The 144,179-nt window shown below is 29.2% G+C and overlaps 2 protein-coding genes and 1 pseudogene across 7 annotated transcripts; all 3 read left to right on the forward strand.

Moving 5' to 3' along the window:
* Positions 1-59,211: 59,211 nt before the first annotated feature.
* On the forward strand, positions 59,212-59,703 carry LOC149518726 (uncharacterized). Its single transcript, XM_089760382.1, has one exon. The coding sequence runs from the start codon at positions 59,212-59,214 to the stop codon at positions 59,701-59,703; it is 492 nt and encodes a 163-aa protein (XP_089616508.1).
* Positions 59,704-72,166: 12,463 nt separating this feature from the next.
* On the forward strand, positions 72,167-101,315 carry LOC111287693 (protein CORTICAL MICROTUBULE DISORDERING 4-like; annotated as a pseudogene). The gene is made up of 7 exons (XR_016341994.1): positions 72,167-72,274; positions 72,369-72,448; positions 98,744-98,939; positions 99,016-99,813; positions 99,988-100,194; positions 100,282-100,373; positions 100,461-101,315. The product of XR_016341994.1 is annotated as a protein CORTICAL MICROTUBULE DISORDERING 4-like (transcript).
* A 27,089-nt stretch (positions 101,316-128,404) lies between these two features.
* LOC111282230 (uncharacterized) lies at positions 128,405-133,189 on the forward strand. Of its 5 annotated transcripts, none has more exons than XM_022870238.2 (20): positions 128,405-128,543; positions 128,664-128,797; positions 129,273-129,310; positions 129,415-129,437; positions 129,648-129,754; positions 129,845-129,896; positions 129,988-130,072; positions 130,389-130,479; positions 130,575-130,613; positions 130,780-130,847; positions 130,946-131,008; positions 131,196-131,251; positions 131,328-131,401; positions 131,621-131,713; positions 131,812-131,913; positions 132,010-132,090; positions 132,173-132,264; positions 132,396-132,411; positions 132,692-132,802; positions 132,893-133,189. In XM_022870238.2, exons 2-20 carry the CDS (start codon positions 128,684-128,686, stop codon positions 132,992-132,994), a joined length of 1,407 nt encoding a protein of 468 aa, XP_022725973.2. In that variant the 5' UTR covers positions 128,405-128,543; positions 128,664-128,683; the 3' UTR covers positions 132,995-133,189. The 5 variants fall into 5 exon arrangements, with proteins under 5 accessions (XP_022725973.2, XP_089616905.1, XP_089616906.1 ...); XM_089760779.1 differs by having other exon boundaries at positions 129,672-129,754; XM_089760780.1 differs by lacking the exon at positions 129,273-129,310.
* Positions 133,190-144,179: the final 10,990 nt, after the last annotated feature.

Raw genomic sequence — 144,179 nt, forward strand, 5'->3', positions numbered from 1 at the left:
CGTGCTAGACATTGACCATCCACTCATAGCATGACAAATCAGCATCTGGAGGGGCCTGGCTCGTAGATTGATAAGGTAGTTAAGCTAATGTAGACCCGTGAATTCAGGTCGACTTGACACATTAACTCTACCAAAATATCAAAAATACCATTGACTATTTCTTGATTTTCTCTAGTAGAAAAAAATGTCCATTTTACCCTTTTAATCTAAAATTACCCCTAACATTATCCATAAAAACCATTACTAGATTCCTTCTCCATCATTTATTATCTATTTAAAAATTCCTATAACCTACTGTTTGTTTGTGAAGATGCTTTTTGACATTTCTTTAACATTTTCTTTCACTCTCTCTCTCTCACTCTTTCATTTTTTCTCTCGATCTAGATTATTTACATTAATTCACACTTTCTTTCATTTTATCAATAAAATTACATTAATTTTTTATTTTTTATTTTTTCTTCATTGTCCTTTTTCCTTTTTTTTTTTATCTCTTTTCCACTTTTTAAATTTTCTTTTTATTCTTTTTTTTTATAAAATTCAAATTTCATCCTCTTTTCTTATTTTGCTTTTTGTTTTTTTTTTCAATTTTTGTTTTTGGTTTTCACAAATGTTTGCTTATATTGCCTTTCTTTGTTTTTTTTTTTTTTTGGGTACATGGAAAATTAAAATTAAATAAATAGAAACTGACAAAAATAAAGGAGTTTTTAAACATTGAAAAAGAATGCTTTCTCTACTTTTTCTCATACTCTAGCTAACCAGTGATTAAGATCCTGAAAAATAAATAAAAAAAATTAGAAATCTAGACAAATAAAATTTACAATTTTTTGCATCTTTGTTTTCGCTTCTTTTTCTAGACTAGGATTAATAAACTAAAAATAGAAAAACTCATGAAAAAATGACGAAAATGTTGGATGAATTATGACACTTACACTTTACATATGTTGATACGTTTCCAAAAGTTTTAATACTCACACATTTTGGAGTGTGTGGAATGTTTCTTTTTCTTTTTTTTTTTCTTTTACATAATGAATTCTATTAAATCATGAAGAATATGATATACATAGGTATATATTGAGTTGATTGAATTGATATGATACTTTGTTTATATGATAAATATTCTTTTATAAAAGGAATAATGTCATAAATGATATTTAAATTATAATAAAATATTTAATATAATATTTGAACATTAAAAGTTTTTAATATAATATATAAATTATAAACATATTAATCAATATGATATTTGAAGGATTTTTTGTTAGTGATATCATTATTTAAAGTTGATGATGCTAGGGATAAATCCAATATTGATTAATAAATTTATGGTTCAAATATTATATTTTTAAATTTTTAAATTTAAATATTAACATTTCATTAAACTAATTCATGAATCATTTGTGACATCAACCTTTTACAAAATAAAATTACTTTAAATTATTTAAAACTTAGATTATTATTTCAAACCAAAACTTCTTCCCACTTTCTTCATAAAGCCTATGTAATATATATATATATATATATATATATATACATCATGAATTTTTCGGTTAAATATTTGTAGAATAGTATGATTATCAGGATTCTATTCCTGACACTGACTGGAATATATTTGTCCCTACAAATGGAGTGCACTTTGGCGTGTCACTAATCAAAACAAAACAATAACGACATAATTCAATGCTTTTACGGTGTTGGATGTTGAACGTTGAAAGAATTAAGAAAAGCGACCGTTTTATATCAAAACAGAGACGAAGACTGTGCTCTACGCGTAATGTCATCAATCATCTAATGGGGTACACAAAAGGAAGAATTGTGAATGGGCCCCGTCACACCCTAATTTGTTTCAATTTGTTGATCGCAAAGGGCGATAACGCAGAAGATCTTAGAAAGAAGGGGGAAACAGAGAGGATTGATGGGGAAGTAAAGCGATGACGATTTGACTCTTGCTAATGACCAAAGCCCATAATTTGTCTCTTTGGTACCTCTTTTGTGGCTAGGCTAATGCATTGATCAACTGGACTAATCAATAAGAGCTTCGTAATTCAACTGAAATGTCCCTTTAACAATCAAGTTTGATTTTGATTTTGATGTTTCATTGTTTGTAATGAAATATGCCAGGCGATATATAGATCATATTGTAGACCAACATGTTTTACATATTTGTAGTAACGGACGTAACTGGAGGATTAGCCTCAATTCTAACGTTGAAAGTTTGGACTATTTTCCTAGTAAATTCGGGGATTTTTCAACTGCCTTAAACTTTTAAATTGAGGAAAATTATTAAATGAAGGAAGAATTTGGTCTCGTATTTTCGGTTACAATGTGAAGGGAAAAAAGAGGGGTTTCACCTTTGGGCTCCGTATATAAACAACGTAGTAACTTCCTGTTAAATACATCATATTTAATGGTGGATGCAAAATTTTTTTTTAGATATTTACTTATAATATATTTTAAAAAATGATTGACAGATTTATCAATTTTTTTGACAAAAATATTCAAGCAAAAATTTTGGAAGCTTTCAAAGGAAAATTTTTTCTTCTTCAATTTTTGCGAATGTTTATGAATCTGCTAACTTAACATCTGGACTCATATTACTTAAAATAAAAGATGAAAGTCGATTGTCCTTTAAATCAATTGATGCGTTACTAGAGTAGGTGTTTAAAATTTGTGAATATGAAAGAGTTTATTGATATAATATTTTCGCAAGTCAAATAAATATAAAAATAAAATAAAATTCATAACTTTTTCAACTTAGGAAAAGATTAAGTCCAATGACCTGTTTGTGTAGGCGAAAAGTGAAAATTCATAAAATTTTTGTCATATATATTACCATATATTAAAATTTTTTAAAAAACAAGTTAACAAGGGTATAATTTTATAGGTTTATTGAGTTTTGAGGTGTGATAGATGTGTCCATATGCTTATAAAGATGGGTTGTGTGTTTATAGTTTGTATATATTAAGTGGATTGGGTTAAGGTTTGTTGATTTTTGTTGGTTTTGGGAGATAATTAAGTTAGGATTTTGTTTGTTAGATTTGATTTTGGAGAGATATATGGGCTAAGATATTATTTGTTAAATTAAAATGAATTCCTGAAAAAGTTTTTGACAAAGGTTAATTTTATTCCATCTTTTTACAAACTCTTTTACACCTTAGACATATTTTTAAAATTTTATTTATATATATATTTATTTATTTTACATATTACTCTAAATAGTAAAAAAAAAGAATTAATAATAAAAAAGATCATTTGAAAAATCTTCAATGATGAAAATTATTTTGAAATTTGTAACAACAAATTTCAAATTATTTTCTTAAGTTAAAGAATCATATAGTCAACTTTACTAAGGTTTAAGAGCCTTTTTCCAATTTATTCAAAAAATAATAATTTCAAATGATCATAATAATAATAATTTATGATTACTATTATTATCAAAATTAAAAATTTTCTTAGTTTGTTAGATAATTGAAATATAAAATAATACAATTTTAATAGTTACCAAACATAATAATAAATTTTATTAAAAATAATAAGATTTCAAATAATTATAAAAATTTTTGAGAGAATATAAATTTGTAAACCAATTTTATTTTTATTAAAAAAATTTGAACCTAAATCTCACAAGGAGGTGGGCATATCCATTTAAAGATAATTTTAAAAAAAATTTAAAAATTACTTTCTCTCAATTCAGAGAAAAGTTTTTGGCTAAAAAAAAAAAGTTAAGGAAAATCTATCTCATTTTTATAATTGAAACTAGCTTTTTTAACCCATACAATATACATGATTTTTTATTAAATTTTTCATAATTTTAAATTTATTTTTTAAGTATTTATCTAATATATTATCATATATTTATAAATGCTAAGTTACAATTAAATGATAATTTATACATAATATATTATAAATGATATTGTTTATTTAAAATAAGTCTAAACTTTGGTAAATTTTCAAGAATTATAAAAATCATTTTTTTCATTAAAAAATATTTTCTTCCATTTGTTTGCTAAATACTAAAAAATTTTGCTACCACTTTTTCTTGTTTGATAAAAAATCAAGAATCAATATTTCAATAGTTAAAATTAATAATTGTTTTTATCATAATGTATATATATATATATATATATTTGATTGAACAACAAATCACAATTATTAATTTTGTTATAATCATTTGCTTTTTATTAGTTCTTATTTTTAATAAACTTCAAGTAATTATTACACAAATATATTGGGTTAACAATTATTTCTATATATGTCAACAAAATAAAGTTATTTTTTTAGATAAAAGGGAAACAATAATTCTTTATGTTTTTCTTAAAAACATTTTTTGAAATATTTTTTATTTTTAATCATTTTTAACATAATTAATAGTATTTTTTAGGAGTTAAATATGGTAGTGATCATCATTCTTCTTATATCATCATTGTAGATAAAGAAATTTAACAATAAAAAGTACAACAAAAGAAAATAGAAAATACAAATTTACATATTAATTTGTCAATATTAAATATATACAATAATAAAAGTAAATATGTTAATAAATTAACAGAGAATAAAAACATTGAAAAAATGAATAAAACAAAAAGAATATAATATGAAATGTTAACTATAATCAATCTAAGCAAAATTTAAAAAAAAAGTTATGTACTAAAAGAGAAACAAATAAATTAACCAAATATATAATATAAAAATATTTGAATTAAAACATAAAAAAAAACATTATATTTGTTTTCAAAGCGAAAACATATTTTTGTCTAACTTTTTATCAATATTCAAATGTCTTATATTTTCATATAAAGATATAAGCTTTTATTACTTTAAAAATACATGCTTTCTAGTCAATAATTCATTAACTTATATAAAAGTATTAAATATAAATAATCTATTAAATAATTTTTAATTTTTGATAGATTTTGATTTGAATTTAAATAATTATCTAAAAATATTAAATTTAAATAATTTATTAAATAGAATTATTTGATAGAAATAAAAGTTTATTAAGTATATATATTTGAAACTGTCATTAATTTTAAAAAGAAAAGATAAATTATGATTTAATATATTTGAATTCAAATCTTATGCAAAAATTTTAATTTTAGATAGATATTGATTTCAATTTAAACAATTATTCAAAATATTCAATTTAAATAATTTATTAAAAAATTTTATTTGATAAATAAAATAATATAAATATTATCTTATGTGTCATTAAAAAAAATTATTTACGCATTCACATAAGTAATTTTGATCGTGTAATTTTATATGTTGTAATATAATATATATATATATATATATTAAATTAGATTTGTAGGGAGACCAACCCTCCATTTTATATTTTCAGAGAGAACGAACCTCCAATATTTTATGCATCTAATTTTAAGAAGGGTGTAAAATTCTTAAATTTAAATTCAATGTATAGAGTCCTACTATGTTCACCTATATATGCCACGTTTGCATGATGCAAATAAGTCGTGCTTGATTCAATGTATAGAGTCTTACTATTTATGTTTCCTGCATATGTTGTTCTTTTGTTCTTGTGTCAATCATCAAAGACAGGTTATAATTTAATTATTATTTATTGAAGAGGATTTAATTCTTACTCGTATGCAATTTTTTAGTGTAAATTTTTTTAATTATTAATTTTATTAAATTTTAAAAATGAGATTAATTTTTTTTAAAAATTTGTCTCTTTCATTTTCAAATTTATTGAAATCAATGATTAGAGAAATATAAAAATAAAAAATTTTACATTAATATAAGTTGATTTTATTCCTTATCTATATAAATATATCATATTTAATATGATATGAATAATGTGATTTGTCAATAAGATATTAAATTTTTAATATCAATAAGTAAGATTTAATTTTAACAATTTTAAATACAAAATATTCTTCTGTGTGTTAGTGAATAACTTTAACTTGAGGCTTTTGTGAAGAACATATGATCAATATCTATAAGTAACATGTCTAATTTTTAATAATTTCAAATATAAAAAGAAAAATTCGATATGTTAGTGAAAATTATAAATACTAAATGAATTTAAATTGAGGATTTTGTAAGTTAAAAGAGAAATGATGAACGCCTTGGTTTGGAGAGTAAAATATAGATCATGGACTCTTGCGGTGCCTTTTCTATCTTGCTTCTAAATTACTTGCTGTCTATTGCAGTGGGATTGGTTTTGTTGCTCCTTTAGGAGATGATCACTTGGGGAGTTCATACTATGTTTAGTTCTCGATCGTATTCATACTAAAATAAGCAACGATTTACTTCGTAATCAAACAATATCTAAATTAGACGGTGATCAACAAGTTGAGGCTCCAATTGAATTATTCTTTTTGGGACTATATATGTACAATAACTTTGCTGTACAAGAGTGTAGATGCGTACGCATGCTCATCCATGAAAGGACATGAAATATAATTTGCAACCTGGCATTGAGAAAAAATAGCTAAGTTTTAGTGGTGGATTCATAATTTTTTTCTAAAGTGTTCATTATAATATATATATATATATAAAAACTGTCAATGAATTTATAGATTTTATTGACAAAAAAAATATCTAAAAAAATTTTAAAAGTGTTCAAGAAAATTAATTTCTTAAAATTTTTTATTTTCAATCTTTGAAAGTGTCTATAAATACCCTACAATTATACATGGGTCCGCCTCTGCAAGTTATGCAAGATAGTTATGCAAGGATGGAAAAATAATTACAATTTAGAAAAGCATTCGGTGTCTCTGCACTCACATAAATTTTGCATATCGTCTGCATGCTATTTTTTTATACGAGATGCGTAAGATCAATACATTCCTCTTAAAGACAATGATATAATAACCATAGTCATCAAATCTGTTAGGGATATTTTAGTGTCCAAATGGTAAAATGGACTTTTCTCTCCTCAGTATAGCTCAGTTTTTGTGTCCAAACGGGGTATCTTTTCTCTTCTCAAATTTCCTTTACACTCTCTCTTTCTAAACTATTTTTTCTTTGCTTCTCTCTCTAGAATGGATGAAGAACATTGTGGTAGGCGGTTGAGGTTTCGCCAAATTCGGGAAAATCAAGCCAGAAACAAGGTTCTTCGCTGGAATTCTACCAGAAAATTTAATCGGAATCTAAAAGTTTTCATAAAAATTCCATAAATTTTAGAAAATCTCTCAAAAAACACCAAATCAAACCTTTTTTGCCTTCTATATTCTTCACTGATCGAATTAAACCCTCAAAATTTCCCTAAATTCCCTAAAAATTCTTCAAAACCCTATTGTCAAAAAAGATTGCTCTCTCAAACTGTGTGATTGTTGTAATAGTTTTGAGGGTTCGCTAGACTAATTTGAAAACAAAATGGAGTTGACACTAATATTTTTTGATTAGGTGTGACCTATTAAAATTTCATCAAAAAGATAAGTTTTAGGTCTGTGAAATAGTTTGGGTTCGAGAGTCGGTTATGTATAGAGAAGGATGAGATTCCTCACAACACTCATTAAAAAATATTACTAATTAATTATGTGTTATCTTTTAATTCTGAAAAAAATGGTATTATTTTTATATTTAAAAATTAATTTTCTTACTTTTCTTTATTGTAAAAAAACATATTTATTATTTTTAGTTTAAAAAATAAATAAATAAGAACTTTGTTTATTGAAAAATTTTCGAAAATATTTCAATGTTTTGGCAATTTTAAAAGAAATTTTCTCACCTAAAGAATTTTTCAAGAATTACTACTTGAAATTCTTAAAAGTCCTATCATCGACGGTTTATGTTTATCTTCAAAATCAATATTTATAAAGCAAATTGTAGAATATAACATCTATAATTTAAAATCAAACAATAGTTTCTAAAATTTATCTTCTATATTAAAATGAGAAATCATTATAAAAAAATTATTCTAAATCCTCCAATACATTAATGGCATTTTAGATAAATTTTCTTACCTAGAGATTTTTAAATAATCGCTACTTGGATTTCTTTAAGATTTCATTTTCAGAGATTTTGTTTACTATTATTATAGTTTTTAATGTGATGTATATGGAATAATTTGTGATGCTATTGCATTATAAAAACATTCATTTTTAGAAGTGAAAAGTAAACAAGAATTTTTTTGTATTGAGATTCATTTTAAATATTCTAATTCTTTGGTAATATTTTTAGAAAAATTCTCTCACTGAGGAAATTTTAAAAAATCACTACTTAAACTTTTCAAAGTCGCATTATTGAAAAATTACATTACTTTCAAAATTATTGTATGAAATATAGATGACCACATATGGTGCAAAAAAAATTTAATCGTCTCATTTATTTTTTCTTATGTTATATTTTCTTGATTACCTATTTTGTTTTACTTGTCTAATTGATTTATTATTATTATTATTATTAAATGTTTTATATTTATATTTATTATTATTATTTTCAAACAATAAATGATTAATCATCATAAGTAAAATTATATTAATTTCATTACTTAATGTCATTTTCCCTTCTATAATTTTTTTATCATTATTAAGTTATATATATTTTAAGAAAGTTAAATAAATAAAAAAATCTTTTGTGTTAAATACTTTTCTAAATACTCAATTACTTTTGTAGTGTTTTTGAAAAAATATTCTTACATAAAGATTTTAAGGAATCATTACTTTGACTTCCTTAATATCTCATTTTCAAAGATTTTTATTTTTATATTATTATTTTTATCATTTTTAAAATTTTAAAATTTAAATTGAATTGAATTGAATTTTTTATTTTATTTACATACTTCTTAATTTACTAAGTTTAAAACACCTAGTTTTTATTTCTAAAAAAATACACTTATTTTAATTATTTAAGAAAACAAATATGCATTAATAAGTAAGATAAATATTTAAAAATTAAAGAAAATAAATAAAATAAATAAATAATGAAAATTTACCTAAAAATTGGTTGGTCAATGTTAGTAAATGGTTTAGGGCAATTCAAGCTAGTTTAATGTAGTTCAGATGATTTTTAGTGGTTTGAAACGGTTTTGACCAGTTAATGAGCAATTCAAGTGATCCAGAGCATTTTTTGACTGGTTCAAGTACTGTTCGAATCTGATTTAGTTTAACAGGTTGAGGGCTATTGTTGAAACGAGATTTCAATGGAATGCAATCAATCAATCGTCATTCCTCATGCCATCGCACTCTTGTCATCTTTTTTTTTTTCCTTTTTTTTTAGTCTGGCTCTTTTCTTTCTTTTTCTCCTCTTTTTTTTTTCTTTTATCTTTTTATCTTTTTCCTTTTCTTTTTCTTTTTTTTCATTCTTTTTTTCCCTTTTCTTTTTGTCTAAGGCTTTCAATGGAGAGCCCCCTTTTTTTTTTTTTTTTGGAAAATTCTTTTACAAGATCTTACCCTTTTTTTTATAAGGTTGCTTTGTGTTGCTAAGATTCTCTCTTAAGGGATCACTGTGTATTTTTTTTATTTTTTCTTTTGATTTTTTGTTGGGGCTAGCTAAATAGGGTTATTTTCAATGGTTTTTTTGTGATATTTGTTGAGACTAGGTTTGGGTGTTATAGTGTTTGGCAATAGGGCTTTAGGGTTTTGTTCAGGCTTAATTAGGTGGCAAAAGCTGATTGCAAGAGGGTTGGTGTGTGGAAAGGTTCTGGTAACTTGGCTAAGGCATAGGTAAAGGCTAGGTTATTTTTGGACTATGAAGCGAGTTTGGTGAAAGACCGAGTTGTTTGAAGAGTGGATGGTTTCTTGGCTGGGGTTAAGGTGGTAATGGGAAGGCCAGAGTTTGGAAAGAGAGGTAATGATGGTGACCTTGATGGCTTGGGTATGGTGAAATAGGTGTGGGTGAAGGCTGGTGGCTAATAAGTGTAAATGATTTGGTGAAGGCTGGGTTCTGGATTTGGTTACTATTGGAGGCTTAGTTGGGTAGTAGAAGGCATTGTTATAGGGCTCCACTGCTCAAGTCTGGGTGTTGTTAAGGATTGGTGCTCAAAAGGTGAAGGGAAAATGATACGTTGGGGCTTGTAAGAGTGTGGGTTTAATGGTGCCTTAAAGGTGGAAAATGGGTGCCTCTATTGGATGTTAGCTTCCTTTGGTTTTTTATTTATGAATGACGGTAAAACAATCCAAAATTTTTAGAATACAAAGTAGTGGTGCTGAAGCTAAAGGCTGGTGAAGTACAAGATGGTGGAGCGATATGCAGGATAGTGGTTAGGCAATGCTAAAAGCTATTTTTTGGTGTGTTTTTGTTGTTTTGTGATTTTCACTTCTTTTTTTTTTAAATTTTCCCTTTGTAATTTTTTGATTAATTTAATTAATTCTAAATGATAAAATAATAATAATAATAATAATAATAATAATAATAATAATAATAATAACAATAAAATTAAATTAAAAATGATTAATCTAAAACAAGCTCGAACAAATCCCATTCAATTTAATGCTTAAAGTAGTTTAGAGAAGAGCATGCAAATTAAGCATAAAAACCAAACATGTTTGAATTAAGCCAAATAAAATTTGGCGTCTACAGTTGCCCTTCTTTGCACATTTCTAAGAATTAGGAATAAAGCAAATACATAGACAACAATTTTATCCAAAAGAATGATTCAAAATTTTTCAAAATTTATTTTTTTATTATTTTTTGTTTTTGATATTTTTTGGCTTTTTTTTAATTTTGAATTTTGTTTTTGGTTTTTTTGGTTTTTTTTTAAATAATAAACTTAACCATTTGAAAACAAATTTGAAAATTTTTTTAAATAAAAACTCAACATCTTTTGAAAATAAAATAAAAGATCATGCCTAGAGGTCTTACAAATCTCAAAACTAAAACATATTTAGCTTGAAAAACTTATAAATATTTCTAGGAAGATTTAGAGATTAGCCCAGAGGTCTTATAAATCTTAAAATCTTTGAATGTTCCCCCAATCAAAGGTATTGAAACTTTTAAAATTTAAAATATTTTGCCTATAGGTCTTACAGATATACCTGGAGGTCTTAAAGGTTATGTTCGGAGGTCTTAGAGATTATGCTCAAAGGTCTTATAAATCTCAACATCTTTAAATGTTCCTCATATCAGAGGCATTGAAACTTTAAAAATTTAAAATATTTTGCCTAAAGGTCTTAAAGATTATACTCGAAGGTCTTAGAGATTATGCTTGGAGGTTCTACAAATTTCAAAATCTTTGAAAGCTCATCATATTAGAGGCATTGAAACTTTGACAATTGAAAATATTTTACCCAGAGGTCTTATAGATTATACCTAGAGGTTTTAAAGATTATGTTCGGAGGTCTTACAAAATTCAACATCTTTGAATGCTCCTCGTATCAAAGGCATTAAAACTTTGAAAATTTAAAATGTTTTGCTTGAAGGTCTTAAAGATTATAACCAAAGGTCTTAGAGATTATGCTCGGAGGTCTTACAAATCTCAACATCTTTGAATGCTCATCGTATCAGAGGCATTGAGACTTTGAAAGTTTAAAATGTTTTGCTCAGAGGTCTTACAGATTATGCTCAAAAGTTTTAGAGATTATGTCTAGAAGTCGTACAAATCTCAATACCTTTGAATGTTCATCATATTAGAGGCATTGAAACTTTGAAAATTTAAAATGTTTTGCCTAGAGGTTTCACAGATTATAGGTGCTAGCTTGACTAGGCTTAGTTTGGTTTGGGTGCTAGCTAAATTGGGCTTAGTTTGATTTAGGTGCTAGCTAAACTAGGGCTTGTTTGATCTGGGCATCGGCTACTCTGGGCTTAAGTGCCAACTAATTTGGGATTAGGTGTTAGCCAATCTAGGCTTAGGTGCCAACTAATCTGAACTTAAAGTGCTAGTTAATCTGGCCTGATCTGGGCTTATGCACCAGCTAATCTGGGCTTAACTTGATCTGGATGCCAGCTTAACTGGGCTTAAGTCTCACATTGTATCTATCTCTTTTTTCATTCATTTTTTAAATAACCCCTCCATTTTTACAAACCATTTTTCTTTCAACTTTTTAAACCTTTTTGATATTTTAGTTTCTTGTCAAACTATTTTTTCTCTCTTTTTTATTTATTTCTTATCTTTTTTATGATAGACTTTTTTTATCTCTTTTTACCCTTTTTTTTCTTTTTTTTTCAAACTTTTTCCTTCTATTCTTTCTTGGTAGACTCTTCTTTTCTTGTCTTTCAAACTAGGAGACTTTTCCTCCTTTCTTTTTCTTCTTGAACTTTTTTCTTGAAAACTTAGTACTTTTTTCTTCTTTTTCTTTACTACATAAAATGTGTCTATTTCTTTTCTTTTCTTTTTTTCCTAATATTTACAATGTTGACAAATGCAATCATGATACAAATGTTTATTTCCATCAAATGATGCAAATGCAAATGTTTATATGAATGCTTGATGCAAATATAGGTGACTTTTTTCATAATGCAAATGCTAATGTTCCTTTCATTTATATGCATCTACAAATACTTTTTTTTATGATGCAGATGTAATGAAGCAAATGCAAATGTCTTTTTCATGATGTGAGTGTGAATGCCTTGGTTATGATGTAGAAGATGTAAACGTAAATGTCTTTCTCATGATACAAATGCAAGTGATGCAAATGTGAATATTCATTTTTTTCAAATACAACTGCCTTGGTTATGATGCAAATGATATAAATGTGAATGTTTTTCTCATGATACAAATGCAAGTGATGTAACTGCGTATGACTTTTTCATGATATAGATATGAATGTGAATGTTTTTCTCATGATGCACGTACAAGTGCAAATGCAAGTGATTCAAATGTAAATGTCCCACTTTTTTTTGTTTTGTTTTATTTTTTTTTACAGTATGCATATCAAATATCCTTATCATGATACACATGTTAGTGCAAATACAAGTGATGCAAATGCGAATATATTTTTTTTCATTTTTGCAACATGCAGATTAAATATCTTTCTCATTATGCCATGTAATTGATACAAACGTAATTTTCTTTTATTTTTTCTTTTATTTTTATTGTTCTTTTCTTTTTTTCTTTTTTTTGTAGCATATGGGTCAAATGTGTTTCTCATGATGCAAATGTGAATATGAATGCAAATGATGAAAATGCGAAGACTTTTTTTGGCTCTTTTTTTTTAAAGATCTCTATTCAAAATTTCAATGTTTACTTTTCCCCAACAATGATCTCAATATTCTGTATAAGATGTTCAAATAATCTCTAAACTTTTCAAAAATCATCACAAAATTGCCCCACATAAAGTATCTTTGTAATCAATAAGAAAAGTTAAAAACTCATGGCTCTAGATATCTTGAAAATTGATTATTAGTATTTGAAATGCTTGTGGATGAGGGTAACCAATAATTCAATTCTTTTCATTGATGGGCATATCTCAATGAAGGCTCAACAAGGGTTACAAGGATTACTTTTGGGCTTATAAAAGAGATAATTTTTTTAAAACACTTTTCTTTTATTAAAAACATGATATTTCAATGTGCACCAAACTAATCATTATTTTTTGAAAAAGATTTGGAAAGAGAAAAAAAGGCTATTTTTTATTTTCATGCTTTAATGAAATGTAAAGTCTTTAATAGGTTTTGATCCTTCAAAAAGTTTTGTATCATGACTTTTTATTCTGAATAGGACCTTGAAACTTTAAAATTCTTTTGAAGCCTTAAGAGTGGCTCTAGCTCTAAACTATCCTTTTTGGATTTTTACCTTAGAGCCATATTTTCTAATAATGAAGAACTTAGTAAAATCTTGCCAAATACTAATAGGTATATAGGTCCTCAATTCAAGTGTTCACATTTAATCAAAATGGACTTTTCATTATATATAATGTAGGCCGAGGTTTAAGGTTTTGAACGAATGCATAAATAGGCTCAAAATATATTATTTAGGGTAACTAGGCCAAGGATCTTATGAAGCATTCTCTGGATGAAAAGCCATATGTGTTTCTTTCTTTGCTCTTTCTTCTTTTTGAAACATTTGACTTTAACTTTAGTATTATATTTTCTTGAATTCTATCTTATTTTTTCTTTGAATTCAAACTGAAGCTTTATTCACTTTTTGCCCTGGATTTCATCTTCAAGGTGCATGTCTTTCTTTCTTTCTCTATTTTTTTTTCTTTTTTTTGCTCTTATTTTATTTTATTTTATTTTTTTTTAAAACATTGGACTTTATCTTAGTAAACTACTTTCTTGAATTCTTAGAATTCTAACTGTAACTTTATTTTCTTTTTGCCGTAGACTTTCATCTCCATGGTGCATGTTAAATGCTCTTAATATCAAATAATTTCCTTGAAGTTGGCTCTTGAAGATATCCTTATTTTGCCTCTTAGTGTAAAGACGATCATTGGTCGGGTTCATTTTTGAATAAGAAATTTAATAGGCTTAAATAGATAGCAAGTGAATAATTTTTCTATATGTAAAAGATAGAGAAAAATGGACATTTATCATTTCAAACACGATCACTTGGTTAAAAGAGCAAATTATTTTAAGAGAGAGCTAAAAGGCTTCATTTTGTTTTTTTTTTTATTTATTTTTATGTTATAACCATCAATCTTTTTTGCGTGATTGATGTCCTATCTTGTTTTTCATTAAAGGTTTTTATGACAGTGAAAATCAAGTTGTATGGGATGTCATAAATTTGATTGTATAGTTCATAAAAAGGCTCATTTTAGTTCCAAACTTGTTTGGTATTTTTGGTAAAATGAAGGAGAAAGATATTAAGGCATGAAACAAATTGTCTTAGGTGAGAAGGAATTTGCTTATTTTAGTTAATGTGCCTTAAGACGTCAAACAAGGGCTACATGAGAGAAAAGGTTTAGGCATTTTTGTGTCTATAGTCATTGAAAGAATTTGGATGGTTCAATCATGTTGGCAAAATTTGACACATATTGAATTACCAATTAAAAATTTGAAAGAATATATTGCTTGATTTTCTAAATTCAAAATGAAGTTTTCAAAATTGGCCTATTTTGTTCATTGCCTAAAAAAAAAATTATTATCTCAATATATCAAATGATGACATGGTTCGCAAGTTGAAATTCAAGCCCCTTAAAGGATTATGACTGGTGAGTGAAGTTATTCAAAAGGATTGAAACATGGAAGTGGTCAAGGAAAAGTATAAAGGTATTGGATAAGTAATCACCAATTACTTTGAGATATTAAATGAGTAATCACCAATTATTTTGAGATTCTCGCCATTTAGAAAATGTATATTTCCCTTTCAAAAGACCTATTTTTTTCAAAATCTGTTTGATGATCTTGAAAACTGCTTATATGCAACTTTAAACAATTGCGAATCATTTTTTTGTTTTATTATTATTATTTTTTTTTTTTGCAAAGCACTTTTCATTTTATGATTTTGAAAATTAATTATGTGAGGACTTTTATTCAAACAATCGCGTAAAAACAAATTTTCATAGAAATATCAAAAGAACTCATTTCTTCCAAAACAAAGTTCAACAAAATTAATTTAAATAACTCCTAAGGACAAATGCCATACACAAAAGGTTAAAGGTTTAAAAGAAAATCATCCTATCTTGATCTTTCAAAACTCGAGACCTTCTTCCACATTTCAACTCTTTGCATTTCATAATTGGATAGAATCAACATCCATTATTCCATGAATTATAGAGTCAAAATGCCACTCTTAATGAGATTATCAACCTTTCCCTTTAGCTATTTGAATTTTTTAGTCGAATGGTCAATTGCCTTCATATGATAATCACATTTGCTATTAAGATCATAACTGCTTATTAATGGATTTGATGTTGTTTTCAGAGGCACATGAGTGAAGTATCAACCTTCTACTAGCAAAGGTAAAAAGTGAGAAATAAGGATTAGAAGTTTCTCTTAAACATTTCTAGGTCTTTTTTTATTCTTTGTTGGTCGAGTGGTAGGCTCAAGGGTAAGGACAAGATTGTGAATGGTCATTTGTGGATGGGAATTTGTTAGAAAGCTCAAATGTTGATTGGTTGGCAAAGATATGGGCTTTGAGAAGTACTGCCTATGATTGAAAAATGGGGTTGATGAAGAAGATAAGGATTGCATAGGATGAAATGCCTTTCAAGTGTGACTACTTGCACCTCCCCTTTATTCTTTTTTGACGTATTTCCCTTTTCAACATCAGTTCCCTCTTTCAACTTAATCCTGTCATTCTTGATTGCATTTTCTATCATTTTCTCGGTAATCACCATGTCAACAAAGTTTTTATAGATATTCCCAATCATTTTTTCATATTAGAGAGTGTTTAGAGATTTGACAAATAAAATAGTAATTTTTTCTCTAACATGGCGGTCGTACCTAGGCTATCATGTCTCTCTATTTGTGTGCATATTCCTTTAAAGTTTCAGTTGATCTTTTTTTCATGTTTTGTAGGGACAACCTATTTGGTACCATATCTTCAATATGCTTGTATTGTGCTAGGAAAGCCTTAGCCAAATCATTTCAGGACCAAATGTTGCTTCAGTCTAGCTGGGCATAGCACTTTGTTGTAGATTTGGTGAGACTATCTTGAAAGCAATTGATCAACAACTTATCATCATGAGTGTAGCCTTTCATCTTTTGACAGTAGATGGTAGTGTATGCCTAGGCATTTCATTCCATCAGACTTTATGAAATTTGGGGCTTTAAATTTTGATGGAATGACAAGATCATGCACTAGACTAAGCTCATTGGTATCAATACTACCATATATATCATGGCCTTCAAATGCCTTCAATCTCTCTTCTAAAAGATCATGTTTATCCTTCATCATCATATCTCTTGATGGATCCGACACCTATTTTAGTTGCTCCCATTCTTTTAGATCATCCAAATTAGGCATAATAATGGAGTCATTAGGAGTATGCATGGGATTAACATTTATTTGAACTGGAGGTAACTTGATAGAAGTGTCAATATAAGGTTGATAAGTTACTGTAAGTGCTTGTGACATATGGGGGTCTTGAACATATGGATATGTGAACCTAGATAGATGCAATGGTTCTTTAACAATTGTAACCTCCCTTACTTTGTGTATTTCAACAAGTCTTTTTTCTTTTGTCAAACCTACTAACATCCATTTTAATTTTGCCAATTGCCTATCCATACTCTATTGCATTCATATAACTGTCTCCCTAATCTCTTTTTGGGCCCTTTCCATTATATCCACCTGACTTGCATTTTTATTTTTTATGATTTTGGTACAAGCTAATCTTGTTTCCTAGGATGTGCCATCTTTTAACCTTTTATTAATTACCAAAAGTAAAAAATACATGACATGAATTCTTAAAACTTTCAAAAGTATCTTTTTGCTTCTAAGTTTGGATAAAAGTATATTCATAATCACCATTCCTTTGTCCTTAGCTGGCATGAAAAATAATGAATTCAAACAAATGATACATGATATACAAGTCAAATTTTATTATTATTGTTGAGAAAGAGCTTATGTTCCATCCTACATTCAGGTCAACTTATTTAAAAACACTTATTCCTCTTCAAAAGTTTAGTGAAAACATATTTGCAACCATCATTCTTTTTCACGGGTTTTTTTAGGCACACCATTGTTAAAAATGAATGTAAACAAAGACATCCATTCATAAAAAATTCAAAAGTTTTCATTCACTCCTAAAAGTTTCAATTTTACAAATCATGAACCATCTAAGACTAGGGCTAAAAAGTGCTAGAGTAGCTCTTACTCCCCCTCATCTCGCTTAAAAATTCTAAAAAAAGTTGACTATGAATGCTGGTGAGGATGACCATTTGCTTAAGGCTTTTACTTTTTATTCACTATCTTGGCCAATTTAACTACTACTTACAGTACTACTTACTATCTTGGCATGAATCAATGAAGGATTCATGTAAATAATAAGCTCCATTTCAGCATTAAAAGCTAAATATCTGACTTTCATCAATTCTTGTACCCTGTATTTCAAAAATGTTTAGTCTTCCAAAGAATGGCCTATAACACCAAAATGGTATTCATATTAGGCATTGGGGTCATACCATTTGGGATAAGGTGGTTTGAGGGGTTTAATAGGGACAGGGGCAATGAGATAGTTTTTTAAGAATAGTGGGTATAAATCTATGTAGGACATGAGTATTGGGTCAATTAGGGTTTTTCTTTTGGTGTAGTAGTGTGAGAGTTCTTCTGTTCTATGGTTGGTTTGCTTTGTTGAAAAATGGTAGTATAGTTGGTGTTGGAGTGAATTGAGAAACTCTAGCTTAGAAATTGGGTTGAAAAGGTAGTGATGGGATAGCATGCTAAACAAGTGGTTGTAAAATGTGAAGTGGTGGACATGAATTCAAGTGTGGAATTCTCGAAGGTTGCATAAATTTTAGGGGCCTAATTCTAGGCGCTTTGAAAAGAGGTCAAAAGTAGTCATAAAAAGGACTTAAGTGCGGGTTTGGACTTAGGATAATGGGTGAAGTTGTTTGAAGCTAGGTAACTCCATCTTGGAAATTAAACTTTTGAGTTCAATGATTTGTCCACATAATTCACCCATTCTTTTCTTGAGCTCACCTAAACTTTGGTAACTATTTGGATCATTTAATGCCTTAGTATGCTTAATAAGGTGCCAAAACCTATAAGAGCCAGTTGATCTTGATTTGATGGAATTGAAAATGATGACGATCCTTAAGAAGCAACAAACTTAATTGAGTAATATGTTATTTCATCTCTCGAAATTCATGCCAAAATTCCTTTCGATTTAACTTTAATGCACTAATTCTTGCTTCTAATTAATCTTCAATTTTTGCCATTTGATTCCCACCAAAACAAGCACTTTATTCTAAGACTTAGACCAAAAATTCTATCTTATTCCCCTTATTGAATGAATGCCACAAAAATAATTTCTAACTTATATGGCACACAGAGCATGTTTATGAATATGACAATGATGCTTAAAAAATGTCATGAAATATAAATACACCTAAGATGATGGATTTTTACATGTACAAGGCCTCGTAAGATAATAATTCTATCACCCATGAATGTGTATGCAAGGAATATAATGTTCTATTACAGGAATGGTGGGGTATGTTCATGTGAAATGCAATGCATGTTTTATAAAATCGTACTATCCATCAATCCACATGTATGGAACACAATGACATGCTTACATGAATGATGAGATGTATACCTATGACTAATGCAATATACTTGTATGGAATGCACAAACATATTATATGCATGAGATATGTTCATATGGAATGCAAAACATGTGTTATGCTAGCTTAATGAGGTTGACATTGCCTTAAGATATGTAATGAAATGGAGTGCATGCACTACATATTAAGATGTGCATGGAATGCATGTATCATGTACATGAAATGGAAGACATGTACTATCTATTGATGTGAATGTGATGGAATACATGAAATACCTATTAAGATGCCTGAAATGTAATGCATGTGCTGTCTATTAGGATGCATGGGATGGAATGCATGTATTATCTTATTATTTCCATTATTTTTTTAAATGATAAAAATGTATGCAAGAAGATCAAATAAAAGTGCGAAAGATGAAACAACATTCAAACTGAAAATTCTCTTTTTTCTTTTCTTTTTTTAGAAAAAATGAAAAATTCAAGACACATATTTTTTATCACATAGAATAACTAAGATTCAAAGATTTTTTTAATCTTTTTTTTAAATTTATATTTGGAAAATAAACAAAGAATTTAAGAAAAACCTTTTTTAAAAAAAAAAAATTTGTTGGATAATGCTAAAAAAAATTCTTCATTTTTTTCTAAAATATTTTATGAAAATACAAATTTCAGATAACCATCAAATGAATGAACTACATGTCAAAAGAAAGTTTTCTTTTTCCTTTTTTTCAAAAATGCTTTCTTTTTATTCCAATTTTTTAAGAAAATGTTTTTTCTTTTATTATCCTTTTTTTTTCAAAATTTTAATTTTACCTACAACATTATTGTCCTTAAATGCATATTGTATTTGGAGTTTCCTAATTTGGGGTAATTTTTATAAAAAAAGTCAATAGGGCTCTACCTAAGGTTGGTTTTAAAGTTCATTATATGCTAAGTGAGATTTTGTTCATATAAAGCTTCCCAAATTATTCCTCATTAGCCTCTACACAAGACTAGCAAGGCACTCTAATCCTCACCCAATACAGGTCACGAACAAAAAGAGTTCAATTTAAGTAGGAGTTTTTTGCTTGCCATTGCGGAGATTATCACTTTACTAGAGTATAGGTACTCTACTTCCTCTAAAAAGGGATGGAGCTCGGATATAGAGCTTATGCATAATATGGATGTGCCATGTGTGAATGAAGGAATATAACATTAAAACCTAATCTTAAATGCCTTACAATCTATCAAGAATAATATAATAAATAATAAATAACATAATTAAAATAAAATGTATCTAAATTTTTTTATTACTATTTTTATTAAAAAAATCAAAATCAAGAAATTTAAGGTTACATACCAATTAAGACCATTAAATCGAGACTAAGGATAACAAAAAACTAATTTTCTAGCCTAACTTTCTAAAAAAAATGACATCTCCAATGGAATCGTTAAGTTGTCGTAACGGTTTTAGAGATACATTAGATGAATTTAAAAATAAATAGGAGTCGCACCAATCTTTTTTGGCTAGATATGATTTGCCACCTATTAAAACTTATCATTTCAATAAAATTTTGAAATTAATTAAAATCTTATCAAAAATATAATTTTTTTGTCCACGAAACAATTTGGGTATGAAGTCGGCTACATGTGGGGAAGGATTAGTACCCCCACAATGCCTGTTAAAAAATAGTGCCAATTAATTATGTGCTATCTATTAATTCTTGAAAAAAAAGGTCTAATTTTGATATTTAAAAATTTATTTTCTTTATTGTAAAAAACATATTTATTATTTTTAATTTTAAAAAAAATAAGAACCTTCTTTGTTGAAAAATTCTTGAAAATATTCCAATACTTTGACAATATTAAAAGGAATTTTCTCACCTAAGGAATCTTTTAAAAATTATTACTTGAAATTCTCAAAAATCTTATCCTCAGTGGTTCATGTTTATCTTTAAAATCAATATTTATAATACAAATTGTAAACTATGATATCTATAATTTAAAATCAATTAATATTTTTTAAATTTACCTTCATACTAAAATGAGAAATCACTATAAAAAATTATTCCCAATGCCTCAATACATTGGTGATATTTTAGATAAATTTTCTTACATAGAGATTTTGTCATAACATTTAGGTTGGGAAACCTAGCCATTAGGCACAAAAATTATGGAGTCGCTACCAGTCTTTTTTATCTAGGTGTGATTGGCTACCTATATGAATCTATCCTTTTTAATGTTATCCTAAGTGTAAACTAAGGTTCTTTAAAAATAATAGTTTTGGTCTGCATCATCAGAACTAAGGTTTGGGAGTTGGTTATATACATGGAAAGTATTAACACCCCTTTATGCCCAAAATTAGTACCAAGTTAATTGTGTGTTATTAAATTAAACCTTAACAAAAGATGGTTTTATCAAGCAAATCAAACAATTCCAATCCCTTTTTTTATTTACACCACATGGTCATACAAAAAATTCAAACAAAATATCAAGCAATCATACAATCATGGAATAAATATTAAATACCATGCAAAAATTATCATGCAAATATATTATAAATCATACCAAATATCATGTAATAATATCATGCCATCATCCTAAAATATACATGCAAGAATGTCAAGCAAATATATTAATCATCATGCAATAATAACAATCATGTAAATATATAATATCATGCAAATAATATAAAATACCATGCAAATATATTAATAACTATTCATGAAAATATATAATCACGAAATCAAATATAATCACACAAATATATTAATAATTATGTATAATCATGCAATTAAATATCATTCAAGTATAATATTAATCATGCAATAACATATAATATCATATCATGCTATAAATATAAAATCATTCAATAATAATAAATAAATAACTATGCAAATAAATATATTAATAAACATACAATTACACAAATAAAAAAAATCAATAATCATACAATTAAATATATAATCATGCAAATAACAATGTAAATCATGCAAATAAATATGTAATTAAATATATAATCATGCAAATAAAAATATATAAACCATGCAAATAAATATGTAATTAAATATATAATCATGCAAATAGCAATATATTAATCATGCAAATAAACAAGCAATTAAATATATAATCATGCAAATATTAGTATATAAAATAATCATGCAATTGTATATCCTAAAATCATGCAAACTAAAATCTTACCAAATTTTTTCTTTCCTCATCACTTTTAATCTAATCACAAAATAATGAAAAATAACAGAAAAAATAAAAGCACAAAAAATATAAAACAAGAAATAAAACAATAAAAACCTAAACTAACTGAATCAATTGGTGTAGGTCTCAAATCTTCATACGAGTCAAGCTTCTTCCTTTTAGTGTTGAAAATTGTGCCATTTTTATGGAAAATAAAAGCTCCAAGCTAGCAGCCTTCTTCTAGCTTCTCTTTTTAGGTTTTATCTTTCCTAAATTTTCTCTCTAAAATTCTTCAATGAAAACATAGCTGCAACCTAAAATAAAGAGAGCCCAGAATCATCGAGTATTGTTACCAAATTTCGACATCATTCATCGTGCTAGGAACAAATCGGGCAACACCTTCTCCTTCCTTTCTCTATCTCTATCTTTTGTGTTCTTCTCTCTACCTAAGGAATAGCCACTTAGATTCAAGAACAAGACCATTAATTCTTGTAAGTCTGACTTTTTGGTTTGAATTTTTTACTTGTGTTGATGCTTTTAAACTTGAGATCACTCACTATGGACTCTAGGTGGAAGTTGCTGGATAATTACTTGATAATTGTTTGATGCTTTGTTAATTGATCAGCAATTGCTTTCTGGTTGATGCTTGATCCCTTATTGCTTTTTGTGTGATCTTGCTTCATCGATTGCTTAATGACTGCCTCTGTATATCATGAATTGTTGTTAATTGCCTCTATGTATCCTCAATTCCTTCTCTTGTTTGTAGATTGGGGGTGCCTTTTATAGGGATTGAATCCCTTCAAACTTAAAAAAATTTATTCTATTGAATCTAGGACTTCACAGATTCTATATGATTTTCCATGTGAATTAAGCCCCAGGTTTCCCATAATTGATTAGTCAATAAATCATAGCAATCAATTGAATTAAGACCTAAAAGATTCTCCATATTTTTTTCTTTTTATTTTTTGACTTTTTTTTTTACTTTTTACCAAAAATTAAACAAAAAAATTAAATTAAATTAAATTTAAAATCAAAATCAGACTAAAATCAAAATTAAAACTAAGATAGGATTTTTGAGCTTTTATCCCTTGGACCCAAAGAATTTTATTAAGACCTAATTCATGATCTATGCTTATTTCAATTTTAGCAAATTGTTTCAGACAAAATAAAGTGTCTACAATTGTCCCTCTTGGTGCATTTTCTATGAAATAAGAATTATATAAAGACAAAAGACATCTATTTTGTCTGGGTCAAGAAAAATCGAAAGAGAAAATTGCAAAGGCTTCTTTTAAGAGTTTCAAAACTTTTTTTAAAAAAAAAAAAACACTCACCCACAATGAAGCTTTAAAACTTTTGAAAAATAAAATGCTCCTTCACAACTGAGGCTTTGAAACTTTTGAAAATAAAATACTCTCCCACAGCTAAGAGTTTAAAACTTTTGAAAATATAATGCTTCCTTACAACTGAGGCTTTGAAACTTTTGAAAATAAAATGAGATCATTCTTACCTTTGAAAAAGCTCATCCCTGATAGAGGCATTGAAACTAAAAAACTCTTACCTTAAATTGAGTCTCTGCATCTCATCTAAATCATCATTAATTACCTTTTAATGTCTCTTTCAAAACATTTTAGCATAGCTTCATTTTCTACTTTCCAAATGTATGCAGTGAATGCAGATAATGAATGAAAAGATCTTCAAGATTCACTTCAATTTCATGACTCAATCCTTAACTATCTTATCTTTTCAAACATGCATGATGCATGGAATGAACACAATGTTTTCAATGTGATGCGTGTAATACATGTGGAAAAATGTAATGCATGCCATGCAGTTCATTTATCTTTTCAATTATGGTAAATCAGAGGATTCTCAAGGCTTTTAATTTATCTTCTTACATTCTTTAACTCTTCAACATTGGTGGCTTTCAACATGAGCTATCATGCCTATCAAGTAATCGTATCCATTTCATCATCCTAATTCAAAGATTTCTTATCAACATGGGTTAGCATGCATAATCTTCGTGAACATCATGCACTATCAAGTAATCTCACTCACTTTATCATCCAAATACAAGTAGGGATTTTAAGAATTTTATCCTAAATTATTAGGGATTGACATTCTTTCAGGCCTTTTTATTACCTTTACTATTTTATTCCCTTTTCTAAAACAACGTAGAAATCTTTTATGCATTTTTTCCATTTACTCATCATTATTGCAATATCACAATAAACACAATGCAATCATGTATTTCCTTAATCAAAATGGAAAGAATAAGGCAATGTGAAAGGTCAAAGGATATTTATTAAAGGATATGGATTTGCTAGACCAAACACAATAATCAATCAATAATTAAAGAAAAAAAAAGGATAATGGTGAATCAATAATTGAATGGGTAATAAAATAGCCAAACAATGAATGTTCTAATAATCATGAGCAACTAATCCAAAATTTTTTTCTCAAAGCCTATTCCATCAACGTTCATGATCATGATGAACTTTATCAAACCGACTTTGCCCTTGTATGGTGACACTTTCATTTTGCTGTTTCATCATTACATCTAAGCTACTTTTTTAGGTTTCTAACTTAGATGCCTCATTTTGACTCAAACTGTCCTTTTTAGGTTTTCACCTTGAGTTTTCATTTTTCTCTTTCCTTATTTATTTTATTTTATTTTTTATTTTTATTTTTTTAAGCAAAATATTTTTTCACAACATTAGAATTGGTTGGGTTTGGCAAATCATCTTCATCCATTTTAGTTATAATTAACGCAACACTAGAAAAAGCTTTCTTCACCATATATAGTTCCTTCTAATTTGGTATCTAGTTCTCTCGATTGTCAGGCTAGTTTGGGAAGATTTTTTTAAAATAATTCCCCTTCTTGAAATTATCGAGGGAAAACCTTTTTGTCATGTACTTGCATCATCCTTTTTTGATACAATTGACCATGGCACAAAGCTGTCATTTTTTTCTCTTTAATAATGTTCAATTGCTCATAGTGATTCTTGATCATTCTGCTTCTTATAATTCCATCTCCATTAGAACTTTTAAGGAAGAAATCTCTACTTCAATTGGCAATACTGCTTTTACACCATAAACCAGTGAGAATGGAATAGCTTTAGTGGATGTTTGCATTGAAGTCCTATAAGCATGTAAAGCAAAAGAGAGCTTATCATGTCAATTCTTGTAAGTATTAGTCATCTTTTCTAGGATTCTTTTGATGTTTTTATTAGCAACCTTTATTGCCCTATTCATCTTTGGTCAATAAAGTATGGAATTATGATGCTTGATTTTGAATTGAGCACACACCTCTTTCATCATCTTACTATTTAAATTCTTGACATTATTAGAAACAATCTTTTCTAAAAGCCCATATCAAAATATTATCTCTTTCAAGAACTTGTACATTATTACTCTTGTGACACTTGCATATGAGGTTACTTCCACCCACTTGGTGAAATAATTTATTATTATAAAAATAAATCTATGCCCATTTAAAGCCTTTAGAGTAATAGGTTCAATCACTTCTATGACTTACATTAAGAATGGCCATAGTGGTGCCAGAATATGTAGGTTTATTAGTGGAGCATTAATTTTGTTTGCATATATCTAACATTTGTGCCACTTCTTTACATAATTAATGCAATCACTTTCTATCAATAGCTAGCAATACCCTGCTCTCATTATTTGTTTAGCCATCATATGACCATTAGCATGGGCCTCATAGACTTTATCATGTACTTCTTTAAGTATTCTTTTAGCTTCAATGGTATTCACACATCTTAAGAGCACTTAATCTTTACTTTTTATGTAACATATTTCTTTATAAAAAAAAATCCCACTACTGTCCTTTGAATGATTCTTTTGTCATTTTCTCTTACATGCTTTGGATATTGTTGACATTTCAAATACTACATGATATCATGGTACCAAGGTTGCCTATTAACTTTTTCTTTAATGCTTGAACAATGTGTTGGCAAGTCTTTAACTTTTAGCTTGATGGTTGGATTTTAGAATTCTCATTTACTTTCATCATAGCAGCCAGAGTAGCCAAAGCGTCAGCAATTTGATTTTCTTCTCTAGGTAAGTGCTCAAATTAGATGTTCTCAAATTACTTGATCAACTCAAAGATGTATTTTTGGTAGTGAACTAGCTTGGCATCTTTTGTTTCCCATTTTCCATGCAATTGATAAATCACTAAGACTGAATCCTCATATCCTTCTAAGACTCCATTTTTTTTAATTGTGGCTATAGACCCATTACACATGTTTCATATTCAACACATTATTAGTGCAATTGAAATTTAGCTTAGCAGTGATTCGGTAATAATGGTCATATAGAGATTTCAAAATTACCCTAATCTCATATTTGAAAGCATTTAAAGCCTCATCAAAGAACATCTTTATGGCTTTTCTATGGACACCTCTTCTTCAATAGTTATCAAGTTTTCATTAGGAAAACCAAGCTTTATCGGTTCATAATCATCAAAAGCTTGGTCTGCCAAGAACTCCGCTATTACACTTCTTTTGATCGATTTTTAAGTCACATAAACAATGTCATATTTTGAAGCATAACTTAGCATCTAGATAGTGTCCCAAATATTGAAGGCTACTCAAAAATATATTTAAGAGGATCCAATTTTGCAATAAGTCATGTTGTATGGTATAACATATACTATCTGAGTCTTCAAGTTATCCAAGCTAGTATGTAGCACATTTTCTCCAAAGGTCATAATCAGTGAATTTTTTGCTTAAATAGTAGATAGCTTGTTCTTTCTTGCATGATTTATCATGTTGCCTCAATACTTTTCCCATGGAATTTTCATTCACCACTAGATATATATATATATATATATATAGAATTTTCATTCATTGCTAGATACATATAAAGGGTTTCCTAAAGACTAGTGGTACCAACACTGATGGGCTTGATAAGTATTTTTTGACTCTTTCGAAAGCCATTTGAGATTCATCATTCCACTCACTTAGATTGTTTTTGTGAAGTAGTTTGAAAATAGAATCACATGCTAAGGTAAGTTAAGAGATAAAATGAGTAATGTAGTATAATTCCCAAGAAAGCTTTTCACTTCCTTTTGCATCCGAGAAAGGGACAAACTCTGAATAACTTGTACTTTATCCATATCTACCTTTATCCCTCTTTTACTGACTATGAATCCTAACAATTTCTTAGATTTTACCCCAAATATATATTTGGTTAGATTGAGCTTAAGTTGGAACTTTCTTAATTTTTCAAACAGTTTTATAGGAATGGTAATATGATCCTCTTCTTCACAAGATTTGGCAATCATATCATCGATATATACTTCAAACTCTTTATGTATCATGTCATGGAAAAGAGTAACCATTGCCATTTAATATGTGGCTCTAGCATTTTTTAATCCAAAAGACATTCCTTTGTAGTAGAAAAATTTTCACATTGTTATGAAAATGGTTTCCTCCATTTCTTCAAGGGCCATCTTAATTTGGTTATAGCTTGAAAAACCATCCATGAATAAGAACATAGAGTGCTTGGTAGTGTTATCCATAAGTTTATCAATATGAGACAGGGAAAAATTATCTTTAGGGCTTACTTTATTTAGATCTTGATAGTCCACACACATTCTGACCTTGCCATCTTTTTTGAGGACTGGGACTATGTTAGCCACCCATTCAGGATATTTAGCTACCTCAAGAAAACCAGCATCATATTGCTTTTTAACCTTTTCCTTAATTTTTAGCAATATTTTAGGCTTCATCTGTTTTAGCTTTTGTTGCATTGGCTTGCTTTCAAAGTTTAAAGATAGCTTGTGTTCTACTATATTAGTGCTAAGTCGTAACATATCTTCATAAGACCATTCAAATATATCCATGTACTCATAAAGTAGATCTATTAGCTTCTTGTTATCATTTGATGACAAGGTTGTGCCAGTTTTAACTTCTTTTTTATTTTTTTCTTACCCTAAATTAACCATTTCTAAAGCTTCCTAATGTGGTTCAATTGGTTTCTTCTCTTGTTCCATTAATCTTATTAATGTAGAATGCAAAGTATAGTCATCTGAAGCTTTTTCATTATCAAGTTCATGAATATGAATAGAATTTTCAAAATCAAATCTTGAATCATTGTCATAACTATCTCCACATTCATTATTTGGAAACTACATTACTTTTTCAGAAGTTCAAGGACAATAGTTAACTTTTTCATCTTTCAGTTTTTCACATAATTACCTAGTAAAGTAAGATACATAAATAGCTTTTTTTTTTTTTATCTTCAACAGCTTCATCATTCACTATCATAATAGAGAATTTAGAAAAGATCTTTCCCAAATTCCATGCCATATCCCCACTAACAGCTTGAGAAGACTCAGGATACATGCATCCTCCAAAATGAAAGGTATCACAAAGGTAGAAAATGACTAACTTTTCATTTTCAGGTTTACATCCTTTGAGATCAATTATTCTTTTCATTTTTTTAGCATTTGCTATTTTCATCTTGTCTATCCTTGTTGGCGTATATCCTAAACCACTTTTATCCTTGTTATCTATTATCAATGAAGGTTGTCTTATCCCTTGTACATTTTTTTTGAATCTTTTCCCAAGACACCAACTCTTATTAATCACTTGTTTGATCATCATGTTAGTGCCTGTAGATAGTTGATGGGTATAATCCTTCCCCTACATATGTTGCATTGATTATTTTAAAGGATCTAAATAAGTACTCCAATGCTTCATCAGCTATTTCTACATATAGAGTGGATATAGATTATGTTACAAGCAAATCTTTTTCTTTAGAAAAACAAACCAAATATCCATCAACAATGAATTTGACTTTTTACTGCAAAAAGAAAGGAACAACACCTGCCATGTGAATCCATGGTCTTCCTAATAAACAATTATAGGCTGAAAAGATGTCCATCATTTGAAATTTGATATTAAAGGTACAAAAGACAATCGATAATGGTATCTTAATATCTCCCATCACTTCCCTTCATTAACCATCACAAGCCTTTAGTGCCATGCGACTAGCTTTCATATAAGATATGTCGATTAGGAACTTAGCCAAAGTACTAGTAGCCATGACATTTATCAAAAAGCCATTATCAATCAAGATCTTGGCAATGGTATAACTTTTGCATTTTACAGTGATATAAAGAGTCATTGTGTTTTCTCATCTTTCAAAGGGTATTTCATCATCATTGAAGGCTATGTAATTCAAAATCACCAAATTTCTAGCAATGTTGCCTATTTTTTCTACAAATTTGTAGTGGGAGACATAAGCTTGGTTTAGAATTTTCAACAAAGCATTCATGTGTGCTCTTAAAAAAAAAAGCAATGCAAGAAGTGAAATCTTTACTGGCATCTTACTCAATTATTTCACCATGCTATATTCACTATGCTTGATTAATTTTAAGAATTTGCATGCCTCTTTCTTAGTGACTAATTTTTGGTATCCTCTATCAGGAATTTTAATAGGGTTATTTTGGTCACCTTCTTTGCCTTCTTTGGCTTTTTTTTCTATCTTTTTCCACCATTTCAAGTGAATAACATCATCCACTTCTAGTCATGCCTTCTACTCTAATTATATTTGTAAAGTTAGTTACAGTTTAATTATCATCCAATCCTTAAGTTACCTCCTCACAATTGTATTTCCATGGCGCTTCTTTATTACTTTGATATGGAAAAAGACTTGTGACCTTGATTGTCAAAATCAATTTTGGAGTAGGTTTCTCTTGATTTTGAATCAACTTGCAGTAGATTGTGAGAGATTTGACCCAAGCCCTATAAAGTCCTTCTTCCCTTACTACATTTACTATATCTTCTTCAACTTGCTCATAAAACTCGATCTGAGATGCATCCCTCATCTTTTGTAGCTTTTGGCAAAAAGTATCACAATGCGAGATAGAATGCCCCAAATCCCTTTTATGATATTTACAAGGCTAGTTCAAATTTATCTCGTCACAATAATTTGTGACTTAAAGGTACTAAACAAATCATGTTTGTCTTAACCAGAGCTTCAAAAACTTATTCCAATGAAGTTTTGACATCATGACATTACCTTTAATGTGGTAAGTTTTATCACCATTTATAGCATTAGTGGTTCCAACATGATTTAGTAAAGGATTCCCACCAATGTTTGGTCTCTCAGAGGTATCAAATTTTAACACACCTTAGTCAATGAGATGTTGCACCTTGTGCTTGAAAGTAGAGTAGTTTTTAGTTGAATGACCTATATTTCTAACAAGATAGTCACATCTAGTAGTAGCATCATACCATTTATGGTAAAGGGTTTTAATGGTGCCAAACGAAAAGGTACTATAAGGTGACCTTTTACTAACTAAGAGAATAGTTCAATATAGGTTATTGGGATGGGATCAATCAGATTTTTTCTTTGGTAGCTCGAGGCCCTCTTGAATAACTAGCTTGTGCATTTGGCTATGCAGTGGGAAAAAGGGGCAAGGTCATACATGGGGGTTATGGGTTGGAAACTACATTGATAAGTAGGTGGTGTAGGGTAATAAGGATGGGTGTTTGGTGAAATATTATAGGTAGAATGGTAAAGGTCTTAGCACGTGAGGTATAGAGGATATCGAAGGTACATTTTGAATTATGGCCTATCATAAAATACAACTTGAGCATCAGTTTCCTTCTTTTTGGGTGCAATTCCTTTCTTTGCACTAGAAGTTTCACTCCCTTCTAACTTCCTATTCTTGATAACATTTTCAATGATTTCTTTAAAGATTACCATATCAGTAAAATTCTTGGTGGCATTATTAATCATTCTTTCATAGTAAATAGCCTTAAGATTATTGACAAATAAAATTGTAGTTTTCTTTCGGTCAATAAAGATTGAACTTAGGTAGCCATATCTCTCCACCTTTAAGCATATTATTTGAAACTCTCACTCACCTTTTTCTCCATGCTTTGGAGAGACATATGATATGATGCCATTTCTATAATATGCTTATATTGTGCAACGAAAATCCTTACAAGTTCTGTCCATCCATAGGCACAAGATTTATCCAATTACACATACCATCTAGCTACTGAACCAGTGAGACTATCTTGAAAGACATGGATAAATAGCTTTTCATTATAAGCATATGCAGCCATTTTGTGACAATACATTTTAACATGTGTAATAACGCATTTTAACATGTCATTTTACCATGTGAATACTTTTTGAACTCAGACATTTTAAACTTTGGTAAAATCACCACATTAAAGACTAGGCAGAGTCCAGTAACATCCATTGACCCATAAATATCTGTCTCCTCGATAACTCTAAGCTTTTCTTTAACAATGTCTATCTTTTAGGTTTTAGAGTTATTTTTAATCTCAACAGGGCCAATCTTTAACTTTTTTTACTTTTTAAGATCATCAAATTTGGAACCTATGTAGGATCAAGTATCTAAATGTTAAGAGCAAGGGTAAGAGGAGCAAGAGTAACAATTGTTGGCATGTTAGTCTGCACATAGGGATAGTTTGCAGTGAATGGCATTTGGTGCTAGCCCTTGAGATACCTATGCTGAACATGGGCCAAAACCAAGGGGATATAATGGATTAGCCACATTTTGTATCACTACCTCTCTCACTTTCTTCCCCTTGCTCATATTCTTCAACAATTCAGTAACAGTTTCCAACTACCCCTTCAATCTTCTTATGACTTTTTTAGCTTTTAGAGGTGAAGAATGTTTTTTTCTTCTATAATCCTTGCTTGATATCTAGCGTTGTATCACCTCAAATTATGTGAAAATTGAGCTATCCTTAAACCTTGATTTACCATAGTTTTTTAAAGAAATTAGGATGACTTATTATCATGCACTTTAGAAAGATATTTATGTATGAATACATAGATGTATGAATGTAATAAGGAGGATTCACTAGATAACAATTCTTAACAAAGAAAATTTTTGTTGAATTAAAAATTATTTTTAACCAAAACCAATATTACATCCATGAAAAGTCTAAAATTTATTGTGGAAAGAAATCCCAAATTTATTAATATTGGTCATACACTTCATTAAGAAAAGCTAGCAACCATTGGCCCACTGGTGGTACATTTGTCTTCCATTTTTCAACTTTTACTACCATGTCCTTGGCTTTTTAGGTAGCCATAGTGATTTGATCCAGCAAGCACTCCAATTGGTTATGTTTTCTCTCATATATGCTTCATTGGCTTGTTCATATTTTTTATTCACATGACCCATTTGTGTTCTAATTTGGACCACCACCCCATTAAACATTTGGATGTGCTTTTGTATTTTGGTGAGTACTTCATCTTTTTTTTTTTTGAATCTTTGCTTGCAATTGTCCATTTTCTTTCAAAAGTTGGGTAACTCATGATTAGTGGATGATTATGCATTGTTGTGATAAAAAAAAGATTCTTCCATTCATCCCTTTCTTGTCTGAATGCTTGAATCTTTTGGTTCATTCTTCCCTCTAACTCTCTTTTTAGCTTTTTCTTTTCAAGCTCTAATTCATTTTTTTCAACTTGGAGCATTCTTTTAGCGATTTACACTACTAATAAAGGATCAAGAGGTGGTGATTTCATTAGGCCATTTAGAGTTGCTTCTTTAGGGATTTTAAAATTTTTACATTGCCTAATGTGCCATACAAAGTATTTAAGGTTAACTTTATTTAAGCATCTCCTTCTATCTTCCCTTTAAGGCAAATTCCAAACTTGCAAGGTTTTAGCTATCTTTAAGGAGGCATCAATTTCAACATATGAGAACTCCATTTTACTAACTCTGAAAATGGCTAGGATAAACTGTTCATAGCCATTTTGTCTTTGCGCCATGATAGGAGAATATTCACTGCACCCCAAAGGCCTAAAAAGGAACCTAAAGCTTATCTTCACAAACATACAACATTGGTCTCTAAAGAACCCAAAAAACTCTTCATATCACATCTTGGCTAGTGAGATTGTGTAGAAATAAGATCCATGCTTCCTTGGATTTTTATGTAGGTCATTCATTCTCACAGAATTCCGTAATGGGAATGCTTGTAGTGAAATAGGGCTTGCAAAATTTACCACCATTATTTTTAATATGACTTTTCATCCAAATGGTTAACAATTAAGCATATCCAGTAAAATGGCCCTATCCATTTTGGCGATAATGATTTAAAAATCTAATAGTCTCAGCCAAAATTGTAGGAATAGGGTTGATTTGGTAACCAAATCGATTAAAGAAATCCACCACTGCAACATCAATATAACCCATTACTTTTGGAAATACCATCATCCTATATAAAGCCAATGCCATTAAATCTATTCCTCTTTTAGTGCCAAAATATTTGTATATAAAGTCACGAACAATAGACCAAGGAATACCAACACTTTCAACTTTTCCTTTTATCTAATTATCAATAGTTTGGACATCTACGACCATCATTTGAGCAAGCTTTTTTTGGTAACTAGTGTTTTTATTTTTTCAATATACCTTACCAAGATTGAAGAGATCCAAGCACAGGAGAGTTGAATATTCTTCAATAGTTGGCACCATGTCAACGTCATTGAACAAAAAAAAGTGATATGAAGGGTCACAAAACTGAACCATGGCCCTAATAAGCTAAATATCAATAGAGATTGAAAGAAGTAATGCAAGGTCCCCAAACTTTTTTTGAAAAGTCTCCTTAGCAGTGATGCTCCATTGGTTCCAAATACTAACCAAATCACTAAGATCATTTTATTTGAGATTGAGATGGATTTTGGTAGGTAGAGTAGTTACATAATTGGCTGGCAGACAATCACCATCTTTAAGCTGCGCTTCCTAAAACTTCATTCTTAGGCACATAGGGAACTTTGATTATCTCTCTATGGAGGTAATTAAAATTCTTTTTGTTAGGATTGTTTTGTGGCAATCACTCATTATGTAAATCTAATGATGCATGCATGCAAAATAAAATAGAGAAAAAAAGTTGGTTAAGATATACAAGGAATAACATAATATATACAAAGAATAATATAAAAGGTTAGTATGCAAAAAATATATATAAGGAATAAATTTACAAGAATAGTAATTATCCCATCATGTGTCCGATTTAGCTTTTTTCCAATAAAATAGAGGACAGGGCTCTAACCTAAGTTTGGATCCTTAGGCTTCATGTACATGCTGAGTTCAAAGACTTGACAATCTAAAGACTTTCAAATTGTTCCCTATATCATCGTCCATTATAGACTAATAAAGCACGTCAATCCTCGCCCACCATTATAGGCTTAAATGGAAAGGGTTTAATTTGAGTGAGAGTTTTTGCTAGCTCACAGGAGGTTATCACGTCACGAAAGTGTAAGTACTTCTCCCTCCTAATATAGGATAAAGCTCGGGTATGTGTAAAGGGACATACAGAGTAATCAAATAAATTAATGCACATAAAAAATTAAAAAACAATGGTACCAATTAATTATGTGTTATCTTTTAATATTTAAAAAAATGGTCTTAATTTTGATATGTAAAAATTAATTTTCCTTATTTCCTTTATTGTAAAAAGACATATTTATTATTTTTAATTTTAAAAAATAAATAAGAACCTTGTTTATTGAAAAATTCTTGAAAATATTTCAATACTTCGGTAATATGAAAAGGAATTTTCTCACTTAAAGAATCTTTTAAAAATCATTACTTAAAATTCTCAAAAAATCGTAAGCTTGGTAGTTCATGTTTATCTTCAAAATCAATATTTATAATGTAGATTGTAAAGTATGATATCTATAATTTAAAATCAAATAATATTTTTCTCAAATTTATCTTTTATAATAAAATGAGAAATCATTATCGAAAATTATTCTAAATGCTCCAATACATTGATGACATTTTAGATAAATTTTCTTACCTAGAGATTTTATCATAACGTTTAGGTTGGGAAACCTATCCATTAAACACAAAAATAATAGAGTCACCACCAATCTTTTTTACTTAGGCTTGATTGGCCACCTATATGAATCTATTCTTTTTAAGGTTGTCCTAAGTGTAAACTAAGGGTCCATAAAAAGAATAGTTCCGGTCTACATCATCAGAACTAAGGTTTGAGAGTCAATTACATGCGGGAAAGGTATTAGCATCCCTTTATGCCCAAAATTGGTACCAAGTTAATTATGTGTTATATAAATTAAACCTTAATAAAAGATGATTTTATCTTGCACATCAAACAATTCCAATCCTTTTTTTTTATTTACATCACATGGTTGTACAAAAAAAGTATATCAAAATATCAAGCAATCATGCAATCTTGCAATAAATATTAAATCATACCATGCAAAAATTATCATGCAAATATATTATAAATCATACCAAATATCATGTAATAATATCATGTCTAGATCATACTAAAATATTCATGCAAGAATGTTATGCAAATATATTAATTATCATGCAATAATAACAATCATGTAAATATATAATATCATGCAAATAATATAAAATACCATGCAAATATATTAATAACTATTCATGCAAATATATAATCATGAAATCAAATATAATCACACAAATATATTAACAATTATGTATAATCATGCAACTATGCTCACAATAAATATAGCAACATGCAATTAAATATCATTCAAATATACATTAATCATGCAATAACATATAATATCATATCATGCAATAAATATAAAATCAAGCAATAATAAATAAATAAATAAATAACTATGCAAATAAATATATTAATAATAATACAATCACACAAATAAATTAATTAATAATAATGCAATTAAATATATAATCATGCAATTAACAATGTAAATCATGCATATAAAAATGCAATTAAATATAATCATGCAAATAAAAATATATAAACCATGCAAATAAATATGTAATTAAATATATAATCATGCAAATAAACATGTAATTAAATATATAATCATGCAACTAATAATATGCAATTAAATATATAATCATGCAAATATTATTATATAAAATAATCATGCAACTAAATATCCTAAAATCATGCAAATTAAAATCTTACCAAAATTTTTCTTTTTCCTCATCACTTCTAATCTAATCACAAAATAATGAAAAATAACAGAAAATATAAAATACAAAAAATATAAAACAAGAAATAAAACAATAAAAACCTAAACTAACCGAATCAATTGGTACGGGTCTTAAATCTTCACACATGTCAAGTTTATTCCTTTAGGTGTTGAAAACGGTGTCATTTTTATGGGAAATAAAAGCTCCAAGCCAGTAGCCTTCTTCTAGCATCTTTTTTCGGGTTTATCTTCCCTAAATTTTCTCTCTAAAAATTCTTCAAAGAAAATCAAATTGTAACCCAAAATAAGGAGAGCCTAGAATCATCGAGTATCGCTACTAAATTTTAGCACCGTTGACTATCCTGGCAACAAATCAAGCAACACCTTCTTCTTCCCATTTCTGTCTCTGCCTCTTGTGTTATTCTCTCTACCCAAAGAGCAACCACCTAGATTTAAGAATAAGACCACTAATTCTTATAGTTATGACTTTTTGGTTTGAATTTTTTGCTTATGCTGATGCTTTTAAACTTGAGATCACTCTCCATGGACTTTGGGTGGAAGTTGTTGGATAATTGCTTGATAATTATTAATGCTCTATTAATTGATCAGTAATTGCTTTCTGGTTGATGCTTGATCACTTATTGCTTTCTATGTGATTCTGCTTTGTCGATTGCTTGGTGACTGCCTCTATATATCATGAATTGCTACTAATTCCCTTTGTATATCCTCAATTCCTTCTCTTGTTCGCAAATTAAGGGTGCCTTTTGTAAGGATTGAATCCCTTTAAACTTGGAAAATTTTAATTCTATTGAATCTAGGACTTTACAAATTCTATATGATTTTCTGTGTAAATTAAGCCCCAAGTTTCCCATAATTGATTAGTGAATAAATCTTATCAATTAATTGAATCAAGACACAAAAGATTCTCACATTTTTTTATTTTTATTTTTTGACTTTTTTTTTAACTTTTTAACAAAAATTAAACAAAAAAATTAAAATAGAATTAAAATCAAAATCATACTAAAATCAAAATTAAAATCAAAATTAAAACTAAGATAGGATTTTCGAGCTTTTATCCCTTACGCCTAAAGAATTTTATTAAGACCCATTTCAATTTTAGCAAATTTTTCAAACAAAATAAGGTGTCTACATATTCTTAAAAAATTATTACTCGAATTTCTTTAAGATTTCATCCTCAGATATTTTATTTACTATTATTATATTTAATGAGATATATATGGATTATTTTGCGATGCTATTGCATTATAGAAAAGTTCAGTTTTAGAAGTAAATAGTAAACTAAAAGTTTTTTGTATTGAGAATCATTCTAAATATTTCAATTCTTTGATAATTTTTTTAGAAAGATTCTCTCACCTAGAGAATTTTAAGCATCATTACTTAAACTTTTTGAAGTCTCATCATCAAAAATTCATGTTACTTTCAAAATTATTGTATGAAATGCAGATGCCACGTATGGTATGCATGCAAAAAAATTTTAGTCATCTCATTTATTTTTTCTTATGCTATATTTTCTTGATCACCTATTTTGTTTTACTTGTCTAATTGATTTATTATTATTATTAAATTTTTTATATTATTATTATTGTTATTATTATTATTATTATTATTATTATTATTATTATTATTATTATTATTATTATTATTTTCAAACAAGAAATGATTAATCATCTCAAGTAAAATTATATTCATTTCATTACTTAGAAAAAGGTCATTTTCCCTTCTATCATTTTCTTTTATCATTATTAAGTCATATATATTTTAAGAGAGTTAAATAAATAAATAATCTTTTGTCTTTAATACTTTTCTAGATACTTCATTATTTTGGTAGTATTTTTAGAAAAATATTCTTACCTAAAGATTTTAAGAAATCACTACTTGAACTTTCTTAATATCTCATTCTCAGATATTTTTATTTTTCTATTATTATTTTTTATTTTTCTATTTTATATGTTTACTTTATTTGCCTACTTCTTAATTTACTCAGTTTAAAACACCTAATTTTTATTTCTAAAAAAATATACACTTATTTTAATTATTTAAGAACACAAATATGCATTAATAAATAAAATAAATAATTTAAAAATTAGAGAAAATAAATAAAATAAATAAAAGATACAAAAAATTACCCAAAAATTGATTGGACAATGCCAGCAAATGGTCCAAGGCTGTTTGAAATGGTTCTGACCAGTTCAAGATTGGTTTAAGTAGTCTTGAGCGATTTTTGATCGGTTTAAACACAATTTAGGTCTAATTCAGTTGGACCAGTTAAGGGCTATTACTGAAATGGGTTATAGGGTTTGGTGCGTAGACCCCAAGTTAGGTTAAGTTCTACACATAGGTCCCTTCCCTTTAAAACGACATCATTTTTTTTTGTTATAAACCTAGAATTTTTTTTTTTGCATCCTTTCTTTCTCCAAAGAAGAAAGCTTCTCTCTCTATAAAAGAAATCCATAAACCTTTAAGCCCAATTTCAGGTGGAGTGCAGTTAATAGTTGTCATTCTTTACGCCATCGTGCTATCGTCGTCATCTTTTTTTTCTTCTTTTTTTTTCCTTTCCTCTTTCTTTTCTTCTCTTCCCCTTTTAGTCTAACACTTTCTTTTCCCTTTCTCCTTCTCTTTTTTTTCTCTTATTTTTCTTATTTCCTTTCCTCTTTATTTTTTCCCTTCCCTTTCTGATGCAATGCTTCTAACAAAAAGCCCATTTTTTCTTTCTTTCTTTTGAAATTTTTTTTACCAATTCTGACCTTTTTTTTCTATAAAGTTACTTATCATTGTTGGGATCCTCTCTCAGGGGATGACTATGTATTTTTTTTAGTTTTCTTTTGATTTTTTGTTGTGGCCAGCTAAATAGGATTGTTTTGGTGGGTGTCTTCTTTTTTTTTGGAAGGTATTTGTTAATACTAAGTTTGGGTGTTGTGGTGTTTGGCAATAAGACTTTAGGGTTTTGCTCAAGCTCAGTTGGGCATCTAAAGTAAAGGGGTTGGTGCATAAAAGTGTTCTGGTCATTGGGCTGAGGCATGGACGAAAGCTAGGTCATTTTGAGGCTATGAAGCGAGATCAGTGAAAGGCCTGGTTGTTTGGAGAGTGGATGGTATTTTGGCTAGGGTTAGTGTGGCAATGGGAGGAATGAAGTTCAAAAACAAAGGCAGTGCTGCTAGCCTTGATGGTCTAGGTATGGTAAAGTGGGCATAGGTGAATGATGGTGGCCAATGAGTGTGTGGAATTTAAGGAAGGCTAGGTTTTAGGTTTGGTTTTTGTTGGAGGCTGAGTTAGGTAGATGGAGGCATTTTTATAGGGCCTTAATGCTCGAGTCTAGGTGTTGCTAAGGATTGGTGCTCAAGAGGTGTAGAGAAAATGATGCATTGGGGCTTGCAAGAGTACAGGTCTGATGATGCCTCAAGGGTGGAAAATGGGTGTCCCTCTTGGGTACTGGCCTCATTTGGTTTTTTATCTATGAATAACTATAAAACAGTTTAAAATTTTTAGAATGTAGAGCAGTGAAGCTAAAGCCGAGGGCTGGTGGAGTGCAAAATGGTGGAACAATGCACGGGATAGTGTTTAGGCAGTGCCAGAAGCTGTCTTCTGGTGTATTTTTATTGTTTTGTGATTTTTCACCTTTTTTTAAATTTTCTTTTTAAAATTTTTTTTATTAATTTAATTATTCTAAACGATAAAAGAACAAAAACAACAACAACAATAAAATTAAATTAAAAATCATTAATCTTAAACAAGCTCGAACAAATCCAATTCATTTTAATGCTTAAACTAGCGCAAAGAAGAACATGCAAATTAAGCATAAAAATCGAACATGTTTGAATTAAGCCGAACAAAATTATGTATCTACAATGATTTCTCTAAATGATTTCCATATATTCTCCTTTCGTGTTGTGTGTTGGAATGGGGTTTATATAAAAGATTCAATCCCTTTCAATTTGGGAAAAATTAAACTAAATCATTGATTTTTTTATGATTTGATCTTCTATGATTTGATTTCTTGTGACTTTCCTTTTTCATGAAGATTTAGGATCCCCAAAATCATCCAATAATCTGCCATTGATTTTTCCTTGTGAAATCCCATGATTTAATTTCCAAATTTGGTTTCTAGGATTAATGCCAAGATATTTCCATGATTTTTCAGATTTTAAAATCAAATTTGAAGATCCAATTTGCATGAATCCAAAATTGACCCGAAACAATTCAATTAAAACACCCGGATAAAAAGGGGTGTTATAGTTGCTCCTATTTGCACATTCATGTGAAACAGAAATGATACAAAGACATAGACAACTATTGTGTCTAGTTCAGCTCAAGCAATTGATAAAAGAATCCTCTAAACAAAGGCATGCAACTTTGGGAAAATTTTAAAGAACTCTAAACAAAGGCATGCAACTTTAAGAAAATTTTAAAGAACTCTTCTATGTAGAGACATGCAACTTTGGAAAGAAAATTTTAAAGGACTGCTCTAAATAGAGGCACAAAACTTAAAAACTTCAAATAACTTCTCTAAGTGGCTTAACAACTTTAAATAACTTTTCTAAGCAATGGCTTAACAACTTTAAAAAACTTTAAAAAATTTTAAATGGCTCCTCTAAGCAGAGACTCAAAAACTTTTAAAAAACTTTAAATGATCAGACCGATTTCTTGAAATGTCTTTTTCTTCAAAGATTAAAATCTTACCTCATAAGTTTATTCTCCATCGAGAATTTGAAATTTTTTCATTGAAAATTCTTTACACTTGCATTCTCCATTTGGATCTTGCAACATCCATGTGCCAAGTAAATACATTGAATATTCCTATATACAATGTATGTAATGCAAATGGTAATTGGTGAAATTTCAATTATGCTACATAGATTCTCAAGACCTTTTTTTTTTTTTGAATTCCAAACTCTTTAAGTCTCAGACAATAAGAACAAAATCAACTTTATTCTTTATCATTCAAAATGGCACCCACCTTCTCTTCTTAGGAAAATATTCTTTTTTTTTCTCATTTTTTTTTTCAAAATCAATGTCCTTACCAGGTCTTGAATATTTCATCTTTGCTTTTGTCGCTTTCAACTTCCCCAAGGTAATGTAACAAACTTTCACAACATTATTCATTTATTAATCATTTTCCTAATTTCAAGATATATAAAATGCAAATCATTCATTCCTTCTATTCATTGCATGGCATTTAAAAGGAAAGGAAAAAGAAAGGACTAAGAATAAGATATAAACAATATAATGGAATGAAAGTGAATTATTTGTTAAGATGCAAAATTACAAAGATGGCTATTTAGAATAATTCTAGCAACTTGACAACATAAAAAGGCAGAATTACAAAGATGGCTATTTGGGACAGCAATGCCCCAAAATCAATAATCAGATAATCATGGCAACATATCTTGGATTTTCCTTAAAAACTCAACCATATGATGCTCATGACCCCTCAGAGCTCCTTAAAATATGCTAGCCTTCATGTTGGTGAACTCCCCAAATGATGTCGTATTCTTCTTATCTAAGTCGCCTTTACATGTTTTCAACTTAGATAAACACTCTTTTGATTCAATCCACCCTTTTGGGTTTTTAATTTGAATCCTCCCTTTTTTTTAAGCAAAATACTTCTTTATAGCATCAAAATTTATGGAGTTCGGTAAATCATTTCCATCCATCTTCGTTAAGATTAATGCCCCACCTGAAAAAGCCTTTTTTCACTATATATGGTCATTCTCGATTCGAGGTCCACTTTCCACTATTATCATGCTAATTTGGGAGAATTTTTTTTCAACACCAACTCTTTTTCTTGAAAGTGACAAGGTTGGACCTTGTTGTCATCTCATCATCCTTCTCTAATATAATTGACCATGGCACAGCGCTGTCAGTCTCTTCTCTTTAATGAAATTTAATTGCTCATAGTGCTCTTGGATCCACATGGCTTCTTCCAATCTAACTTCCCTTAGGACTTTCAATGATGGGATTTTCACTTTCATCGGCAATACAACTTCTATCCCATAAACCAAGGAAAATGGGGTTGCCCCAATAGAGGTGCACACTAATGTTCGATAAGCATGTAAGGCAAAAGTCAACCTTTCATGCCAATCTTTATAAGTCTCGATCATTTTCTAGAGAATCCTTTTCATATTCTTGTTCATAGCTTATACTACCTTATTTATTTTTAGATAATATGGTGTCGAGTTATAGTGCTTAATCTTAAATTAGGCACAAACCTCATTCATCATTTTATTGTTTAAGTTCTTAGCATTATCTAATATGATCCTCTTTAGGAGTCCATATATAAAAAATTATTTCCCTTTGTATATACTTGTAGACCACAAATTGTGTCACATTTTCATATAAGGCTATCTTTACCCATTTTGTAAAGTAGTCTATCACTACAAAAATTATTATAGAAACCATCATTTGTACCTCCTCAACCTCAAATAAAACAACAAATTGATGAGTTAAAGACTAAGATGAAGACTGAGTTTAGGTCTTTCATGGATTAAATGATACAATTAATAGGGTCTAGACAATTTCTTCTAACACAATCAGAGGTGCCTTTTAGACTTGATGATGACAATGTAAATTCTAAATCAAGAGTTGCAAGATAATAACATGTTTTTTAGGACTTGTATTATGATGATTTTGGTTATTTTCAAATACTTTATTTTATAAATTTTAACTTTATAATTTGGATTGTTTTAGAATTTTTAAGGATATGAATTTAACTTTATAATATGTGGATTTGATCTTTATGCTTTTAATGAATAATAGACAAATAATATATTTTTAAAAGAATCACACATGCTTTATTTTTAATTTAAAGATTTCTTAAGTAATTACCAACAAAATTAACCAAATTACTGATGAAATTTAGATTTTATCAAAGGAATTCCCACTTTTACCAATGAAAATCAACCTTTACTAATGGATTATCAACCAATTATTGATAGACCACTTATGAATTACCTATAGATTACTAACGAATCACTAATAGAATTTTTACGGATTACCTATAAATTATCAACGAATTAATGTAGATATGTCTTTTTGTCTGAAAAATTTTTTGATAATACAATGGGTTTCATTCACGAAATTAGGACTTAATACAAAATTATGGGCTCGATAATTGAAAACCCAGACATAAAAATTCTTGAACATTGATGTTAATTTCTAATTTTAATTGAGTCTTTAATTTTTAATTTGGATTGCTAATTGGGATTTTGATTCTTAATTTTAATTTTAATTTTTAAGTGGAATTTTGATTTTGATTTAGATTTTTAATTTAGATTTTTAATTTAGATTATTTTTTCTTTTAATTTTTTTTGGAAAAAAGAAAAAGAAAAAAAGAAGTAAAAAAAAGATAGAAAATAAAAAATGTGTGATTTGTTTTTTAGAAGATTTTGGATTCTAATTTGCCTTAGATTCAGTTTGAATTTGTGAAATTTAAAGACGGATTAATATTGGAAAAACATGATTCTTAATTCAATGAAAGAAAGGAAAGATTGCAAAAATTGAATCTTAGGAAATTTTCCTATAATCAGTAAAATTTCCTAGTTAATGAGGGATTAAATTGCTATAGAAAAGGACTTAGTTTGTGAATCAAATATAGGCAAGAAGCAATAAGGAGGCAATTGAAGAAGCATCAAACAAGCTAGAACCAAGAATCAACATAGAAGAAGTAGTTAGCAATTTCTAGCAATTTCTTAGTTCCCAAAAGCATATCCATTCGACAAATACACAGGTCAACAATCAAGAATTGAAAAAAGTGTTTGAAAGTAAAGGAGTTTAAGTTGTTATGGAAAGAGCTAGTGGGGCTAGCAGATTTTTGTCTGTGCAATAAAAGCAAATTAATAAAGGTGGTTTTGTTTTTGGTTTAATGAAAAGTGTGTATGTATATATTTATATATATAAACAAGAAAGAAGGCAAGCAACACCCAGTAGCAAATCCATAAACCGTTAAACCCAACGCAAACTTGGGCTAGACTTGATTGGATCCATTCACCATAGCTTGGGCCATTAGTTGTGTAAAAGTCATTCCACCTTAGGATTAGTGGTATGTAGGGATTTAAATAATGGTCACGGTTATATTTTCGGTCGCATCGTGTTTATCGTATTTTCAGATATAATGGAGATCATTGTAGTCATCGATGTCATTACAGTTGTGAATTTTTTTAATTTTGCAAATTTGTTATAAAATATAATAATTATAATTATAATCATAAAAACTCTTATTTAATGATTTTTCAAATAGTTTATCATACTATATTTTTTATTTTTTTAAAAAATTATTCATAATTTTAGTTAGATTATAACAAAACATTCATATTTGGTTTAGCAACAAAATTTTTACTTGAGCCAAGTTCATATTCAATATTAATTCTAGTCAAATCAAGATATTAACAAAAGATAATATATTAAATACCAAGCATCTATATTTAATAAAATTACAAACTTAAAAATATAATAATTTCAAATTCTATCAACTATAACTATTGATATATATTTCAAATTTTATCATATGGTAGAATGACGAAGAGGATCAAATTCTCTATTTTCACTTTAAGAGTCAAGTTGACTTCATCGCCATTTCTATAGCCTTTGTTCTTGATGCATTTGAGGTGAATGATATATTTGAAGATGATACATTTATGATGGATAATAACTATATAAAGGTGGATAACCATAAGGTTGAAAATTAGGTTATTCTGGTGGATAGTAACATCCTTAAGTACTAGTAGATGATTCACTATACTCAAAGTTACTAGAATTTGATCTCCTACCTGAAGATGAAAAATCCTTAGAAATATCATAGTGGTACGTCTTGGCTTTTCTTTTTTATCAAGCTATATGTGCATTTTGACCCCCACTAGATTCAGCAGATGGATTTACTTCATATTCTATCATGTTAATAAAAAGTGCACCAGTAGCAACAAGCTCAAATTCTCCTTCGAGTGGGCCATAAGCTCGATTTGCACCTATATTACCACCAAAATTTGCACCATCACCATCATTTGGATTTAAACCCCTACCATCATCACTTTGACTTGGTATTGGACTTGAACTTGAATGAGACACATTCCTTTCTTGAGATTGGTATGATTATTCAACATTCATTTCATTATCAAAATTATCTGCAGGCAACCAATTAGAGTTTTAACTATTTAACAGAGGATTTTCTTTTTATTGCAGCCATTCTATTAGTAGATCATCTTCTTCAAAAATATGTCAAGGCTAATAGGATTAAAACTATTATTTATCTCATTAATGCTCATTCTTTTTTGATGTCTCATACTCAGCCTCATGTTGTAATGGGTATATACAAGTTTTTGAAGTTTTTCAAACTTCAATCTATTTCTTGCTTTGGTGTGAATATAGCTAAATGTGCTTCAATTACGTTTACAATTTGTTATAGATGCTATTTGACTAAGCACTTTGATTGCTAGTTTTTGTAATTTAGGAACACAAGTGCCATATATCATCCACCACTCAGCTTTATAAAATTATTTAAATTAAATTTGAATGTGCTATTCAATTAAATAATATAAATAAATTATAATTATTTAATTTACTAATTACCTGGATTTATTTGCTGCTAAGCTCTTTGTGCCTATGGAGTACCAAACGTTTCATGCTTATCTCAAAGTAATAGCAACTACATCAATTGAAAATACAATAATAAATGAACAAATAAAAATAATTCTATTTTTAATACATAAAATAAATGTCAAAGTTATAAAATAGTTTTAAATATTAAATTGATTAATCATTTTGATTTGAGTATCTATATAAGGTTCTAAACTTTCAATAACTACTTTTGTATCATCTAATGTTTCTTTAAGTACATTTTCATAATGTTCCACTATAAATTGAAACTGTGGATTTAGATAGTAACCTAAACATAACTCATAACAATATTATATTAAAGTAATAAAAAATAAATATATAAGCAATTTAAGCATAAAAAATAAATATTTTTTTTAAATACAATCTATATTCTTGGTTTACTTACTAGTTGAATGTAAGTCAGAATACATGAAACTCCATCTATTATCAATAATCTTTTCATGTTCAGCAGAATAATGACAATTTTGTTGAATTGCTTGTTTAGTTCTATCCATAGCCTCGTAAATAAATCCCATCATTGGTTTTTCATCACCATCAACAAGGTGCAACATTTTTACCAAAGGCTCATAAACTTTTATTATATGGCTTGCTTTTTTCCAAAAATCTTTTCCTAAAATGATTTTTTTGGCTCCATAAGTAGGCCTTGATTTTTGTTGTCTCCATTTTAATTCTTTAAATTCCTATATATTCAATAATGAATTTTTAGAGTAATATATTTTAAATTAATATTTTAAACAATGATATCATAAAAAGATGCTAGATTTAAGTAGTTATACTAATTACTACGTACTAACCTCTGAATTGAGCATCTCTCTCAAACCTTACTTTTGCCTTGTTATTTTTTCTAATTGTATGAAATGAGCGGCAAATTGGGTAAGAAAAGGACAAAGTATTTGCTTCCCTTGTGTATATTTCTTCATTAAATTAACAATCCAAATGTGATTGTATATAAAACAAGTCACTTTTTTTACAGCATCCAAAACCTTTGCCACATTTTTTCTTGCCAATGTCCTCAAGGCATAAGTCCAAACAATGAGCTAAACATGTTATCCAATACAAATATTGTCTCTTTTTCATTAGTTTTTTTCCTGCAGCATTAAGTGCTGCCTCATTATCATTGACTATTTGATCAATGTATTTTTTCCTAATTTCTTTTACAGTTTCATCCAATAATCTGTAGTAAAAATTTGCATCTCTACTACAAACACTTGAGATATCTATAGATTTCTAAAAAATGGTCTCTTTACTATAGTAAACAAGAAATTTAATGATATGCATTTGATTCAAATTGTTGGTACAACCATCACACATCAAAATGGCACCCAATTCATTCCATTAAGCTTTTAATCCATTAACCTATTTATGAATTTGTTGATAGTTAGACTCTAAATACATATATGAAACCTTATAAGGTGTTGGAAGTTTCACATGTTGGCCAATTTTTACTGCCACAGAAGTCAAATTATACAACCATAGAGAGTTTACTAACTAAAAAGAAAGTTGATCATATATCAAAAATTTTGATAATGATTCACCCATCTTTCTTTTTAATGTCTTTAAAATTGAATCACTTATTTTTTGTTGCTTTGAACTCTTACTTCTAACTAATATAGGTATAGCCCCTCTTAATGAAAATTCAGACTCACTTAGAGTTGATTTCCTTATTCTTTCCTTAAAATATTCAAGAACTGAGCCATGAAAGTTTTGTTCTTCTTCATGTATGTTACTCCAACCACCAATTCTTTGTTTGAATTTTTATCTTCGTACCATTCATATTGTGATTGGATATTATCTTGCATGGCTTGTCTAGTAGCGATGTCTTCATCAATAAAACCTTTATAGTCATAGTCTTCCCCTCTTAATTGTGATAAGAATTCATCCATTCTCTTTTTATTCTCAACTTTCTTTGATTTGCTTTTTTAAAGAAGTTTCATCATACTTTCTCTTACTAAACCTATTAATAGTATAGTTAAGAAAAGGGAAAAATTGTTCCACATGCTTATGTAATTTTATAATTTTTATTGAAAAATTAACAATAATATTTTCAAAAGAATTATAAAAGCATAACATATCAGTAACATTGGGGCATGGTGCAACAATGCCATTTTATGAGCAATGTGTTCCTTGAAACGTGTTATTCCTCCTTTTACAATTTTACCAAAAAGTTTGCATAAAACATTTCCTTTTATATTTGGCACAAGTATTCTAAAATGCCAACTTATATCATCACTTGGCATACCCTCTACTCCTTTACTTGGGAACTCTTCACGTGGTGGCATGCTTGCTATTTTGTATAAAAACAAAATAAACTTGTATTTAGAAATATTAATGTTACTTATTTCATCATTAAAAATTGAATCTACATTAAATTTTTTAATTTTAGTTTTTAATCTTAAAAGTCATAGATTGTAAAACGCTAAATTTATTAAGTAACTTAATCTTTTTGATACATTAATTGATGTAAAATTTTTTTATCATAAATTAGTTTCAATATATTACATAATAAATAGAATATTCAATAATTACACAAAAATAAAAATAAATTAATAAGAATTAATTTAATAGCAAAAGAATTGACAACAGTATAAATATCAAAACAACAAAACAATTATTAAATTTCAAATATAAAATTATAAATTAATAACTAACAAAATCAAAATATAACATTTAATTTTAATTATTTTTCATCTAACTTATACAAAAAAATTTAATAAAATTTTTCATCTAAAATCATTGTATATATCGTATTAAATTATTAATCTCTTAATTTTTTCAATTATAAATTCTCAATCTCTCTAACTAAATTTTATCTAAAAAAAATTTAAAATTTAAAAATTACAAATTTTTAAATTTATATTTTAATAAAATTAAATAATGGGGTGGCATGCTTAATATTTTGTATAAAAACAAAATAAACTTATATTTAGAAATATTAATGTTATTTATTTCATCGTTAAAAATTGAATCTACATTAAATTTTTTAATTTTTAATTTTTAATCTTAAGAGTAATAGAACGTAAAATGCTAAATTTATTAAGTAATTTAATCTTTTTGACATACTAATTGATGTAAAAAATGTTTTATTACAACTTACTTTCAATATATTATATAATAAATAGAATATTCAATAATTACATAAAAACAAAAATGAATTAATAAGAATTAATTTAATAGCAAAAGAATTGACAACAATATAAATACCAAAACAACAAAAAATTATTAAATTTTAAATTAATAAATAACAAAATCAAAATATAATATTTAATTTTAATTATTTTGTATCTAACTCTACAAAATATTTATTAAAATTTTTCATCAAAAATCCCTATACATTTCATATTAAATTATTAATCTCTTAATTTTTTCAATTATAAAATCTCAATCCCTCTAACTAAATTTTATCTAAAAAATTTTAAAAATTACAAAAGTTTTAAATTTATATTTTAATAAAATTAATTATAAAATTAAATGAAAACCACCCCCACCCTACCTCTTAATGCACCCCACCCCAACCCCCATCCTACCCCCCAACACACCCTAACACACCCAATCCCACCCCACCCCAATCTGAGACAAGACTAAACAACCCCCTATTCCCCGATTCTCTTTTAAACAGCCCACCAAAATTTCCCCTATTCCTCTTTAAGTTTTTTCATGGCATCAATCCCTCAAATCAACTTAACCAAATCCCTTTTTTTTTTTGCATCTCTCTCTCTCAAATGCCATCGTCTCTCTCATTCAGATTCTCACAAACACAAAGATAAACATTATTCTTCAAAAATTTTACAAAAGCAAGTAATTTTATTTTTTTTACGTTTTTTTATTTTGATTATTGATTGAGGATTTGAGGCTGATTTGAATTTGGGTAGCTGTCGATTGAATGGTTGATAGTTAATGCTATTTTCTAAGATTTTTTAGACGAATTTGAAACTAAGAAGAGAATATAAGAATGAGACTGACTGGGTTATCTTTTCTTTTGGCTTTAAACTTCTGATTTTGTAGTCTTAGTTATTTTGTTCTGATTTTTTAGAATCTTGACTGTTGAAACTTGAAAGCCTTTTTTTCTTATAATTTGTACTAATGGAAAAATGGGATAACGGTAATAACAAACTGTTATTGCCGCTATTCCTTGTTACGCCATTTTTTAGTAGCTGTTACATACCATTTTGAGTGTGATTAAATTTCTCAATCACATTTTTCTTGATAGCAGTGGCGGGTGGTGGTGCTACCACAATTTTGCAGTTGTTATTCTACTATAGCACTATTATTTGAATCCCTTATGGTACGTTTTTTCCTTTATGGTTGATTTTATACTTATTTTTGCTTTTTTTATATATATTTTTATTTTTATGATATATTATTTGCATGATTAATTTATTGTTGCATGATTATATTTATTTATTACATGATTATATTTATTATTTGCATGATATTTTAATATTATTGCATGATAATTCATATAAATATAATGATTATATTATTTTTGCATGATAATATATTTTTTTGCTTGATTAATATATTTATTTGCGTGATTTATTAATATATTTGCATGATTACTAGTATATTTATTTGTGTGATTATATTTATTTTGATTGCATGATTGTTAATATGTTTAATTGCATGATTATTAATATATTTATTTGTATGATTATATTTAACTTGATTGCATGATTATTAATATATTTATTTATATGATTATATTTTATTGCATAATTATTAATATATTTATTTGTGCCATTTGATTGCATGATTATATATATTTTCATGAATGATTTTTATGGTATTTATTATTGCATGATTTTTGCATGGTATAATTTTATATTATTGCATGATTTATTTCATGATATGATTTAATATTTATTATATGATTGCATGATTGCCTGATATTTTGATAAAATTTTTCTACCACCATGTTTTGTAAATAAATAAAATGATTGCAATTGATTTATTTGCATGATAAAACTATGTTTGATTAAGGTTTAGGTAAGATAACACATAATTAATTTGATACCAATTTTGGGTGTAAAGGTTTGCTAATACCTTTCCTGCACATAATCGACTCCCGAACCTTAGTTTTGTTGATGTAGACCAAAACTTATTCTTTTTAGGGACCCTTAGCTTAGATTTAGGACAACCTTAAAGGGGAAATTCACATAGTTAGCCAATCACACCTATATAAAAATGATTGGTGGTGACTTCATAGTTTTTATGTTTAATGGGTAGGTTCCCAACTTAAATATTATGACAGTTTGGCGACCTCATTGGAGACATTAGAAAGTAAGCTATTAGTTAGTTATGTGTTATCTTAAGCCTTATTTTGATGGTTTTATTATGTAATTATTTGTTATCTTCATATTACTAACCTATTTGTTTTCTTGTTTTTCATATTTTAATTTTTAATGTGCGTTAATTTATTTGATTATTTGGCATGTCCCTTTACACACACCACTCTTGCATTCATGCATGAGCTCTAGATCTGATTTTGTCCTTTATTAAAAGGAAGCAAGTACCTACACTCTCATGAGGTAATAAACTTTATGTGAGCTAGCGAAAACTCTCACTCAAATTGAATCATTTCCATTTGAACCTATAATAGTGAGCGAAGATTTGGGTGCCTTACTAGTCTATAATGGACGATGATGTATGGAACAATTTGGGAGCCTTTAGATTGTCAAGCTTTTGAACCTAACATGTACATGAACCTTAAGTATCCAAGCTTAGGCTAAAGCCCTGCTCTTCCTCTTATTAGAACAAAACCTAAATAAGACACATGATGGTACATTTATTATTCTTGTAAATTTATGTTACTCTTTATATATAGTTTTGCATACTAACCTTTTATGTTATGTTATTCCTTGTACATATTATACTATGTTAACTAACCTACTTTATTATGCATGCATGCATCATTAGATTTATCATAAGGAGTGATTGCCACAAAAACAATCTTAATTACATCCATGGAGAGCCCATCAAAGTTCCCTACATGCCTAAGAATGAAGTCTAAGGAAGCTTAGCTCAAAGAAGGTGATTATTTACCAAGTAATTATATAACTACTTTGCCCGCCAAAATCCATCTCAATCTTAAACAAAATGATCTTAGTGATTTGGTTACTATTTGGAACCAATGGGGTGTCACTGCCAAGGAGACCTTCCAAAAGAATTTTAGGGATCTTGCATTACTTCTTTCAATCCCTGTTGATGATTAGCTTATTAGGGCCATGGTTCAGTTTTGGGATCCTTAATATCACTGTTTTGTGTTCAATAAGGTTGATATGGTGCCAACTATTGAAGAATATTCAACTCTCCTTTGTTTAGATCTCTCTAATCCTGATCAGGTATATTGAAAAAATAAAAAGATTGATTACTTAAAAAAGCTTGCCTAAATTATGGACGTAGATGTCCAAACTATTGATACTTAGGTAAAAGGAAAAGGTGAAAGTGTTGGTATTCCTTAGTCCATTATTTGTGACTTTATATACAAATATTTTGGCACTAAAAAAGGAATGGATTTGATGGCATTGGCTCTATATGGGATGATGGTATTTCCAAAAGTAATTGGTTAATTTGATGTTGCAATGCTAGGTTTCTTTGATCAACTTGGGTACCAAATCAACCATGTTCCTACAATTTTGGCTAATATTATTAGATCTTTAAATCATTGTCATTAAAATGAAGAAGGCCATTTTACTTGATGTGCTCAATTGTTAACCATTTGGATGAAAAGTCATATTGAAAATAATGGTGGTAAATTTGGTAAATTTCACAAACCATATTTCACTACAAGTACTCCCATCGAGGAATTTTGTGAAAATGAATGGCCTACACAAAAATCCAATGAGGCATTGCTCTTATTTCTATGCAAGCTCACTAGCCAAGATTTGATATGGAAAGCTCTTTGGATGCCTTATAGACCAACATTGTATGGTTGTGAAGATAAGCTTTGGGTTCTTTTCTTAGGCATTTAGGATTTAGTGAGTTATTCTCCCATCATGGTGCAAAGACAATATGGTTATGAACAATTTATTCTAGCCACTTCTGAACATGGTAAAGTGGAGTTCTCATATGCTAAAACTGATGCTTCCATGAAGATAGCCAAAGCTTTGCAAGTTTGGAATTTTCCTTAAAAGGAAGATATGAGGAAATGTTCAAATAAAGTTACCCCTGAGTACTTTGTGTTGCACATTAGGTGAGCTAAAGACATTAAAATCCCTGAAGAAACAACTTTAAATGACCCAATGAAATCACCACCTCTTGATCCTTATTGGTAGTGGAAACCACTAAAAGAAAGCTCTAAGTTGAAAAAGATGAAATGAAAGTTGAAAACAAAAGGCCAAAAAAGAAGTTGAGGGAAGAATGGACAAAAAGGTTCAAACACTCAGACAAAAAAAAAGATGAATGGAAGAGTATTTTTTCCAAACTTAACATCACATGATTATCAACCGATTGTGAGTTAGCCCAACTTTTGAAAAAAAAATTTTGACAATTACAAACAAAGATGCAAGAAAAAGATGAAGCACTCATTAAAGCGTAAAAGCACATCCACATGCTCAATTAGGTAGTGGACAAAATTGGAACACAAATGGGTGTTGTAAATGAAGAGTGTAAACAAGCCAAAAAAGCATATGTGAGAAAGCATAACCAATTGGAGTGCCTGCTTGGCCAAATCACTATGGCTACTTATAAAGCCAAGGACATAGTAGAAAAGTTGAAGAATGGAAAATAAAGGTACCACCAATGGGAGCATATGGCCAAGAGCTACTAGCTTTACCTAATGAAGTGCAAGGCCAATATCGACAAATAAGGATTTCTTTCCACAGTAAACTTTAGACTTTTCATGGATGTAATATTAGATTTGGTTTGAAATAACTTTCAATTCAATAAAGATTTTCTTTGTTAACAATTGTTATGTGGTAAATCCTTCTTATTGCATTCATACATAAATATATTTCCAAAGTGCATGATAATAAGTTATCCTAATTTTTAAAAACATTATGGTAAACTAAGGTTCAAAGATAGCTCAATCTTTAAACAATTTGAGGCATTGCAAAACTAGATATCAGGTAAGGATCATGCAAGAAAAAAATACTTTTCACCTCCAAAAGTTAAAAAAAGCACAAAAGGAACTGAAGGGATAGTTGAAAACTATTACTGAGTTGCTAAAAAACATGAACAAGGTAAAAAAAAAGTAGTGTAAGAGGTGAATAAAAAATGAGACTGATCCATTATAACCCTATGGTTTTAACTTGTATTCAATATATGTTTCTTAAGAGGCCTAGCACCAAATGCCATTCATTGCAAACTTTTTTTATGTGTAAACTAACATGCTAACAACTGTTGCTCCTACTCCCCTTACCCCTACTCTTGACATCAAGACATCTAATCCTACATAAGTTCTAAATTTTATTGATCTAAAGGAGTAAGAAAAGCTGAAGATTAGCTGGTTGAAACTAAAAAAAGCTCTAAAACCTGAAAAAGGGATCTTATTAAAGAAAGGCTTAAAACTATTAAGGGGATAAATTTTTATAGGTCAATGGATGCTATTAGACTCTGTTTGTTATTTGATATGGTGATTCGACCAAAGTTTAAAGTGCTTAAGTTTGAGAAGTATGATGGAACCAAATACCCTATTGCATATGTTACAATGTATTGTCTGTATATGCTTATAATGAAGAGTTACTCATCCATGTTTTCCAAGATAGTCTTACCAATTTAGCTACTAGGTGGTATGTGCAACTAAATAAATCTTGCATCTATGGATAAAAAGAACTTGCAAGGACTTTCATTACATAATATAAGCATATTATAGACATGGCACCAAATTGTATGTCTCTCCAAAGTATGGAGAAAAAGGAAAGTGAGAGTTTCAAAAAATATGCTAAAAAGTGGAGGGATATGGCTGCTCAAGTTCAACCCCCATTAACTGAGAAAGAAACTACAGTTCTATTCATCAATACTTTCAAAACTCCCTATTATGAGAGAACGATTAATGATACCACCAAGAATTATGCTGATCTGTTAATCTTTGGGGAAATCATTGAAAATGCTATAAAGAATGGAAAGCTAGAAAGGGGTGAAATGTCTAGTGTAAAAAAGGAGCTGCAACTAAAAAAACAAATGAAGCTGATGCTCAAGTTGTATTTCTTAAAGGGCCATAATTCAAAGGGTATCCTCTATACCCATATACCAAAACCCTTACCATTCCACTCACAACATTTCACCAAACACCTATCCTTACCATCCTGCAGCACCTACTTATCAACCTAGTTTCCTACCCATAACACCTATGCATGGCCCTACCTCTTTTTCCCATGACCTATCTAAATGCACAAGCTAGTTATTCAAGAAGGCCTCAAGCACCCCAAGAAAAGATCCGAATTGATCCCATCCCTATGACCTATACTGAATTATTCTCTCATTTAGTAGATGGTCACCTTATAGTACTTTTTTATTTGGCACCTTTAAAGCCCCTACCCTAAATGGTATGATGTTACTACCAGATATGACTATCATGCTAGTAAAATAAGTCACTCAACTGAAAACTACCTTACTTTGAAATACAAGGTGTAACATCTCATTGAGCTGGGTGTATTAAAATTTGAAACCTTTAAGAGACCAAACATCAATGGAAATCCTCTAACAAATCATGTTAAAACAACTAATGCTATAATTGGTGATAAAACTTACCACATTAAAAGAAGTGCCAATGATGTCAAGACTTCATTGGAACAAGTTTTTGAAAATCTAGTTAAGGCATACATGATTTATCCAGTACCCCTAAGTCACAAAGACCATTGTGACAAAATAAATTTGAACCAATCTTGTAAATATCATAAAAGGGCTTTGGGGCATTCTATCTAGCATTATGATGCTTTTTACCAAAAGCTACAAAAGATGATGGATGCCTTTCAAATCAAGTTTTATGAGAAAGTTGAAAAAGATATGGTGAATGTATGGGGGAAAAAAAACTTATAAAGCTTTAGTCAAACCTCTCATAATCTACTACAACTTATTCAAAATCAAGAGAAACCTACTCCAAAATCGATTTTGACAATCAAAGTCCCAAGTTCTTTTCTATATCAAAGTAACAAAGTAATGCCATGAAAATATAATTATGATATGGTGACTCAAAGATTGGATGAGAATCAAACTATAACTAATTCTACAAATATAACTGTAGTAAGAGGCATGACCAGGAGTGGAGAATATTGTTCACCTAAAATGGTGGATAAGGTTAGAAAAGAGAAAGCTAAAGAAGGCAACAAAAGTGGCTAAAATAACCTTGTTGAAATTCTTGATAAGGATAACCAAAAACTAGTTACTGAGAAAAAGGCATATGAATTCCTGAAATTAATCAAGCATAATGAATATAGCACAATGGAACAATTGAACAAGGTGCCTATGAGGATTTCATTTCTTTCACTACTTATTTCCTCATAATCCCATAGGAATACTTTGTTGGAAGTGTTAAACCAAGCTTATGTCTCTCACAACATATCTATGGAAGAAATTGGCAACATTGCTAAAAATCTGGTGGTCTCGAATTACGTAGCCTTAAATGATGATGAAATACCCCTTAAAGGACAAGGAAGCACAAAGGCCCTTCACATCACTGTAAAATACAAGAGTCATACCATTGGTAAGATCTTAATTGATAATGGCTCTTCGATAAATGTAATGCCTATTAATACTTTGGCTAAGCTACCAATCGACACATCCTATATGAAAGCTAGCCATATGGTAGTCAAGGCTTTTGGTGATTTATAAAGGGAAGTGTTGGTAGACATTAGGATACCATTATCAATTGGTCTTTGCACCTTCAATATCAAATTCTAAGTGATAAACATTTTTCTAGCCTATAGCTACCTATTGGGAAGACCATGGATTACATGGTAGGTGTTGTTCCTTCCTCTCTACACCAAAAAGTCAAATTCATTGTTAATGGATATTTGGTTTTTTTTTAGGGGGAAGGATTTGCTTGTAACACAATCTATATCCACTCCATATGTAGAAGCGGTCAATGAAGCATTAGAGTGTTCATATAGATTATTTGAAATAATCAATGCAACATATATGGGGGAAAGATTTAAACTTTATGCCCCTTAACTATCTGCAAGCACTAGCATGATGATCAAACAAGTGATTGAAAATGGTTAGCATCCTAGGAAAAGATTGGAGAAAAATCTGTAAGGGATAAAATGACCTTTATTGATACCAAATAACAAGGATAGAAGTGGTTTGGGATACAATCCAATAAGAACAGATAAGGTGAAAATAGCAAATGCTAAAAAAAAAAAAAAATAGTTTATCAAAAAAGATGTGAACCTACAGATGAAAAGTTAATCATTCCTTACCTTTATTATACCTTTCATTCTAGAGGATGTATGTATCCTAAGTCATCTCAAGCTGTCGATGGAGATATGGCATGGAATATGGGGAAGATCTTTTTTGAGCTCTTTAATATGATGGTGAATGATGAAGCTACTGAAGATAAAAAAGAGACGCCATTTATGTATCTTACTCTACCAGGCAATGATATGAAGAACTAAAAGATGACAAAGTTAGCTACTATCTTTAAACCTCTAAAAAAAGTAATGTAATGAGTCAAACCCTAACTACTTTAAACTGACAGAGGTGTTTTTTATGTATGGGCAAATTTACTCATTATTATTCCAATAAAATGATTTGCATAATGCATTATCCTTACATTTTCTCTTTCAATTCTTTCATCCTTTTGCACATACAGTTGCCCATATATTTCCATTGCACCCATTTTTTAGGTTTCCAAATAATGAATGTGAAGACAACCATGACAATGATTCAGGATTTAACTTCAAATTCTATTCATATCGATGAACTTGATAATGAAAAAGCTTCAAATGACTATACTTTACCTTTTAAATTAATGAGATTAATGGAACAAGAGAAGAAACCCATTGAACCACATCAAGAAGCTATAGAAATGGTTAATTTTGGGAAAGAAAAAAATTAAAAAAGAAGTTAAAATTGGCACAACCTTATCACCAAATGATAAGAAAAGGTTAATAGATCTACTTTATGAGTACATTGATGTGTTCACATGGTCTTATTAAGATATGCCAAGACTTAGCGTTGATATAGTAGGGCACAAGCTACCGTTAAATTTTAAATATAAGCCAGTGCAACAAAAGCTAAGATGCATGAAGCCTGAAGTGTTGCTAAAAATAAAAAAAGAGGTCAAAAAATAATATGATGCTGGTTTTCTTAAAGTAACTAAATATCTTGAATTGGTGGCTAACATAGTCTTTGTCCCCAAAAAAGATGGCAAGTTCAGAATGTGTATGGATTATCAAGATCTAAATAAAGCAAGCCCCAAAGATAATTTTTCCCTGCCCTATATTGATACCCTTATGGATAACACTACCAAGCACTCTATGTTTTCATTCATGGATTATTTTCCAAGCTATAACCAAATTAACATGGCCCTTGAAGATATGGAAAAAAACCATATTTATAACAATGTGGGAAACTTTTTGCTACAAAGTAATGCCCTTTGGATTAAAGAATGCAGGAGCCATATATCAAAGGGCAATGGCAACTCTTTTACATAAAATGATGCATAAAGAGATTGAGGTATATGTTGAAGATATAATCGCCAAATCTTGTGAAAGAGATGATCATGTTGCCAATCTTAAAAAATTGTTCAAAAGATTAAAAAGGTTCCAACTCAAGCTCAATCCAGCCAAATGCATATTTGAGGCAAAATCTGACAAATTGTTAGGATTCATAGTCAGTGAAAAAAAGATAAAGGTGAACCCAAATAAATTTCAAGCTATTTAGAATCTATCTCCATTAAGAACACAAAAGGAAGTAAGAGGTTTTCTTAGGAGATTAAACTACATTACTCATTTTATCTCTCAACTTACTTTGAAATGTGATCCTATTTTCAAAATGCTCCACAAAAACAATCCAAGTGAATGGAATGATAAATGTCAAATAGCTTTTGAAGGAGTCATAAAATACTTATCAAGCCCACCAGTATTGGTAACACCAATCCTTGAAAAGCCCTTGATATTGTATCTAACAATGAATGAAAATTCCATGGGAATTGTATTAGGGCAACATGATGAATCATGCAAGAAAGAACAAGTTATCTACTATTTAAGCAATAATTCACTAATTATGAGTCAAGATACTCACCTTTGGTGAAAATGTACTGTGCACTAGCCAGATGACTCGAAGACTCAAGCAATACATATTATACCATACAACATGACTTGTTGCAAAATTGGATCCTTTTAAGTATATTTTTTAAAAGCCTTCACTATCTGAAAAACTAGCTAGGTGGCAAGTTATGCTTACAAAATATGATATTATTTATGTGACTCATAAATCAATCAAAGGAAGTGTAACAGCTGAGTAATTGATAGACTGAGTTTCTAATGATTATGAACCAATGAAGCTTGATTTCTCTGATGAAGACTTGATGATTATTGAAGAAGAGGTATCCCTAAAAAAACCATGGAAGATATTTTTTGATAGGGCTTCAAATGCTTTTGGACATGGGATTAAGGCAATTTTGATATCTCCAGATGACCATTATTATCCAATCACTGCTAGATTAAATTTCAATTGCGCTAATAATGTAACTGAATATGAAGGATGTGTAATAGGCATACAGGCTGCAATTGAAAAGAGAATTAAAGTCCTAGAAGTATATAGGGATTCAGCCTCAGTGATTTATCAATTACGTGAAGAATGGGAAACAAGAGATGCCAAGCTAGTTCACCACCAGAAATACATCTCTAAGATGATCAAGCAATTTGAAAACACCCAATTTCAGCATTTGCCTAGAGAAAAAAATCAAATTGCTAATACTTTACCAACCTTGGCCCCTATGATGAAAGTAAATGAGAATTATGAATCCAACCCATCAAGTTGGAAGTAAAAAACTTGCTAGCATATTGTTCAAGTGTTGAAGAAAAAGTTGATAGGCAACCTTAGTACCATGACATTATGCAGCATCTAAAATGTCAATAGTATATGGAGCTTGCAGTAGATAATAACAAAAAAATCATTCAAAGAATGGTAGTGGTATTCTTTCTTGATGAAAAAGTACTTTACAAAAAAAGTCAAGACCAAGTACTCTTAAGATGTGTAAATGCCATTGAAGCGAAAAGAATACTTAAAGAAGTACATGATGGAGTCTATAGAGCCCATGCCAATGGTTATATGATGGCCAAACAAATAATGAGGTAAAGGTATTATTAGCTATCGATGGAGAATGACTACAACAATTATGCAAGGAAATGCTACAAATGTCAAATCTATATAGATTAGATTAATGCTCCACCAACAAACCTGTATGTTTTGGCACCACCATGGCCGTTCTCAATATAGGGCATGGATGTGATTAGAACTATTACTCCAAAGGCTTAAAAAAGGCATAGATTTTATTTTTATAATGATAGACTATTTCACAAAATGGATGGAAGTAGCCTTATATACAAGTGTCACAGTGTAATAGTGTGCAAGTACTTAAAAAAAAAGATAATATGTTGAGATAGGCTTTCAAAAAGGATTATTTATGACAATGCCAAGAATTTAAATAGCAAGATGATAAAGGAAATATGTGCTTAAGTCAAAATCAAGCATCACAATTTTGCACCTTATTGACCAAAGATGAATAGGGTAGTAGAGGCTGCTAATAAGAACATAAAAAAAATCTTTAAAAAGATGACTGATACTTATAAGGATTAGCATGATAAACTATTTTTTGCTCTACATGCTTATAGAACCTCAATGCCAACATCCATTAGAGCTATTCCATTCTCACTAGTTTATGGTATAGAAGCAGTATTGCCAATTAAAGTAGAGATTCCTTCCTTAAGAGTTCTAATGAAGGCTAAATTAGAAGAAGTTGAATGGATTAGGAATCGCTATAAGCAACTAAACTTTATTGAAGAGAAAATAATGACAACCTTGTGCCATGGTCAGTTTTATCAAAAGCGGATGATGAGAGCACATAACAAAAAGATTTGCCTTTGACAATTTTAAGAAGAAAAATTAGTTTTGAAAATGGTCATCCTAAACTAGCCAACAATTAAAGGAAGTGGACACCAAATTTGGAAGCGCCATATATGGTGAAAAAAAAATTTTCTGGTGGTGCATTAATTCTAATTGAAATAAACAAGGATGAATTGCCAAACCTAACCAATTTTGATGCTGTAAAAAAATATTTTACTTAAAAGAAAGGGAAAAAAAAAAGAAAGACTCAAAGTAAAAACCTAAAAAGGGTAGTTTGAGTCAAATGAGGGGCATCTAGATTGAAAACCTGAAAAAGGTGACTTAGATGTAAGGATGGAACAACATTATGAAAGTTTCACCACATAGGGGCAAAGTTGGTTTGATAAAGTTTATCGTGGTCAAAAATTTTGATAAAATAGGCTTTAAGAGAAGAATTTTGGATTATTTTCTTATGATTGTTGAAACATTCATTGTTTGGATGTTTTATTACCCATTTGATTATTGATTGACCATTGTCTTTTTGTTCCTTAGATATTTTAATACCCATTCAATTTTTGATTGATTATTATTTTTGGTCTACCAAATCCATATCCTTCAATAAATATCCTTTTGACCTTTCACATTGTCTTATTTATCTCTATTTTAATTGAGGAAATATATGATTGCGTTGTGTTTGTTGTGATATTGTAAAAATAATAATAAGTAAATGAAAAAATGCATTAAAGATCTCCACGTTTCTTTAGAAAAGGGAAGGGAATAGTAAGTCGCCTATTTGTATTTGGATGATAAAGTGGATGAGATTACTTGATAGTACATGATAGCTATGTGGATAGTGCATAATAACACATAAGAAATCTTTGTACTTGGATGATAAAATGGATGAGATTATTTGGTAAGGCATGATAGCTCGTGTTGAAACCACAAGTGTTGAGGAGTTAAAAAAAATAAGAAGATGAATTAAGAGCTTTGAGAATCCTATGATTTACTACAATTAAAAAGATAAAAGAATTACATGGCATTCATTGCATTTTTCCTTATGCATCACACTGAAAACATTACATTCATTTTATGCATCATGCTTGTTTGAAAAGACAAGATAATTAAGGATTGAATCATGAAATTGCAAAAAATTTTGAAAGATCTTTCATTCATTGTTTGCATTCATTACATACATTTGAAAAAAAAGAAAAGAAAGTAGATTTTGAAATGTTTTTGAAGATACATTGGAAGGTGATCAATGATGGTTCAGATGAGATGTAGAGATTCAACTTTAAGATAAGATTTTTTTTTTTTTTTAAGTTTCAATGCCTTTATCAGGGATGAGCTTTTTTTAAGGTAAGAATGATCTCATTTATTTTTTCAAAGTTCCAAAACCTCAACTATGGGGGAGTATTGTATTTTGTCAAAACTTTTAAAGCCTTAGTTGTGAGGGAGCATTTTATTTTTTCAAAAGTTTCAAACCTCTATCAATGATGAGCCTATGCAATTTTTTTTTTTTTTTACTTTCTCTTGACCCGAACAAAATGGATATCCTTTTTCTTTATACAATTCATGTTTCATAAAAAACACACAAAGATGAGTAACTGTAGACATCTTATTTTGTCCAAGAAAGTTTCCAGTAATAAAATGTGTTTCATTTATGAAATTGGGATTTAATATGAAATTATGGTCCCAATAATTGAAAGCCCGAACAAAATAAATTCTTAAACCTTGATATTAATTTCTAATTTTAATTGAAACTTTAATTTTTAATTTTGATTGTTAATCAAGATTTTGATTCTTAATTTTATTTTTACTTTTTAAGTGAAATTTTGATTTTGATTTTTAATTTTGATTTTGTTTTTTGCTTTTAATTTTCTAAAAAATAGGAAAAAGAAAAAGAGAAAAAAAGTAAAAAAATTAAAAAAAATTAAAAAGTGTGATTTGTTTTCTAGAAGGTTTTGGATTCTGATTTGCTTCGAATTCAATTTGAATTTGTGAAATTTAATGATGGATTAATTTTGGAAAAACATGATTCTTAATTCAATGAAAGAAAAGAAAGATTACAAAAATTGAATCTTAGGAAATTTTGTTGGTTAAAAAGGGATTGAATCCTTATAAAAAGGGACATAGTCTATAAATCAAAAGAAAGTAGGAAGCAATAGGGAAGCAATAGAAGAAGCATCAAACAAGCCAGAAAACAAGAATCAACATAGAAAAAGCAACTAGCAATTTCTCAGTTCCTAAAACCAAATCCACTCGGCAAATACACAGGTCAACAATCAAGAATTGAAAAAAGTATCTAAAAGCAAAGGAGTTTAAGTTACTATGGAAAGACCTAGGTGGGCAGTAGGTTTTTGTTTGTGTAGTAGAAGCAAATTAATAAAGCTGGTTTTGTTCTTGGTTTAATGAAAAGTAAAGTATATATAAAAATTAAAAAAAAAAAAGAACAAAGAAGAACGCAAGCAACTCCTACTAGAAAATCCATAAATTGTGAAACCTTACCCAAACTTGGGCCAGACTTGATTGGATCCATTCACCTTAGCTTGGGCTGTTAGTTGCACAAAAGTCATTCCACCTTTGGACTAATGGTACGTTTGTTCCTTTATGGTTGATTTTATACTTTATTTTTGCATATTTTTATATATTTTTATGATATATTAGTTGCATGATTAATTTATTATTGCATGATTATATTTATTATTTGCATGATATTTTAATATTATTGCATAATAATTCATATCAATAGTATGATTATATTATTTTTGGATGGTAATATATTTATTTGTATGATTAATATACTTATTTGTGAGCTTTATTAATATATTTGCATGATTATTAATATATTTATTTGTATGATTATATTTAATTTTATTGCATGATTATTAATATATTTATTTGTATAATTATATTTAATTTGATTACATGATTATTAATATATTTAATTGCTTGATTATTAATATATTTATTGGCATGATTTTATTTAATTACTTGATTATTAATATATTTATTTGTATAATTATATTTTATTCCATAATTATTAATATATTTAATTGCATAATTATTAATATATTTATTTGTGTGATTTGATTGCATGATTATATATATTTGCATGAATGATTTTTATGGTATTATATTATTGCATGATTTTTGCATAGTATAATTTTTTATTATTGCATGATTTATTTCATGGTATGATTTAATATTTATTGCATAATTATATGATTGCTTGATAGTTTGATAGAATTTTTATACCATCATATTTTGTAAATAAATAAAAGGATTGAAATTGATTTATTTACATGATAAAACTATTTTTGATTAAGGCTTGGCAAGATAACACATAATTAATTTAGTACCAATTTTGAACGTAAAGGTGGTAATACCTTTCCTGCACATAATCGACTCCCGAACCTTAGTTCTGTTGATGTAAACCAAAACTTATTCTTTTTAGGATCTCTTAGCTTAAGCTTAGGACAACCTTAAAGATGATAGATTCACATAAATGGCTACTCACACCTAAATAAAAAAGATTGGTGATAACTCTATAGTTTTTCTATCTAATGGGTTGGTTCCCAACCTAAATGTTATGACAATTACTTATAGATTACTAATGAAAATCGGACTTTACTAGTGAGCTACCAACCAATTATTGATGGATTATCAATGAATTATCTACAGATTTTACCAATGAAATTTTATCCTTTTCAATTAAATTTAATGGCTTTATATAAATATATTTATTGATATAATAATTATATTGTTGACAAAAATATGCATTGGTAATTATCGATAAAAATATGGGTTAGCAATTACCCACAAAAATATGCTTCATTAATTACCAACGAATTTTTAAACTTTCCGATGGAATGTTATTACAAACTCACTTACTACTAATGAAAATTTTTGTCAATAAATTTCATCAATAAATATTTTACTGATAGAAATTAATCTTAAAATTACGAAAGTTTTCGTCAATAACACCCTAATTTTTTGTAGTGTTATCATTTATAATTTTTTATATTGACGTCCTAAAAATATTTAAGAGACACATATATAGTTAACTTATCATTGCAACCACATGCATGCATCACTATTTTCTAATGTAATTTTTATCTGTCAAATGGACAATGAACATGTAACTTAATTAATTTAACTACACATATATACTCAGGCGCACATGAATATTCATTGAACTTCATATACAATGGTAGCATCTTCTTCGCATTTCTTAAATTCCTTCTGATCCATCCTCAAATTCAAATTTAAAACTTTTATATTAGAGTATCAAGAAGGATTTTTGGAACAAATCCTTCATTTTTATTTAAGAGTAACAAATCCTTTATTGTTATTTGTTTGAAATTTCCTTTTCACTTTGTTTTTACTTCTAAACAGCAATGAAGGTGATGGGGTTTTGCAGTCTAAAGAGTAAAATAGTCTTTTAGCTACAAAAAGTGAATCAACAGAATGATAAGGGTATTCCAATCATTTAAGCAAAGTTGATATAATATGTCGACCTAATTAATTGTAATTGGTTATAGCCTTGCCAACATCGCCTGATAGATGCATGATCGAGATGATGTGTCATCTAAACATTGATGGCTAACATGCCACATTCGCTAGGGCCAAATCACGTCGATTCAAGACTTGATCTTCTAGGTTAGGTCGACCCAAGCTAGCCATAATCCTTTACGAGTATAAGTACCGCCTCTTATCCCAAGTATATGTATTTGATTACTTCTTCGCTTTCTTTCTATCTTATCATCTTTTCTCCTCTCTCGAGCACTAACTTGAGCGTCAAAGCACAAACACCAAAAATAACTTCGACCTTTACTTCTAACCATCTTCAACCTTGTGATTTTAAGTTCCTACCATCTAGACTAAGCTTGGCACCAACCTTTTAGCATGCCAAGTAAAAGGTAAACTTACAACTTTTTGCTTAGGAAATAGGACTTGAAGGAAAAGCTAAACTAGTAGAAAGAGTGGAGCTAGTACTTGAAAAGTTTTTGCTAATAGAGTCCCTAAATGGGGTGGATGCAAGGTCAATGTCTATTACACCTTACAACTCATCTATCTCATATGTAACCTTTTCCCTTTAAGCCCAAATACTTTCATCAACTTTCGCTTTTTCTTCTTAAAACACCTTGTTTAGCTAAAAAGCAACTTGGGAATAATATTGACTTGCAATAATAGGAGGAACCTCATTATCTGAGGAGACGACTAACCTATTGGACAACTTGACCTAAGTGTTAGTCCTAACCTCTATAAAAGAATTAAAATCTGAGCTATTTAAAGACATAATGAGAAAAACATACCAAAGACATCGAAAGAAAGATAGATTAAAGAAATAAATGAAAGAGCTCAAACAAAGAGCAAACAAGCATCCTAATATTAAGAGCAAAGAATGAAAAGAAAACTCTGATAATAGGAAGCTAGGTAACAAAAAGAAAAAAAGGTTTAACATTCATAGGTAGTGGACAAATCTTTTAAACATCTCAAATCGACATACGCTAGAACTTGAAACCAATGATGACCTTTCAACTTCTCTGACCATTAATTTAATTTAATAATAAAAAATCCTTTCAAAACTTTTCCCATTCCTCATTAAATGATAAAATTTGTCAACTCTTAATCATAAGTCCTAGCTCGAACCAAGCAAAAATGACCACCCTAAAAAATAACTCTTAGGAAATATTGTCAACTTACGTATGAATCATTCATTCACACACACAAATGGCCAAAAAATCAAAAGTATAAGCTCAAATGAGGTACCTCGTTCAAGTAAAAGCATAAATTAGCAAAATCATCAAAAAATAAAACTACTAAGACCTTAACCATGGCTCTAACACCATAATTATCTTGGTCGAACACATTAGACCATTTGATGAGTGATAGAATGATGTGGATATTTTATTGTTTAAAGGTGTAGACACCCCAATTTGTCTGAGGTTCTACTTGAATTAATTTTGTTAGTAAAAAAATAAATAAAAAATAAATAAAAAATAGGTAGTTGAGTTTTTATGAAATTGTTGGAACTGGTTTGTAAAGATGGAGTTAGGTTTAAGGTTAAAATTCAACATGAAATTGGGAGTCCTTTTTGGATTGGAGTTTTCAGATTTAGAACCCTATAAATGCATGCCCACATAGATCACATAAACACACATAAAAAAATCAAGAAGAGAGGCAGAAATTAAAAAAAAACAGTCAAGAAAATGTTTTGAAGATTTTTTGGGGTTTTAAAAAAAAAGAAATTTTTTTGAAAAAATTTGAAAAATTCTCAGATTTCGACGACTTTTTTCAGTCTTTGTCTCAAGTCGAGCCAAGCCGAGCCACTTTTTAAGTTATTTCAACTTTTCTTCTTATAGCCGAGCTAAGCCTTCTAGCCACTAAGTTGAGCCGTTTTCCTGTTTGGTATTTTTTATTTTTTTATTAATTTATTTTATTTATTTTCATAGCATTTTTGCATTATTAAATTTAGGAAAAATAAAAAGTGTAAAACTTAATAAAATAAAATTTTGATAATAAATAATAATTATCCAATGATGAAATTTTTAAAAATTTCAAATGATAAATCTCTATAAAATTCATAGGTGAGAAATTTTATCTAAATTTATCCCAAATGATGAAATAATTTAGATAAAGTCTTAATAACAATAATTAATCTTTATTTTCAAACAAAAAAAAATAAAAAAAATAAAAATTTTTGGTTGAAAATATTTAGCAATTATCCAAGGATAAGATTCTTATAAATTTTAAATGGTAAATTTCTAAGAAATCTCTAGGTGAGAAATTTCTTTAAATTTGTCCCAAATGGTGGAAGAATTTAAATGAAATTTCAAGAAAAATAACTGTAATATTCTTTTTTTTAAAAAAAAAGAGAAATAAAAAGAATTTCTAAATAGGCCTAAATGGTGGAAAATTTAGAAATTTCAAAAAAATAATTTCTAAATTGACCCCAATTGTGGAAATTTTAGAGATAAAAAAAAGAATTTCTAAATAGGCCCAAATGGTAGAAAATTTAGAAATTCAAAAAGAAAAAATATTTTTAATTTAGCCCAAATGATGGAATAATTAGATATATTTTCAACAAAAAAAGAATAATAAATAAATATTTTTTCCAACGACGGAGCCTCTTCAAAAAAATAAATGGGATCCTTGAATACTCTTAAGGTGAGAAAATATTTTTAAAAATTCTACCAGATTGATGGAAGAATCTTATAAATTATTTCTAATATTCAGCATAAAAGTTTGAAACCATGAGACTCAAGACCATAGGATAAATTTAAAATAATATGGTACCATATTTTGGATTGGCATATAGGGGTGCTATAACCTTTTTCACATGTAACCGAACTCTCGAATCCTGTTCTAGTTTGTAAACCTGAACCTATTCTTTTAAGGACCTTTCGTTAAGCTTAAAAACTCCTTAAAGAGATAAATTCTTTAGGTGACTAATCACATCTAGATAAAAAATATTAGTGATGACTCCTTAATTTGTTAAGTCTAGCTATAGATTTACGGATCTATATGTTATGACAAAAGGGCAAAATCATTTTTTAGCTACAGAGAGTGACTCAGCAGAATGACTGGTATTTAGATCATTTAAGCCAAGTTGAGTGGCAAGCCAACCTGATTTATTGTAGTTGGTCTTAGCCTTGCTAGTGTGATTGTTCACTTGATACACACGTGTTGTAACATTCAAGTCCGAAAACTCAACCGCATAATGTAAAATTGTGTAAAAAAAAAGTTGCCAGAAATAATTTTTGTTAGGAGAGAAAAACCACCTAAAAAGTTTATTTTTTTTAATAAAACCAAAAATGAGTTTAAGTTTATCAAAAAAATATTTTGGTTTTTAAAAATAAAGTTGGTTCGAGAGTTTAATCTTACATAGGGAAAGATTAGCATCTCTATAACACCCATTTAAAAATTATACCAATTAATCATGTGTTATGTTTTTGGTATTAGACAAATATGGTTTTAACTTGAAATTTGATGATAATTCCCTTCACTTTTTTTGAAAAAAATAAATTTTATTTAATAAAAAGAAAACTTTATTTAGGAATATTGTGAAAATCTTTAAGTTAAACAATTACCTTAAAATTCTCCAATGCCTATTAGAATTTTCAGATAACACTTTGCACCTAAGATCCACCATGACATCCCTTTAAAATGAAAATAACATCCTTTGTAGATGATAAGTGTTGGTGACTCTTCAACATCTATGCATAGTAACAAAAATTATTTCCCTCGAAATGTTATTTTAATTTTATTTCAAAAATCATTTTTTGAAAATAACATTTAAAAAAAAAAACTTTATGCAACAAAAATAGGGATGAATTAATCAAATAAACAATAGCAATTAAATGAAACAAACATGTGAAATAAGTACAAGTAATAATTTAAAAAGTAAACATGTAAATTGAATGTTGTGTATGATGATGAATGATGAATTTAACCATATTTATTTAAAGACTAAATTCTTAAATGTAAATAGACCATCCAAATCCCCAAACTTTAGGAAGAATTTAGGAATGCCTTTTTACATCTAAGAATCCATTTTATTTCTTTTCTTTTTCCTTTTTTCTAAAGAAATCATATGAAAAAACTTAATGAAATAAAATTTTCAATGTACTCTATCATCTAGGCTGCATTTAAAAATAGATTATTTCATATATGATCTTTATAAAAATCTTTTGAGCTTTGGAGTGACTTCAGGTGTTCAGATTAGGTTTAAGGTATTGGAATTTGATTGGTTTTAGGGTTTGACTTTGGGTATTTAAGACTTGACTATGGTTAGGGTTTGACCTATGGTTAAGGCGTGACTATTGATTTAAGGTTTGATGTAGGTTTTTATCAGAAAAATGGGGTTACTTTTAAACCTCATAAAAAATCTCTATCATCTAGGTAGATTTTTGAAACAAACTTAGAGACCATGATCCCATTTTCTAATTAAGGATTCTATTTTTACTAAAGTAACAAAGATAATACATGTATACGAGAAGCAATTCAATGTGGACAATCATAAACAATATATGACACTAACTAAAACAAATTATGTATGCAAAAGCAATTAGTCATGAATGGACAAGTTCAAAATGCTTGAGTTTAAAACAACCAAACCTAGATAACACCATTAAGTTTCAAGTCTTCAAAAGGCAACAAGGTAAGTTCTCAACCTAAAGTTCTATCTACCTATCCTTAACTTATAACCCAACATTAAGGCACATCTTGCATGCTTAAAGCACTAAGAATTAGCAATAGATCACTAGCAAATAACATTTATAATATGCAATGCTGTCGACAATAGAGAGATTGAGTGAAAGCAAAAGTTGTAGATGTACAAATGGAATAACAAGGATAAAACAAGGGGTTACTAGACTAAAATATAAAATAAAAAAAGACCATGAGTAACATGCTTCCAACAGCAAAGCAAATGGAAGTAAGAATTAAAGCTACAAACAGCTTAAGATGAATAAAAACAAGGGCCACACGAGACATGTAAAACCATAGCTACCTACTAAAGTTGCCAACCCCCAATCATCTTAGAAATGCTACTCCTCTCTCTCTCTCTCTTATTCTTTTAATGTTTTGTAAAGCTTTAATAAAAACAAATCTCCTTTCTACCATCAAATTAAAGAACAAGAAATGAAAAAAAAAAAGTTGAAAACCCTAAACACATAACCAAAAAAAAAAATGGAAACTTGAGAGCTATATTTCAACATCATAACTTTTTCCTTTCAAAATGGTTTTTCTTTTTTATTTTTTTAGTTCATTTTCTTTTGAGCCAACCAGCCTCCTCTATTTGCCCAAACTTTTTTTGTTTTAGCCTTTAACCCTACATTTTAAAGGCCCACATCCTCTCATGACAGCTTTTGGATTAAAGGAAAATTAAGAGAGAATAAATATTTATCCTTTTTTTAGTAATTTTCATGGTTAAGTTTGAAAGGTAGTCCATAGGATAGTGTCCTTTTAAATCTAATGGCCTTCATTATTTACAGCTTATTCTCTTGCTGTATGTGGCTGTCACCTCATGATATGTGAATGACGATTTTGCCTTTATTAGTGTTTTAAGCCTTTTTTTATGATTTTCTCTATATCCTATGATCCAACATTGATTTTCATGATTTTAATATGGTAAAATTCATAAAATAATATTTAATCATGATCTAGAGCTTTTCATGAAAAACTGACCCTAAAAAGGTCAAATTACAAAATGCCCTTAAAAGGCATTTTGGTAATTTTATCTTTTTTGAGGTGCAATCAGAATTTTTAATTAGACTTGACAATTTCAAACATGACACGATAATATGATATGAAAATGATACGAATAAAAATATGAAGATGACATAGTTTAAAATTTTAACAAAAATCATAAATAAATTTAATAAAATAAAAAAATGTATTTCATGTTTTAGTGTTGGCACAAACTATGACATGTCATTTTCATATATAACACGGCACGAATACACAAAGTATCAATATTTTACATGACATAAATACACATATTATCAAGTCTATTTATAATGCATCAAAATTTATAAAATAATATTTAAATATGATCTAGAGCTTTTCATAAAAAAAAAATGGGCCCTGAAAAGGCCAAATTACAAAAAAAAAACTTTTATAAGGCAATTTTGTAATTTCAACCCTTTTGAGATGCAATTATAATTTTTAACGCATCAAACTTCATAAAATAATATTTAATTATGATCTAAAAATTTTCACAAAAAAAGGCATCAAAAAGGCTAAATTACAGAAATATTTGTAAAGGAAATTTTTGCAATTTCACTTTTTTAGGTTGAACAAGATTTTTAAGAGTCCAAATCATAATTTTATTACTAATGACTCTCAATAGTCTTATTTAATCACAAAATCCAAGGATTACCCAGGTTTGACCAAGTTTGTCTAAAGAGTATTTTGGTTATTTTAACTCAAATTTCTGTTTTTCCAAGGATTTTCTTTATAAATATAAGACTTTGACAAAATTTGATGAGATAAGTGATTTTAACCAATTATGACAAACTTTGACCCAAGTCTACATCGGGAATATTTTGGTCAAAACACCTATTTTTCTTCAAAACTCAAGATTTACTTTAAAATCTTTATGAATCCAATGACTTGGTTCAATTATCCCAAAAAGATCGAGTTTTGACTAAATTTGACCAAGTTTAGCAAGTTTGATTAAGTTTATTTTTTTGTCAACCTTTGACTTTTTTTCTTGATTTTTTACTACTTTTCTTATATCAACCTAAGAACCAATTTATTCAAAAAAATCATAGAATTTTTGTCAAGCCTAAAAATCCTAAAAAAAATTTCGGGCCTCGATTTTTAAAGTTATGCCATTAATTAGAACATGCATAGACAAAATTATTTATCTACAACGTGTATTCGAGCCAATCTGCCATATGGACATTGGTGGTCAACGCACCATGGCAGTTCTAGTTGAACCACGTAGACTCAAGACCCCATCCACCATGTCGGCTACAGAGAGTGATTCAGCAGAATGGTCAAAGGTATTTCGATCATTTGAGTCAAGCTTACGTGATAGGCCAACCTAATTTTTCGTGGTTAGTCCCAGCCTTGCTAGCACAATTGTTAACCTAATAGATGTATGTTGGTGTGTCATTTGGATACGAGACCCCATTCCTTAGGTCTGGTCAACCCAACTTAGCTACATTCTTCCACAAGTATAAATACCCCCCTTTATGCTAAGTAGAGATATTTGATTACTTTTCGCTCTCCCAAGCACTAACTTGAATGTCAGAACATAAACAAAGGAGATAACTCTAGTTTTTACTTCTAATTAACTTCTGACCTTGTGATTACTTCTAATAAACCTTTGACTAAAGCAAAGTTTGAATATCTATTTTTATTATTAGTTACACATTAACTTACATATTTAGTATTTGAACAATAGTAAATTTTTTAATTTAATATTTAAATTTAAAATTTTATAATTAAATACTCAAACTTTGCTTCAATCCATCAATTTGCACGAACTAACATAGTTAAATGCATGGCATGTCCAAAGTATCTAACAAAATTACAACACATGATATGTACGTTGGTGTTGGCATTTTTTAGACACACAGTATGTGGTTACACATAAATTCAAAAATAGCCAATAAAAGACTTACATGTGGAAAGGGAGATTGATTTGGCAAAAGAAGGATGATGTGAATTTGGGTAGCCAATCAAGAATTAGCAAATGGCAAGATGGAAACATGTCAACCAATAAAAATTCTTGAAAGAGTGAACAATCATATGACTATGAGCGGAATGGGTGTCACTCCTAGCACTCTCATTTGGGCGTACGAATGCAATTAGGATAAATGCAGTTTCTAGCTTGAAAGTCGATCAATCAACACTTTCTAGTGTCAATTGACACTCACAAATTTGATTAGGAGTATCCGAAATTTATTGAAATTTGAAACTATCAAAATCTGCCACTTTTGGGCGATATGCACTTCAAGTGTTGATTGACAAATAGTCCAAATGACCACGATTAACTCTGATTTTTTGGTCATTCTTCAAATTGTCATAATTCTTTGGTTCCATATCAGATTAGAATGATTTTGTCTAGTTGGAAAGCTTAGAGTGACGAATTTTAAATGAAACTACTTTCATAACATTTTCTAGAATTTTTTAAAGTTTCACCTTTACCTTTCAAAGTATTTTTCAAGATATACTTAAATATTCAATGTGTGTTAGATTTGGGGATAATTCCAAATTTTTATAAAATATCTTCCGTATTTTGATCATATCTTATTGAATAATTATCATATTTAAGCTTATAATTTATCAAAAGAAACAGTTTTGAATACTCTCTCCATACATATAAGATTTGTCTAATAATTCATTGTATTGAAAAAGTTATGACGCTCAAAATTAGATAGCATCATATGATTAAAGTAAAAGTTCTCTAAATATTTTTAATACAATTTTGATGCATAATTATCTCATCAATTCTAACTATCCCAAAGTTTCTAGGGTAAAAAAATTATCTTAAGAATTTTAAATCATTTTATTAGCCATGATAACCATTTGCAATTATAAATAATTAAAGTGTAAATTTGATACTTAGAATGGCTAGGAATGAGAGAAAAAATTTTGAGAAAACCAAAAATCAATTCAAAATCATAGTGCTCGATTTGTTTCAAATCGATTTTTTTTATTCAGTTCGGGTCAAGTTCAGATATAAATATATATATATATATATATATATATATATATATTAGATTCATATTGAATTGTAGATTAGCAGGTGAAAAATTGAAAAAAAAAATTGAACCAAATTGAATTATATATTTTTCTTAGTTTTTGTATATATTTTAAATTTTTATAAAATAATAATAATTTTATATCAAAATTTACTTAAATATATTAAAATTTTATATTAAAATAATATATTAAAATAAAAAAAATTAAATTTAAAAATCGATAAACCGAGCCAAACTAAACTCATAAAATTCAATTCGATTCAGTTTGAATGAAGGTTCAGTTCGAATTCAGATTGGATTTTAAATTTTCATAATATTAGACAATATCTAAAAAAATAAAACCAAAACAATCAAAAGCAACCATCTTAGTTAATTCAAGTGCCTAGTTGGTGGAATGATGGGATTCCATTTGGCAAGAAAATAGTAATGGTCAATAAAGGAAAGGTTGTTAGCAACTAAACCACTTAAAATTTTTAGCACAAGATTAAAGGCGAGAAGAGAGAAATAATTGTATGAAATTGTTATTTCATATCAGTATACATATTTTCTACCTTAATCATGTCATGTAATCATATTAATAGAAAAAATCAATTATTTCTACATTTTAAGATATTTGTTTAGCAAAAAGGTGACTGGTCAACAAAAAATAAAATAATTTTTTCTGAAAATTATCTTACCCTTTTGAAAAAGAGAAGACAATTTTTGAAAATAAGCTATTTATAAGTAAAATTAATTATCAATGTATTTAAGCATAAATTTATTTAAGTTAGACCTTATACATGATTTTTTAAGCTAAACTTAATTTGACCCTATTCAAAATATTATTATATTAATAAATAATATTTTTATTTAATTTTTACATAAAAAATTAAAATATTAATATTAAAAGTTTTTAATATTTAAATTTTAAATAATTTTATAGTTTTACTCAAGTAAGACTTTAAATATAATATTTCAAGCTTGAACTTGATTTAATTCATCTTAAAATATTATTATATTAATAAAAATATTTTATTTAATTTTAATTAAAAAATTAAAATATTCATATTAAAAGTCTTTCGATATTTCAATATAAAACATAAATATTTTTAGTATTTCAATAATAAATAGTGTTGTATTATTATTTTAATAATAAATAATAATATACATAATAATACTATTATTATTTTAATAATTAATGTTAAATAATATAATAATATTATTTTTTTAAATTTTTTTGATAATTTCTTATTATTTTTTAGTTTCAAATATATAATTTTATATTTTTATTTGTTAAGATATTTATATTACCATTTTAATAACAAATATAAATAAAAAAAATTTTTGTTATGATTTAATAATAAATACTTTCAATATAAAATATAAATATTTTAATAATAAAATTACTTTTTTAATATTATTAAAAATAATATTTTAAGAATAGTAATACTATTTGTAGACATCTTATTTTATCCAAAATTTTTATAGGACAAAAAACAAAACTTAAGGCCCAATAGAAAAATTTTCAATTTTAATTTGATTTGATTTGATTTTACTTATTTAAAAAAAAAAAGGTAAAAAAAAAAAAAAGAGCGAGAGAAATTAGAAAACAAGTGATTTTGGCTTGATTCATGCAAATCTTGTAAATGGGGAAACTTAAAATCAAATTACATATTACAAATTCGTAATAAAATCATAATCAATTTGATTTATTTTTTAAAATTAAAGGGATTTAATCTTTATAAATAAACAGAAACCACACACAAAGAGAAGGATCATTCAAAAAACAAAAATTATTTTCAGAAACTCTTGAAAGAAAAGAAAAAGGAGAGAAAAAGATTATACATAAACTCTAGATAGAAAAGAGAGAAATTTATTTAGCAACCAACAGATTTTAGGTTATGAGTTTGATTTGTTTAGATTTTCTAGAATTGGGATTTAATGTTTTTGGGTTTAAATTTTTGTATGGTTTTGCATTCTAGGGATTTCTGGGTTTAGTTTTTTAAACTTGACCTTCAACATAACCTAGTTTTGACTTGCCCCCCTGTTTGCTACACTGAGCCGAGCTGCACCAAAAGCCGAGTTCCAAGCCACTCAAGTTGATTTATGCCTATAACCGCCTTCTTTAATTGCCAAGCCAAGCCAACTATAGGTAATTTTGCTTTTCTTTATATATTATGTTATTTACTTATTCATTCATTTATTTATTTGTCTACTATTTTTAATATTCGTAGAAAAAAACCATTTTTATATAATAAAAAAATTTTAAATAAAAGCCTTACCAACTGATTGGAAGGTAATCATTTAAAAAAAAAAAAGGGTTTTACCAACATATTGGAAAACCTTATAATTTTATTTATTTCAAAAAATATATAAATAAAAAAACCTTACCAATAGATTGGAAAACTTCATAAATTAATTTTTTTTAAAAAATCTATTGCTAATAAAATATTTTGTATTTTATCCTATCAAACTATTAGAAGATTTGCATATTAAATTAAATCATACCAAACTATTAGAAGATTTAATATATTTTCTAAAAAACAATCTTATAATTAAATCTCACTAAACTATTAAGAGATTTGCATCAAAGTAAATCTTATCAAACTATTGAAAGATTTTACTGATTATTTCTTTAACTAAAATTAAAATGAATCTAATGACAAAGACTTTTCAAAATGGGACATTAGTCTCCATAAATACTCCTGAGGTGAGAAAATTATCTTAAATTGCTATCAAACTATTAGAGTAATTTTAAGATTAATTTTTAATATTAAATATTTTGGTAAATCATAAATATGATCAAGGCTTGGATAATTTGAAATCAAACTAGTACCATCCTTTGGATTGGCGTTGTGAGGGTACTATAACCTTCCTCACATGTAATCATACTCCTAAATCTGAGATTTGGTTTCATGGACTAAAATCTACTATTTAAAGATACCTAAGTCAATCTTAGGACTCCTTTTAAATAAGATAAATTCAATCAAGTAGCTAATCACACCTTAACAAAAAAAAAATTATGGTGACTTGTTTAATCCATGTCTAGTGATAAGTCCACAAATCTATATGTTATAACAATTTGGTGACTCTGTTAGGGATATCGAGGGTTAAGCTAGTAAATTATTTCTTGTTATCCAAGCCTAACCCAATAAATTTGAGATTTTTTTTTCTTTCCTAGTTTTAATTTTATTTATTTATTTATTCATTTTCATACATTTGTCATTCATTTGCACATGCATAATGTGAGCTTTACACTCAAGTTTTATCTCTTAGAAGGGAGTGAAAAGGTTTCATATCTCCGTATGGGCTAGCAAAAAACTTTAACTCAAATTTAACCTTTTTCACTTGTAGCCTATAAAATGAAGGATTATGATGCCTTACTAGTCTATAATGGACAATGATGTAAGGAAAAATTTAGAAACCCTTAGACTATCAAACTTTTGAACCTAGCATATAAGTAAACCCTAAGGGTCTAAACTTAAGTTAGAGCTATGCTTTCCCTTGTGTTAGAAAATCTTCAATAAGATATGTGATGGAACATTTATTTTGCTTTTAAATTTATATATTTTCTTTGCATACTAACCCTTTACATTATTTTTTATATATTATATTATTCTTTGTATATATTATGTTTACAAACCTCTTTTCTTTTATTGTATATGCATGTATTTATAACATTAAATCCTTTTTGTTACATTCATGCGTCTCTACATTTATCCTCATGCGTAATCTAATGGTCATATAAACATCACTCTACCCTAATTGTGAAAAATTAAAGTTCAAAGATAACTCGACTAACTCACCATAAGTACAATACCTGGGCTCAAGCTAGAAGAATAGAATAAGATAATGTAATCCACATTAAGCAGTTAAAAAGGGCCTAAAAAGAGTTTAAAGAGGAGTAGAGCAAAATTTTAAAAGAGCTAAGCAAGCTGAACAAAGGGAAGACTATAAAAGAAAAGGCTAGACCTAAAGACCATTCATTATAGAATGTTGTTGACCTTTTGTATCTTCCTGGCTAGAACCCATATCAAGCCCAATCTATTCAAGGCATATCATCATAGTAGTTCATATCTCTTATAGGGTACACTTACACAGGAATGCCATTTGCCCTAATTTTAAGGTAATTTTAAAGTTTTACTAATCCTATCTTCATTGAAAAAGTAATAAAGTTAGTTTTAGTCACCAAGTCAAATGACCTCAATGAGCATGAAAAGCAAAAATTTTAAAGTTTTACTAATATTGTCTTCACTGAAAAGGTAATAGAGTTAGTCTCAGTCCCCAAATTAGATGACCTCAAGAAGCATTAAAAGCTAAAATTGAAGGTGGTTGAAAGTTTAGAAAACTTAAGGTTTAAACATAAAATGAACTTACTAGAGAAGAGACTACGAACTATCAAAGGTATAGACTTTTATGGCTCCATAGATGTAGCCAACCTCTGCTTGGTCCTAGATGTTGTAATCCTACCAATGTTCAAGGTCCCTGAGTTTGAAAAGTATAATAGAATGATGTGGCTACTCAAGCTCAACCTCCTCTGACTAAGAAAGAAATGATCGTATTGTTTATTAGCACCTTAAAAGTACCTTATTATAAGAAGATGATAGAAAGTGTAACAAAAAACTTTGTGACATAGTGATCTCAGAGAAGATTATTAAAAATACCATTAAGAGTGGTAAGCTCGAGGAAGGATGGGCCAGTAATACCAAAAAAGGTGGGATGGCTAAAAAAGAAGACGCTGAAGCTAAACGATGAGCTTTTATGTGCTACAATTTAGAAGTCATGTTTCATATCCACTATTTATTGATCCTACTCACTATCTGGCAACCAATAATATTACACAAGTCCCTTACCAACCTTATTACCCAACCATGCATAACATCGCTTTAGGTCCTTATCAATTAGCTTTTCAAAAATGGGCCTAGTTTTGTTAATATGCTAGTTTCAAGGCATTATAATCAAGCAAGTAGTTTGAAAAGATCTGAGGGCAACTAAAATAGAACTTATATTGATCCTATCCCTATAACTTATACTGAGCTATTTCCAAAGTTGGTCAAAAATGACCTAGTATCCCTAATTCTTTTGGAACCATTAAAACCATCATATCCCAAATTATACAATTTTAATACCACATGTGACTACCATAATGAAAATATTGGTCACTCCATAAAAATTTGTCCTACTTTCAAGCACAAGGTGCAAAGTTTGATCTGAGTAAGCTCGATGAGTTTCAACGAATCAAAAAAATTGAATGTCAATAAAGACTCTTTGCTAAATCATCCAGGGGCAAGATTTTGGAAAGACTAATTGAAAATACTTATCATCTTGGGATTTCTTAAGAATATGGATCTTTTTTATGTATTTGAATTTTATTCTATTTTTCATCATTTTAATAAAAGTGATAGATTTGATGCATTTTCATAACATTTTCTCTTTTGTATGAATCATCATTATATGCTTTCACCTTCTCATATCTTTTCCCATCATTTTTTAATTTCAAATAATGAATGTTTAGACAGTCATGATAATAATTCAGGATTCAATTTAAAAAACATCATTCATGATGATATGATTGATAAATTGAGATTATTGATTCATTAGGACTAATGAATAAAAAAAGATAACTCTGGTGAAATTTTGGCTTATTAAAAAGTGAAAATAATGCAATACATTATCATTACAATTATTCATTCACAAGTCTTTTCTTAATCAATAAATGTTCCCGATTGAGAGCATTCATGTTAGAAAATATAAATGGCCATTTTTTTCTACCTTTCACAAAATGAGTAAAATTATCCTTTGCTACCCCATTTGAGCCTATTAAAAATTTCTTTTGAGGAACCATAACCAAAGATCACTCTACATTTGAGGTAAATTTTGATAAGTTTGCTTCAAGGGCAAACCTCTTTTGTGCTCAAATTTTTTTTGAACAATGATGAAAGAAAAGAAAAGAGAAAGAGAAAAAATGAAGAAAAAATTAATGGGGTAAAATGCCAATGTGCTCTACATGAAAAGAAATGATTTCGGTTTGATAACCCTTTAACTACAATTTAGGTTTATTTTGTCCATTTCTTTCATAACCCCTCACCCTAGCTTACATTACATTTATTAGAAGTTCATTTTGATCGAATATGAATACTCGAATTGAAGAATCATGAACTGATTTAAGACAGATTTCCCATTGCATTGTTTGAGATTTTGATCAAAGTGTCACTAATGGATAAAGTGAAAAAAGAAATGAAAAGAAAAAATGAGAAAGGTGTGTGCAAAAAAAAAAAAAAAAGGAAGACTTAAACTGAAAACCCAAGAGGGCAATTTAAGTAAAAATGGAAACTTGAAAATATAGATTACCCCAGGGATATGGATAATGTCTAAAAATAGAGTATATCAATCGAATATGTTTTGACTAAGTTAGAGTGCAAAATTGTTTGAACAGTCATTATTCTAGATGTTGATATCCTATTTACACAATCATAACATTTTGCTTTCATTCATCTTTAGGTTGTTCTTAACCTTACTTTTTTTCAATAATGAAAACCCATTTTTCTTATTCTTTACCTAGTGTATGTCCTTTGAATGAATAGAGGAAACCTATCATATCTGTCATGAATTTAAATGATAATAAATAAATGAAAAACAATGTTCATAAAGATTTTCCATTATTTTAAAAGAAATCCAAGATAAGAGAAGTGAAAGAAACTTAAGAAAATTATTTAAAAAGGGGCAAATAAGGTGACACATGTGTGAATACAATGATGGATTGGTCAACATAACCTGTGAATTGTGACCAAACGAGGAAAACAACATGGATTGAATGATGAAATTTATTTTGAAATCGTTAATGTTGAGAAGCTAAAAAGGAACATATGAAATAGTGGAGTCTTGAAAACCTTGTTACCACAATTGGAATTTTATGACATTGATTTTATAACATCTACGTTACATACATTATGTTTACATTGTATTTAAATTCTAGATAATTACATTTGCATCATGGTTGAGGCATGTATTTATATCATGTAGAAACATTTGAATCATAGTATGACATTTACATGATTTTGTTTAAGACATGCATTTACATCATTTAGTGAAAATCTAAATTGTTAAATTTGCAACATGTAGAAGATATTTGCATCATGACATTTGTCGCACACAAGAATTTGACTTTGATTGGAGAAAAATTTTTACTTTTGAATCCTTAAATTAAGAAGATATTTCATGATGAGATTTTCTAGATAAGGAAAATTTTTCAAACTTTTAAAGTCATAGAGCCTTTGTTTAAAAGAGCCTTTTTTCGTATGAAAATCTTAAAAATTTTGAATCTTGGCAATTATGGATATGAATCTCTAAATTTTCAAATGTGAATCTTTGAAATTTTGGATGTGAATCTCTAATTTTTTTGAATGCAAATCATTAAAACTTTCGATGTGAATCTCTAAAATTTTTTGAATGTGAATTTTAAAATTTTGGATGGGAATTTCTAAATTTTTTTTTAATGAGAATCTTTGAAATTTTGGATGTGAAACCTTAAAATTTTCGAATGATAATATTTGAAATTTTGGTTATGAATTATTAAAGCTTTTGAATTAAAATTTTTTAAAAATTTTAATGTGAATTTCTAAGTTTTTCGAAGGAAAATCATTAACTTTTGGGTGTGAACCATTAAAATTTTCAAATAAGAATCTTTGAAATCTAGACGTAAGCCTTGAAATTTTTAATGTGAATCCATAAATTTTTCAAATATGAAACTTTGAATTTTGGATGTAAATCACTAAAAAAAATCTCTTGAATGTGAGTATTTGATTCTTATGTGTAAATTACAATTTGCAAATCTTTACAATGATGAAAGTTCTTGCAAAGCTAAAATTCTTATCAATCTGAAGTTCTTAGAAAACTTAAAATTTTTGTGAATCTTGAATCTTTACCATTTTTTTATGAAACTTGGAATAATGGGATCTTTCAACTTCTGTTATGGAACCTTACAAATTTTTGAATTTTCAAATTGTGAATTTTTGGATTTTAAGCTAAAATTTTAAATTTAATTTTTTTGACCTGTGGTTCAATCTCAATCACTCATTTTTTATCTTGGTTCAGTTCAGATCATTTATTTTTTAACCTGCAGTTCAATCTCAGTCACTTATCTTTGATCTTAGTTCAACCCAGATCATTTATTATTTTGACTTACAGTTTAGTCCTGATCACTCATTTTCAGCCTCGCTCAATCCAGGTCATTTTTTTACATGTGGTTTAATCCCGATCACTTATATTCAATCTTGGTTCAATCTTGATTATTTATTTTTTGATCTAGGGTTCAATCCTGGTCATTTATCTTCAATCTCGGTTTAGCTTGGATCATTTATTGTTTTAACTTACGGTTCAATACTAGTCACTCATTTTTTACCTCAGCTTGATTCAGATTGCTTTTTTTTTTTAATCTACGATTTAATTTTAGTTATTCATATTCGACCTTGGCTCGGTCTAAGTCATTTGAGTTTTTTTGACATGCAGTTCAATCTCAGTCGTTCATATCTAACCTCAGTTCTGTCCAGGTCATTTTATTTTTCTAACATGCAGTTTAATTTCAATCATTCATCTTCGAACTTAGCATAGTCCAAGTCATTTGAGTTTTTCTGACATACGATTCAATCACAGTCATTTATCTTCAACCTCGACTTGGTCTAGGTCATTTTAGCTTTTTTGACCTACAGTTTCATCCCAGTCATTCATCTTTAACCTTAACTCAGTCTAAGTCATTTTAGTATTTTGACATGCGATTCAATCCTAGTCATTCATTTTCGACCTCGGTCATTTTATTTTTTCAACTTACGGTTCAATCCCGATTAATCATTTTTTTACTTTGGCTCGATCTAAGATATTTATTGTGATTCAATTCCGCTTACTCATTTTTTACCTTGGCTTAGTCGAAGTTATTTAATTTTCTGACTCACAACTAAATCTCAACCATCTTTATTTTGGTACACCTTATTCACTTTTATCTTTAATTCAATTCAATCATTTTCACATTCTAATTTGACTTCGTCTGAATCATTTTAACTTTGACTTTCGACTTGATTTTTTAAACCTAAACAAAATGGATGTCTTTTGTCTTTGTGTAATTCTTGTTTCACAGAAACTGTGTAAAGATGGATAATTGTAGACACTCTATTTTATCTAGGACTTTTCTAAGACAAAAAATGAAGCTTTGAGCCCAATAAAAAATTTTTCAATTTTAATTTGATTTGATTTGATTTTACTCATTTTTTTTCAAAAAAAATAAAAAAAAAGAGAGGGAAATCAAAAAACAAGTGATTTTGGCTTGATTCATGCAAATCCTATAAAAATGGATACTTAAAATCAAATCACAAATTATAAAATCGCAATAAAATCATAATTAATTTTATTTATTTTTCAAAAGTAATAGTGTAGACACCCAATTTGGTCCAGACCCGGATCAATTGGGCCTGGCCCAAATGGGTAAGTCTGTACATTTTTTTCCTTTTCTTTTCTTTTCTTTTTCCTTTCATTTTATTTTTATTTTTTAATTTAATTTTATTATTTTATTATTATTTTATATATGTATATATATATATATTTTTTTCTCTTCTTTTTTTGTTTTCTGTAAATATTTATATAATTATCTGTTAATTTTATTTTATTCATTTATCTGATTCTTTTTTTTTATCCGATTATTATTATTATTTCTTATTTTCTTTTTTTGGATGGCTAAGATTAAATGTGGAAGAATCCTATTAGGAGTGGGGATTCAATCAAAAGAGTCCAATTGGATTCAAAGATTGAATCCCCGTCCAAAGAGGAATTGGGATTGATCAGGAACTCCTGATCAATCCCTATAAAAGGGACCCTCTGGAACAATGCTGAACACACAGAAAATAGTAAGCAAAGCTACTGATTTGAGAGAAAAGGAGGCGTATAAGAAGCTAAGAAAAGTTTAGGAGTGTTCTGGGAGTGAGAAAAATTTTTTAGAAATTTTTGGCGAAAATTTTTTTTGGAAATTTCTGAGAAATTTCCAGATTCCGACGAAATTCCGGCGAAGTTTGAATTTTCCGGCAAAAATTCCGGCCAACCTTGAAGCTTCCGGCGACCTACCCAGTTTCCGACGAAGAATCCCAGAAACCGGTGATCTTCCGGCCAACTTCCGGCGAAATTTCCAGATTTCGGCGACATTTTCCAGAATCCGGCACCGGTGTTCTTCGATTTTTAGAGAGAAGGAAGAGAAAAAGGGAAGAAAAGAGAGAGAGGGAGGAGCGTTCTGCTGAAAAAACGAAGGAGATTGCCTTTTATACCCTCCCAAAACGACGTCGTTTTGGCCTTAAGTAACCTAGAGGATCCGCGCGTTTTGCCGAACCCGACCCGACCCGGGCGTCGACCCGCTTTCTGACCCGCGCGTGCCAGCCCCCTCCGAGCCGAGCCGAGCCGAGCCAAGCCGCCAAGCCGCTCACCCCGAGCCGTTTTCTCTTCCTTGAGCCGAGCCGAGCCGAGCCGCTCCAGGTTTTTTTTTTTTTTTTTTTTTTTTGAACTTTTTTTATTTCTTTGTTTATTTGTTTATTTTATTTTTTATTTATTAGATTAGGTTTATGTAATATTCTTTTTTTTATTTTTTATTATTTTATTTTCTTTAAATAAAAATAAAAAATTCCAAAAAAAAATATTTTTGGGGAAAAGTTGAAAGTATCAATTTTCCTCAGAAATAAATTTCAAAAAAAAATATTTTTAGGGAAAAGTTGAAAGTATCAATTTTCCTTAAAAGAAAAATAAATTTCCAAAAAAAAAAAATATTTTTAGGGAAAAGTTGAAAGTATCAATTTTCCTTAGAAATAAATTTTCAAAAAATATTTTTGGGGAAGAGTTGAAAGTATCAATTTTCCTCAGAAATAAATTTCAAAAAAAAATATTTTTAGAGAAAAGTTGAAAGTATCAATTTTCCTTGAAAATCAAAATTTCAAAAAAAATATTTTTGGGGAAAAGTTGAAAGTATCAATTTTCCTTGAAAATCGAAATTTCCAAAAAAATATTTTTGGGGAAAAGTTGAAAGTATCAATTTTCCCTACAAAAAAAAATCATTCTTTCCTTCCTTTCTATCTTAATTTTGATTTTGTTTTTTTTCTGTTAAATAATCCGACGACGGAGCCTTTGCAAGTGAAACAGTAGTTTTTCTTGCATACTCTTGAGGTGAGGGAATTTTCTCAATTTTCTACTAAAAGTATTAGAGTCAATTGAGAATAATTTTCAATAATTAACTACTTGGTAAAATTTTAAGGCTTTTGGATAACACAAATTTCAGCTGGTACCATCTTTTGATGGGCGTTGTGAGGGTGTTATAACCTTCCTCACACGTAACCGAACTCCCGAACCCTGTTCTGGTTTGCAGACCTGAACCTATTCTTCTAGGGACCCTTAAGCTTAGGTGTTCCCTGAAAGGACAGATTCTTTAGGTGGCCAATCGCACCTAGATAAAAAAGATTGGTGGCGACTTCCTGAAAGTTAATGTCTAGCGATAGATCCTCGGATCTAGACGTTATGACAGTTTGGCGACTCCACTGGGGATCTTGAGAGTCAGGCCAGCAAATAATTTGTGTTATCCAAAAGCCAAATGAAATTGAACCTTGTTGTATATATGTGTTGTTATTCATTCATGTTTTAGTTACCTTGTTAATTATGTCATTCATATGCATGTGCATAACATGAGCTCTATACCCGAGCTCCGTCCCTCTAGGAGGGAGTAAAGTACCTATTGCTTTCGTGAGGTCTAATGCCTCCGCAATGGCTAGCGAAATACTCTCACTCAAATTGAACCTTTTCCGCTTGTAGCCTGTAATGGGTGAGGATTAGGGTGCCTTACTAGTCTGTGATGGACAAGGATGTAAGGAGCAATTTGGGAACCTTTAGACTTTGACCTTAAACCACATATAGTGAACCTTAAGAGTGCCTAAACCTAGGATAGAGCCATTTCTACCCAATGATAGATATACCCTGAAATTAGGACACAAAAAGAGTGTTTGTCTAATCATTTTGATTATTTAACTTTGTGTATTATATTTATCATATGTGACATTATGCATCAACATCACTTACGTTTCATCCACGGAACTAACTATGTTGTTTGTCTGATTGTATGCATCTGTATTCTTTTCATGATCATGTTTCAACACAATCATTTGCATTCATTTCATACTAGATTTCATTCAAAAAAATGTACATTTCATTTGTGTATCAAAGCATCATACATAAGGCACAGCATAACATTTCTAATCATAAGTATGGTACTCAAGGTCCGAGGATAGCTCCATCTAGCAAAAACCCTGCTCATCCATACAACACAAGATCCAGAGCAAGGCAAATGGAAGAAGAAAGTTCTCATAGATTTGAAAAGCTAGAAAAAGGTCAGGAGAAGATTGAAATTGAACTAAGCAAGATTCTGGAGGCCCTCAATAATATGAATAAAGGAAAAGGAGTTGAAGAAAGTACAAGCCAGCAAAAAGTGGCTGACCCTTTATACCCTCCAGGTTTTGGTCCACCTCAGGCCCAGTCTGTTCAAGAGGTCCTGCCACAACATTTCGCACATCCTGGAATGCCATCAACTTTCAACCCAGGACATTATAATAGCTATATAAATCCTATCTTCACTGAAAAGGCAGTAGAACCAATTCCTGATCTAGATGATTTAAAAGAAAAGGAGAAGGAAAAGATAAGAGTGGAAGTTGAGGAAAGTTCCAAGATTAGTATGCTAGAGCAGAGGCTAAGGGCTGTGAAAGGATTTAGCTTTTATGGGTCAGTTGATGCTGCTGGGCTCTGCTTAGTTCCTGATGTGGTTATCCCCTATAAATTCAAAGTACCAAAATTTGAAAAATATGACGGTACAAAGTGCCCTAAAACCCACATCACCATGTATTGCAGGAAGATGGCGGCTCATGCACATGATGAAAAACTCTTGATGCATGTCTTCCAGGATAGTCTTACTGGTTCTGCGGCCAGATGGTATGTTCAGTTGGACAGGACTCGTACTCGCTCTTAGAGCGATATGGCACATGACTTTATCAGTCAATATCGACATATCATCAATTTGGCTCCTGACCATTTGTCTTTGCAGAACCTGGAGAAAAAGTCAAATGAGTCTTTTAAAGAGTATGCCCAGAGGTGGAGGGATATTGCTTCACAGGTACAACCTCCTCTGACAGAGAAAGAAACTACAGTGTTATTTGTTAGCACTTTGAAGCCTCCTTATTATGAAAAGATGATAGGAAATGCAACAAAGAATTTTGCCGACATGGTGATCTCTGGAGAAATTATTGAAAGTGCCATAAAAAATGGTAAGTTAAGAGGAGGAGAAACCAAGAAGACATCAGAAAAGAAAGAAGCTCAAGCTCAAGCTGTGAGCTTTGATAGACAACAATTCGGGGGTTATCAACCCTATCCATCCCAAGGTTACTCTCCATACTATCCTGCTGTGAATAATGCCTCATCCTACCCATACCAGCTAGCTCCACAACCATCTTATTCATCCACTTACCGCCTTAACATTCAAGCTCCTGTAAGAACCCAAATTCGTCCTACTCATCAGCAAGTGGCTCACGAGAACAACGGACTACTCGAGAAAAACCTGTATTTGATCCAATCCCTATGACTTATACAAAGTTATATCGAGAACTCTATAATAGCCACTTGATTGCCCCCAGCCATGTGGAACCACTTAAACCACCCTATCCAAAGTGGTATGATCCTACAGCCCGTTGTGACTATCATTATGGAATTACTGACCATTCTACTGAAAATTGCACTGCTTTAAAGTATAAGGTGCAACGGTTGATCAATGATGGAATGGTAAGTTTTGATCAAGGAAAAGCAACAGCACCTAATGTTAGTGTACTGAGCGAAAGTCAAGAACAGAAAGGATCCGGAGATTCACAATGAATTGAGGGGCAAGATATCAATGGAGATAAGGCTGGTTGAAGGTTTCTTCTGTCATTTTGGGATTTTTTTTCAAACAATGTTAGATTTTTTTGCAATATGACTTCACTTGTTATCATTTTAATAAAGGCAAGTCAGTGCATTTCATTACATTTTTCTCTTTCACTTGACCATTACTCCATGCTTTGTTACCTTCCATAACTTCACATTCCCATTCTTAAATTTCAGATGATGAATATTTAGACAATGATAACAATAATTCTGAGATTTAATTTTGAGAACTCATCCACGTCAATGTGAGGAGATGATTTGAGCAAAAAGTAAGCTATTACTGAAGGTGAAATAGATATGTCTTGAAGGTGTGTAATCTTTTATACAAGTTCATGAGCTTTGTTCAATAGATGATGTTCAAGAAAGGTATTCACAATTGAGATGAAAAATGGCCATCTTTCTTTTACCATTTGAAAAACCATTTATTGTTACCCCTTTGAGCTTATCATTTTTTTGAAGAACCCCAACCAAGGATCACCCTCTACACTGGAGGGTAATTTTTGAAAAAAAAAAAAAAAACCACAAAAGGTCTCAAAGATGAAAAGAGAAAGAAAAGCAAAAGAAAAAAAATAAATGCCACACATGGCTTGGGGCAAAGTAATGAGAATCCTTTGTGTGAGGAAAGAAAAAATAGTGAAACGATGTGGGGCAAAATGCCAAGATGCATCAAATGATCCTTCGGTCTTGAACCTTTTTAATACATGTTTTGAGCCTATTATATCCATTTTTTTTTATGATCTTTCACCTTGACCTACATTACAACCTTGAAAAGTCCATTTGGATCAAGTGTGAATACTCAACTTGAATGATCATATGTTGAGCGAAGGCATACTCATGATGAAGCGATGGAATCATGCTACATTACCTTAAAAGTTTGATGTATGAAGGATGTCAATAATAGGTGAAGAATGAGAAAAAAAAATGATGAAAAAAAAAAAGAAAAAGAAAAAGAAAGAAAGAAGAAAAAATGAGAAAATGAAAAAATGAAAAAATAAAAAAATAAAAAAAGAGATTCAAATTGAAAACCTGAAAGGGTGATTTTGGTACCCAAAAAAAAAAAAAAAAGAAAAAGATCCAGGTCAAATGGCTCACATGAATGAAAGATCAAAGACATCTGAAGATCCCTCAAAGACTGGGGCAGAGTTCGCCAAGCTCAAGATGACTTCAACAGTAAATGAATGAGTTTTTGAAAAAGAATCCTAGATTAATGTCGAAAATTGTCTGAATATTCATCATTTGGACATACCATTTACCTCAATGACATCCAATTTATTTCCTTTCCCATTTATTTTCTACCAAAATAGATCTCCATTGATTATCTTTACCATAATTCACTTTCTATCCTCTTATTGTTACACCCTTAGAATGAATTGAGAAAATGCTTGATTGCATTGTATTTGTCAAAATTTGAAATGATAATGAATGAATGAACATGTGCTTAAAAGAATCTTACATTCATTTGAAAAGAAATCTAAGATGATGAAGAAATGGTAGAAATCTAAAAGAGATGATGGGGCAAATCTTGAAAAGTGATGAATTGATCGATATGACTTGCAAGATATGATTGAATGATGAAGACAATCAGTAGACAAAGTCTGTTTTGGAATGGTTGATGCTGAGACAAGGACCCAGTGATGGTGGATGAAATTTGTTTTGAAATTTGCTAGTGCTGAGAAATTCATTGAATGATGGTCAAGGGATGATCGATTGATGAAGTTTATTCCAAAGTATTGAAAAACAGAACAAGGAAAGAATGTGAGTGGAAAGGACAATTGAGAGCTACACTGGTTCGATCTTAGAAGAACAGTGCAATTGGATCCTTGAGGAATCAAAGGGCTTGACACCCAAGAAAGAAAAAAAAGAGCTTGAGAAACTTGAGTACCATACATTGAACAGGAATTAATTGGCCAACATTTGCCTAGCATGCATTGAAATTCATATGCATTTGCATAGCATACACTACTTTCAAGAAAGTATAGTGTACAAATTCAAGAAGCAGGGGTGTTCCAACATCTCACATGGAAAAGACAGATATGAAAAGACTTTGCAAGTTTGAGAAGAAACTTGTCAGGTAAGTTCCTAATCCTTGAAATAGGATGTCTCTTGGTATCAGGGTTGATTTATAAGACCTTTGGGCATAATCTCCTGAAATCCCTTCAAACACAACTTTCAACTCCTTCGGACATGATTGTCTAGGAGTATTTACTTCTTCAAAGTTCGTTGCCTCTGTTTAGAGGAGAAATTTACTTTTCCAAAGTTGTGGTACCTCTGTTTAGAGGAGCAATTTACTTTTCAAAGTTCGTTGCCTCTGTTTAGAGGAGCAATTTACTTTTCCAAAGTCGTGGTGCCTCTGTTTAGAGGAGCAATTTACTTTTCAAAGTTCGTTGCCTCTGTTTAGAGGAGCAATTTACTTTTCAAAGTTCGTTGCCTCTGTTTAGAGGAGCAATTTATTTTCCAAAGTCGTGGTACCTCTGTTTAGAGGAGCAATTTACTTTTCAAAGTTCGTTGCCTCTGTTTAGAGGAGCAATTTATTTTCCAAAGTCGTGGTACCTCTGTTTAGAGGAGCAATTTACTTTTCAAAGTTCGTTGCCTCTGTTTAGAGGAGCAATTTACTTTTCAAAGTTCGTTGCCTCTGTTGAGAGGAGCAATTTACTTTCCAAAGTCGTGGTGCCTCTGTTTAGAGGAGCAATTTACTTTTCCAAGTTCGTTGCCTCTGTTTAGAGGAGCAATTTACTTTCCAAAAGTCGTGGTGCCTCTGTTTAGAGGAGCAATTTATGTTTCTCAAAGTTGTTGAGCCTCTGTTTAGAGGAGCTTTGGTAAAAAAAAAAAAAACAAAAAAAAACAAAAAAATAAAACAAAAAAACAAAAAAACAAAAAATAAAAAAACAAAAAAATAAAAAATAATAAAAAAAAACACCAAAAAATGTTGAGTTGAGTCTTGATTGGGTGTCTACGTCTTTGCACAATTTCTGTTTCACAGAAAATGTGCAAAGAGGGGCAGCTGTAGACACCTAATTTGGTCCAGACCCGGATCAATTGGGCCTGGCCTAAATGGGTAAGTCAGTACATTTTTTTCCTTTTCTTTTCTTTTCTTTTTCCTTTCATTTTATTTTTATTTTTTAATTTAATTTTATTATTTTATTATTATTTTATATATGTATATATATATATTTTTTTTTCTCTTCTTTTTTTGTTTTCTGTAAATATTTATATAATTATCTATTAATTTTATTTTATTCATTTATCTGATTCTTTTTTTTTATCCGATTATTATTATTATTTCTTTTTTTCTTTTTTTGGATGGCTAAGATTAAATGTGGAAGAATCCTACTAGGAGTGGGGATTCAATCAAAAGAGTCCAATTGGATTCAAAGATTGAATCCCCGTCCAAAGAGGAATTGGGATTGATCAGGAACTCCTGATCAATCCCTATAAAAGGGACCCTCTGGAACAATGCTGAACACACAGAAAACAGTAAGCAAAGCTACTGATTTGAGAGAAAAGGAGGCGTATAGGAAGCTAAGAAAAGTTTAGGAGTGTTCTGGGAGTGAGAAAAATTTTTTAGAAATTTTTGGCGAAAATTTTTTCTGGAAATTTCTGAGAAATTTCCAGATTCCAGCGAAATTCCGGCGAAGTTTGAATTTTCCGACGAAAATTCCAGCCAACCTTGAAGCTTCCGGCGACCTACCCAGTTTCCGACGAAGAATCCCAGAAACCGGCGATCTTCCGGCCAACTTCCGGCGAAATTTCCAGATTCCGGCGACATTTTCCAGAATCCGGCACCGGTGTTCTTCGGTTTTTAGAGAGAAGGAAGAGAAAAAGGGAAGAAGAGAGAGAGAGGGAGGAGCGTTCTGCCGAAAAAAGAAGGGGATTGCCTTTTATACCCTCCCAAAACGACGTCGTTTTGGCCTTAAGTAACCCAGAGGATCCGCGCGTTTTGTCGAACCCGACCCGACCCGGGCGTCGACCCGCTTTCTGACCCGCGCGTGCCAGCCCCCTCCGAGCCGAGCCGAGCCGAGCCGCTCCAGGTTTTTTTTTTTTTTTTTTTGAACTTTTTTTATTTCTTTGTTTATTTGTTTATTTTATTTTTTATTTATTAGATTAGGTTTATGTAATATTCTTTTTTTTATTTTTTATTATTTTATTTTCTTTAAATAAAAATAAAAAATTCCAAAAAAAAATATTTTTGGGGAAAAGTTGAAAGTATCAATTTTCCTCAGAAATAAATTTCAAAAAAAAATATTTTTAGGGAAAAGTTGAAAGTATCAATTTTCCTTAAAAGAAAAATAAATTTCCAAAAAAAAAATATTTTTAGGGAAAAGTTGAAAGTATCAATTTTCCTTAGAAATAAATTTTCAAAAAATATTTTTGGGGAAGAGTTGAAAGTATCAATTTTCCTCAGAAATAAATTTCAAAAAAAAATATTTTTGGGGAAAAGTTGAAAGTATCAATTTTCCCTACAAAAAAAAAATCATTCTTTCCTTCCTTTCTATCTTAATTTTGATTTTGTTTTTTTTCTGTTAAATAATCCGACGACGGAGCCTCTGCAAGTGAAACAGTAGTTTTTCTTGCATACTCTTGAGGTGAGGGAATTTTCTCAATTTTTTGCTAAAAGTATTAGAGTCAATTGAGAATAATTTTCAATAATTAACTACTTGGTAAAATTTTAAGGCTTTTGGATAACACAAATTTCAGCTGGTACCATCTTTTGATGGGCGTTGTGAGGGTGCTATAACCTTCCTCACACGTAACCGAACTCCCGAACCCTGTTCTGGTTTGCAGACCTGAACCTATTCTTCTAGGGACCCTTAAGCTTAGGTGTTCCCTGAAAGGACAGATTCTTTAGGTGACCAATCGCACCTAGATAAAAAAGATTGGTGGCGACTCCCTGAAAGTCAATGTCTAGCGATAGATCCCCGGATCTAGACGTTATGACAAAAAGGATTCATTCTTTTTAAATAAACAGAAACCACCATAAATAGAGGGATCATTCAAAAAAAAGATATATATAGAAACTCTTGAAAGAAAAGAAAAATAGGAGAAAAAGATTATACAAAAACTCTAATGAGAAAGTAGAGAAATTTATTTAGCAACCAAGAGATTTTAGGTTATGGGTTTGATTTGTTTAGATTTTCTAGAATTGGGATTTGGTGTTTTAGGGTTTGAATTTCTGTAGGTTTTTGCATTCTAGGGATTTTGGTTTTAGTTTTCTGAACCTTACCCTCAGTGCAACCTAGTTTTAACCCCCTTTCTCATCTGTTACAGTAAGCCCAACTACTCCAGAAGCCAAGTTCCAAGTTGCTCGATTTGATTTGTGCCTGTAACCACCTTCTTCAACTGCCAAGCCAAGCCAACTACAGGTAATTTTACTTTTTTATGTATGTTATTTTATTTACTTGTTCATTCATTTATTTATTTGTCTATTGTTTTTTGTATTCTTAAACAAATATATTTTTATATAACAAAATAAAATTTTAAATAAAAGCCTTATCAATAGATTTGAAGGCAATCATTTTTTTTAAAAAAAAGTTTTACTAACATATTGAAAAATTTTATAATTTTATTTATTTCAAAAATATATATAAATAAAAAAATTTACCAATAGATTAGAAACTTCATAAATTAATTAAAAAATATATTATTAATAAAATATTTTATATTTTATACTACCAAACTATTGGAGGATCTGCATCTTAAATTAAATCTTACTAAACTATTAGAAGATTTAATATATATTTTTTAAAAAATCTTATAATAAAATCGAACCAAACTATTAAGAAATCTGCATTAAAGTAAATTTTACCATACTATTAAAAGATTTTGCTGATTATTTCTTCAACTAAAATTTAAATGTCATTCATTTAAGTAGTTGTTTTTTTAATGTCATTCATTTAACTAATAATAGTAATTTTGTGTGCAAATTGAAATTTTGCATGTTAAACCCTAAAATTTTTCGGATGAGAATATCTGAAATTTTGGTTATGAATTATTAAAGCTCTTGAATGAGAATTTTTTAAAAATTTTAATGTGAATCTCTAAGTTTTTCGAAGGAAAATATTTAACTTTTGGGTGTAAACCTTTAAATTTTTTGAATAAGAATATTTGAAATCTAAACATAAGCCTTGAAATTTTTAATGTGAATCCATAAATTTTTCAAATATGAAACTTTGAATTTTGGATGTAAATCACTAACAAAAATCTCTTGAATGTGAATATTTGATTCTTATATGTAAATTACAATTTGCAAATCTTTACAATAATGAAAGTTCTTGCAAAGCTAAAATTCTTATAAATCTGAAGTTTTTAGAAAACTTAAAATTTTTACGAATCTTGAATCTTTACCATTTTTTTATGAAACTTGGAATAATGGGATCTTTCAACTTCTGTTATGGAACCTTACAAATCTTTGAATTTTCAAATTGTGAATTTTTGGATTTTAAGCTAAAATTTTGAATTTAATTTTTTTGACCTGTGGTTCAATACCGGTCACTCATTTTTTATCTTGGTTCAATTCAGATCATTTATTTTATGACCTATAGTTCAATCTCAGTCACTTATCTTTGATCTCGATTCAGCCCAGATCATCTATTATTTTGACTTATAATTCAGTCCTAATCACACATTTTTAGCCTCGCTCAATCCAAGTTATTTTTTAACCTGTGGTTTAATCCGATCACTCATATTCAATTTTGGTTCAATCTAGATTATTTATTTTTTAATCTAGGGTTCAATCCTAATCATTTATCTTCAATCTCAATTCAGCTTAGATCATTTATTATTCTTACTTACAGTTCAATACTAGTCACTCATTTTTTACCTCGACTCGATTCAGGTTGCTTTATTTTTTTAATTTACAATTTAATTTTAGTTATTCATATTTGACCTTGGCTCGGTCCAAGTCATTTGAGTTTTTTCTGACATGCGATTCAATCTCAATCGTTCATATCTGACCTCAGCTTTGTCCAGGTTACTTTATTTTTCTAACATGCAGTTTAATTTCGATCATTCATCTTCGACCTTAGCTCGGTCCAAGTCATTTGAGTTTTTCTGACATGCGATTCAATCCCAGTCATTTATCTTTGACATCGACTTGGTCTAGGTCATTTTAGTTTTTTTGACCTACAGTTCCATCCCAGCCATTCATCTTTAACCTTGACTCAGTCTAAGCCATTTTAGTATTTTGACATGCGGTTCAATCCTAGTCATTCATTTTCGACCTTAGTCGTTTTATTTTTTCAACTTGCGGTTCAATCCCGATTAATCATTGCTTTACTTTGGCTCGATCTAAGATATTTATTGTGATTCAATTCCGCTTACTCATTTTTTACCTTGGCGTAGTCCAAGTTATTTAATTTTCTGACTCACAACTAAATCCCGATCATCTTCATTTTGGCACACCTTATTCACTTTTAACTTTGATTCAATTCAATCATTTTCAAGTTCTAATTTGACTTCGTCCGAATCATTTTAACTTTGAATTTCGATTTGATTTTTTAAACCTAAACAAAATGGATGTCTTTTGCCTTTGCGCAATTCTTGTTTCATAGAAACTATGCAAAGATGTGTAATTGTAGACACCCTATTTTATCTAGGACTTTTCTAAGATAAAAAATAAAGCTTCGAGCCCAATAGAAAATTTTTCAATTTTAATTTGATTTGATTTGATTTTACTCATTTAAAAAAAAAAAAAAGAGAGAGAAATTGAAAAACGAGTGATTTTGGCTTGATTCATGCAAATCCTATAAAAATGGATACTTAAAATCAAATCACAGATTATAAAACCGTACTAAAATCATAATTAATTTGATTTATTTTTCAAAAGTAAAGGGATTCATTCTCTTTAAATAAATAGAAACCACACATAAATAGAGGGATCATTCAAAAACACATAAATATACAGAAACTCTTGAAAGAAAAGAAAAATAAGAGAAAAAGATTATACAAAAACTCTAATGAGAAAAGAGAAAATTTTGTTTAGCAACCAAGAGATTTTAGGTTATGGGTTTGATTTGTTTAGATTTTCTAGAATTGGGATTTGGTGTTTTAGGGTTTGAATTTCTGTAGGTTTTTGCATTCTAAGATTTTTTGTTTTAGTTTTCTGAACCTTACCCTCAGTGCAACCTAGTTTTGACCCCCTCTCTTATCTGCTGCACTAAGCCCAACTGCTCTAGAAGCCAAGTTCCAAGTCGCTCGATTTCATTGTGCTTGTAACCACCTTCTTCAACTACCAAGCCAAGCCCACTGCAGGTAATTTTGCTTTTTTTTTATATGTTATTTTATTTACTTATTCATTCATTCATTTATTTTTCTACTATTTTTTGTATTCTTAAAAAAATATATTTTTATATAACAAAATAAAATTTTAAATAAAAGCTTATCAACATATTGGAAGGCAATCATTTAAAAAAAAAAAGTTTTACTAACATATTGAAAAATTTTATAATTTTATTTATTTCAAAAAAATATATAAATAAAAAAATTTACCAATAGATTAGAAAACTTCATAAATTAATTAAAAAAATCTATTATTAATAAAATATTTTATATTTTATATTGCTAAACTATTGAAAAATTTGCATCTTAAATTAAATCTTACTAAACTATTAGAAGATTTAATATTTTTTTAAAAAACAATCTTATAATAAAATCTAACCAAACTATTAGGAAATCTACATTAAAGTAAATCTTACCATATTATTGAAAGATTTTGCTGATTATTTCTTCAACTAAAATTTAAATGAATTTGATGACGAAGCCTCTTTAAAGTGAGACACTAGTCTCCATAAAGACTCTTGAGATGAGAAAATTATTTTAAATTGCTACCAAACTATTGGAGTAATTTTAAGATTAATTTTCAATATTAAATATTTTGGTAAATTATAAATATGATTAAGGTTTGAATAATTTAAAATCAAATTGGTACCATAATTCGGATGGGCACTATGAGGGTGTTATAATATTTCTTATGCGTAACCACACTCCAAATCTGAAATCTAGTTTTGTAGATTAAAATCTATTATTTAAAAATACTTAAATCAATTTTAGGATTCTTCTTTAAAAAAGACAGATTTGATCAGGTAACCAATCATACCTTAATAAAAAAAATTGGTAACAACTCTTTTAATCCATGTCTAGTGGTATGTCAATAGATCTATTATTATGACATTATTTTAAATATTTTAAAATATTAAATAAATAATAATAAGTTTTATTTTAAGTATTGTTATATTATTATAATATTATAATATTATCTATTATTATTAAAATATAATTATTCTTGAATATTAATAATTTTAGTAATAAATCATTTCAATATACTTTAATAATAAATAATTTTATATTTTAATAGTTATATTGATATTATTTAAAAAAGAAATAGATTTTTCAAAAAATAACTAAACAATAAAAAATATTTTTCATTAACTAATTCAAATAACAAAAAATTTTACTTTTAAAAAATATAAATATTTTTAAAAATTTTTTTTTAAAAGTCAATTTTAGCGAAACAACAAAGACTACTTAATTATTATATGTGATGTGTAATAAATAATTAATTTTTTCTTATAATATGATTACATAACGAAAAAAACATATGCTCACGTGAAATAATTTTTTCATACAATTTTTTTCTCGAAAAATGGTCAGTTGTTGATTTTGTGAAACAGTTCTTTTGCTCGAAGAGGATTGGTTGCTAAGATGGGGGGAGCTATCATTGGAGAAGCCTTTATAAATAGATGCAGCCGATATTAGATCAAGGACACACGACCAACCACACAACAACTCTCTTGTTCTCAAGCCTTTAGATTTTATATATATTTTAAATTACAATATTTTAAATTTTTTTTATCAAATTAAATTCGATTATTTGAGTAACAAACGTTTACTAAAATTATAGTCAAATCTTTAATTTGGTACTTACAAATTAAAAAACCCTTATAAAACCTTTTTTTAAATGGACTTTTCTTTTTAAGAGCATGTTTCACTCAACTGAAACTTTTGTAAAAAAGTATTTCTACAATAAAACTATTTTAAATATTATAAGATGTTAGAATTTTTTTTAATAATTAATTTTATTTATTTATAACAAATAAAAAATAAAAGACTCAACTTTATTAAATTAAATTATAAGTTTTAATGCGAAAGAAATAAAAAATCTACAAAAAACCCATTTTGTTAATTGAAAACAAAGAAAATGAAAGTAAACTGAATGAAATCAAGTGAGAAAAGTTGAATAAAATAAAAAAGATAAACTTGTATTAATATCAACCTCTTTTATAATTGTATGAATTATTGAAGGGCAAATTAAGAACGTAAACAAAAAAATCCACTAAATATTTGTTACTAAGCATCATTAATACTTTTTGAAAAAAAAAATCTATAATTTCATGTAAAAATTACTCAAACGAGCTTTTCATATAACGTGAAATTTTTAAAATTTTAAAAATCAAACACCTTAATTTTACTTTTACAATAATTAAAAAAAATATTATTTCATAACCTAATCCAAACACCCCTGTAATTCTAATCCCTTATAATTATTATTATTATTATTATTATTTTGGCCAGTATCCCTTATGTCATTACCATTATGTTAGTTCCCGTGATCTTATTGGGCCTAGTTCCATTTTGGTTTATAAGAAATTGTAATCCAAAATCCAAAATCTGGAATGCACTTTGTTTTTGAAAATCCAGAATAATTGGGCTTAAAGCGTATTCAACCGTAAGCCTGGTCTATTTTATGAGTTGGCGAAACCACGTCACTCTATCAGGTTATCCAAATCGCAAGCAAAGCAGGTGAATAACCAGAAACAAACATTTTCCCTTTCCCCCGAATTTAATAATTCAAAATCTTTATGACAGGACGCACCACCGTATGACCGTTGCTACAACGTTCCAAAATTTCCAAAATCTAAAAACCTTTACTTTCTCATATCAACGTACCGTTGCTAACGTCTTGTCCTACCGAAACTCTTTCTTTCTTTCACTTCTACTTCTGCCTCTTAATTAAGCATCTCCTTCTCTTTTATGTCTTGAAATTTGAAAAATCTACGATTCTTTCATTTGAGGGTGGTGCCTGAGAGAAGAAAGATCAGGAAATTATAGCAACATTGGCACCTGGGATTCTGCTGAAGTTGCTTAATGGGATGAACACTGGGGTTAAGCCAACTAGTGAACATAGGAGCTCGCTTTTGCAGGTGACTGATATTGTACCGGCTGATCTTGATGAGAAGAATCTTTGGCCTAAACATGGATTTTACATCAAGGTCTCAGATTCTTCACATTCAATTTATGTTAGTCTTCCTTCTGACCAAGATGATTTTGTTCTTAGTAACAAAATGCAACTTGGGCAGTTCATTCATGTTGATAGCTTAGAGCCTGGGTCTCCTGTTCCTGTTGTTAAAGGTGCAAAACCCCTCCCTGGACGGCATCCGTTACTTGGGACCCCAGAGCCTTTGGTGGGTTTAAGAAGAAAGGGGGAGAAAAGTGAGCAGAAATAAGATTCTAAGCTACATAGAAGAGGTTCTTGGGGAAGGGGGCCTAATGGGACTGATGACGTTCCTTCTCCTTTAGTTTTAAAGCCGGTTCCATTGGATTTTGATCAGTGTACTCCTGTGAAAGAGCGGTCTAATTCAGTGAGAACTCCGATGATGTCTCCAATGATAAGAAGGGTAGCAAGGGATGGGAATGCTGCTAGTGCTGGTGTAAGGTGTTCTTTTGGTGGGGGATTGTTGGCTAAAATAATGGATACAAAAGGAGAAAGTCCTGCTTTGCTTAGGAAAAGCTGTGTTGCACCTTCTTCTGCCTCAAAGTTTCCACGGAGCAAAAGTGTTTGTGATCGAGAGCCAAGGATCCCAATTAGTCCTCTCAAATCAGCTGTAGGTACATTGTTCCCCTTTTTCCATTTAACAATTGCTATGTTTACTCTAGAATTAACTTTTCAATGATGTTCCTTTGCTTCTTTTTTTGTGCAAAACGAAAGTAGCACTTTTTTTTTTTGTGATTATTCAACTCAATTTTGCTAAGGAAAATTATTCTTCCTTTCTCTGCAGGAAAAGAAAAGTTCAGCCCCACCACCAAGTTTAAGAAGTGGAAGGGCTGTAGTTGCTTCCCTCAATATGGGTGGAAATGTGCAGAACAACTCCAAACCAACTGTTCCTGCACAACAACAACAATCAGAGTTTGATAATAACCCAGCCTTTGATAATAGCAGAAGTCTACCCATGAATTTGCCTGGGAAGCTTGGCATGTTGGGCAGGGTGAGATTAAGATTCCTGTTAACCAAGATGATTATTAATGCATGTGTTAGGCCTTTAGTTCTGGTTACTGACTTGATGCTTTAACAGGGAGCTGTTCAGCAGCGAGAAACAGCCCAGAAGATTGCTCTCCAAGCACTAAGAGATGCTACAGCCACAGATAATATAGTTCGCTCTCTCAAGTAATAAACTTAAAACCCTTTGTTTCCCCTTTTGTTATCAGGTGAAGTTTTATATTTGCTAAGGTCATATACTTTGGCTGGCTGCAGGATGTTTTCCATCTTGAGCAAGTCAGCAAAACCAGATGCTCCATCTGCATGCTTCAATCAATTTCTGGAGTTTCATGCCCAAATTTTACAGGCCGTGAGTGAGATAGCGTCCGTTCAAGCAGCTATTTCAGCTACTGAAATGGCACAAAACTCAAAAGCTGAACAGAAAGATAAACAAGGTGAAGATGATCCAGTAATCTTGCATGAAATTGTGCACAACTCAATGGACCAAAGCAGTAATACAGAGTTAAGTTCATCGAAAAGGCGAGCTGCATTGTACAAGTCAATCGCAGCCTTTCCTGAGAGAACTGAACAGAAGTCAAGCATGGGAAGGCTCCTAACATCAAATTCCAACCCCAAGGTATTCTCAGACAGGAGTGCACCACCAACTCCACTTGGCAAGCTGCCCCCTGAAGGTGTTGGTGAGAATGATGAAAACAAGAAACCGTTATCGAGCAACTTAAGCAATACAATAAAATTGGGTAAGCAAATTGAAACTGAAGCAGGAAATTGGTTTATGAACTTCCTAGAGAAAGCTCTGGAGAATGGTATGAAGAAATCCAAAGGCACAGCCGATGGGGATACTAAGAAAGTTCCTCAGTCTCTCATACTTAAGGTTATTAATTGGGTAGAGGTAGAACAGTGTGATGGTAACAAGCGGCCAGTTCATCCAAAAGCAACACAGGTAGCTAGGAAGCTTAGGATTAAGATGAAGAACCCTTGAATTGGTCCACAAAATTTTTAAGCAGATATTACACTTTTCAAAATAGTACTTTTCATGACTTTTTCATTGTTTGGTTTCCAATCACTTTTGGAGATTGTATCTCACATCATGTACAAGTGATGATTTCTGTATTTTTACTGTATTATTACTGTGTTATTATCTAGCAACTTAAGCAATACAATAAAATTGGGTAAGCAAATTGAAACTGAAGCAGGAAATTGGTTTATGAACTTCCTAGAGAAAGCTCTGGAGAATGGTATGAAGAAATCCAAAGGCACAGCCGATGGGGATACTAAGAAAGTTCCTCAGTCTCTCATACTTAAGGTTATTAATTGGGTAGAGGTAGAACAGTGTGATGGTAACAAGCGGCCAGTTCATCCAAAAGCAACACAGGTAGCTAGGAAGCTTAGGATTAAGATGAAGAACCCTTGAATTGGTCCACAAAATTTTTAAGCAGATATTACACTTTTCAAAATAGTACTTTTCATGACTTTTTCATTGTTTGGTTTCCAATCACTTTTGGAGATTGTATCTCACATCATGTACAAGTGATGATTTCTGTATTATTACTGTATTATTACTGTGTTATTATCTAGCAACTTAAGCAATACAATAAAATTGGGTAAGCAAATTGAAACTGAAGCAGGAAATTGGTTTATGAACTTCCTAGAGAAAGCTCTGGAGAATGGTATGAAGAAATCCAAAGGCACAGCCGATGGGGATACTAAGAAAGTTCCTCAGTCTCTCATACTTAAGGTTATTAATTGGGTAGAGGTAGAACAGTGTGATGGTAACAAGCGGCCAGTTCATCCAAAAGCAACACAGGTAGCTAGGAAGCTTAGGATTAAGATGAAGAACCCTTGAATTGGTCCACAAAATTTTTAAGCAGATATTACACTTTTCAAAATAGTACTTTTCATGACTTTTTCATTGTTTGGTTTCCAATCACTTTTGGAGATTGTATCTCACATCATGTACAAGTGATGATTTCTGTATTATTACTGTGTTATTACTGTATTAATAGATTTGTGATGATTGACTAAATGTTTGGAAATGTTTTTCCCGACAGACAATTGACATCTGAACAAGATTGACTCATATATACTGAATCCCGCTTGTTTTTGTGAAATAAGATATTAATCTCAATTTTCATAAAATGGAAGAGAAGAAAGTGTAGATAGAAAAGTAAAAGAACGTGGAAATTGGCTCTGTGGTTTCTGAAGAAAGTTTGGCTTGACTACGAGCATTTCTGCTGAATTATGGGGGTTTTATAACGGGCTGCATGTTGATAATGTTATTCCCGTTTCCCGTACAAAACTTACATCAAATTTTCTAAATCAAATTTTGAATTTTTTAAAATGATTTAATAAAAACTTTAATAAAAAATTTTAATTGATTTATTGATAAAATTCGATGTAAAGATCAATTTATAAAAAAATTATTAAAAATATTATTTATGATTTAAATTTGATCGATACGTTTTTAATGATAAAAATTCTGTAAATATTTTAATAAAAAATTTTATCTAAAAATATATATCAAAATTTGTTAAAATTATTTTAAATTTTGTACATCCATATAATAAAAAATTTTAATCTATTAATTTTTATTTTTATTTTAAATTTTATTTAATTGTTTTTTATAAAAAAAATAATGAAAAATTTTATCTTAATCCCCCCCAAGTTTTTCATACTTACAAATCGATTGTTTCTGATTACAGACTGACGCTGGATCACTAGCCAATGCTAAAATGCACCATACACTACAAGAAATATGATATATAGTAATGTTCAAAAAGCATTGGTAAAACCCTAAAATCTGTTAATATAGTATCATAAACCCTATATTAACGGTCAAAATGTGCATTTCGATGAATTTTTAACCATCTGTATATCTCTTATCGGTATAGACCTATACTGATGGTTTTTAAGGTGTCGAAATAGCTTACAGAGATATAACTACATTTCAAGACCATCAGTACATATATATATGTTAGTATAGCATCTGTTATATGTTCCACCGTTTGCATTTCTAGTCAAGTGGGTTGCATTATGAATGGCCAATTTTGTATATTGATTATTGGTAATTTACAATATAATGCATCTTATATTGGATAAAAATATTTAATTATTAATGAATAAAATTAATTTTTATATTAATTTTATTTATATTTTAAATTATTATATTTGAACATAAATGATATTATATGACAAATGGTCATAACTATTTAAATATAAACATATTATTGTTCATAAAGTTCATGATTATACAAAAAATCATAATCATTTAAATTGAAATTTATGTCTGTTTATTCATTATGAATAGATCTTTCAGTGTAACCATTTTCAATATTTCAGCTTAGAGAGTTTTGAGACTTTATTGTATCTTGAGACATAATTATCTTTAAGATAATGTTCTTTATGTGTCAAAGTCAAAATTATTTTTTATTATTTCTCTTATCCTTTTTTTTATCAATTTAAAGGCAATTATGAAGATATTTTATATTTTATATTTATGGAGATGCAAGAAAAAGAAATTTAGAAATGCATTGGCGAAATTTGAATTCTTGAAATAATTATGACAAAGAGAAATAATTCTCTACCGTGATATCAGATAAGTTTTTTTGTAATTTTTATTTAAAATTAGTATGTCATTAATTCATTGTTTGATTCTGTTGCATGAATCTAATTTCATGATTGCTTTTCATGTTACTTGGGCTTTTGAAATTTATTGATTGTGCATTCCAAAAGTTTCACTGGAATGAATTTTTCAAAAATGTGGCTAATAGTATGAAATTAATAAGGTGAATATATTGGCATGATTTAGTTATGAAATTTTATGTTAATATTTCAAACCGAAAGTTTGGCCAACAAATTGGATCAAATATGATATTCAAGTTTAAATAGAAATGACACATCATTAATAACAATAAGAGCTATTGCTAATTACCGATAATTTGAAGGCAATCCACCAATTTCTTATTAGCCATGTTTATAGATTTGAAAAGTTTTGTTTTGAAATGCCAAGAAGAAGATAACATGGTTTGCAATTAAAACAATTTAAAGAAAGTTTATTTTAATTCAAATAGAGCTTATAAATAATTGTAAGGATATATGGGATTATTGCACATAGATTAATTAAAAAAGAAAAATGAACAAATCTCCATGGGTTTCTATAATTTCATGGTAAGGATGTGTACTAGTCATGCACCTTTAATGTGTGGAATAATGTTCACCTACAATAGCCTTGATCCATGGAAAATGTGGTATGGCTCTTAAATGAATAATGCTTTTGATCAGTTTGAAAATTATTTATTTATAAATAATATAGAAATAGTTTTTCTCAATGGTTTTTGCATATAGTTGATATTTGTTTAATTTTATTTGATAATAATTATGACTAGTATAAATGATCTACATCTCATGATTTTAGTTTTAAGATATAGTGAAAGTATAAAATTATATTTACTTTAAAAGTCATGAGTAATTCAAAAATTTTATAAATATAAAAAAAAAATTAAATAGCAAGATGAATATATTTGACCATTTGGGTGATAGACATGGTTTTGCTCATGATAATAAACTGGTAAATGATTTCCATGATAAAATAGATTCATAAGTTTTCATGAGTTGGCATAAAAGTCTAAAAGAGAGACTATAGAAAACATGAGTATACTAAAAAAAAAAATTGAGAGCAAGTATATTTAACATCATTTTTATTGATGTATACTCTCATATTGAGTTTAAATAAAACTTTTGAAACTTTTATGAGAAGAAAATATTAAGATATAAAATATTTGCTTGTTATCTTTCATTATGGGTGAATTTGGAGGCCTCCTACTTTAAAAAGAAAAAAACCACCAACTAGTAAAAAGATAAATAAAATGACAATTTAATTAAGTATATATGATATCTTGATAATTAAATAGAATATTCTTTAATAAAAGAATGCAAATTTGCACATGGTGGTGATGATAAGAATAAAAAAAAAAATTGTCACCACTGTGTTGGTAAGATTTTAATATAATTTTATGAGCAAAGCTAATAAGTTTAGTACAACTTATTAAAGTAAAATCATAAAAGGTCCTTAAATATCTTTAAAGGACTAAAATAGCTTGGTTTATTCATTAAGTTTATTCAATTTTACTAGAAGAATAATTGTAGGTGTAGAAATAGAACAGCTGAAATTTTATATTATTGCTTTGTTCTTGTTATTTCTTAAAATAACAAGAACAAGGCAACAATATTTACAGCATATAAATGATATGCAAAATAAAAAGTTTAGATATATTAGTCTAAAGTTATTATATTAGAAATTCAATCTCAAATGGGGATAATTACCATAAAAAAATGAATTTCAAGATATTTGCTTAGTAGCATTACAAGTAGAATGGATTTAAACCCTTACTATTAGAAACCAATAATGGGAATCCAACTTTGAATTAGTAATCTCTAACTACAAAGTTTAATGGGTAAAGGCAACTTATGGTTATGTGTTTGTTAAGCACTAGTAAAATCTATTTAAATTTTAGAAACTAGTGTGATCCATTGCATGAAAATGATGATTTTTTATATTCTTAATAGAGTTTTAACTGTTTAAAGCAATGGAGATATAATGGAAACTTTACCTATATAAACATAGAAGTAGTGCCACTTCAACAAGAAGAATTGAGATTTTTCTTGTAAATGTTTATGAATAGGATAAGCACATAGCCATAATACTGCTAAATCAATTATAACCTTTGACAGAAGAATAAATAAGTATTATATATGTTATATCTTCAATTTTAATACTAGGAGTTGAGGTTTAGTAGAGTTTTTATACTCTTAATAGAGTTTTAAATGTCTAAAGTAATGGAGATATAATGGAAACTCTACTTATATAAATATAAAAGCAGTGTCGCTTCAACAAAAAGAATTGGGGCCTCTCTTGTAAATGTTTATGAATAGGATAAGTACATGGTCAGAATAATATTAAAGTGGTTATAAACATTTTATAGAAGAATAAATAAGTATTATATGTGTTATATTTTTAATTCTAACACTAGGAATTGAGGTTTAATCTACGAATACCATAAATTTTGTTAAAATTCTAAGATATATATATATGCTAATTGAAAGTTTAAATCGAGAGATATTTTCTTGTGTTCGTAATATTTATTTATGTGAAAGGTTAAAGAATAAGCACCAACATTCCAAACTAGTGGGGGGATTGTTAGTATTTAGAATGTGGTGCATCCCACATTGGATAGAAATATTTAATTATTGATGAATAAAATTAATTTTTGTATTAATTTTATTTATATTTTAAATAATTATGTTTGAACAGAAACAATTATTGTATGATAAATGGTCATAACTATTTGAATATAAATAGAATATTGTTCATAAAGGTCAATATTATACAAAAAGTCATAACAATTTGAATTGAAATTTATGTCTGTTCATTCATTATAAATAGATGCTTTAATATAACCATTTTCACTATTTCTATTTTGAGAGTTTTGAGGCTTTATTGTATCTTAAAAGGAATGCCTTTAAGATAGTGTTCTTCATGCCTTAAAGCCAAAATTATTTTTTATTTTTTTCTCTTATTTATTTTTTCTAACACTGGCAATAAAGGTTTTTTTTCCTATTTCTCGATTGTAATTTTTTATACAACCTCATACTTTCAATATCATTACCTTTCTAAGCTATATTTCTTTGATGCATGCATCTAGATTGTAGGATGGGTTGGAAAAGACATCTAACAGTGGCTGAGATAGTAGGGGTATAAATGATACATTAGTACTCGCAAGCTACTTAAATTTGATTCAGTTAAAACTCGAATTTAATTTAATAATTGTCAAGCCAAGCTTGAGCTCGAGCAGCTTGACTTATTAAATGAGCCAAGTTTAAGCATATTAGTACCCAACTCGAATAGCTAACAAGCCTAATCAAGCTTTTTTATTGTATATATTTTTATTTTTATATTTATAAAATTACTTTCTTATCCTTAACCTAAAAAATCCTAAATTTTCATTTTATTCTTTCCCTATTTTTTCCCTCTTTCTCCTCGTCTTTCTCATCCCATCAAAAAACCCATCTATAACGCCCCTTCCTTTCATTCTCTTCCATTCTTTTTTGACGCCAATATAGTAGCCAACTAACTATCCTTACAACACTGGTTTAGTCTTTCTCATTCCCCTGATCCTAGGCTAGCTGCATTACCTTCTCGTCCTTTAACAACAGATTAGAAGCCAAATCTTTACCTTCTGTAAGGTAATGAAAGACATATGTAAGCACATATGTTTCATAGTGTTAGATTGATCTAATAAGACAAAATATGAGAAAGACCCACTAAAAGTGCATTTTAGTTTACTTTGTTTGCCTATCAGTGTCAGCATAAATTCTAATTTATATGTTTTTTAGGCATTTTTGTTCATTTTAACTTTTATAAAACCTTTTGGAGTTTATAGGTTAGTTGTGTTATTTTGAACTTTTATAAGTGTATGTTCACTTCTCTCTTAGTTTCCAAGAATATCTATTAGTCACTACAGGCCTACAATAATTCTTTGTTATTATTATAAATTAAATTATCTACAAAACTAGTGGTGTAGGAGATGTAGTCAATGGGTAGTATAAGATATCTAGTATTTTAGATGAAATTCCAATTTTTTCACACAACGAGGATATATAAATTAACTTTCTATACATATATACCAGATAAAAGCATAATACAAAATATAATGTGAAAGAGTTACCAAGTCTACTATGATTTCTTTTTCCTTTCAAATTTTTTATGAATTATTCTTTGACTATTACCCATGTCTTTTTACCAAGTTACCTCTTTTTATGCTTGCATCAATATTTTTCTCATGGAAGTAGTCATGATTGTCATTAAATTATGTCTTTTATAGTACTTAATACACCTTGATCCATTTTATTGACTTTAGCACAAATCCTAGGTTGATAAGTATAGCTACGGGCACTCCAGGCCATATAAGATACAAACAAAAATAAAGTTAACAATAGTCTTCATTGAAAATCTTTGCCATTTGGCAGTGTTCAAGTATAATATGCTAGAAACTAGGCAGGTTCTATATGCCACTTCTCATTCAAGTATAATATTTTTTGTTTTCATTTTTAAATTTTTAGTTTTAAGTATTTAGCTTAGTTTAATTTAATGCATTCATCATAGTTTTAGTTACTGCATGTGTAGAATCAATTTAGATTTTATTTATTTAAATAGTTTTGCATTCTAGATAATTTTTATTTATTATTTTTAGCTACTACTTTAGTTTTGCTACACTGTTTTGATTTTTGCATAGTTTAGGCATTAATTTACTATTTTTTGCAACTTTAATATTTTACTACAATTAATTTTTAGTTACTGCATTAGTTTAATTATATATTTCTGAATCTAAATTAATATTTTGTAAAGTTAGAAAAATTTTGCATGTTTTTTTACTTTAGTTTTAAATTATGCTCTTAGAATGAATTATTCTTCAACTAATACCCATGTCTCATCACCGAGTTACCTCTTCATATGCTTGCATTAGTAGTTTTCTCATGGAAGAAGTCATTATTGTGATTAAATTATGTATTTTATAGTACTTAATACAACTTGAGCCATTTTATTGACTTTAGCACAAAACGTAGGTTGCTAAGTATGGCTATGAGCATTCCAGACCATATAAGATATAGTTAAAAATAAAGTTAACGATAGTGCTTGTTGAAAACCTTTGCCATTTGGTAGTGTTCAAGTATAATATGCTAAAAACTAGGTAGGTTCCATATACCACTTCTCATTCAAATATAAGATTAATTTTTTGCATCCTCTATGTTTTGTTTTCTTTTTTAAATTTTTAGAAATTTTTTAGCTTAGTTTAATTCACTGCATCCATCATAGTTTTAGTTACTGCATTGTAGGATCAATTTAGATTTTATTTATTTACATAGTTTTGCATTCTATATATATGAAGAAATAAACCTTGATCAATTATTTTAGTTACTGCATGTGTAAGATCAATTTAGATTTTATTTATTTACATAGTTACTATCACCCCACTGTATTTTAGTCCTTGATCAATTATCATATCTATCAAAAACTATGTATATTGCTCGCAATTCTCATAGATGATTATTATTTATTGTTAAATTCCATACTCTTCCAATAACTTGTTTCTAGCAACTTGTTTGGCACGTTTCTAGCAAAAGAATTTACCGCACATATTTTTAGCAACTTGTTTGGCATTATTGTTTGATCTTAAAATTGAATTATTATTTTGATTTGTCTTTTTTTTTTGTTATAAAGAACTAAATATGTCATCAACCACACCAGATATCTCATCTACACCATTTCAGCCAACAACAAATTCTTTTGCTAGTCGGATTATGCTAGATAATGATAATGATTCAATAAATGAAACTTTAGATACCATTGATGGTAACACAAGTAAACATCAGTCACTGATACCAATGATGAAGAATCTGATGATGCTATACTGAAGAGTATGAGGAAGGTAATGAGAAAAAGAGGCAAAAAACATATACTATTTGGTTGGAGCTAAAAAAAAAATGTGTCAATTGCAATAAGAAGCAAGCTATAAATGCAAGTAAAAATACAACTCAATTTAAGAGGCACTTGATAACTTGTGTTAAGTGAAAAAATTTTTAGAATCAACAACAAATTATTAAATTCTAGACAGTAGACACATGTGGTAAATAGTATTGCTCTCATAGATGGCAAGTTTAATATGGCAAATATGAGAGAGGCAGCTGCATATTGGATACTTATGTATGAACATCCTTTTTTTAATTATGGAAGAGGAAGGTTTTAACATGATGCAAAAATATGGGATGCCTGAATGGGAAAAGATATCACATAATACTATTAAGAAGGATTGTATGCAAGTTTATGAAGTAGAAAAGAAAAAAATTAAAGGCACTATTAAAGATTGTCTGCAAGATAGTTTGACGACAGATTTATGGAAGTCAAGTAATCAAAAGATTGAATAAATGGTTTTTACAGCACACTTTATAGATTCTAATTGGGGATTACAAAAGCACGTTATCAGCTTTGTTCACATACCTTATCCTCATCGCAATGTTGAGATTGTCGATTGAATTTTTAAATGTCTAAAGGAATAAGGAATTGAAAACAAGATGTTTACACTTTCTGTGGACAATGTTTCAACCAATTATATGGCAATTAGAATTCTTAAAAACACCTTTTAAAGAAATAAGAGGTTGCTTTGTAGAGGAAAATTATTTCATGTTTGATGTTGTGTGCACATCTTAAATCTCATGATTTAAGATGGTCTTTTTGAGATTAAAAATGTAATTAGTGATGTTCATGAAAGTGTCAATTTTATTAATCAGAATGAGGCAACACTTAACTCATTTTTTGACATAGTACAGCAGTTACAATTGCTTGATAAGAAACTTATTCTTGATTGTAAAACATATTGGAATTCAACATTCAAGATGTTGTTAACTATAATCAAATTCAAAGAAGTGTTTCCAAGACTCAAAGAATGAAAATCTCATTACAAATATTGTCCAAGTCATGAAGATTAGGAAAAAGTGGAAAAAGTTTGTGAGATTTTAAAAGTTTTTAATTAAGCCACAAAAATTATCTTTGGAAGTGATTATCCAACTTCAAACCTTTTTTTGAGAGAAGTTTATCGAGTGAAAGTATTGTTGGATAAAATGATGAATGATGAAAATTAGTTTGTTCAAGCAATGTTTCGCAAGATGAAAAGTAAATTTGATAAGTATTAGGGAGAATGTAATTTGTTAATAGCTATAGCAGCTATCTTGGATCCAAGGTGCAAAATGAGTGTGGTTGAGTTTTGGTTTCCTTAAATGTACCCTAATAGAGAAGCAAGAGAAAATATTGCTAGAGTTCAAGATACTCTTTATGAGATTTATGAGGAATATGTTTAGGAGTATCAATTTGGCAATGAGCATAGTGTTGAAACTCAAATGCATAATAGTGATTTTAGTGATATGAATATAGAAGCTTCTTTTACTAGTTGGTCTGAATTTGCAAATTATATAAAATTAGTTGAAACTGCTGAACCACAATAATCTGACCTAAATGTCTACCTAGTTAATGGTTGCTTTATTTGTAAAAGATATTCCACTAAGTTTGATGCTTTAGAATCATGAAAAGTGAGCACTTTGAAATACCATATTTTATCTAAGATGGCTGGGGATATACTTGCTATTCCTATCTTTAATGTGAGAGGTAGAGTTATTGGTACTTATCATGCTTTTTTAGCTCTTGACATAGTGCAACATTACTTTATGGAAGAGATTGTGTTGAAATCTTCATGGAGTGAAGAAGATGAACAAAATGAGTTTTTTTTATTATTATTTTGTTATTCGGTGATTATCATTACTTTAATCTAATTTTTAACTATTATTTTTCTTTACTTTATCTATATAGAAAGAAAAGAAACCAATTAAGATTGCACTTAAAATCCCCTAAAGTGAGGATATCTAATGTCTTCTATACAAGTATGAAATATTATTACTAAATACCTTTAATTTGTCACAACATTACTAAAGAAAAATAGGTGGTAGCTGTAGAAACCCATTTTTCAAACTTTGTTTTTTTTTTTATTTAATGTGTTTCAAATAAGGATAATAAAAATAAAAGTTTTGGTCCTAATAGAACTCTAAGATAAGGAGGTTTGTGTTTTTAAATTAGGTTGATAAAGGGATTCTTTTGGAATCAAAATAAAAGGGATGAATGGATAAGGTTTTTCTTAAAAAAGAGGATTTTTAGCTTTTTTGAAATTTTTGACTGATTTGGGCCTTAGTCTTTGTGATTTAATCCCTCTATAAACCTTTGATCACACACACAAAAGGAAAGGAGAATGACAGTAGTCAAAAAGTATCAAAAAAAATTTTCAAACAAATTATAGTTTTATGAAATAGATTCATTTCGAATTTTTGTGGTTTGAGGTTGGATTAGAGCCCAAGTGGTGCTTTGGAGGATATCAAAAAGTAGAAAAGCAATTAGGTTTTTCTTTTTAGGATTTTTTTCCTTTTTTTAGGAATTTTCTAGAAATTCTAGAATTTGGTTGAATTTTTTTATGAAAATTCAAACTTTTCGACAACTTTCCTACGATAAACCCAATTTCATACATTGAATCCCAGAAACTAGTGAAAGTTCAATCAGCATTCTTCACTTTTTAGAAAGAGAAATAGAGGAAAGAATAAGAAGAGAGAGTGTGTGTGGGAAGCATCTGAAGAAAAAATGGAAAATTTTTACCTTTTATATCGGTGTGAAATGACGCCTTTTTGGACTTTAAAAGTAGGCAAGATCTGCTCGTTGCCTAAAGTCTAACTTGACCCGTAGTGCCTTGACCCATTTGCCCACTTCATTGAGCCATTGCTAAGCCATCAAATCAAGCCACGCATTGAGCTGTTTCAACCTGAAATTGTCTCTAGAGTCGTGCCCCATTAAAGTTAAGCCGAGCTTAAGTAAAATAAGGTATATATATATATATATATATATTCTTTTTTTACCTATTTATTTATTTATTTTTATTTTTCATAAATTAATAGCATTTATTCAGTTATGTATAAGTTTTTTTTTCCTATGAGTTTTTTTTTAGGAGAATTAAAATATGAGGAAAAGGAAAGTATTATTTTTTAAAATTAAAAATAATAAAAATATTTCAAAAATAATACTTTTTGAATGAAATAAAAATTCAAAAAAGTATTTTCTTAGAAAAGATTGAAATATCAATTTTTCAAAAAAGTAAAAAATTTTAGAAAACATTTTTTAGGAAAAGTTGAAAGTATCAATTTTCCTGAAATATAAAAATTTCAAAAAAACATTTTTTAAAAGAAAAGTTAAAAATATCAATTTTTCTTAAAAATAAAAATTACAAAAAATATCTTTTTAAGGAAAAATTACAAATATTAATTTTTCTTGAAGATAAAATTTTTAAATAATGTTGTTTTGAGGAAATATTGAAAATATTAATTTTCCTTAGAAATGAATATTTCAAAAGAATGATCTAAAGAAAAATTGAAGTATCAATTTTTCTTAAAAATAAAAATTTTTAAAAATATTTTTCAGAAAAAATTGAAAGTATTAATTTTCTTTACAAATAAAAAAATTAAAAAAAAGTATTTTTAAAGAAAAGTTAAAAGTATCAATTTTTCTTAAATAAAAAAAATTTAAGAAAAAGTTGAAAGTACTAATTTTTTTTAGAAAACAACAATTTTTTCAAAAATATATTTTAAAAAATATTTTAAGGAAAAATTGAAAATATCAATTTTTCTTAACTAAAGAAAAAATATTTTAAGGAAAAGTTAAAATATTAATTTTTTTTAAATAAAGAAGGGGTTTTAAGGAGAAATTAAAAGTATCAATTTTTCAAAAATAAAAAAAAAAGCTTTTAAGGAAAAGTGAAAAGTATCAATTTTTCTTACAAAATAAAATTTTTCAAAACTATATTTCAAAGGAAACATTTTTAAGAAAAAGTTGAAAGTATCAATTTTCTTTAAATAAAAATCTTCTCAATTTCAAAAAGTGCATTTGGAAAAAAAGTTGAAAGTATCAATTTTTTTTAAATAAAGAAATTAATTTTTTTTAATAAAAATAAGAAAAGAAATCTTAGAAAAAGTTGATGTATTATTTTTTTTTTGGAATTTTTTTATGCTAAATAATCTGAAGACGAGGCCCCTGCAAACGAATCAGGAGTTTTCTTATATACTTTTGAGGTAAAAGAATTTTTTTAATTTTTTAGCAAAAGTATTGGAATCAATTAAGAATAATTTTCAATAATTAATTATCTGGTAAGATTTTTAAGGCTTAATAGATCAAGCTAGTACCATCTTTTGATGGGTGTTAGGGGGATGTTATAACCTTTCTCATATATAATTGTACTCCCGAATCATGTTCTGATTTTATAAAAATTGAATCTACCTTTTAAGAATACCAAAGTCAAACTTAGGATTTTTCTTTTAAAACGCGACATATTCAGTTAGGTAGCTAATCACACCTTAACAAAAAATATTAGCAGTGACTCTCTAAGTCAATGTCAAGCGATAGGTCACTGATCTATATGATAGTTTGGCAATTACACTAGGAAAATGTCGAGAGTCAAGCCAGCAAATAAATTTGTGTTATCCAAAAAGCCTAATAAAATTATATTTTTATTTTATTAAGATTTTTATTTACTCACTTATATTATTTATTTATTTTGCTTATTATGTTATTCATATACATGTGTATAACATGAGCTCTGTACCCGAGCTCCATCCCTCCAGAAGGGAGTAAGGTACCTATGCTTTCATAAGGATTTAAAGCTTTCACGGTGGCTAACGAAGTACTCCTACTCAAATTAAGCCTTTTCTACTTATAACCTGTAATAGGTGAGGATTAGGATGCCTTACTAATCTGTGATGGACAATGATGTAATGAGTAATTTGGGAACCTTTAGATTGGCTAATGAAGTACTCTTACTCAAATTAAGTATTTTCTGCTTATAACCTATAATAGGTGAGGATTATGGTGCCTTAATGTAAAGAGTAATTTGGGAACCTTTAGATTTTCAACCTTAAATCACATACAATGAACCTTAGGTCAATAGGTAGAGCCATCTCTTTCCCTTTAGAATTGACCAAAAGTTTAGGATTCATTCTTTTTATTATGTATGATGTTCTAATTCATTTTTTTTGTTTTATTTTTCCTTATTCAGTATACTAACTAATCTTTTCTCTTATTTATTTTTGCATGATTCATACTCATATCATAAAGTTGCATAAGGAATATTTACCCAAAAAGACAGTCTTCAACAAAGAGTTTTTCATGAAGTCTACAGAACAACTAGTCTACTTTTCATTTGTATTAGCTCCTTGCAAGTCACTAAATGAGATAAGGGTTTAGTCAAAAAAGATCCAACAAAAAAAATAAGATTGTCTACCAATTGGTCATGCTTCTACTTTGTCTAAAGAAATATCTATCCCCCTTAAATAGAATAATCTAGAATATTTGGTTAATGTACGAAAAAAGATAAATCTATCAAGACGAGAGGATTTTTATTAAAAACATGGACACATAGCACACCTTCTTACGGTGAATGTTGAGAATCAATTAATTAGAGCTGCAGTTCAATTTTGGGATCCTACATACAAGTGTTTCATTTTTAATGAAATTGATATAACACCAACCATTAAAGAATATTTGACTTTGCTGGGTCTGCACCTCAAGGCTCTTGACATGATATATGTCAAGAAACACAAGTTAAGATTCTGTAAGAATCTAGCGAGTCTTATTTGTATAAACAAAGAGGTTGTGGATTCGTATACAAAGAGAAAGCAAGGGTAAATAAGTTTTTCATGATTTCCTAATGCAACGTGCTAATGAAGAGCAAGGGTTAGATGTGTTTGCCTTAGCTATATACGAAATGGTGATTTTTCCAAAGGTTTTGGGTTACATTGAGATAGTAATGGTTCACTTCTTTGAAAGTGTGGTAAATGGCTGCAACCATTCAATGGTAATATTGGCAGAGACTATTAGATTGTTGAGTTATTGTCACCAAAACGGGGGATGTTTCACAGGCTATATATCGCTTCTATATTTATAGATGAAAAGTCACTTTGAGTGTAAGAAAAGTGCATTCTCAAAGCTTTGCTTCTGTAATCAAGCTCCAATTAAAAAATTCTATAAACCAAGTGGCTAGAGCAAAAGTCTAAAAAAGAATGGGTGGCTTTCTTACAAAAATTAATAAGTACTAAAGTAAATTGGTTGGTCCTATGGATAAATCGGGAACCTATGTTATATCAACGTAGAGAAGAGACTATGGTTTCACTTCTGGGTTTATAGGGAACAACATGTTATGCACCATTTTTAGTGAAAAGATAGTTTACGGTAGAGTAATTCATTCTTGTGACACATAAACTTCATTAGTCAGATTTTCCTTATAGTGAGCCGAAGGCATTTCAGAAGATGAATGATGTGATTAAAGCATGGAAAAATCTCCAAAGGGTGAGTTCTGGATCTTTCACTGATAAGGTCACTCATGTGTACTTAGTTTAAAAAGCAGGATGAGAAAAGGAAGTTGTATTTACTCCTGAAGACTTTCAACAACTAACAAGTGAAAATCTTTAAAAAATACCATTAAAATTGAAGCTTGCAAAAAAAAAAGTTTGAGACTAAAAAAGATAAGCTAAGGCAAAAGATCCAGAAGCTTCAAAAGGAGAAGGATCAATGGTAGGATAAAGCTAAAAAAGAAAAAGTCAGTTTGCAAGATTGTTAGAGAGCACAACTCAGCTATTAAAGACCTAGCGGAGTTGCACCAAGAACATAAGAGGTTATATGTGAAGGTAAAAGCCAAGGAGATAACAATTGTTGAGCTAATTAATGAGAACGAATGATTAAAGCAAGAATATACTAAGTTGGAAGAAGAAAGTACCTAAGTGCAAATAGAAAATAACATGCTAAATAGTTACATAAGCAAGTTAAAGTAAAGATTAAATGAACAAAAAGACTACATTGTTGTATCAATTAAAGAGCCTAGAGAATTATCATACCAAGTATATTGTGGCAAAGGAAGACAAAGGTATATTGAGCACTTGATAACCCAGATTTGCAAAAGGGTGTGTAAGGTAAGAGAAATGATCAAAAAGGCATAAACATTGAGGCAAGTAGCAATCCTAGTAGGGAAACATGGACAGCACCTACTGAATTTCATTGAGGAAGCTAAGGATTAATATGAGCAAATCAAACGATTCTACAGTTATAATTCTAGGATGATAAATTCCATGTAAATAGAGTTCTTGGAATAAATCAAAATCTTTTGGTTGAACACTATCTTAAAGTAAATATTTTTTACATTCATGCATTTTCATTCATTGAATTTAACAAAATAATCATCTTAGGTTTTCATGAGATAGTCATATAAGTTTGCTAATTCTGAGATATGGTATTAAAAGATTAAAGATAGCTCGACCATCGACAACTTTAGGCCAACCTACACACCACCCTTATAATACCCAATCATGAATAAGACAAATGAAATAGGAACAAAGTAACTATATGGATAAGATCAAAAAATCTCAAGAAGAGTTGAAACAGGAGTTGGCAAAGATAATGGAAATGCTAAAGAAATTAGATATGGGTAAAATAGTAGAAGAGACCCCTAATTTGAAAGATAAGACATCATGGATCCTTTATACACTTTTGGGTTTACTCTAAATCAAGATCAATCTTTTCAAGATACACAAGCCCCATACGTGCCATTTTTTGGGGCATATGCTTACACCTATCTTAAAGTGCCATATCACAGTTACATTAACCCCATCTTCAAGGCAAAGATATTGACCTAATTAAAGTCCTCAATTTTGATAACCTCAAGAAGAAAGAGAGGTTGAAAACAAAAACCTCTAAGTTAATAAAAGAGTCAAGATCCTAACAAACGATAAATATTTATGAGGAAAGAACTTGAGCTATTGAAAGAATGGATTATTTTGGTTCTATGGATGTAGCCTTACTATGCTTAGTCCCCGATATGGTTATCCCGTCGAAGTTTAAAGTCCCCAAATTTGAAAAATACAATGGAACTAAATGCTTGGTAATCCATGTTACCATTTATTACCCTAAAATGGTCGCCCATACTCATGATGAGAAATTACTGATGCATGTGTTCCAAGATAACCATACAGGTTAACAGTTAGATGGTATGTGCAGTTAGATCAAGCCCATATCTATTCCTAAAATGATTTGGCAAAAGCATTTATAGCCCAATATAGATACATAATGAACTTTGCTCTTGATCGCTTTTCCTTACAAAGTATGAGAAATAAGGCCACAAAAAGTTTCAAGCAATATGCCCAAAGATGAAGGGATGTCGTTGCCTAAGTCCAACCACCCCTCACTAATAAAGAGGTAACAATGTTATTTGCCAGTACTCTTAAGCCACCTTATTATGAAAGACGAATAAGCATTGCCATAAAAAACTTTGCTAACATGGTTATCTTAAGTGAAACGATTGAGAATGCTATTAAAAATGGTAAATTAGATAAAAAATAGATGACTAGTGTAAGAAAAGTTGGCCCTTCCAAGAAGAAAGAAAGAGAAACTCATGTTATGAGTTATAAAGGCCAACAATTTGAAGGTTATGCTTATTTTTATAACCAACTCATGTATCTAGCTCAAGTAGCCTTTACCCACTACCCATATCAACCATCATAGTAGTAGGCTTACCAACCAACTCTTTAACCATAAACACTCATTGACATATACAACTCATCCACTATACCCCAAGCAAGATTTATCCCTAAACCAAACACCCAACCAAACAATTCAAAAGGACCATGAAACAATTAGAAAAAAGTCACATTTGACCAAATCCTTATGCCTTATGCAAACTTACTCCCACAGCTCATAGAGAAAAATTTAGTAGTTCTTATCCCTATAGATCCTGTGAAACCATCTTTCCTCAAATGGTATGACCCATTGCGATTACCATTTTGAAATTATAAGCCATTCTACTGATAATTTTATTTCTTTGAAACACAAATTACAAAGCTTGATTAAAAAAAATTATAAGCTTTGAAGAAACAGGAGTACCTAATGTCAGTGGTAATCCTTTGCCAACCCATACTAGAGCAACAATTAATGTCATACATAAAGATAAAGTGAGCTAAATAAAAAAAAATAGATGAGATCAAAACTCTTTTAGATAAATTGTTTAATGCCTTATTTGAGGCAGAGATGTTGAATCCAACATATCCACATACTTATTATGGAGAACATAATTCAACTCAAAGGCATAAATACCATAAAGAAACTATAAGGCATTCGATTGAAGATTGTGACCAGTTTCGCCAAGTGTTACAGTAGTTGATGGACTTATTCCAAGTTAAGTCCTATAAAGATGAAAAAAGCTCAAAAAATACAAAAATATCCACTACAGATTAGGTTCCAAGATTCACCCTAAAATCAATAACAATATATTATAAGAAGTCAAAGCTAGTGGAGAACCACCCCACCTTTAATACCTTCTATAGTCATTTCCCATACCAAAGTAATAAGGTGGTACCGTGAATACAATTGTGATATTATAATGCCAAGATTAAATGGTGAAGAGATGTCAAACAATTTTTATACTGCAAACATAATTGGTGTAGGTGGCATGACCAGAAGCAAAATATGTTATTCTTCAGAAATGTTAAAAAAAGCTAAGAAAGAAAAAGTAAAAGTTGGAGAAGAAAAAGAGAACAACAAAGATTTTGTGGCAGTGCCAAGTCAAGAATACCAAAAACCCATTTTTGAAAAAGAAGTCTATAAGTTTTGAAGGTTGATTAAACATAACGATTATGGTGTGATGGAACAATTAAACAAAATGTTGACTAGGATCTAGCTTTTATCACTGTTGCTGAACTTAGAGCCTTATCATAATACTTTATTGAAAGTATTGAATTAGGCATACATATCTCTTAATGTATATGTGGAATACGTAGAAAATTTTGTGGGAAATCTAGTAGCCTCAAACTACATTACTTTTAATGATGATAAGATCTCTCCAAAAGGGAAAGAAAGCACTAAGGCTCTTCATGTTACTGTTAGATGTAAGAGCTATACGATGGCGAAAGTTCTTATTAATAATGGCTCTACAATTAATGTAATGCCTATGTCTACTCTGGCGAGGTATCCATTGATATATCTTACATGAGAACTAGCCATATGGTTGTTAGAACTTTTGATGGAGCCAGGCATAAGGTAGTAGGTGATATTGAAATACAATTACAGATTGAGCCATGTGATTTTAATGTTAAGTTTCAATTGATGGATATCTTATTATCATATAACTATTTATTGGGTAGACCATAGAGCCACATGATAGGCGTTATCCTATCCTCATTACAATAAAAAATAAAGTTTATTGTTGATGAAAAGTTGGTGTACGTGTCAAAAAAAAAAGATCTACTTTTGACTCAACCAACAAACACCCCATATGTGGAAGCTACAGATAAAGCTCCAAATTATTCTTACAAATCCTTTGAGCTTGTTAATGTAACTTATGTTGGTGAAAGATCTAGATTGTATGCACCACAATCGTACAGCAGCAACTAAGATGATTGTTAAACAGATGCTTGGAAAAAGATGGCATCCTGAAAGAGGATTAGGAAAGAAGCAGTAGGGAATTCAGAAACCACTAGTTGTGGTCAACAACAAAGAGTACGAAGATGGATAAAAAGAAGTTGATGAAAGACAAGAATGAGAAAATGATGGCTAAATTCAGGGGATAAAAGTTAGAGTAAAAAAAAATGATTCTCCCCTATCTTTATGACACCTTCTAATCAGGGAGATGTGTTTATCCTAAAGATGATAATCGAAATGTTAAGCTAGAGGAATTCTTTTTTGAGTCCAAATGATTGAATTAAAGGTGATTGACAATGCGGATAAAGAATTAATAGTGTATCCAACCCTACAAGGTTCAGAATTAAAGAATTAGGAGATCATAGAACTACTTATTATCCTTGAATCTTCTCAAAAGTAATGTAGTGAATAAAATTCTTGTGCTTTTGCCTAAAATATTAGGATATTTTTATGTATGGGCCATTCATTTTCATTTCAATAAAAGATCAATGTGATGCATTTCCATTTTTTTTCCATTCTCTTATCCTCATTCCATACATCTTGCCAATATTTTTCCTTTTTTCACTTACTTTCAAGTACCCAAATAATAATATAAAAATAATCATGATAGTAACCCAGGGTTTGACTTTGAAAATCTAATCTATATTGATGAACTTGATCATAAAGAGGACTTAAATGATGACACTTTGCCTCCTAATCTAGCAAAATTAGTGGAATAAGAGAAAAAACCAATTGAACCTCATCGAAAAAGTACATATTAATAAATATGATAAACAATAATAACAAAAAAGAAGTTAAGATAGGCATGTTATTACCTCCAAATGATAGGCAGAGATTACATGAATTACTCTGTGAATATGTAGATATCTTTGTATGGTCTTACCAAGATATGTTGGGACTTAACACTAAACTAGTAGAGCATAAGTTACCTTTGAAGCTAAAGTGTAAGCTGGTGCAACAAAAATTGAGACGAATGAAACCTGAAATGTTATTAAAGATTTAAAAAGTGAAAAAATAGTTTGACACAAGTTTTTTAAAGGTGGTTAAGTATCCAAAGTGGGTAGCAAACATAGTTCTAGTCTCGAAGAAAGATGAAAAAGTTTGAATGTGTGTTAATTCTGAGATTTAAATAGGGCTAGCCCAAAAGATAACTTTCTCTTGCCTCATATCAACACTTTAGTAGACAATACAGCCAAACATTCTATATTTTTTTTTATGGATAGATTTTTAGGGTATAACCAAATCAAAATGGCCAAGGATGATATGGAGAAAACCACTTTTGTAATTATATGGGGGACATTTTGTTATAAAATGATGCCTTTTAGGTTGAAAAATGCTGAGGCCACTTACCCAAGAGCTATGGTAACTCTTTTTCATGACATGATATATAAAGAAATAGAAACGTATGTGGATGATATGATTGCAAAGTCTAGGGAAAAGGAAGATCATGTTGCCAAAATAAAAAAATTGTTTGAAATTTTAAAGAAATTTCAGCTTAAATTGAATCCATCTAAGTGCACATTTGAAGCTAAATCAGGGAAGCTATTGGGTTTTATAATCAGTGAAAGAGGAATAGAGGTAGATCCTTACAAGATCTGGGCCATCTAGAATCTATCACCTCCATGCACTCTAAAAGAGGTAGAGATTTTTTAGAAAGAATAAATTACATCTCTCGATTCATTTCTCAGCTCACTCTTAAATGTGATCCTATCTTCAAACTTCTTCATAAACATAGCTCTAGCAAATGGGATGATGAATGTCAGAAAGCTTTCGACAAAGTCAAAGAGTATTTGTCAAATTCGCTTATGCTAGTGCCACCTATTCTAGAAAATTTGTTGATTTTATATTTAATAGTGAATGAAAGCTCTATGGGATATGTGCTAGGGCAATAGGATAAAACAAGTAAGAAAGAGCGAGTTATTTACTATTTAAGTAAGAAATTCACTGACTATGAGTCAAAGTATTCCTCATTGGAAAAAATATATTGTGCCTTAGCTTGGACAACCCATTGGCTTAGGCAATATATACTATATTATACCATCTGGCTCATAGCAAAATTGGACCTTTCAAATACATTTTTGAGAAATCATCTTTATCTGAAAGAATCACTCAATGGCAAGTAATGCTTTTTGAATATGATGTCATCTATGTAACTCAAAAAATAATTAAAGGAAGTGCTATAGTTGAATTTCTAGTAAAACGAGCTACTGATGATTATGAGCTGATAAAGCTTGATTTTTCAGATGAAGACCTAATGGTTGTTTCCCAAGTTAATGAAGAAAAGCCTACTGAGAAGTCTTGAAAGATGTACTTTGATAGGGCTATAGATGTTTTAAGACATGGAATTACAACAATCTTGATATCTCTAAAAGGAAATTATATCCCTATTACAGCAAGATTGAACCTTAATTGCACTAATAATATGGCTGAGTACGAAACCTATGTTATAGGCTTACAAGCTATAATTGAAAGAAAAATTAAAATATTAGAAGCTTATGGGACTTAGCCTTGGTTATTTACCAGTTAAGATGAGAGTGGGAAACAAGGGATACAAAGTTGATTGAATACCACAACTGACTTGGTTAAACAATTTGAAAGGTTTAATTAAACATCTACTTAGAAAAGAGAATCAAATTGTCGATGCCCTTGCCACATTAGCAACTATAATCAAGATGGAGATAGATATTGAAATTCAACCCATTAAGCTTGATGTGAAAAAAATCCTGGCACATTGCTCAAATGTTACAGAGGAGGTCAATGGAAAGCCCTAGTAACATGGCATTTTGCAATATCTAAAAAGTCAACAATACCCAAAGCATGCATTAGAAATTGATAAAACGATCATTAAGAGATTAGCTGTAGGATTTTTCCTTGACAAAATATTTTCTATAAAAAATAATCAAAATCTAGTTCTTCTAAAATATGTGAATGCGATAGAGGCATGGAAGATCCTTGAAGAAGTTCACGATGAGACTTGTGGCGTTCATACAAATGATCATATGATGGTAAGATAAATTATGAGGGTGGGGTATTACTGGTCCATCATGGAAAATGACTACATAAATTATGCTAAAAAATGCAATAAATGCCAAATCTACATAGATAAAATACATGCCTCTCCAAATGTTTTACATATTATAGCACCTTCATAGCCATTTTCGATATGGGGCATAGATGTCATTGGACCTATCACACCAAAAGCTTCAAATAGACATAGTTTCATTTTTGTAATGATTGACTATTTTACCAAATGGGTTAAAGTTGCATCGTATGCTAGTGTGACCCAATCAATGGTGTATAAGTTCATCAAAAAAAAAAGTGATATGTAAATATAGGCTCCCGAAAAAGATTATCTCAGATAATGTCAAGAATCTTAATAGTAAGGTGATGAAAGATATATGTGCCTAATTTAAGATCAAGCATCATAATTTGACACCTTACCATCTGAAAATGAATGAGGCAATAAAAGTAACAAATAAGAATGTTAAAAAAATTCTTGAGAAGATGATCGAGACCTATAAAGACTAGCATGAAAAGTTACATTTTACTTTGCATGCTTATCGAATATTAGTACGTACCTCTATTGAAGTAACCTTATTTTCTTTGGTCTATGGGATGAAAGTCATATTACTAGTAAAAGTAAAAATTTTATCTTTAAAAGTTCTAAGGGAAGTTGGTTTGGAAGAAGCCAAATGGATCTAAAAACATTATGAGCAACTAAATTTCATTGAGGAAAAAAAACTGACCACACTATGTCATGGTATGTTATACCAAAGGAGAATGATGCGGGAACACAAGAAGAAAGTTCAACCTCGATGTTTTCATGAAGAAGAGTTGTTTTGAAGAGGATTCTTTCAAGTCAACATGAAAATAGAGGAAAATGGACTCCAAATTAGGAAAGTCCATATGTTGTTAAGAGAGTTTTCTTGGGAGGAGCTTTAATCTTGACAAAAATGGATGGAAAAGATTTACCCAATCCAATAAATTCAGATTGCTATGAAAAAGTATTTCTCTTAATAAAAAAAGGGGCTCAAATTGAAAACTCACAAAAAGCAGTTTGAGTTGAGGAATGATATCTAAGTTGAAAACCTAAAAAGGTAGCTTAAAGAATCAAGTCATCATTCTCGTAATGCAAGGGGTAAGTGTGACTTGAAAAACTCGAAAGAATCAAGGACATCAGTTGAATGGTTTTTTTAGAAAAGCTCTGGGTTGCTTTGATCATGATTATCTGATAGCCCATTTAAGCCCATCTTTGTAACCTATTCTCATGATTATTTATTCATTTAATAAAATTCATTTCTTTCTTAATGTCAACACTTACCTATTTTATTATTCTCATTTTTTCGTTTATTCCCTCACTTAAGTCAAAAGAAATATGCAATTGCTTTACATCTGTCATTATATTAAAATGATAATGAATGAATACATAATGATATGAAAATTTCCTTCATTACTATGGAAAGGTAAAAGTGGCATGGGCAAGAAAAATGAAGCAATGGGAACTTAGTGGAATGTTGATATCAATTTGGCTAAAACTAAAAGGCAAAGATAATTTGATTCATTAGTCAATTATGCTCAGAAGTTAAATGATCCATAAATGGCGAGTAAATGGAAACAGAAAAGGGCTTGAGAACCTTGTTACCATAATCAAAAAAGCCTGGCATTTCATAACAATTCATGTATGCATTTTAAGAAAATTAACATTTCATAGCATTTCGTGTATGCTTGTCAGGAAATTTACTTTTATAGGAAGATGTTTCAAAATCGTAGTTGATGAAATGGCAACTGTTTCAAATTTTGGTACAACCTATACTTTCGAACAATAAACCTAGTTTCAAATTTTGAATCCCAAAAATCAACAAAAGTTCAATCGGCGTTCTTTACTTTTTAGAAAGAAAAATAGAGAAAAAAAAAAAGAAAGAGAAAGGGAGAGTGGGGAAGCATCTAGAGAAAAAAAAATTTTACCTTTTATGTTGATATAAAACAGTGTCATTTAGGACTTTAAAAGTAGTCAGAATCCATGCGTCGCCTAAGGTCTAATCTGACCTACAGTGCCTCGACCAACTTGCCTGCTTCATTGAGCAATTACTAAGTCTTGGAGTGGAGCCTTGCATTGAGCCGTTTTCAGTCTAAATCTGTCTCTAGAGCCACGTTTTATTCAAGCCAAAGTAAATTAAGGTATTTTTTCTTCTTTTACCTATTTATTTATTTATTTATTTATGTTTTTTTTTTCATAAATCAATAGCATTTATTCAGTTATGTATAAGTTTTTTTTCCTATGAATTTTTTTTAAGAGAATTAAAATGTGAGAAAAAGGAAAGTATTATTTTTTTAAATTAAAAATAATAAACATATTTCAAAAATAATACTTTCTGAAGGAAATAAAATTTCAAAAAAGTATTTTGTTAGGAATGATTGAAATATCAATTTTCCTAAAATGTAAAAAATTTTAAAAAAAATTTTGAGAAAAAGTTAAAAGTATCGATTTTCTTTGAAAATGAATATTTCAAAAAAGGGATTTAAGAAAATTTTGAAATATCAATTTTTCTTAAAAATAAAAATTTTAAAAATTATTTTTTGAGAAAAAATTAAAAATTTCAATTTTTCTTAGAAATTAAAATTTTCAATTTTTCTTAGAAATAAAAAATTAAAAAAGGTTTTTTTAAGCAAAAGTTGAAAATATCAATTTTTCTTAAAAAATAAAAATGTTTCAAAAAATGTATATCAAAAGAAACATTTTTAAATAAAAGTTGAAAGTACCAATTTTTCTTAAATAAAAAAATAGAAAAGATTTTAAGAAAAAGTTAAAAGTATTAATTTTCCTTAGAAAACAAAAAGTTTTTCAAAAATATATTTTAAAAACGTTTTTAAGGAAAAGTTGAAAGTATTAATTTTTCTTAAATAAAAAAGGAGGTTTTAAGAATAAGTTGAAAATATCAATTTTTCTTAAATAAAAAAAAATTTTAAGGAGAAATTGAAAGTATCAATTTTCTTTTTAGAATAAAATTTTTCAAAAATATATTTCAAAAGAAACATTTTTAATTAAGGAAAAGTTAAAAGTATCAATTTTTCCTTAAATAAAGGCATTAATTTTTTTAAATAAAAATAAGAAAAGAAATCTTAGGAAAAAGTTGAAGCATTAATTTTTTATCTTGAAAATTTTTTATGTTAAATAATCAGACGATGGAACTCCAACAAGAGAAACAATAGTTTTTTTATATACTCTTAAGGTGAGAGAATTTTTTAAATTTTCTACCAAAAGTATTAGAGTCAATTAAGAATAATTTTTTAATAATTAATTATCTAGTAAGATTTATTTAAGGCTTAATGGATAACACTAAATCAAGCCAGTGCCATCTTTTGATAGGCATTGTAGAAATGCTATAATCTTTCTCATATGTAACCTAATCTCGAACATAGTTTTGGTTTCGTAGAAATTGAATCTGTCTTTTTAAAGATACCTGAGTTAAGCTTAAGATTTTTCTTTAAAACGGGATAAATTCAGTTAGATGGCTAATCACACCTAAACAAAAAAGATTTGTGGTAACTCACTAAGTCAATATCTAGTGATAAGTCATTTATCTATACATTATGACAGTAGCTAGTCTAGATTGAGCTTTTTGCATTATAGTTTACAAACCATAGGTTAACTAATGACAGAAACTTATGTTAGGTAATTGACAAGACACTGTATATATTTTTCTACTTTGATTATAAGACAATTGACAAGATACAGTACATGTTTATACTAATGTTAAAAATTTAAAGTTATTGATCATTGTAATAATATTACAATCTCTTTTTTACATGGGTGCTTCTACTATTATTCTTATTGTTAATTATAATTTGATTGTTTTGTAATTATTCTTTTGTGTAGGTTTGTTGGAAAACAATATGGGCCAAATGTTCATTTGAAGACATAATATTGTGAAGACAGCATATATATTGTTGTTGGTTTGTTGTAACTTGTTTATGGAATTATTCGCTTGGATATTTAATTTCTTTCAATTAGGACTTTAATTTTCAAGTTTTATTATGTCTTTTATTTGTGTGTTGAATTTGAATCATTTGACAAGACTTTTATTTGTATGGATTTGGTTGTTGTGTAAGTTGTTATTATTATTATTGTTATTGTTGTTATTGCTATTATTGTTGTTATTATCTTGAAAATATAATATTTATTATGTTTGATAAGAAAATAGTTGTTAAAGATCTCAAACTCAAGCTCGAGCTTTCGTGCTTAATAATCGAGCTTTTATCGAGTATAAGAATCAAATTTATTTTTACATATTAATCGAATCTAATCGAACAAGCTCAAGTAACTCGATTTCGATCACGTATCGAGTTCGAGTTAGAAAAATAAAACTTGATCAAATTCGAATTGAATATCAAATCGTGAGTTGAGAATCGAACTCAAATTCGAAGTTCTCACTGTATCGTCTCAACTTGGCTCAATTATATACCCTAAGTAAAGCAAGTAATTGTAGGCTTTTCATATAATAGACCGTTTATTTATGTTCCTATTTTTGGCGTGTTCCTTCTAGCATTCAATTGAGATTTTGTTTTGTAAATGTTTCGTTAAGCAAACAGTGTAAAATCGATCTTGGTATTCATTAAGTACCAATTATTTGAACGACTTTCAGATTACTCACTGCTATTTAATTGCTTCTTAAAACACATTACTTTGAATTTAAAGATTAATTCAGTTAGTTAATATAACTGGAGATTTAAATTTTAATATTTATAATTTTTATTTTTATATTACCATTTTTTTAATAAAAAATCACTTTCATTTAAAAAGACAGCATTACTTTGAATATGACGCAAAGTGATAAAAAAAAAAAAAAAGAATGTTATTCAAAGTAGATTGCTTTATTACTTTGAATATGATGCAAAGTGATTGAAAAAAAAAAAATGTTATTCAAAGTAGATTGCTTTGAATTCGATGCGCTTTTTTTATGAGGTTAAATTTATATAATAATTTAATTAATTAATTAAATTTAATTAGCTAATAATAAAACCGGTTATGGACAATTTAATTAATTAATTAAATAACAACCCAAACCATAAAGATGAAAAAATATATATTTATCGGCTCAATTATATAAAATTTTCTCCTCCAGACCCAACGCGTTAACGAACAAATCGCTTTTTTGGCGGCATCACTTCACCTTCACTCCCCTTATAACCGCTTTCCTTCACCCCCTCCTGGCTGCCTGCCTGCCTTCTCATTTTCCAAGTAACAAGTAAGTCACCATCTCTCTCTTCTGGTTCAATAAAGCGATTTGAATCGGCGCTTTGATTTTTCTAGCTTACAGTTTTTGAAACTCTGTTTTTGCTTGGTTTCAAATTTGCCTTTTGAAAAGAGGCTTCGGCTGTGAGAAGAATGGGAACAACTTGGAACGAGGGGGTGACCAGCTTCTGCTCATTCTCCGGCCAGGATCGACGATTCGCGAAGCATATTCACGACAACGTCCATGGAAACATCTATCTTGATCCGGTATTGTTAGCTTACTTTCATTCCGAACTTGCACTCGTGTTTTTTTTTTTTTTTTGTGTGCGATTAGGTACGATAAATAATCAAACCGGATATTGATTCAGTTTTTATCATAATAATGCTTATCTTCATCTAGAAAACGGATTTTCAATAAACGATAGAAAAAGAAAAGCTTTGAAATCAAGGAAACTAGTCGTAAAGACGATTTGGAAATTATTTATACGCAATAAGATAGAAGATGAAGAAGAAAATAAGGAATACTACTATAATTTAGAGAAAAACAAAAAAAAATGTAAAACAATGACGAAAATCTTGAATAGATTTAAAGGTTTGTACCTTATAATATGGACTCAGCTCAATCCTTAATGTAAAGGGAAACTATTATTATTTTGTATATATTTCTCAAGATTTTGTTGATAATCAAAGTTTTTCTTGAGATACTATATAATATTGATTTTTTGCTTTGCTGCGGATGCAGTTCTTCTTACATTTTGTTGATACGGAACAGTTTCAGAGGCAAGCTTGATTGATTTGTTGAATATATGCACATGTATTTCATTCCTTTTGCATATATAATTGGAAATTATATCTTTTGATGATTTTACTAATTTATACTGCAGACTTCGCGATCTAAAGCAACTTGGTAAGTTGAACTTTCTTAAATCATATTATTAAGTGATTTTACTTGCATTCGTAGTGTCTTATTTATCTTCAACTTTGCTAGAAGAATTGATCTCCAATGTTATCTTCCTCGTGTCAACTCTATCTTCCTCAAAAATGGTGGTTTCTTTTTTGCAATTTTTAATTGGGAGCTTAATAAGCTGCTTGCTGATCTAATATTCTTGCTAATCAGGTCTTTGTCACATGGTGTACCCAGGAGCTGTGCATTCTCGATTTGAGCATTCGCTGGGAGTTTATAGACTGGCTAGTGAAGCTGTTCATACAATTAAAGCTCACCAAGTAGGAACATGTCTTCACAGTCTGGTGGTTTTCATTCTGACCCCCATTTATATTGAGAAATTCTCTTTATTTGGCATGCCATCCTTGTAGGGCTCGGAGATCAACATTGAGCATAATGATATCAAGACAGTAAAACTTGCTGGTAATCCTCCTTGTGCCAGATTTTTCATTCCCTTGAGTCCTCTCCTCTCTTTGTCTCGGTATCTCACCCTTTTTTCTGGTTACTTGCTCAGGACTACTGCATGATGTTGGACATGGGCCATTCAGCCATCTGTTTGAGCGCGAGTTTCTTCCTCGAGTTCTTAATGGATCTAAATGGTGATTCTTACATTCCCTTCTAGAAATAGATTGTTAGTTTTTCCTGAGATACAATGGTTGCACATCTTCACATCTTTTACTTTCCCAAAATGAATTGATCATTATCCTAAGAATAAAATGTGATCTTGGATCATAGGCCGTGTCCTAGTATTTTCAATTTATGTTAGCTTCTGCTTGTTTTTTATAAATGATAATATTCCATAATTGACATTATGTGTTAGGCATTTAATACAAGATCAAATTTTATTGCAAAATATACTTTGATCTTCTAATGCTTTGATCTATTTCTTTCTGATTACTTGTTTGAATATTTTAGGTCTCATGAGGAAATGTCTGTGAAGATGATCGATTACATTGTCGATGCACACCACATTGAAATAGATGCCGAAATCCTTAAGAATGTGAAGGTTGAATTATATTCCTTGAACTTCTGATTGCGCTATGTAAATGAAAATTAGCATTATAGAATGCCGGGCTTCATACACTTTTGCCATTTCAACAGGAAATGGTACTCGCTAGCTCTGCAAATGCTTCACAAAAGGTAAGCAAGTCATTACTTTAAATACATTAGAACAACCCTACTAAATCTTGTTTGTTGTTTCACATTCTTGTCTGTTTTCATTTTTTTTTTTTTTTGATAGAATGTATGTTTTCAATTCCATCATCAATTACTTCACCATCACAATTTTTAAATTCCTTCACTGTAGACTTCGAGCGAAAAGCGTTTTTTGTATGACATTGTTGCAAATGGTCGAAATGGAACAGATGTCGATAAGTACGTATATTGACTTTTCATATTGAGAATTTTTTTTTTTAATTTGTACTACTACTTGTGGTTTTGAAAATGGAGTTAATAAATATATTTCTTTGCAGATTTGACTATATTGTACGTGACTCTCGGGCTTGTGGACTTGGCTGCAATTTTCAGTTTCAGAGGTATGGATGGATATATAACGATCATCACTTACTGGTTAATACATACTATGATATGCTCTTCATTTCAGTCTAATTTAACATTTCTGAGTCTACAAAAGTGCAGGGGTTAGAACAGCGCTTTCTGGTTTATTAAATATGTATTATAGTCATAATATATATTCTTCATGTTCTTCATTTTAACTTGCAGGTTAATGGAAAAAATGCGAGTGATGGGTGATGAGATATGTTACAGGGCAAAGGAATGTTAGTATATGTTCAAATTTATTATGTTCTCCTAATAATTGCATTCTTCAACTAATATATGCTATTTTTTTGACAGATCTTACTATCCACAAGTTATTTGTTACTCGAGCTGATTTACATAGAACGGTTTATACACATGCTAAAGTAAAGGTACCAAACTGCAACCACTCTGTTTTATCCACAACTTCAAAATGTTAGTTCTGGCATATATGAAGCTCTTTAATCCAGTCAGAGCGTCAAGGCCCATGTGGTTTTGACGTCACAAAGGAATGCATTTATCCAGAAACAATGCTTTTTAATCTGCATTTTGAACAATAAATGCAATGGATTTTGATAGTTTGCCCATTTTTATTCTTTTTATTCCTCCAGGCAATTGAACTCATGGTTGTAGATGCTTTAACATTAGCAAATGGAGAACTGAGCATATCAGAAACTATTCATGAGCCAGCTAAATTTTGGAAGGTCTGTTGAGCTTAAAGCATTATTTACAGTTATCTTCAACATTCCAATTTTTATGTCATTACTCATTAAGACTGACAATTGCCCTTTAACAACCGCAGCTAGATGACTCAATATTAAGACAAATTGAAACTTCTGATAAACAAGAGCTCAAGGAAGCTAGAGATTTGATCCTTCGCATTCGGAGAAGAGATCTATACCAGGTACCGTTTGACAATAAATGGAAGCAAATAGCTCTTCTTTCATTGAGTACAGAGTTTTTAGATTGTGCAATTTCAACAATTGACTATATTTTGCAGTTTTGCAATGAGTTTTCTGTTCCAAAGGACAAGCTAGAGCACTTCAAAGACATCACTCCACAAAATATTGTTTGTTCTCAGGTGCCAAATAAAAAGAAATTTATGCTAGATTCTTTACTCAAGAGTAATAAGCAAATGGCATGACGAGTAAATTTCCTATTAGAGAAATGGAGGTACCACATTGAAAGAGGAAGATGTTGCTGTAAGCATTATCAAAATTGATCTGACTCGTGGGAGGAATAACCCTATGGAAAGGTACTTGAGAAAGAACCGAATGTTCTTTGTAAAAGCGCTGTATCTTTTCTTAAACAATTTAACATATTTGCTGCCTGATAATTTGATTTCCTGTGATCTTTTCCTCTGCTTGCATGTATTGCCATATCCAGCATCAACTTTTTCCAGGTACTAACATCACTTCCTATGAAATATTTCAAACTTTTCTACTGTTGCACAATGGCAGATGCTGAGTAGTGTACAACATTAGAAAATTATATACTACCTAGGTTTAAGGTTTATTTCTATTTAGCAAATTATTTAAGATATTTAAAATACAATATTTATGATTTTCGTTGGAAAAACCCAAGAAAAAAACATCCTTAGCAAAGCTTGTGTTTTGTGATGGATTCAAAGTATCCATCACATTGAAATTGAAGATTTTGGTGATTTTGATCTCTATGATCAGGATTATGAGAGTGATTACAAATTCCCAATTCCAGAAGAGCGCATCAGTCACTTGCTGCCCGCATTTTGTCAGGATACGATTGTCAGAGTGTACTCCAAGAAGCCTGAACTGGTTTGTGGGAATAAACACACCTCTTTTATGAGTTACTTCTAATTTCCAAAGAATGAATTTAAGGAATACCATGCATGATGTATGTTGCAGGTGGGAGCAGTTTCTGAGGCCTTTGAAAACTATCAGGTAAAAACATATGGAATGAAAGCACAGGTTCATGATACTCCTGAGAAGAAGAAACGCGGGAAGTAATCACTCACTACATTCGTATATATACACTCATTTTGAAAATGTACATATATGTTATCTATGCAACAATAGAAGTAGAATCCATATCGCTTCACGGTATAAATTTTCCCATATCTCCTACCACATAAAAATACTAAGAAATTGGCTTAATTGTAATAGGTATTTTCTCTTGAACATGGGTCAGAAATTATGCAGCTTTAACAGATCTTGATGGCAGCTTTTATCTTGTGGATTATATATGCTTAGGGATAAAAGAAATTTGCACAAACTTTGAAATTATATCCTTTTTGTCGGGGATGATGTTAAATTTTGATTAAAATAATTATAAGATTCAAATTTAAGATCGTAACATCTTTTCCTCAGATAAACTTCCTTCCTTTGTATAAAAAACATTTGATGGAAATCATCATCATAGTTGGTTTTCGGTTTCGGGAATTTATGGGAACAACTTAGTAAATCAATTTTGCAATCCATTTTAATTTGTTTAATTAGGCGGCCAAGCGTTTTGATTATTTTGCCTTAAAGCTCATAACTTTTGCCGGTTGAAAGTAGAAATCGCTTTTTTCCTCTCGGAGCAGCAGCTGGATTGGTGGATTCAGGGGCCCATTTAGGAGAAACCCAAGTTGGACCAGATTAGGATGAGACTTGTAGAGTGATAAAGCCTTGACACCAAAATCTTAGCAGCACCTTTGTGTCTGGATTCTGGACTTCGAGAATATTTAAGCAGTCATGCAATTGAAGCTCCGACCCATGTTTCTTTATAGAAATTTCACGCTGAAAGTAATGACTTTGGAATATCTAATGTGGAAATTTCAACTTGTTAAAGAGCTGACAAGCGACGATTACTTGCATGGTTGGTTAGGTAATATGATCAAAAAATATAATCTCAAAATCATAATGCATGTCATTAATTCTAAACCATAAGACGGAAAATACGATGTTTATAGTTTTGGAATTTGTTTACAGGAAATCTACTGTTGTGATATGCATTAGCCCAATCTTTATTTTTCAAAATTAATTTTACTTATTCTTTTTTTTTTAAAGGAAAATTCATTCATTGCATTTCAAAGTTAAAGTTGATCCCTAGCCTCAGAATCATTGTTAAATAAAAAAACAGGTGCCTCACCCAACCAAGCTCTTTCTCCTATGATCTCCTTCCCAAACTTTGCAAGGCTATGAGTTATTGCATTATTCTGACTGCTGATGTGCATGAACCCGCAATAAAAGAGCTGGCCGGCCGCTGTTCTTACACCTTCAATAATATGGCCATTGCTGAAAGATCTGCTTCATTCGCTTTAAGTTTTTTTAATGATGCTCAGGGAGTCCCCTTCAAAACAATTTTCTGCAATCCCGGCTCAACCGCAAACTCCACCGCTTTCATTGCTGCATAAGCTTCAACTACAAGGGGATGATCAACGTGATCGAGATTTGTAGCACAGGCCCCCACCACTTTGCCATCTGCATCTCGGGCCCCACCCTTTTGCTCCTTTTTGCTTAAGCCTCCATCTAAGCCCACTTTGTAAAAATCATAACTGGGAGGGGTCCACGGTCTTCGAGGCATGATCTGGACTAACTCCACTGTTGCTTGTGCTTCATTAAACTCCTGCCTATATTTCCTTATAAAATTCGCTACTTGAACGGTTGGCTCCTCCCTTCACCATGCAACTCCCTGTTTCGGTCATTCCATATGGCCCAACATGCAATCGATAGTTGCTGCAACAGCTCCTTGCTTGCGTTCCCTATCCATTGCTGCGTCCATGCTCCATCTGTGTCATTGGTTGAGGCGTCTGCACTCCAATCGCTGCTTCACACTCCTTTAAAGCATGGTGAACAGTCCTGTCCCTTGCCCGCATCTGAAACAGGACTTGGATCTTTCTGCTTTTCAGTTTCTGGAGAACTGGTAGGCATCCGTTGCATAATTTCATAAAAAAAACTTCTATTTTGCTCAAAATTTCTGCTTCCCAAATATTCTTCCAACATATCTGGTTTCAACATCATTCGGTACAAGCCTTTCTTAGATCCCTTGGCAGAGAAGTTTGTAGTTGCTTTTCCCCGTACAGGCACCTCCTTTGTCAAAATGCCAAACAAATTTGTCTTTTGCTCCCCTCTTACTAATTGGGATCATGCTTACAGCCGAAGTTTCCTCAGCCGAAAATAACTCATGGAGCACGTTCATCTTCCATTTTTTGGTTCTTTCATCAATCAAATCTTTGACCAGTCCATCTTCAGACTTCCCTTTCCTAGTTGACTGAGGCATAAAAGTTGGAGAGCTTACCGGCCATTTGTCTTTCCAGATCTTCACTAAATGTCCATCCCCTATTCTCCATCTTGTGCCTTGTCTGATAATTGCCAGAGAGGCCCATACACTTTTCCAAGTCAACGATGGACTTTTTGCCCAGTTTACAATCCAAGATGGACTTGTGAGGGAAATATTTGCTTTCAACACCGAATAGGCCAATGTGTTGTTGGTGTGCAACAGGCGCCACCCTTGTTTCGCGAGCAAAGCAATGTTAAATTTTGCCATTTCCGGGAAGCCTCACGGGTTGAGACTTAAATTTTGAATTCGTGTGGTTTTGAGACTCGAGTATTTATCTTTATGATGTCTCGAATCAACCTACTTACCATCCTTAGGTCCGTGATACGTACACTTAGATCCGTCAATTTCATATATGATACAATGATATAATATAAAATTAATATAAAAAATTATATATATATATTAAAAATATATATTTTATATTTATTTATGTTAATACGAATTTTGATAATACAATTCGTATCTTATATGTATTAATACATTTAAACACGTATAAGATATAAAAAATACGTTTAAAAAAATATATCATATGGATACATGTTTAACACATGATATAATACAAAAACATTTTTAAATAAAACATATCATTCGGATACACGTTTTACTCATAACACGATACGAAAACACATTTAATATATTTTTATATTTATTTTAATTTAATATAAATACAAAATTTATTTTAATTTTTAATGTTTTAATTGTGGTAATTAATTATTTAATATACTGTATAAAGATTATTTTAAATATTTATTATGATATATATTTAATAATTATTATAAAATTATTTTAATATTAATAATATAAATAATAATATTAGTACGATACATCATTATTTTATATTTTTAATCTTTAATAATTCACCATATTAGATTTGATATTAAAAACTAATATTGTTATATATACATTTATATTAAATGCATATATTAAAATATATATATTAAATTTATATATATATATATATATATATATTAGTAATGTATACTTTATAACTTATATAGATATATATATGTCAAATACATATTAAATGGGCATCAATTTTTTTATATTTTTTAAATATGCAAGTATTTTTTTATATTAGTAATGTATACATTACATATATAAATCTTAACATATTAAATATATATTATTCTTTGTAACTTTTTATAATAAGATTAAAAAATAATTTTTTATTAAAAAAGAATTTAAAATGATAATATACACTTAATTGTTAACAACAAATAACATCCAATAACCAACAATATGACCATTGATCAAGTAAAGTAAATCCAAATCACATGAATATACAATATTATATTATAATGACAATAAATAACATTTATAATAATATGAAGCTATCTAATAATTTTAATAACATGAATTATGATATGCAACAATTTTAAATTATAAAAGTTAAAATAAGATATTATATATTTAAAATTAAAATTAATACATATTCTAAATAATATGTATAATGATAAAAAATTATATAATTTATTTTATATTACATGATACGATATTATCAAAATGTAACTTATAAATTATTATTGTAAATACACATCTCAATAACCTATTTTAAATACTTTTTCTACATCACATTATAAAACATTAAATATTTGAAATTAAAAATAATATATTTATTCTAAATAGCAATTATAATTATAAGAGATTATATAATTTATATTTCTATATCACATGATAAAGTATTAATATAATATAATATAATATATATATTCATCTTAATGACTTGTTTTATATTTTTTATTCTAAAATCTAAATCGCATCATATAATACCCATATATTATTATAAAAGATTATATAATTTATTTTAAATCATACATATATGGGTATACTGTATATCTATGATGATTAAAATATATATTTTATTTTAATCATATTATAGTGTATAAAAAATTATTATAAGTAACATAAATATATTAATTTGACTTTTTAAATATATATTAATTTAATATTTTTTAATAATTTCAATAAGTCAGAAAGACCTTTTACAAATAAATTATACTAATTAAATAATTATTGAAAATATATAATAATATTTATATGTTAAAAAAGAAATAAATCTAGTATATATATATATATATATATTAATATTATGTATAAAAAATATAAAAAAAAAATTTGAAATAAACTTTTCATCTTATATTTATAATATATGATATTATATATTCATAATTTGTTTATATTTTTATTTATTTATTTTAAATTAAAAATTACTAAAATTTATTACTTTCATATCTAACCACCTAACGGGCTTCAACTTTCAAGATTGATTATAAACTTCAAATAAACCTAATAATTTCGAACACAACATAATAATACGATACGAAAACAACAGGAAAAAAATTGTATATGTGTTTTATATTTATTCGTGTTGACACAAATTTCAACATGACTCAATTCATGTCTTATACGTTTTAATACATCTAAATACGTGTAAGATACAAAAAACACGTTTAAAAAAAAGTGTCGCACGGATACAAGCTTATCACATGACACGATACGAAAACACATTTCAAATATTTTTATATTTATTTTAATTTAATATAAACATATAAAAATTATTTTAATTTTTAATCTTATAATTATGGTACTTAATTAGTTATTTAATATATAAAGATTATTTTAAACATTTAATTATGATACTCATTTAATAATTATTATAAAATTATTTTTTATATTAATAATATAAATATAATATAAATAGTAATATTAGTACGATTCATCATTATTTTATTTTTAATATTTAATAGTTCATCGTATTGGATTTGATATTAAAAGCTAATATAGTTATGTATACGTTTATATTAATTGCATATATTAAAATATATATATTAAATTTAAATATATATATATATATATATATATATTAGTAATGTATACATTAAAACTTAAATATATATGTGTTAGATGCATATTAAATGGGTATCAATTTTTTTTATACTTTTTAAATATGCAAATATTTTTTATATTAGTAATGTATACATTACATATATAAATCTTAACATATTAAATATATATTATTCTTTGTAACTTTTTATAATAAGATTAAAAATAATTTTTTATTAAAAAAATTTAAAATGATAATATACACTTCATTGTTAATAACAAATAACATCCAACAACCAACAATATGAGCATTGATCAAGTAAAGTAAATCCAAATCACATGATATACAATAATATATTATAATGATAATAAATAACATTTATAATAATATGAAACCATCTAATAAACTTAATAACATGAATTATTATATGCAACTGTTTTAAATTATAAGAGTTAAAATAAGAGATTATATATTTGAAATTAAAAATAATACATATTCTAAATAATATGTGTAATGATAAAAAATTATATAATTTATTTTATATTACATTATACGATATTATTAAAAAGTAACTTATAAATTATTACTATAAATACACATCTCGATGACCTATTTTAAATATTTTATTCTAGATCACATGATAAGAGATTAAATATTTGACATTAAAAATAGCATATTTATTCTAAATAGCATTTATAATGATAAAAGATTATTTAATTTATATTTCTATATCACATGATAAACTATTAACATAATATAATGTATATACTCATCTTAATGACTTGTTTTATATATTTTATTCTTAAATCTAAATCGCATCATATGATACCCATATATAATTATAAGAAATTATATAATTTATTCTAAATCATATGTATATGGGTATACTGTATATCTATGACAATTAAAATATGTAATTTATTTTAATCATATAAAGTGTATAAAAATTATAATAAGTAACATAAATATATTAATTTGACTTTTTAAATATATATTAATTTAATATTTTTTAATAATTTTAATTAGTCATTAAGACCTTTTGCAAATAAATTATACTAATTAAGTAATTATTGAAAATGTATAATAATATTTATATGTTAAAAAAGAAATAAATCTAGTATATACATATATATTAATATTATGTATAAAAAAATATCTTTTGAAATAAACCTTTTATCTTATATATATAATATATGATTATTATATATTCATAATTTATTTATATTTTTATTTATTTATTTTAAATTAAAAATTACTAAAATTTATTACTTTCATACCTACACACCCTGGCTTCAACTTTCAAGATTGATTTTACATTTTTAAAGCTGAGTGACTAATTTTTAAACCTTCAAGGCCACCTTTTTAACTTTCAAGGTTGACTTTTATTATCTTTAGTATAAAATTACTAAAAAAAATAATTAAACAAAATTTAAATTAAATTTAGTTTTATACTTTCAAGGCAAACATTAATTTGACATTTTGGCATTCTCCTTTTAGTTTTATATTTTTATTACCGATTAGATAACCATTAACCAATATGCTTTTATTAACAATTAACACGCTTTCATTAAAGCCGCATGTGTGGAATCTTAATCATTTAACGCTAAAAATCTTTTTCCCCCATTTCACATTCAAATTTTCACTTTTTTATTTCAAACTTCTAAAATCTAGCCGAAGCAACTTCTTTCCTCTTTCAGCCATCAACCTAGGCAGCCATCATCATCTTTTGCCTACTCTTACGTTTATTCTTAGGCAGCCACCACTCACCTTTCACCCATAAATCATAGTCAATCCATCGATCGATAGAGCCTTTGTGTTTCTTTCAGTTTTCATTGCGCTATTTCTTGCCAGATTATTAAGGTAAAAGTTGCAAACTACAGCATAATTGTCATAACGTTTAGATCCGGGGATCTATCGTTAGACATTGACTTAAGGAAATCGTCACCAATTTTTTTTATCTAGGTGCAATTGATCACCTAAAAAATCTATCCTTTCAGGGAACACATAAGTTTAAGGGTCTCAAAAGAATAGGTTCAGGTTTACTAACCAGAACAGGGTTCGAGAGTTCAATTACGTGTGAGGAAGGTTATAGTACCCTCACAATACCCATCCAAAGATGGTACCAGCTTAAATTTGTGTTATCCAATAAGCCTTAAAATTTTATCAAATAATTAATTATTAAAAATTATTCTCAACTCACTCTAATACTTTTAGCAAAAAATTGAGAAAATTCCCTCACCTCAGGAGTATGCAAGAAAACCATTATTTCACTTACAAAGGCTCCATCGTTGGATTATTTAACATTAAAAAAAATAAAAAGGAAGAAAAGAATGATTGTTTTTGTGCAGGAAAAATTGATACTTTCAATTTTTCCCCAAAATATTTTTTTTTATGCAAAGCTTATTTTCAAGGAAAATTGATACTTTCAACTTTTTCCTAAAATATTTTTGTTTTTGAAAACTTTAATTTTGAGAAAAATTGATACTTTTAACTTTTCCTTAAAAATCCCTTTGAAAATTTATTTTTAAGGAAAATTGATGCTTTCAACTTTTTTCCAAAAATATTTTTTGAAACTTTTAATTTCGAGGAAAATTGATACTTTCAACTTTTCCTCAAAATCTTTTTTTTTTGAAAATTTATTTTTAAGGAAAATTTAAACTATTTAAACTTTCAACTTTTCTTCAAAAATATTTTTTTGAAAAACTTTAATTTTGAGGAAAATTGATACTTTCAACTTTTCCCCAAAAACTTTTTTTTTTTGGATTTTATTTAAAGAAAATAAAATAATAAAACAAAATAAAAGTGAAAATAAAAAATAAAAAAAATAAAGAAAAGTAAAACAAAAATAAAAATAAAATAAAGATAAAAGAATATTAAATAAACATAATCTAATAATAAAATAAATAAATAAATAACCTGGAGCGGCTCGGAGAACAGCTCGACTCAGCTTGACTTAAGAAAGAAAAACGGCTTGGAGAACGCGGCTCGAAAGGTCGGTTCGGCTCCGCTAACGGCTCGGGCAGGCAGATCATGCGCGGGTCAAAAAGCGGGTCGACGCTCGGGTCGGGTCGGGTCGGATCTTGGTAAAATGCGCGGATCCTCTGGATTATTTAACGTAAAAACGACGTCATTTTGAGATGGTATATAAGGCTGGCTCCTTCGTTTTTTTAGCAAAAGCCCTCTCTCCTCTCTCTCTCTCTTTTCCTTTTCTCTCCCTTCTCTCTAAAACTTCTGAAGAACTCTGGTTGAATATTTACCGGATTTTGGAAAATTGGTCGGAATATAGATTTTTCGTCGAAAGTTCATCGAAAAGTTGATCGGTTTCTGAGAATCTTCACTGAAAACTGGGTAGCTGGCCAAAAACTTCAAACTTGGTCAGAATTGTCGTCGAAAAATTTAACTTTCGTCGAAAAGTTCACTGAAATCTGGAAAATTTTCAAAAATTTCTAGAAAAAAAATCACAGAAAAATCTTCAAAAATTTTTCCCCGATTCTTAAAGCTATTCTAACGCCTTTTAGCTTTCAAAAATCTTCTGTCTGCTTTTTTTCCTCAGCCAGTAGCTTCTTTCTCTCTTTTTTTCTATGTGTTCTTTCTGTTCCTGAGGATCCCTTTTATAGGGATTGATCAGAAGAGTTTCTGATCAATCCCAATTCCTCTTTGGATCGGGATTCAATCATTGAATCCAACATAGACTCTTCTGATTGAATCCCAATCCAATTTCCACCGAATAAATCAAAGAAATAAAATAAATCAAATAAATCAGATAAATCAAAAAATTAACAGATAAATTAAAACTAAATAACAGATAACATATAATCTTATATACATATAAATATTAACAGAAGAAAGAAAAAAAAATAATAAAGATATATACATATTAATAAATAGTAATAATAAATAAGTAAATACCTAAGATAAAAATAAAAGAAATATATATATATATAAAACAATAATAATAATACAAATACAAATGTAAAATACAAAAAAAATAAAAAAAATAAAAAAAAATAGACTTACCTATTTGGACCAGGCCCAATTGATCCGGGCCTAGACCAAATTGGGTGTCTACAGCTACCCCTCTTTGCACATTTTTTGTGAAACAGAAATTGCATAAAGACGTAGACACCCAACCAAGACTCAACTCGATATTTTTTATTTTTTTTTATTTTTGTTTTTTATTTTTTATCAAAGCTCCTCTAAGCAGAGGCTCAACGACTTTGAGAAACATAAATGGCTCATCTAATCAGAGGCTCAATGACTTTGGAAAATAAATGGCGCCTCTAATTAGAGGCTCAACAACTTTGAAAAAAATAAATTATTCCTCTAAACAGAGGCACTACGACTTTAAAAAGCAAATTGCTTTTCTAAACAGAGGCACCACGACTTTGAAAAATAAATTGCTCCACCAAACAGAGGCACCACAACTTTTGGAAAGTAAATTACTCCTCTAAACAGAGGCACCACGACTTTTGGAAAGTAAATTACTCCTCTAAACAGAGACACCACGACTTTGAAAAATAAATTGCTCCTCTAAATAAAAGCACCACGACTTTTGGAAAGTAAATTGCTCCTCTAAACAGAGGCACCACGATTTTGAAAAGTAAATTGCTCCTCTAAACAGGGGCACCACGACTTTTGAAAAGTAAATTGCTCCTCTAAACAAAGGCACCACGACTTTGAAAAGTAAATTGCTCCTTTAAACAGAGGCACCACGACTTTTGAAAAGTAAATTGCTCCTTGACAATCATGTCCAAAGGAGTTGAAAATTATGTTTGAAGGAATTTCAAGATATTATGCCCAAAGGTCTTATAAATCAACTCTGATACCAAAAGACGTCCTATTTCAAGGATTAGGAACTTACTTGACAAGTTTCTTCTCAAATTTGAAAATATCTTCACATCCGTCTTCTCTATGTGGGTTGTTGGAACACCCCTGCTTCTCAAATTTATACACTATACTTTCCTAAAAGTAGTATATGCTATGCAATGCATATGAATTTCAATGCATGCTATGCAAATGTTGGCTAATTAATTCTTATTCAATATATGATACTCAAGTTTCTCAAGCTCTTTTCTTAGGCATCAAGCCTTTTGATTCTTCAAAGATCCAATTACACTACTCTTCTAAGATCGAGCCAGTGTAGCTCTTAATTGTCTCTTCCACTCACATTCTTCCTATAAGAAATCTCTTCCCAGATTCAATGTCCTAATCAAGAACTGAACATCTCAATTTTGCCTTTATCACTCTTGACTTATTCAATGTAATGTAAAAATCTTTCATGTTGTTATTCATTCATCAATCATTATTTTAAACTAAAAAAGTAAGAATGCATTTGCACATTTCTTTCATGGTGGGGTAGTAAGAAGGAAGGAATATGAACGGTCGAGAAACAGTCACCAGAAAAAGACACAAAGAATGAAATAGAATGTCTCTTATTAGCAAAATGTTGGCTAATTTTGGCCAAGGGAGAATTATAAAGATAAGTATGGGGATAAAGCCCAAAATGAACAATCAGATAATCATGATAACACATCTCAAAGTTTTTTTTCTGAAAACCCAACCCTTTGATGTATTTAACAACTTGGAACTCTTCTGAATTTGTTAGCCTCCATGTCAGCAGACTTTTAAATTTGAAGCTGTATTCTCCTTATCTAAGCTGCCTTTTCAGATTTTCAACTTAGACAAACCTCCTATGACTCAAACCGCCCTTTTAGGGTTTTCGCCTTGAGTCCTCTTTTTTCATTCACTTTCTTTTCTTTTTTCATTTTTTTATTTTTTTATTTTTTTATTTTTTCATTTTTTTATTTTTTCATTTTTTTTCAAGCATAGTATTTCTTCACAGCATCAGAATTTATAGGATGGGGTAAATCATTTTCATCCATCTCAGTCAGTATCAGCGTTCCACTTAAAAAAATTCATCTCACCACATACGGTCTTTCCCAATTCAGAGTCCATTTCCTTTTACTATCGTACTGAATTGAGATAATTCTTTTCAAGACCAACTCTCTTTCTCGAAAGTAATGGGATCGAATCTTCTTATCATGAGC

This window comes from Durio zibethinus, chromosome 5 (assembly GCF_047325235.1).
Source record: "Durio zibethinus cultivar Kanyao isolate XHJ-2024 chromosome 5, ASM4732523v1, whole genome shotgun sequence".
Taxonomy (NCBI): Eukaryota; Viridiplantae; Streptophyta; class Magnoliopsida; order Malvales; family Malvaceae; genus Durio; species Durio zibethinus.

Bases quoted from the DNA above. Each gene is read 5' to 3' on its own strand.
- LOC111282230 (XM_022870238.2), top strand. From the start codon at position 128,684: ATGGGAACAACTTGGAACGAGGGGGTGACCAGCTTCTGCTCATTCTCC. The intron at 131,402-131,620 runs GTACCAAACTGC...TTATTCCTCCAG, and splicing joins ATACACATGCTAAAGTAAAG to GCAATTGAACTCATGGTTGT. The intron at 132,091-132,172 runs GTGCCAAATAAA...ATTTCCTATTAG, and splicing joins AAAATATTGTTTGTTCTCAG to AGAAATGGAGGTACCACATT.
- LOC149518726 (XM_089760382.1), top strand. From the start codon at position 59,212: ATGAAGCTTGATTTCTCTGATGAAGACTTGATGATTATTGAAGAAGAG.